The following is a 143,167-nucleotide window of genomic DNA, read 5'->3' as shown; positions in this document are numbered from 1 at the left end:
ATTCTAACAGGTATATAATGCCAATATTTCCTCAAAAGATCAAAGGGAAATTACGTTGGACAATGTGCCTGGTCAGTTGGGGACGAGAGTTCGAACTTTGAACTTTAGAACCAAGAATTCACTTTGACATGTTCTTTTCAATCCACTCCTGTATTAAATTATAGATTTCTGGAGAGTCAATAATTTGTAGGGAAGTATCCTATATATAATTCAATTTGACTTCGGTTTTCGTTTTTATTAAAAGAAGAAAAATACAAAAAAATATATATATATATTTTCATTCTTGATTTAGCCCCTCTCACTTTTAGTTATTACTTGACCACATGGTTAGCGAACCAGGCAGCTATTGACCTCCTTAGACGTTAGTTATGGCCAAGACATGTGGGACCCACTTTTAATTCCTAGCCCAATTGCCAGAACGGAGACACAACAGTATATATAGTAACCTTCAAAACATTAATTGGTGGGATAGAATTCACCTAAATATTAATTCAATTCAACAATGTTAGGTAACCAAAAAATAATACGCTTTCATTACTCAGTATTAATTAACGATATTTTGTATAGCTTGGGTCAACTCATGAATTCAAGTCGTCCCATTGATTGCAAAGGATCCTTCCTTTTGCTTTTAGTATTTGCTTATATAAACCAATACTTTCAGTGCCAAGCTTCCATCCAATACTTCCCATTGAAAGAAAGAATTTGGTATAGACACTAAGCAAATTCAGGCACACTATCTTTCACTTTCTGGTGGCCCAAATTATAGAAGGATCATCACAGTGTGAGGCTGCAGCATCTTGCTGTGAGTAAAATTGCACATATCACTTTCTTACTAAGTTCTATACTACTACTGTTCATGTCTAATATTTACTTATTTATTTATTTATTATTGAAGCAATGGTTGTGCTGTTAAATCTACTGTCTTAGCAATATGTTCTTTTTAACCTTTCTTATAGTTAATTACCATCTTAATATTATTAGTGAAAAGTAAGATTTTGGGTGACGAGAAGCACAGGGAAACAACGTTTTTTTTGTAACAATCTAAAAACAATAGGTTAAAAAAATTAATTTTAATTTTAAAAATTAAATTTTGAATTAATTAGATATAATTCTTATTTTAAATTTAACTTTCAATGACGTTTTATAAAAAAATATTTTTTAATTATAAAAAAATTTTGTAAAAAATATTACTTTAATTTTTAAAAGACAAAACGTCACTGATATGTTATAAAAAATATTATTTTAATTATGATAAAATAAAATATTATTGATATTTTGTAAAACACCACAATAATATATATATATATATATATATATATATATATATATATATTAACACATAATTTATATTACTTTTAAAAAATTTACCACTCATAATTTAATATAAATATAAAAAAAATTTTCTCGTTACGATGAAATAGTTTAAAGTCATCTATTTTAAATAGGTTAATAATTTTACTATAGCGAGAATAGTCAAAAGCTGATTTTGATTGGTTACGTCAAGAATAATATTAAACTAATAGCTTCTTACTCTTTAAAAGAATGTAATCCATAATAAACACAAAACTACTTAAACAACTATATTAAATGTACATTAAAATTAATTATTAATATAAAATATAAAATATAAATATATTAATAACTAATTTTAATATATAAATAATATTTTTAAAACTTAAATCATATTCCACTCAACCACATTTAACAAAGGGGATACATGCATGAATTATTTATATTACTAAAAAAGAAATTTTTTTTATAAATTTCGCAATATGCAGTTAGGAATTCAAAGATTTTAAGTTGTGGAACAAACATATAGTATATAAAGATAAAAAAAAAATTATAAATATATCAAAGAATATATAGATAAATAACATAAAAATATTAAATATTAATAATTTTTTATTTATTTATTATCAATATTGATATATTGATAAGTAATAATGTGATTATTAATTTACTTTTTATAAATTAAATAATATGATAAACAGATTAATTAATATGATAAACAGATTATTTTCTAACTTATATATGAATTTTAAATTTTTATAAGACATGAGGATGGAGATACGACATACATAAAATATAAAATATTTTTTAGATAAATTGTAATGATATTTTTATATTTTATTGATACTAAAATATAAATTAATTTTTTAATCATTTTTAATTATATATAATATTTAAAATATTTTTTATTTTAATAAAATAATAACATATTATATTTTTAAACTTAATAAGGCTAGACACTATAATACGTGATAATATTTAAGTATGTCTAAATATATCTAAAAGATAATTTTTGTTCTTTGTATATGACATACACTTGATGATATTTAACTTTATAATCTAATGCATATAATGCTGAATATGTGCAAATAAAATTTCCAAAAGTTGAATGGCTATATACAAATATCCATGCAACGCTCAGCCTATAAGTTAGATGTTATATATAAAGATAAGGGAAAGTACGAGGAGCTAATGAAATATTTATACAATGTGTACAATGGAGGTTTATGGAATATTAGAGATATAATTATTAGTGTTATCTTTTCCTATCAGCTGAAGCTTTTGGGATGAGTGGTATCATAACATAGTATTAGAGCGCTAGATCCAAAAGATCAAGAGTTTGATTTTTGGTGAACCCCAAAATTAATTTAATTTTTCGAAAAGATGTTTATTATCCTTAGTACAAAGATAACATTCTATTTGATATAACATATTGAGAAGCTTTTAAATATACTAAATTACTAATACACTGGCAGTAATTTTTAACCATTAATTATATAATATATAAAATTAAAATTAACGGTTAAAAATTATTAAAATATCGATATATCGATATATTTAAAAAATTTCCTAACATATTTATTCTGATGGTAATACCATAAAATTTACCTCTGAATTTTAAAAGTTTTTTTCTTTTTTTTTACATATAAAACCTAGGTACTATGCCACTTTGACCAGCCTATCGAATCTATCATTCTCATTTTTTTTATTAACTTATATAGTACATCCAGAATACTTAAATCATTTTATTTTTGATAGAATATTTTTTCAATTTGTTTTTCTTTAATATCAAACTCACAAATTATATACCTTTAAATTATATAGCAAAATCAATGCATATATACCTCTTTATATATCCATAACCATATGAATCAACGAATCGAACAAAATTTTAGATGGCAAAGAACATCAAGGAATGCCCAGTAAAAAATAAGGTTTGCGAATTTATGGACTCAAATTGATTTTGATTGAAGCTAAACCAACCAAGTACCATTACATATACCCAAACAGAATCAATCACATATACAGCAGATGTTTCATATCGATGTAAAAAACAAAAAACAAAAGAAGAGAGCAAAACATGCGTTATGTTAAAATAATTTTTTTTTTCTCTATTTTCAAAATAATATATATTGATATCAAAAAATTAATAATAAAATATAAAAATAATTGTTAACAAAAATTTTAGTAAAATCACAATTTAATAATTTAAAAATTATTGAAGAGTATCTTAGAAAAAAATAATTTAATTATTAATTTTTTTAAAAAAATAGTTTGATAAAAATACAATTTAATTAATAAAAAAATAATTTATTAAAAAATATTTTCTTAAGCAAAATTTAATGATAAAAAAATAAATTTTTTTGTTAAAAGATATTTTTATAAAAAATAATTTGTTTTTTCTTGAAAAGTGGGTTAGTTAACACAAAAAATTTAAAATAAATTAAAAAAAAAATTTTTTAAAAGTTATAAGTCAAAGGAAATATACATTTCACAAAAAGATACTAGCATGTTGTGTTGGTCAAAGCGTGTGGCCAAGCACTAACACAAATAACAAATAATTTTAAGCCCAGAGAAAGAAGAAAAAGAAACAAGGAGTGGCTGGCCAATTACCAACACAAATAACAAATAGTTTTCAGCGCAGAGAGAGAAGAAGAAGAAGCAACAACAGCAGAAGAAGCAGAGACAGGAACAATTTAGAGTATATTTATTTATTTATTAATTATAGTATATTATAAGCATTAATCATGTACCTGCGGCATACATCTATGTAAATATGGTAAGAAGGCTAGCCAAATTTGTCCATATATAACTTATGGACAAATGATTCATGCATGGCTTTCATGAATTATTATCATTTCTAACATTTCTGATGGTTCTCATGCACGTGAATAGATATATGGAGAATGATGATGTAGCTATTGAGGTTGAAGAAATGCTGAAGAAGGCACAACGTTTATTTGCAACCAAAAGCTGCTGCATCTACAGGGTGCCCCATATAATCCGGCAATTAAACGAAGATGCATACACCCCAACGGTTGTTTCTATTGGTCCTCTTCATCACTGGAATTCCAGGCTGATATCCATGGAAGGCCACAAACAGGTTTATTGTCAATATTTCATTATTGAAAGATCGGAGGCAAGTTTGTCCGAGTTGGTGAATTGTGTGAGACAGATGGAACCACAAATCCGTGCATGTTACTCGGAGAAGATCGAGCTCACAGTAGATGAATTGGTGAAGGTGATATTCATAGACTGCTGTTTTGAATCGAGTTTTTCCATAGATGTAAAGAGGGGACGGCAGAGGATGATGTTATCGCTTCAAAACCGTGGATGGCTTCTCGAGTAGGACATGATTTGTTATTACTTGAAAATCAGATTCCTTTGTTTGTTTTCGAGAAGATATACAATCTAGCTTTTCCTCCTCTCTTAGATGCTGGTGGTGAATTTCCTTCATTTATATTGCTTGCTGCTCATGCGTTTTCATGTTACAACAAACAAGGACTGTCATCACCGGCTGCTAGCAGTGTAGCACACTTCACTGATCTGCTCAGATACTTCTACTTGCCACCATCTCATACAACACGTCATTTAAGAAAACCTGAAGCGTTAGTTCTTGGTCACAGTGCATCTGAATTAGTTGAAGCAGGAGTCAAGTTCCAAGTAACAAATAAATCAAGTCATGGCTGCATACTAGACTTGGAATTGGAGCATGGTACTCTTAAAATTCCACATATTAAAGCGGATGATGCGACTGAAATTTTCTTGAGGAACATTGTGGCTTTGGAGCAGTGTCACTATCCTCATGACCACTACATCCTTGATTATGTTATATTCCTTGGTCACCTGATGAAAACAAACAAGGATGCTGGTGTCCTAATCAAAGCTGGAATAATCGGTTGCATATTTGGTGGTGATTATGAAAGTAAAGTGGCTAACCTATTCGGTGGTGTTGGGAAGAATACTGTGGTGTCAACGACTAGTGCTTGTTATCTCAAGTTTTTTAATGATTTGGATGACTACTGTATTCATCCATGGCACAGTCTAATGGCAACTCTGAGGCGCGATTATTTCACCTCTCCATGGAAGACAGCAGCTTCCTTTGGTGGAATTGTGCTGCTAATTCTCACTGTTATTCAAACCGTATGTTCTCTTCGCCAAGTTTAATGGTAGTAGGTTTGAGGTTTATGTGTTTAAATAATGTAGACATTCACAATTCACTAAGAAGGTGTGGATTACTGCAAGTGCTGCTAATAATATAGTGGTATAGTTGCTTCAATGTTATGTTCTTTGTATGTGACTACTATTTTGAACTTTTGAATTGATATTGTTTCTTCCATTCTTCTAATTGGATTTCATTTTGTCAACATATAACCAGTTTCAGTATTATTGCTAATGGTGAATATTAATATGTCCAAATTAAAGTTGCAATAATAAGTTGACTGCCATGCAAGACTGCTAATTGGTGATAATTTAGACACAAAAGTCTTTTGGTTATGGAAATTGAAATATACACACAAAATTATTTTATTTTTAGAGATAGAAAATTTATTCTATAATTTCACTACTGCAAAAGAAAATTGGAGACAAATTTAAGAATAACTTACATTAAGAATTGGTAACTAGCTAAACTATATTCAATTCTTTCCTTCAATTCGTTATATGAAGTTATCAATTTTCTTCAATAATAACGATCTGCAACCATCATCCAAATTGATGAGTCCCACCACTTCTTTTCAGTTTTCAAGAAGAAGATGGTAAAAGCAGAACGTGACCAAGATGCTTAGCATGGAAAACTGCTTAGCATGGAACCACAAGAAGGTATTGTTAGACATAGAAGCTAAGATAGATATATATTTAGAATATAATATTCTACACGTATTACTTTTTATAATCATTATAACTAGATTTTATCCTTTAGCCAAATAGATAATAGGAGAGGTGGGTTCTTGGTTCTCACATTCAGATTACAATGATACATAAAATACATAGAACCCCCCAAAAAAAAAGAAAAAAAAAAAAAGAATCCATGTATAAATTTCTCTCTCTCCCTCTAAGATAAAGATTTAAATGAATACTTACCATTTTTTAGTAAGAAAAATTGTAAGTATTAATTTGAATATAAGATAAAAGAATCAAGCCTCACATTTTCTAAAATAGAAATTCTAATAACTGTTATAAGTCCAAGATAATCCTTATCTCAAACTATAACAAGATGTATTTTAGTGTTGTTGCATGAGACAAGATTTTGCTATATTGTATTCATTCTAACGAAAATTTGTAACCTTTATTGACTCGGGTCAACTCATGAAGTCAAGCTATTCTTATTCAATACAAAAATGTTATTTGTATACTAAAATTAGTTACTAACATCAGTTACTAATATATTTATGTATAAATATATATGTAGATTAATTTATTTTTAATATATATTTGTATTTAAATATAAATTTTATATTAGTGGCTAACTTTGATGGCTTATTTTAGTATACAACGTAGCATAATCCAATTGAATATTACATAGGATGCTTCCTCTTCAATAATTGGAAGGGCCTGTTGCTTTTGATCTTACTTTTACTTTCCTTTTTTATTATGCAAGGTTTTGGTATAAGCACTAAGCAAATTTCAGCCACACTATCTTTCACTTCCTGGTAGTATCTAGAAATTATTATCGAGGGATCATCACATTTTGAGGCTGCAACATCTTACTGTGAGTTAAATTCCACATATCTCATTCTTACTTAGCCCTATATTCTTCATGTCTAATATTTATTTATTATTGCAACAATGATTGTGCTATGAAATCTACTCTCTTAGCAATATTTTTTTTTTTTAATCTTTCATATTAGTGAAAACTGAAAAGTAAGATCTACTATGATGAGGTTGGTATTTAAGAATTTGATTATATTAATACGGAGTTAATAATTCGAGTGACAGTGGAATGTTTACAGTTCAAGAAATTAGAAAAAACCTCGTGTGTACGTGTTACGTTCTCTGAAAATACAGATTATACCTTCTTTTTTAGTTTTTCTTTTTGAACATAGAAATTGAACTTGAATAAGTGAAAGATAAAAGGTTCATGCATGGCTTTCATCAAGTATTATCATTTCTAACCTTATCATTTGCAGATGAATAGATATATGGAGAATCATGTAGCTAAAGAGCTGGAAGCAATGCTGAAGAAGGCACAACCTTTGTTTACAACCAAAAGCTGCTGCATCTACAAGGTGCCCCATCATATCCGCCGGTCAAACGAAGATGCATACACTCCAGGGCTTGTTTCAATCGGTCCTCTTCATCACGGGAATTCCAGGCTGGTAACCATGGAATCCCACAAACAGGTTTACTGCCAACACTTCATTCAGAGATCAGAGGCAAGTTTAAGCGACTTGGTGAGTTGCGTGCAACAGTTGGAACCACTGATCCGTGCATGTTATTCTGAGAAGATCAATCTAATTATGACTGCATAATTGACTTGGAATTTGAACATGGTGTTCTTAAAATTCCACACATTTTAGTGCATGATATGACTGAAGTTAGGTTGAGGAATATTGTAGCTTTGGAGCAGTGTCATTATCCTTGTCATCACTACCTCACTGACTACGTTGACTTCCTTGCTCAACTTGTCAACTCAAACAAGGATGTGGATGTCCTCATAAATGCTGGAATAATTGAGAGTACCATAAGTGTTAATGACAGTTCGGTGAATAAGATATTCAGTGATGTTGGGAAAAATATTCTAATGGAAAATTATAATGCTAATTATCTCCAAATTTGTCATGGTTTGAATGCTTACTACAAGCATCCTTGGCACACTAAAATGGCAACTCTGAGACGCGATTATTTCACCACTCCATGGAAGACAGCGACTTTCATTGCTGGAATTGCATTGCTCCTTCTTATTCTTAATCAGACAGTATGTTCTTGATACAGGAGTATGTATCTTTATGTTTGTGTCATTAATTAAAGTAGTCTAGTTTGAGTTAGTCTCACGCCGCTCGAGTCATGAAAATTTTCCCTCCCCTAATAGTATAAATATGCGTATGTGGGTTCTTGACTATTTTCACCATAATGGGGTTGTTAACCTCACTAAGATTGGTGGCCCAAGCGACGTCCCGGCGTCAGTTCTATTCTCCAAGTTTAATTAATAAAAGAAATATCATGGTGATGAGTTCTGTACTATTATTAGTAGTAAACCTTATATCCTAAATTCTAAATAGATAGTAAAATAAAATGTTTACTTTGGCTTGTGTGGCTCTCATTCAAGTTGCTACAAGTACAACAATATACTTCTCTTTTAAAATATCTATAAAAAAAAAAAACATAGAAAAAAAAAACATGAAATTTTAAATTAAACTCTTCAAAATTTTAAAGAATTTGAGCCTGAAGAAGTGACTTCAACATTCCACATATGTGTGTTCCAAAAAGAAAAAATCAATTGGAGAAGATAAGTTTTACAAATGAAATGGTGATGAGAAAATAAAATAAAATCTATTTTAGTATTGTTGCATGAGACAAGCGTTTGCTATGTTCATTACTAAATTTTGTAAAGTTTGGTGATTTGGGTCAACTCATGAAGTCAAGTCAATCGATTGATTATTACAAAGGATGCTTCCTCTTCAATAATTGAAAGAGTCTTTTGCTTTTGATCTTACTTTTATGAACCAAAAGCGCGTACTGATTGATTAGTTTACTTTCCAGTTTCCAATGCCTAATCTCCACCCAGTATGCATGGTTTTGGTTTAATCACTAAGCAAATCCATCCACACAATCTTTCACTTTCTGGTGGCCAGATTTATTGAGGGATCATCACACTTTGAGTCCTGCAGAATCTTAATTACCGTGAGTTTAAATTCCACATGTCTCTATATTCTTCATGTCTAATATTTGTTTATTTTTTTTGTTGAAGCAATGATTATGCTGTGAACTCTACTGTCTTAGCATTTTATTTTGTTTTTTTTTTAATTCCACATAGTTACCAACTCAATAGTAATGGAAAAGTAAGATCTATGGTGATGAAGTTGGTATTTAAGAATTTGATTAATATGGAATCTGATAAATTTTAAAGATGATGAGGAAATCATTGGTGGAAATAGCTTTCAGAGAATTTTTCCACTTTTTGCCTTCTGGTTTTCATAACAGAATCTTCTTTGCTTTGATGCTATTGACATGTGGTTTTCTTGGCAGGTTACCTTTGTTTAAATGGCTGAAATTTTCATCTCCATAGCAGCCAAGATCTCAGAATATGCGGTGGATTTAGCGATACGTCAAGGACAGTATCTGTTTCGTGCTGGAAGATTCATTAAGAATCTTGAAAAAGAAAAATAAATCAAGTCATTGCATACTTGACTTGGAATTTGAACATGGTATTCTTAAAATCCCACACGTTATAGTGCATGATAGGACTGAAGTTTGGTTGAGGAACATTGTGGCTTTGGAGCAGTGTCACTATCCTCGACATCACTACATCACTGACTACGTTAACTTCCTTGCTCAACTTGTCAACACAAACAAGGATGCGGATGTCCTCATCAAAGCTCGAATAATTCAGAGTGATATAAGTGGTAATGACACTTCAGTGGCTAAGTTATTCAGAGATGTTGATAAGAATACTATACTGATAAATCATAATGCCAATTGTGTCAAAATTTGTGATGATTTGAATGCTTTTTACGAACATCCCTGCCGCACTAAAATAGCAACTCTGAGACGCGATTATTTCACCACTCCATGGAAGACAGCAACTTCTATTGCTGGAATTGTATTGCTCCTTCTTACTGTTATTCAGACTGTATGTTCCATTCTCCAGCTTCATTCTTAAATAATTAGTGCTAAGGCTACTACTATAGCCACATGCATTCACAAAAGAGACTACTTAAATTGGAGATTTGCTAGTTATTATATTATTGCCAGCACTCTATTACAGATTCTAATTTGTATTCTTTCATTAATTTAATTAAGATTACATATTGTGTATCTGACACTATCCTAGTCTTTTTTTTGAGCTTCTTAATGAATATTATTATTATCAATCCTGCTAAGTTAGCAATAGTATTTCTACCAACTTCTGTCAACTCTTGTTTATAATTGTGTTTAATGGAAGTATCTTTATAGATGTGTCTAATACAAATATATTTTTTTATAACTGTGTCTAATGGAAATGTCTTTATATATATATTTTCTGGATATGTCTCCTTATACATGTGTTTAAAATATAATAATTAATTATTGTTGGCAATAAGTTGAAAGTTGGCAGATAGTATATTGGTATCTTATAATTTTCCTATTATTATTGCATTGCCTTTATTTTGTCAATAATATATAATACACAAATGTTATTCGTACACTTAAATTACTTACTAAAATCAGTAATAAATGTATTTGTATATAAATATATATGTAATTTAATTTATTTTTAATATGTATTTATATTTCAACATGTATTTTATACCAATAATTAATTTTAATAGCGCCAATAAATTATAACTCAAATGGTATAGTCTCCCTATATTCAACTAAGAAATCGCGAATTTGAGTCTCTCTATTTTTGATAAAAAAAAAAACTAATTTTATTATATATATAATAATATAGTCTTATATAATAATATTAAGATTTAATTAACTAGCTAGAAAACATGCTATTGCTTTGTTTTTGACGATGGATTCAAATAGGTAAATATTATTGAATGATTTGTATCCTAATTAATAATTAAATTAATCTCTAAATCGCTTGTTATTCGAATAATTATTCACTTTTTTTAGTTTTGGACAAATCTCTTCTCTTAAATAACTATTAATAATTGTCTATTTTATAAATAGTTAAATATTACCATTATTTAAATATAACTAACTAGAATAAAAAAGTCAGCTATAGCATATACGAAGATGATGGGAAATGATTTTTTTTTTTTTTTACATAAAATCTTGCTTCGAGTATATATAATAAAAATATTAGCTTAAATAACAATAATTGACTTGAGATTAAATAAATACATTAGATAAAATTAATTATACAATTTGAGTTTTGTGCATAAAAAGCTAGAATAAAATACTTGTTCGACTATCGTAAAGATTAATTTCATACACTCCTCACACTTACAACATTAACAATACTCACTTGAAAATAGAAGGAAAAAAAAACCGAGTACTTATAAAGTGACAGGATATTATAGCATGATATAAGTAAGAGCCAGTATAATAGAGATGAACATAATCAACATTGTCAAGTGTCAACAGTTTGACAATCTAAGGTAGACATAATCAACATCTTTTTTTTACATCTGTTAAATTATTATAAATCATTATTCCTTGGTGGCGTCTCATATTTTTTTTTATAATATGTTATATTTTTTATTATTTCTTCATATCCACTTATAATAAGTGTTTAAAAATAATTCAGTGGGAAAATAAATTTACAATAAATTTAATTATAAATTTTGACATAATTATTAATAATCCAAAATCCAAATTTTGACAATTTTAATTAAATTATGAAATTAATAACTGAGAGTTATTAGATATAATAATTTAGTCAAATTTATCAAATTATTTAATAACTTTCAATTATCAACTTAATTACAAGTAATGAATTTCTACTATATTTATTTGTTAGTAAAAATACTTTCTTGGAAGAAGAAAGTATCGGCGTATTAGAGCCTTGAAGTTTAGGAAGAGGAGAAGATTCAATGGTGGTCGCATGAGTAGCAGAAGTACAATTAGAAGTTTAGAACAAGTGTTCGAGAAGAAAAGTAGAGAACACCAATTGGCCTTTTTTATTTTTAAATACTCTAAAGTCTAAATTCTATATTCTTAATTACGGAAGGTTATTTGTGCTTTTTTCTTTTAAATTTATTATTATTATTATTATTATTATTATTATTATTAAAATAAATACTTAACTCCTAATCCTTTAATATTAGTGAAAAGTAAGATCTACGGTGATGATGAGGTTGGTATTTAAGAATTTGATTAATATGGAGTTAATAATTTGAGTGACAGTAGTGGAATGTTTACCGTTCAAGAAAAAAAAAATCGTGTGTGTGTTTTCTTGTTTTGAAAAAAAAAAAAAAAAAAAGAAAAAGCTGAAATCTTGGTAAGAATATTAAACTAACTTCTTAATCTTTAGAAGAACTTTAAACGATAATAAATATAAAACTTAAAATTATATTCCACTCAACTATACATTTAGCAAAGAGGATACATGCATTAATTTATTTATATTAATAAGAAAAAGGATTAAAGGAAGCTTCTATAAATTAGACAATATAAAACTTTTAAGAAAAATAAAGTTTGCTGTACTAAACAATAATTTATTTTAATATATATTTTATATTAACAATTAATTTTAGTGTTTGAATTTAATATTCTCCTAGTATGGTTAGATTTTATATATGATGAAACGTGATATGCATGTTTCAATCATTAATTCTTTGCCACTAAAAATATTTTGTCCATTAGCTATTAATGAAATAATAAATGATTGTCTAGGTTAGGTATGGGTAATTGGGTATAGTAGCAAGTTTAAAGTTAATGGTTCTCATTGTGTCAGCTCACTTGTTGCAATACACAACACAAACGCAGAACACAAAGGAATACGATAGCAGCATAACATAAAATATTAAAAATAAGATACAAAAAAATAAAACATAAAAATTAACATTTTATATTTTATTTAAAAATTTTGAATAAAAAATATAATTATAAAAAATTAATAAAAATAATTAAAAAACAAAAATAAATTATATTTTTTGTTATTATTTTTATTTTTTTATTAAAATAAATATAAAATATATTAATTTAATATTTTTAGACATAATATTTCTATTTATGTCTCATCTACTAAACACACTCTTATATTTTAATATTTTTATACTTATAAACAAATACAACCTAAAAGATAACAAAGCAATTCAAAGCTTCTAGTAATTTGTGAGTTAGTACTTTGAAGTTTGAACTTAAAACCAAGAATTCTCTTTGACATATTTTTTCAATCCACTCTATTAAATTATAGATTTTTAGAGAGTCAATAATTTGTAGGGAAGTATCCTATATATATATATATAATTCAAGTTGACTTCGGTTTTCGACTTTTCGTTTGTATTAGAAGAAGAAAACTACAAAAAATGCTGATTTTTTTTTATACAAAAGAAATATTGGTGTTTTTTTTAGGAAATAGGATTATTTTGTGTAACTATAGAAAGATGGATTTTGTAGATAAAAGATCAACACGTGAAGGTTTAGTGTAACATATGAGAGCATGTTGGACACGTAGTAGTATATTGACCAATATATGAAGCGTGTTAAATGAATTCTACAATACTGTGTAATATACTTCAAATATCAATATTTAAGCAAAATACCATTTCTATTTTCATATTAAAAATAATTTCTGTAATATTTTCATTCTTGATTTAGCCCCTCTCACTTTTAGTTATTACTTGACCACATGGTTAGCGAATCAGGCAGCTATTCACCTCGTTAGACGTTAGTTATGGCCAAGACATGTGGGACCCACTTTTAATTCCTAGCCCAATTGCCAGAACGGAGACACAACAGTATATATAGTAACCTTCAAAACATTAATTGGTGGGATAGAATTCACCTAAATATTAATTCAATTCAACAATGTTAGGTAACCAAAAAATAATACGCTTTCATTACTCAGTATTAATTAACGATATTTTGTATAGCTTGGGTCAACTCATGATTTCAAGTCGTCCCATTGATTGCAAAGGATCCTTCCTTTTGCTTTTAGTATTTGCTTATATAAACCAATACTTTCAGTGCCAAGCTTCCATCCAATACTTCCTATTGAAAGAAAGAATTTGGTATAGCCACTAAGCAAATTCAGGCACACTATCTTTCACTTTCTGGTGGCCAAAATTATAGAAGGATCATCACCGTGTGAGGCTGCAGCATCTTGCTGTGAGTAAAATTGCACATCTTACTTTCTTACTAAGTTCTATACTACTGTTCATGTCTAATATTTATTTATTTATTTATTATTGAAGCAATGGTTGTGCTGTTAAATCTACTGTCTTAGCAATATGTTCTTTTTTAACCTTTCATAGAGTTATCATCTTAATATTAGTGAAAAGTAAGATTCGGGGTGACGAGAAGTATAGGAAAACAACCATTTTTTTTAACAATCTAAAAAATAAGTTAAAAAAAAAAAGGTTAATTTTAATTTTAAAAATTAAATTTTAAATTAATTAGATATAATATTTATTTTGAATTTGGGTTTTATTTATGTTTCATTCGTCAAACACAATTTTATATTTTAGTATTTTCGTGTTTATAAACAAATGCAATCCAAGAGATAACAAAGCAATTCAAAGCTTCTAGATAATAATTTATGAGTAAAATTTTTATTATGATATAGTAAGGATAATATATATACCTAAAATTAATAAAAATCTATGTGGCAAGTAATATGTACTAGAGGTTGATAATACTTTTTAGTATTTATTAGATATTATAAATTGTATAAGAAAAATATTTTATTTTGATATATTATATTTAATTATCGTTAAATATAGACATATTTTAAAATATTGATTTATATTTTTTATTTTATTCAATATAAAATTTTTTCTACATAAAATATTAGTGTTATTTTTTTAATCTATTTTAATGGTATATTAATTTGGTCACTTTTTACGTTAGTTATTTAGTTCGTTTCAGTTCCGATGCAAATTATTCCTTAATAATAAAATTAATATAATTAAAATTTTATAATTTTATCATGTAGAGATAATAGAAAAATAGTAGAAAACTAACACTTTTAGTAAAATAAAATAGAAAATTAATTATTATTGATTTAAATACAAGACAAAAAATAAAAAAAATAATTGGATATAGCCAAAATTTCGATTTTATCCGCACTAAAATTATTAGATCCAATATTCATAATTTTTAACTTGGATCCATCCGCAAATGTGCAGATCGGATATATTAGCAAAATACAAAAATATTTTTAAAAACTTATTTTTATTAAAAAATATCAATAAAATTCATTTTTTTATTCTTTTAAATATGTTTATTCTTAAAATAATATCAAATATATTTTTTTTAAATAATAAATTAAAATAATACAACATATATGATAATTATTAATTGAAATAAAACATAAAAAATATTTATTTATTTATTTTTTATTTTTTTAAATTAATTAGATATAATACTTTTTTAAATTGTCATTAATTAGTGATTATTCAAATTTTATTTTTTAAAAATATTAAATTAATAATTATTAATTGTAGTTGTTTAACACTGATTGATTAGAAGTTGTTTACTTATACTTTTTCATAATAATATTGATAATGAGATTTAGCTAGAAAGCAATACACTACCAAAGTGATTAGAGAGAAATAAATAAACATGCACTCATCATATAGGTAGGGACCGTAGGGTGGTAGAGATAGGAAAAATACATAGAGCAAGAAAAAGAGAAGGTCATTATATTTGCTTTATTTACTACGAGTTACTAAATTTTTGCGCTAAGAATTTTCAAATTTTCATGTTATCATCAAAAAGGAAAAAAAAAGAAGAAAGAAGAAATCCATGAAATGAAATCATGCTAGCTAAAACCTTAAAAAACTTAGAGCAAAAATATGAAATGATGATTATGAAATATAAAAAATATTATAGTATATGTGAAGAAAGTTAGTTATCACAGTAGGAGTTAATTAGTTATCCATGTTAAGAAAGGTAGTTATCAAGATTTATGGTATGTAAGTCTTGCATGACAAGCATAGGATACATATACTTGTAGAATGCAGAGCATAATGCACAGAGAACTCATTTCAATTCACTACTCTCTCATTCTCTTTCTCTCTTCTCTTCAACCTTATTCAACATTCCTATACTAACAATAACCGTTATAGGAATAAAGTAAAGAAAAAACGTAGGTTAAAGAATTAGAACCTGTACTTAACCAAACTATATTACATTAATAAGGAACACATTCAATTCTTTTCTTTGTTTGCATTCTTTTTTCCTTTTACAAATTATGTATATATAGATGCATGTTAGCTTCCTTCAATACTTAATCACTATCTTCAATCACTTTTGAAGGCTTTCAGATCTCTAGTACTATTCTTTTGCTTCCTTTCATTCATTTTTTATGTTTCTCATTGATCTTATACCATATGATATATGTATACAGAAATAGTAATAGGTTATGTTAGGTAATCAATGACTTTTTTGAACAATATGAACAATGGGCTCTAAAATTGACCAAATTCAAGTAACACACATTACACACCAAATTACTCACCTAAATTTTAGTGTTAGAATAACCATCTGCACACCTAGTAAATTGAACATCCGATATATCCATTGTTTACATTGTTTAATATTTTCATTGTTTATCTATACTTTTTCAATAATAATACATAGTTATATGTGCTTTTTTACATAGAAGAATTGAATGATGTTTTATCACTTTTTTTTTTATTTATACATCTATTTAAAAACTTTCTTTTAGGTATAAAGGAAAGTCTTAGATTTTATCTTCTCTTATTTTTTTATCACTTTTAGGTATATTAATGTGTTGAGGAACCCTATAATTCTTAATCTTCATTGCAAGCAGAAATTTATCCTTGGACCGCCAAAATGCAAGGGAATAATAGCTTGAATAAACAATAATTGATGAGTAAATTAAACAAAAACTAAATTAAAGAACAAATTCTTTACTTCTATATGGTAGTATTTTTTTTTCCGTACCAGCCTCACATTTTCTTCTCTGTCATTTCTATATATTTATCAGTTTCCTTCACTCCTTCCTTGACTAATTCAATATCTTCATCAATCATTTTAAAGTATCATATTTTTATCATCCCCATTGAATTGAGCATTAATATCACTATCGCTCCCTTGTATCTTTTAACATACCAGGTATAATTAAACAATAGTACGATTGGAACACATGTTCTTTTTCTCCTAAATCTAATATCTAATAATAATTAGTAGGGCTGCTAAAGTAGGTTACCTATATAAAGTATAATGCATGCACAAATTTTTAATTTTATGTATTTGTATTCAAGTTTTGTATACTAATTTGTTATGGAAAAGTATAAGTAACCAACAATATTTTTGAACAATGTGAATTAATATTTTTAGTCAAAATTTATCAGATTTGTAAACAGAATGTATACCTTTTCTGACAATACCGATTATACCTCTTTTTCCTTCTGATCATAGAAATTGAACTATGATAACTGTTAAAGATTGAGATAGCCAATTATGTCCATAATTAACTTGTAGACAAAGGGTTGGCTTTTATCAATCATTATCGGTTCTTACCTTTCTTTCAATCTGGTGGTTATATTATCATGCATGCATGTGGATAGATATATGGAGAATGATGTAGCTATAGAGCTTGAAGCAATGCTGGAGAAGGCACAACCTTTGTTTACAACCGAAAGTTGCTGCATCTACAAGGTTCCCAGTCTACTCCGCCAATCAAACGAAGATGCATACACCCCGGTGCTTGTTTCAATTGGCCCTCTGCATCACGGGAATTCCAGACTGGTAACTATGGAAGGGCACAAACAGTTTTTTTGTCAACATTTCATTAAAAGATCGGAGGCAAGTTTGACCGATTTGGTGAGTTGCGTGAAACAATTGGAACCACAAATTCGTGCATGTTACTCGGAGAAAATCGAGCTCACAGTAGATGAATTGGTGAAGGTGATATTCATAGACTGTTGTTTCGTAATTGATCTTTTCCTCATAGATGAGTGGGTAATAAATGATGATGTCATCCATTCAAAATCGTGGATGAGTAATCTGGTAATGCAAGATTTGACATTACTTGAGAATCAGATTCCTTTTTTTGTCTTTGAGAAGATATACAATCTAGCTTTTGCTTCTCCCGTTAATGTTGGTGTACCCCCTTCATTTATGAGGCTTGCTTTTGGTATATTTAAAATTCACAACCACCAAGGAGTGTCACCACCTTCGGATGGTAGAACTATAGCACACTTCACTGATCTGGTTAGATACTTGTACTTGCCACCATCTCATAGAATACCTTCAAGGAACCCTGTACCGTTAGTTATTGGTCACAGTGCATCTGAGTTAGTTGAAGCAGGAGTCAAGTTCACAGTAAATAAACACGGCATTGGCATACTAGACTTGGAATTTGAACATGGTATTCTTAAAATCCCGCATATTGTAGTACATGATTTCACTGAAGTTTGGTTGAGGAACATCGTGGCTTTGGAGCAGTGTCACTATCCTGATGACCACTACATCGCTGACTACGTTAACTTCCTTACTCGACTTGTCAACAGAGACAAGGATGCGGATGTCCTCATTGAAGCTGGAATAATTTGGAGTACGATAAGTGGTAATGATACTTCATTGGCTAAGCTATTTAACGATGTTGATAAAAATTTTATAGCGTCAAATGTCAATGTTAATTATCTCAAAATTTGTGATGATTTGAAAGCTTATTACAAGCATCCTTTTCACACTAAAATAGCAACTCTCAAACTTACTCTCAGACGTGATTATTTTACCACTCCATGGAAGACAGCAACTTCTATTGCTGGAATTGTATTACTCGTTCTTACTTTTGTTCAGACTATATGTTCTATTCTCCAAGTTTAATAAGTTCTTACTTTTGTATTCTTTCATTAATTTAAGATTGTAATATATGTTACTACTCGTTTGAGTTTGTAATTTATATATATTATTATTGTTGCATTCCATTTTAATTTGTCAATAATAATTAGATTTAGCTAGAAAGCAAAACAAAACACTACCAAAGTGATTGGAGAAACAAATAAACATGCGCGTTACTCGGAGAAGATGAGATCAATCTCACAGGGCGGATGACTTCGTGAAGGTGATATATATTGATATTCTTAATTGAGCTCTTCCTAAGGAGATGAGTGGACAAAGTATGATGTTTTCTTCTTAAAATATTACAACTTACAAGTCTCACATATTTTAAATATAAGGTCTCTAAATAGTTTATAAATGAAAATTTTTATCTCACCAATTAAATTTTAAAGTTAAAATTGATTCCCTCAATCTCAAAGTTAATATAACTTATAATTTAATAGATTATATTATGTATGTGTACACTAAAATCAGCTATAAATATATTGCTAAACTTAGATTTTAAACATGATATTCTCACTCTAATATGACTATACCTTTGGTGAATTGAATATGATGACTATGGTCTCTACAAATCAGGGAATGATTAGTGGCAAAGTTTTGACCTCTTTAACAACTTCTATCCCAAAATGAGTTCCAACAATCTTCACTGCAATTTTATCCGATCCATGGACCACCAAAATGCAAGGGAATAGCTTGAATAAACAATTGGAACCTAAACAAAAACTGAACTAAAGAACAAATTCTTTACTTCTATATGTGGTAGTTTTCTCTTTTTCATGTCAGCCTTACGGTTTTTTTTTTTTTTTTTTTTTTGTCATTTCTATATATTTACCAGTTTCCTTCACTCTTCCCTTAGCTAATTAATCAGTATCTTCATCAATCATTTGAAAGTATCATATTTTCATCATCCACATTAAAGTGAACACTAATATCATTAACGCTTCCTTGTATATTTTCACATACCAATAATTACCAGGTAAACGACCCGACGGAAACACTTGTTTTTTTTCTTCTAAATCTAATATCTAATAATTAGTAGGAATTAGAGTGAGACGCACGCAATGTGCGGAGAAGTAGATTATTTATACTATATAGTACATTTTAATAAATATTATATTAAAAATATTTTAGAGAACATATTATAAATAAATTTTGAATTTATTTATTTTTAAAAAAGACATAGGTTATTTATATTAGAGTTATATAAAACTGCATTTTCTTTTTTTTTTTTTTCATTTTTCGATTTGCATTAATGGCTACACTTTGTCTTTTTTTGCGATTTTTTTTGTTTGTAAATAATGAAATAAATAAATTAATGAGAATGAAAAACGTATAAAAATGTTATATTAAATTTAAGGAATTTTTGACAATTAGTATAAGAGATTAAAAAATGAAGAATAGAAAGAGTCTTAATATGTATAAGTTGTAGAATTTGAATATTTGTAACTGAAATTTTTTATAATTATTATTATTATGACACTTTTAATGTATGTTTATTGCATTTAATTAGTACTTGATGTTTCAATTGAATAATAATAGATAAGAGTTTTTTGTTTTAATTTTTTTAAAACATTTTACTAAATAGTAATCGGTTGATTTTCATCTAGCAATTTTGGGTATATATTAACTCTTCCGGTCTGTCATTACCACTGCAAATTGTTTTACAACAAAGAGAATAAGACATGGTCAAAGAATGATAATCCATTCTAAGTAAATTGTGGAAGCAATACTGCACATGTGGAATAACAATTTGAAAAAGAGGAACACGTAAATATAAATTGTAGAAGAAGTACTCCACATGTAAAATAACAATTTATAATTTGATGATGAAATATTGCAATCGATAGTATATAGGAAGAAATAATTTTAAATGCACAATAATTTTGGTTGTGAGTGTTAGACATAACCGTTTACAAAAAAGGAATACATAAACTTGTGCTACTTGCAATGAGTTCACAATTAAAATGTTATTATTTATAACAAATAAATAGGGTTATTGAAAATGATATTGAACAATGAGAAGAGTAAACGACAAAGTTGAAAATCTTTAGGAAGATACGTTGGCGGCGTCGAATGGTGACGTTGGTCTGAGACCCAGAATCGAGTTCTGACAAGAAAACCACAAGAGGAGGAATGGAGTTTGCCCTGGTTTCTGCAATTTATGCAATGCGGCTCCGCCGGAGATGGATATCGCGATGTACAATTTGTTTTGAGGAAAAAACAATGGCTCATGGGACCGGAAGAGGATGGAGGAAATAGGATGGGACCGAAAGAGGATGGAGGAAATAGGATCTTGGTACGGAGAGGTGCTAAGAGGGTGAGGGTTTGAAAAAGGTAATAAGTTCTTTGGTTTTGAGAGCTTTTTGTTGGGGTAAATGTTAATTTGTGTTTTGTTGTTTTAGAAATAAGGATTAATTTGGAAAAAGTTAATTTGTTGGTTTTTATTGTGTTTTTTAATTGTTTTTTTGTGGTTTTTTATGTGAAAATAAAAATTGATTTGGCAAGATTTGAGTGGTGGATTCTAAAATTTTGTCAAGTAAGTGTTGGTGCTGACATGGGATTAGTAGAAGAAGAAAAATAACTTAGAAATAATGTGGGTAAACCTATGTACCTACTTTTATATATTAAGAATAAATTATAAAGCAGGCTATCTACTCTGTCCTTTCTATATACAGTGCATGCAAATACATATTATTTATTTTATCAATTCATATTCAAATTTTGTATAATATAAATATAAATTACACTAATATATATATATATCTTGTGTTGGTAAAAAAAATGTCAGTTATAAACAGAATGCTTGCCTCGTCCGAATATAGATTTAGCTAGCTAACTTGTAGAGAAAAGGTTTATGCGTGCATGGCTTTCATTAATTATTATCATTTCTATAACCTTTCTTTCTTTCTGGTGGCGCTCATGCACGTGCATATATATAGATATATGGAGAATCATGTAGCTAAAGAATTGGAAGCAATGCTGAAGGAGGCACAACCTTCGTTTACAACCAAAAGCTGCTGTATTTACACTTCAGTGGCTAAGTTATTCAGAGATGTTGATAAGAATACTATACTGATAAATTATAATGTCAATTCTCTCAAAATTTGTGATGATTTGAATGCTTTCTACAAACATCCCTGCCGCACTAAAATAGCAACTCTGAGACGCGATTATTTCACCACTCCATGGAAGACAGCAACTTCTATTGCTGGAATTCTATTGCTCTTTCTTACTGTTATTCAGACTGTATGTTCCATTCTCCAGCTTCTTTCTTAAATAACTAGTACTAAAGCTACTACTATAGCCACATACATTCACAATAGAGACTACTTAAATTGAAGATTTGTTAGTTAATATATTATTGCCAACACTCTATTATAGATTTTAATTTGTATTCTTTCATTTATTTAATCAGAAATGTTTGGTAACCAAAGAAAATCAGCCAAAAACAACCATAACTTACTTTATTTAGTATTTATTAATTATTACGATAATTAATTAATGCTAAATAAGGCAAGTTCTGACTGTTTTTTTTGTCTACCTAGCATTACCCTATTTAATTAAGATACATATTGATCTGGTCTTTTATTTAAGCTTTGTAATGGATATTATTATTGCATTACATTTTGTCAATAATATATGATAATATTAAGAAGATTTAATTAGCTAGAAAACAAAACATTACCGATTGCTATTGCATTGTTTTTCACCTTGGATTCTAAAAGGTAAATATTATATATTATATCCTAATTCATAATTAAATTAATCTCTAAATCGCTAGCTTGTTATTTCAATAATTATTCTTTTTTTAGTTTTGGACAATCTCCTCTCTTAAATAACTATTAATAATGAGTTAATAGTCAATTTCGTCCCTGAAAGATACCTCAATCTCCATTTTCGTCTTCGAAAGTCAAAATTAATCAAAATCGTCCTCCAAATATACCTTACCTGATCACGTTCGTTCTTCCGTCATCTCCCTAGCTGAGTTGGCAAACGTCCGCTGACGTAAGCCGTTAACTGCCAAGGTGGCAGAGAACAAAAACGACGTCGTTTCGGTAGAAAGCACTCCTAGGATTGAAACGTCGCCATTTTGTCTTCAGAGGAAGGATTCAAACGTTGCAATGCGTTACCCCCGTTCTGTCTTTCACCATGGCAGCACTTTCACCTTCACCTTCTCCTTCTTCTCCTTCAACATGCCCCATCGACTTCAACTATGTTAAGAGAGTTCTATGAAACCCTTCAGCATGTGAGAATTTCCACTCTTTATCATCAAACTTGAGCAACTGTTGCACCTCGCTCTTATCTCTAATCGGAATAGGGTTCACGCAGTACCTTAAAGCAACTACAAATTTCAACCTCCCAAACCTTGAAACCTCAACCTCATGCGTCCATGATTTCCAGTCTCAGCTCAATTCCTTGTCTCTCCAAAACAACCTCGTTGACTTGTGCTTTGACCCTCACCAGTTCGTCATGTCCCGAAACGTCTGCGCAGGAATTAAAACCCTAACTAAAAGATTGGGACAAGAAGGTTGGTCAAATCACGCCTCTTGATACTAGTTGCAAACAAGACCTCACTGATCTTTTGCTATGTGATGTGTGTCTTACTGCGGGGTTTCAGGTGCAGCATAAACTTGTCTCCATTGATGGTAATGCTTCTCACTCTGAAAATTGTTTCAAATTTACTATTCTATATGCTGCTGCGTTTGTGAATCAGTATGGACCTGAAAGCAATGGTGCCATGAGTTGCATCTTTGGTATGTCACTTTACCCACAGGGTGATGGTTCTGTTGGAAAAAATCACCAGGATTTGGTTTTTGGGTTAACTGGTGCTGGTGTTGCTTTGTTAGTTATGTCTTGTTTGTTAGGGGTTTATGTTTGGTATGATAGGAAGGTTAGGAGGAAGAAGCTTAATGATGATGAATTTGATTTTGATCCTGAGGAACAAGGGTCTAGGCGTAGGTTGAGGCCGAATACGGGGTCTATTTGGTTCAAGATTGATGAGCTTGAGAAGGCTACTGATAATTTCTCAACCAAGAATTTCATTGGCAGGGGTGGATTTGGGCTTGTTTTCAAGGGGGTTTTGTCCGATGGTTCGGTTGTGGCGGTTAAGAGGATCTTGGAATATGATTTTCAAGGGGATGTGGAGTTTTGTAATGAGGTAGAGATTATTAGCAACCTGAAGCACCGGAATCTGGTGCCTCTTCGAGGCTGTTGTGTAGTGGTGATGATGATGAAAAATTTAATGACAGGAGAAGTCAGAGGTTTTTGGTTTATGATTACATGCCGAATGAAAATCTTGAAGACCATCTGTTTCTGGTGAGTGAGCAGCAAAAGTTGAAGAAATTGCTGACTTGGCCTCAAAGGAAGAGCATAATCTTGGATGTGGCAAAGGGGTTGGCTTATCTGTCGTGCGATGCATGTGTTCACGGCGATATATTTATCGTTCAAATTGGGATTAGGGTTTATCCACTCTAAGGACTAATTTGACATCTTAAACAAGAGTTATCTTGTCTTCAACAACATGCTACAGCCTGGCGTTTGCCACCTTGGCAGTTAACAGCCTATGTACGTTTGCCAACTCAGCTAGGGAGATGACGAACGTGATCAGGTAAGGTATCTTTGGAGGACGATTTTGATTAATTTTTACTTTTGAGGACGAAAATGGAGATCGAGGTATCTTTCAGGGACGAAATTGACTATTAACTCTATTAATAATTGTCGATTTTATAACAATTATGTTACATGTACACTAAAATTAGTAATTAATATAAAATATATATTAAAAATAAATTAAACAATATATATATATATATATATATATATATATATATATATATATATAGTGACTGATTTTAATGTACAAAATATCATTTTTGATTTCATAAATAGCTAAATATTATCACTATTTAGATATAACTAACTAGAATAAAATAAGTCAGCTAGCTATAGTATATATAAAGATGATGAAAAATGAATTTTTTTTATATAAAATCTTGCTTCGAATATATATAATAAAAATATCAATTCTACTAGGTAACTAACAAGTCAGGGTGCGCTTTTTATTTTTAATATGGAGGTAAGTTTGGTGTCTTACTTCGTTATGGAGTACACAGGTGCTTGACCTGCATGTGGTGACAGTGGAACACAATTCGGACCGAGGGAGTTGTGGTAGTAGAACTCGGACGGTCCGTTTTCAAAAAAATAAATTTTTATGCAAATTCGGAGGGTCCGTTTTCTAATTAAAAAAAAATTAATCGGAAGATCCGATTAGTTCACCGTAAAATTTAAAATTTTCATCTCTCATTTCGGACCCTCCGATTTGGTACCTCATTTTTTTTGGCACACAACTCCCTCCCTCCGATTTCTTGCTCCATTGGTACAGCCAAAAGCTACTCCACAACTCCCTTCTTCCAATTTCTTGCTCCATTGGTACAGCTAAAAGCTGCCCCACATCCTTGTAAAACACCCTTTTACTCCATACCAATGCGTTACACACATAGATGAAGAACATAATTAGACACTATTTCTACCAGTGTTTCTTATTCTCAACATATAACCAAATTCAGTATTATTGCATGAGAAGCTTTACAATCTAATGCATGCTAATGCTGAATATGTCCAAATTAAAGTTGCAATAAGTTGAATGCTATATACAAAGATCTATGCAACGCTCTGCCTATAAGTTGAATAATGTTATATACAAAGATAATTAGTTGAATGTTTACTAAAGACATTCCTAAATGATGACTGTTCTGGTGCAGTTATCTGGACTTGACCTTGTTTCTAGAAGTCGCCGCCGAGTAAATATCTCCAACGCCGACGTATGAACTTGAAGGATCTGAGCTTTCCATCCAAAGATATTTCAGGTTGCGAAAAATATGAGCACAAAGGAGTGTACTTGCAAAAGGCACTCTGATACTTAAGTTAGTATTGTGTATTTTTTGTATATCCTGAGGATACGATGTCTTACCTTTTATAACCGAGCATCAACTGTTACACTTTTTATCGCCGTTATCATTAAGTGATATCATTTGAATAAATGGCCGATTTGTAACGTTCGAAACGATTTATAATGGTTCGGCCGAGTTATAGCTCGTAAAGCCGATTTATACTTGTGGTAACGGCCATATTAATGACAATGGTTAGAAATATAATTATTAATATTGTTTTTTTTCTTATCTTTTTCTATCGACTTAAATTTTGGAATGAGTAATTTCATTATACGATATCAGAGCACCAAAATTGCTAAGTACTCTAGTTAGTGTTAATTCTCTATCTTAATACTTTGAATCTTCATGCATGGCTTTCATCAATTATTTCTTTGAATTTTAAGGACACCATGCTCAAATTCCAAGTCAAGTATGCAGCCATGACTTGATTTATTTACTTGGAACTTCAGTCTTGCTTCAACTAACTCAAATGCAGTGTGACCAAGGACGTTTCTTAAAGGTCTTTTATGAGATGGTGGCAAGATGAAGTATCTAAGCAGATCAGTAAAGTGTGTTATACTGTTACTAACCGGTGTTAACACTCCTTGGTTGTAAATAAAGGTTGTGCCTTCTTCAGCATTTCTTCAACCTCGATAGCTATATCATTCTCCATATATCTATGCTTGTGCACAAGAAAAAAAAAGAAAAAAAAAAAGAAAGAAAGAAGTTTAGAAATGATTGAAGAAAAATGTTACGAGATTATCATAATTTATTATTTTTATTCATTATTTAATCGTTAATGTTCAACGTATGGGATAAATTATATTATTTGATTACTAGACTAAAAAAATTAGACTATAGAAATTAAATCGATAATTAAGTGATAACAAAAAATAATAAATTTTGATGGCTTTATAATATTTTTTATTTAATATATAAGTAATATTTTATGTAAAGATAATAATTAAATATATTAAATTATCTAATAATTATTAATTATTATTTTTATATAAAATTATCTTTATATGAATAGGCAATAATATTCATAAAAACCATGCATGCGTGAAGATTTTATTATAAAATTGGCTAGCTAAATCTTGAACTTGTTATTCAAGTTTAATTTCTCAGTTCATCAGAAGTAAACATTGTGTTGGTACACTTGTGACATATATATATTGGATAAGAATGAAAACAAATTTAAAAATCTTTTCTTCTCAACTTTTTTTTATTTAATTTATTTTCATCTTGTATTCAAATACAACTTTTTTATACTTAAAATATTGATTTTTTTTTATCAAAGATAGGAAGATTCGAACCTACAACCTCTAAATGAATATGGAAAAACTATGTCATTTAAGTTATAATTTGTTGGCTAAAAAATATTGACCTTTTAACATTCTCATTAGATTAATATGTATTTATCTTACATAAAATTTACACACAAATTAATAAAAAAAAAATGCACATATGAATTATATTTAATTTTAGATTTTGCACGCTTTTTAGAAGTGTATGTTAACAAAAAAAAATAAAATAAAATAAAACTATGACTCACGACTAACGGAGCACAATTTGGAAAACAAAATCAATACACTTATTAATATATTTTAAAAGAATAGAAAAATCACTCCACGTGATAGAATTTGATATATCCTTATTAAAAGCATCAAATTATTAATTTAAATGAAATTTTGTGTCTAAATATCATATTGAAAAATAATCAAAGAATATATCCGAGAACTATTTAAAAACAAGTCAATATAGAACGTGGGAGGCTAACTAGTAGCTATTAGATATTAAATTAGAGAAAAACACGTATTTCCATCGTATTGTTTACCTCGTATGTTGAAATATACAAAGGAGCGCGCGGTAATGAACTAATGATATCAATGTGCAATTCAATGCGGATGATGAAAATATGGTACTTAAATGACAAAAATAAATAAATAAATAAATAAATAAAACGAGAGGCTGGCATGAAAAAGAGAATACTGTACTACATACCATATAGAATTGAAGTAAAGAATTAGTTCTTTAATTTAGTTTATTCAAGCTATTCCCTTGCATTTTGGTGGTCCAAGGATCGGATAAATTTGCATGAAGATTGTTGGAACTCATTTTGGGATGGAAATAAAAAAGCACTATTGTGAGAGTACACAACACAATTTCACCAAATAGTTTTACACAAATATCTAATGATATATAATTCTCTTTAACAAAATGAAATAAAATATTTAATCTCAATTGTTAGATTAAGGCTCCAACTATTCTAAAATACTATATACTAACCAAGAAAACTGTTGAAGCTGACGAACTCTGTTACTAAGTACTTATTTGATTTTTACAACTTCAGAAAAATTCAGTTAAAATTTGAAAGGCAGAAGAAATTAATTAAATTATTAATTTATTCTGATATGTTTAATTTGAGAAAAAATAATAATAAAATTTTAGCATGATTTGGTCTCATGGAATTTTTTTCTTTTTTATGATAAAATCAAAAGTTGAAAATTCTTGGTGTAAACAATTTATTATTAAGTCGTAGTAAAAATAAAGCAAATATAATGACCATTTCTCTTTTTGTTGTTTTATTTATGTTTCCTATCTCTACTCTATATGAGTGCATGTTTATTTGTTGGTAGTGTTTTTTTTTCACCTTATTTGTTTCTCTAATCACTTTGGTAGTGTTTTTTTTTTTTCTAGTTAAATCTTCTTAATGTTATTATTATATATTATTGACAATATGGAACGCAACAATAATATATATCAATTACAATTTACAAAGCTCAGATTAAAAGAGTTGTCACATATATTATACACTGTTAATTAAATTAATGAAAGAATAGAAATTAAAATATGCCATGGAGTCTTGGCAATAATATATTAACTAGGAAAAATCTAGAGGCCAGCAACTTTTGTATTTTTTTGCCAGCACTTAACCATCAAAATAAAAGTGAGTGATCTTCCACCATTAAATCTAATCTCACACCATTAAAAACACTATTGATGACCAATTGATAGTTACAAATCACCAAAATTGTTGCCCCCTAGCATTCCTCTATTAACTAAGACACCTCAATTCTAAGTAGATTATTGAATCAACCACCTTCAGAAGCTCATGAATAGCCTGCCTTTTTTTGTGGCTACTACTTATTTAACTTGGAGAATAGAACATACGGTCTGAATAACAGAAAGGAGGAGCAATATAATTCCAGCAATAGAAGCTGCTGTCTTCCATGGAGTGGGGAAATAATCGCGTCTCAGGGTTGCCATTTTAGTGTTGCAAGGATGTTTATAATAAGCATTCAAATCATCACAAATTTGGAGATAATTAACATTATAATTTTCCAATAGAATATGTTTATCAACGTCTCTAAATAGCTTAGCCACTGAAATGTCACTACCACTTACATCACTCTGAATTATTCCAGCTTTGATGAGGACATCCGCATCCCTGTTTGAGTTGACAAGTTGTTTGAGGAAGTTAACATAGTCAGTGATGTAGTGTTCATCAGGATAGTGACACTGTTCCAAAGCCACAATATTCCTCAACCAAACTTCAGTGAAATCATCTACAGTAATATGCGGGATTGTAAGAACACCATGTTCAAATTTCAAGTCTAGTATGTCAATAGGACTTGATTTATTTACTACTTGAAACTTCAGTCCTGCTTCAAGTAACTCAGATGCACTGTGACCAAGAACTAAGTGTTTATGTTTTCTTTCACAAGGTCGTTGTTGTTTTAAAATGCAGTATCTACACAAATCAGTGAAGTGCACTATTTGGTCATTGACATTATTTTCAGCTGAGAAATAACTGTAAGAAAGATCCATAAACGAAGGGAATTCATCGTCACCATCGGAAGAAGCAAAAGCAAGATTGTATAGCTTCACGAAAACAAAAAGAGGAAGTTGATTCTCGAGTAACAACAAATCATAGGATAGCCGAAGCTGCAGCCATGATTTTGAGAAGATAACATCATCCTCCGTCGTCCCCTCATCATATCGGAGGAAAAGCTCAAATACGAAACCACAATCTACCAATATCAACTTCACGAATTCATCTACTGTGAGATCTGTTAGGATTTGATTGAATTAGTCCCACATTGCTTATGATAGCAAATGGAGTGGGTGGCCTAAGCTATAAATATGAGGCTAAGTTCTCCATTTGTTTTTACACCAGTCGAAAACACTTTAAGCTTGTATCTGATTTTTCTTTTCCTCTGTACTCTTTGATTAGAGAGTGTTGTGAGGTGTAGTTAGATATTTGCTTTGAGAGAGTGTGGGTGTACTGGGGTGCCGGTGTTAGAGAGAAAGAAGTCTATGTGTTGTAACAATTTTCACATAGTGATATTCTCTGGTTGTCATTTGACAACGGCCGTGGTTTTTCTCCGGTAATTGGAGTTTCCACGTTAAATTCTTGTGTTGTGATTGTGTCTATTTTATTTCTCTGTCAACGGTGTTTTCTCAAGGGAGAATGGTGTCTTATTCCCAACAAGTGGTATCAGAGCTTCGGTTCGGTGGGATTTATTCTTAGTATGCTCTGTGGTTGCAGCCTAGTCTGACCTTCCACATCAGAAAAGAATTTTGTCCTGTGGCTTGAGGTTGATCTTTGGTTGCTGTTGTTGTTGCTGGAAGGCAGTGTGACACTGTGAGAGTGCAGTTTGGATAGGTTCTGGCTAAGGAAAGACTTGGTATTTAAGTGTGTCCATTGTGACCCACCTCTCTTTCCTGGGGACCCTTCCTAGTGCACGGTCTACAGTTGAGTTATACTATTCCAGTATACGGTTGCAACAATGTCAGGATATTCAAGTGCTGTGAAGCTTGAAATAGAGAAATTTGATGGAAGAATCAATTTTGACTTGTGGCAAATACAAGTCAAGGATGTGTTGATACAATCAGGTTTGCACAAGGCATTGAAGGAGAAGATCTCTGGTATGAAGGATGAAGAATGGGAGGAACTAGATTTGAGAGCTACAAGTGCTATTCGCCTGTGTTTGGCTAAGAATGTTCTTGCAAATGTGCAAGGAATGAAAACAGCCAAGGAACTTTGGGATAAACTCGAAGGGTTGTATCAGGCAAAGGGCATCTCAAATCGGTTGTTATTGAAGGAGCAGTTCCATAATCTACGCATGGATCACAATGTGAAAATCTCCAACCATCTTAGTGTTATCAATGGTATTGTCTCTGAATTAGAGGCAATTGGAGTGAAAATTGATGATGAAGATAAGGCACTGAGGTTCATATTGTCTCTTCCCTCTTCCTATGAGTATATCAAACCTATTTTAATGTATGGGAAGAAAACTCTGAATTTTGAAGAAGTTGCCAGTAAGCTCATTGCTGAAGAAAGAAGAATGAAAAATGAGGGTAGCACTTCATCAGATTTGGCGCTTGTAGCTAGAAGTGACAATTATGGAAAAGGAAATCGTGGAAGGAGTGTAACATGCTGGAAATGTGGAAAGCCTGAGCATGTAAAGAGAAATTGTCCAGGTAATGCGGTTTCAGAAAAAGACTCTCAATCTGATACTTGCAATATTGCTCTCTCTATGAGAGAAGATGATGTTCTCTAGAAGACAAGAAGTATCCTCATGGTATTACCGCACTGCCATGGATAAGGATAAGTTGTGGCAATCGGGTCCACAATTGCACACGGGCATTGGTTGGCGTTGAGATGCAAGGTGTGTGGCGGAGTTAGGTCGATGACTGAAGAACTTCCAGGAAAAGCCAATTTGGAAGTTGCACCATGAATTTTCAGCAAGGTTTCGATCTGTACCAAGGTGAAATGCTTGGAGTGGTCTAATTCCAAGTGAGTATACTTTCATGGTGGAGTATGATAGTTCTCTGAACTATGATTGTCGGTATAAACAATGGCAGCAAAGAATTATCGGTGTTGACAATGGAAGCTGAAGATTTGTGACTATTTCAATCAAGGTGGAGATTGTTAGGATTTGATTGAATTAGTCCCACATTGCTTAGGATAGCAAATGGAGTGGGTGGCCTAGGCTATAAATATGAGGCTAAGTTCTCCATTTGTTTTTGTACCAGTCGAAAACACTTTAAGCTTGTATCTGATTTTTCTTTTTCTCTGTACTCTTTGATTAGAGAGTGTTGTGAGGTGTAGTTAGATATTTGCTTTGAGAGAGTGTGGGTGTACTGGGGTACCGGTGTTAGAGAGAAAAAAGTCTATGTGTTGTAATAATTTTCACATAGTGATATTCTCTGGTTGTCATTTGACAACGGCCGTGGTTTTCTCCGGTAATTGGAGTTTTCACGTTAAATTCTTGTGTTGTGATTGTGTCTATTTTATTTCTCTGTCAAAAGTGTTTTCTCAAGGGGGAATGGTGTCTTATTCCCAACAAAATCGATGTTCTCATAGTAACATGCACGGATTTGTGGTTCCAACTCTCTTACACAACTCATCAGATCGGTCAAACTTGCCTTGGATCTTTTAATGAAATGTCTGTAATAAACCTGCTTGTGGCTTTCCATGCTTAAAACCCTTGGATTTCGATGATGAAGAGGGCCAACAGAAACAACCATGGGGGTGTATGCATCTTCATTGGTTTGCCGGATATCGTGGGGTACAAGAATGCAGCAGCTTTTGTTTGAAAACAGAGGGTGTGCCTTCTCCAGCATAGCTTCAAACTCTATAGCTACATGATCCTCATTTTCCATATCTATAATAATATATATATATACATATCAAGGTGATGATAGTTGTAAACTCTTATTTGTGCATAAATATATATTACCAAATTTATTTTTCAATATGTCTTTTTTGAAAAAGCGAAAATAATAAAAACATGAAATTACTCCCACAAAATAATCTGGTGAAGATCGCTTTCAGAAATTATTTTTTTTATGGAACTTTTGTTGGTGTATTGGCCGAATATGGGTGAAGGAGGTGTTTGGCCGAGGATGGTGTCAGATTCAACACGCTGGGAGCGTAATGGCTGAGCAAGTTTGGCGGCGTGGCAGCTCCCCGTCAACACACACGGGGCGTGTTGACGTGGCGACGAGATAGAGAACAGTCAACACGCAGGGGGTGTGTTGTTGTGGAACCCGTGAAGCAGTGCAGGTTGTTGCTGGGTTCCAAAACTGTAGCAGCATCACACGGGGGTGTGTTAGTTGCAGGCCTACCTACATGTAGGGAACACCCTCCACTCCGATAACCAGTGCCCTAACACTAACACTAACACTAACACTAACGTCTATCCATATGTAAATACACTAAGTTCTCCCATTTTCAGCCAAAACACCTCTTTTTACTCTATAACCAAATTATTTAGCCAATGGCTTTTTTACGTATGTTTTAATTTATAATTATGTTAGATATCATTAAAATTTGTTATAAGTATAAAATATCTTTTAAAATATAAAATATACATTAAAATGGCTAATATAGCAATTTTGTTTAACTTATTGGCTTGCCAGCTAGCTAAATCTTTATCTTAGTTAAGTTTCCATCTTCAGAAGAAAAAAAATTGATGTAATTAGCAGCATGTGTATCTTATGCATGTGCAGCTTATGACATTTATGTTGGACAAGAATGAAGGAAATTTGTAATACACAATATAAATTTGTGCACTCGTTTACCTGGTATACGTTGGAATAGACAAGCTAAGAGAGCAGTAATAATGATATTATTGTCCAAAACTGTGTCCAATTCAATGTGGATGATATGTATGTGCAAACCCTAGAGTAGCACCCACCAGATTCAACTTGGATGATGAAAATTATTTGAAATATCACTTCTAAATGATTATGTAGATGCCGAATTTAGCTAGCGAAGGAGTGAAAGAAAATGGTAAAATATATAGAAATGACAAAAAGAAAAATGTGAGGCATGACAAAGTGAATACTGCCATATAGAGAAGTAAAGAATTTGTTCTTTAATTTAGTTTTTGCATACGTACCAATTCTTTATTCAAGGTATTCCATTATATTTTGGTGGTCCAAGAATAAATTTGCAGTGAAGATTGTTCAAGTTCATTTTTGGATTGAAGTAAAAGTGTGAAAGTACACAACATAACGAGTAAAACAAAACGCTTTAATTCTAACAAAACAATCCATTGGGATCAAAAATTAATTTTGTGAGAGGGAATTGTATTTTTAAAAGAAAAATTAAAATGTAATTAGCTAGGGACAAATTGTCTTTTTAATATTTAAATTTTTTAAAAAAGAAATTCACTAGGGACAACTTGTAAAAAATGCCGGAAGCAAATTGTAGAAAGCAAATCTATTTTCATAAGTACATGCAATATTAACTCAATAAATTATGAAATTACATCATTTTTATGGAATTTATTACTTTCTACACCACCATTTGCATATTAATTAGTGAAATCTTTTACGCTCTAACTGCACTCCATTTAACAAAAGGATTAATCTCTACGTACAAGTGATTTTGCTATACAAGTCTTACAAGTCCTCTAATTAATATTACGCTCAAACACGTTTGTTATGTACATATGTTCCACGCGCTTCTAACAGATTTTTAACTCAATCAACGCGCGAATATATAACTTCTTTTTTTGAAAAGATTTCGTTTTCTTTTTCGAATTTCTTGCCTTCTCTCTTCGATCTCTTTCGTGAGTTTCTCTCTGCCTTTTCCTTCGTCATTTACGTGCGTTTCTCTCTGCTTTCTCTTTCTTCATTTACGTGCTTTTCTCTCTCTGTTTTCTTTCTTTGTTATTCTTGATTTCCATTATTTTTTGACATCAAGCTCTGAAATCGTTTTTGAAGATAATAGATGATTCAACTTCAGATTGTCAGATGAAACAGAGTGAAGTGAATTTTGAAACTGAATCCAATGAAATTCTTGAGGTGTGATTTAGTTTTAGTTAGTAATTGAATCTGAATTTGAATACAGTTAGTAGTTTTTTATTGTGTAGCTAATGCGTGAACATTGCCTGCGAAATTTGCTGTTAATTCTTTCTTGTTTGAATTGAATCTAATGTACTAATTTTTATTAGAATTGATATAATTTTGTTCATTTTATATCAGACGTTCGGGTGTAGATTAGGAATATTTGGGTGTATTTTAGAAAAGTTTGGGTGTATTTACAGTTTATGACTTTTCATCTGACGGAGGGTGAATTGTCTTATTCTTTTAGTTGAATTATTTTTGATGAGTTTGGAAAACTTCAAATTAATTTGATGATGATCAAACATTATTAAAATAATTAATTGCAAAATTATTAATTTAAATTTTAAATTCACATATAATGATTAATAATTTTGTGTGCAAATTTTGTTTTGGGCCGAAAATAACAAGCCCAACATGAAGTGAATTTTCAGCCTTAATGTTTAAATAAACTGGCTGAATTAGTGATGTGATAATTGGGCCAAAATTTTGGTAAACAAGCCCAATATAATCAGTCTTGTGCAAGAAAATATTTTAAATATGTGGCTGAATTATTATTGTGAAAGTTGGGCCAGATTTTGTTTAACAAGCCCAAATTAAATTCTTTGCTAGACCAATAAGGGTGTGGTCCGAAATTGAAAAAGAGAGAAAGCAAAGGTTGCATGCTTAATTCGATTACCTCACTCTCTTTTTGGATGGATTTCAAATTTATTCAACTTGCTTTAATTGCATTGGAACCATGAGAGAGAAATAGCAATTGATTTGATTGTCATCATTAATGACACACGCTATTAAACAAAAGGGAAGTGGAAATTAATTCAATTTAATTCTTTTGATCAAATCATATTGAAAGTTTTCTCTCTTCTCTCTCATTTCTCTCATCACTTTCGGTCATGTCATAGAGAAGAAGAAATAGCAAGCTATCAGAGATATGGCACTGTAGCAGTGAAGCTAGGCTCAAGCATGAAGCCATTGTGATGATGGCGGTAAGAAAAAGAAAATCTACAGTATGGTGTGGCTAAGATCTTTACCACAAAATGTAAGATGTGGTGAAGTAATCTCAAGCTCTCCATACCCAAAAATGGAAGAAATCCAACTCGGTCAGAGGAAGAAGATCCCTTGGAAGCATGGCTCGTCTCTACTTTTGATCAACCACCACAGGAGGTAGCTACTGTAGCTACGTGGAGGAAGAGGCAAAAGATAAGAGCAGGAGGAGCTGCAAGCATCAAGGACTCATCAAGGGTCAGGAATCCTTCTTGGGGAGCAAGTCAAGATGGAAGGCCCGAATTGATGAAGATTGGTGAGAAGGGATGACACAGAGGTAATTGCATGTTGGGTTTTACATTCGGTTTCCTCTCCTCTCTCTCTGGCCGAACCGGTTTTTGCTTGAAGAAGAAGAAGTTTAGCTCGGTTCAAGAGTTTCAACCTTAGAGGCTTCCCCTTCTATAAATAAGGGAGAACAGTCAGGGCTTGAAGCAAGGAGAAAAGAGCAAAAAGCACAGAGTTCTCATAGCTACCCAAGTTAACAGAAGTTCCTCTCCTTCAATGTGTTTCATGTTGTATTTTTCTGTTTAGTTTTGTCTGTCTTGAGTCTCATGGAAAAAGACAAACAGTGAGGTTTGTATGAAAAAGCCATAGAGTGAAAAAAGGCAGAGTATACAAAATTAAAAGAAAAAGCCATAGATGTCCTAGAGGTCCTTTGTACATCTGTGTTGTGTTTCATGATTCTATGAGAATCTCCTTGCAAGTTGGGTTAGCATTTAGCAGTTGAAAGCTTGGTAGGTGACCAAGTCAAGTTCAGGATTAGGGATAGATTCTGGACTTGTCCCAGATAAGAAGGGTAGTTCCTCGGGAGAATTGGTGTATGTAATCATGATGATTATAGTGAAATTTCATCATTGTTGTGATGGAGACTGGATGTAGGCTGCATTGCACTTGGCAGCTGAACCAGGATACTTCGTGGTGTGATTCTCTCTCTCTCCTCTACTCCATTTCTATTTCTGCTGCATAGGAGATAAAACTGAAAAATATCTCTTACCTGGTTACGAGATAAAAAGAAAATTTCTCATGGCTAGGTACGAGACAAAAAGCAAAAAGTCTCCTTAAGTTATTTCAAAAGGCCAGCAAGTGTTACTAAGAAAAAAGGGCTAAGATTCAACCCCCCATTCTCTTAGCCACTGAGAACCATCAATTTTAGTTTCTGTTTAGTTATGATTCATGAATCTGGTTTTTGTTATTTTTTATGATGGTTTTATAGTTGTATTTGCATTCTATACTTTGTGCTTATTTTAATATGGTGTATTTTGGGTGTATTTTACAACCCTTCTGTGGTATTAATGACCAGTTTTGTCACAGCCCAGTTTTGTCATAGAGAAGATTAAAGCAAATATTCACAAAAGTGAGGAAGAGTAGAACTAACTAAAAGATAAAAGAGTCGCAAACGGGAACCAAAACTGAAATCATTGAAAAAGCAAGTTCAAGAAAAGTTGCCAAAGGATAACTCAAGGATGGATACAAAGAAGAGGAAAAGAGTGGCAAGAAGCGGCAGAAGTCGCAGGATAACAACAACCAGAAGACAACAACGACATAAAGGACAAAGATGACATTCCTACAGGCCTTTGATAGTGCCACAATTTGTATAAATAGGGGTGCTTCTACTTATACAATTGTGATTCTACCATAGGACACTTGCTCCATATTACACAGATTAAACCTAAGCTCTGATACCAATTTGTCACAGCCCAAAATGAGCCATGACCGGCGCTCAGGAAAATAATCCTATAGCAAGCCTTATATACTCAAATATAAATTGAATAAGAAAGTTACAAATATTTTACAAGTTCTAAAATAAATAGTTATACATTTTTAACAAAAATTAAAATAATTAAGAATGGTTGGACCCTGCCTGTGTTATATGGAGCATATATACATCTAAGAATTCATCAACGAATAAGTACTCATTGCAGATCGTTACATCTTGAATAGAGAGTCTCACATAGACAAGTAATTGTTCCTGAAAAATGTTTTTAGAAAAAATGGGGTGAATTTTACAACTCAGTGACTAGACAATACATCTATAATCGACATGAGACCATATAAACATCATATTAAAATAATTTTAATTAGAAAATAATAATTGATAATAATAAGTGAATCAATAAGGGAGTTCTCATACAGAAATCAAATCAAAAGTCCACACTTGGGCGGCTCCACCTCAATGGGTAGCCCTTTCCTCTCGTGTGTCCTAACAGAATAACAGATCTAACGTGTGGCCTACACGTTAGGCTAGCAACACCCCTGCTAGCTGGGGTCTGAGTTAGATGCATCTAAGTTAACGTCATAACCGCCGTTAACTACGGTTTTCTAATACGAGCCTTCCAAACCAATTCAAAACATATAATTTTAAACACAACAAATCTTTGATCTTTCAAATATATAAGGTATCGAATCAAATCAAATCATATTATACTTTCTCATCAGAATCCTTTCCAATCATAGTTTTTCAATCATAACTCATTTCAAATATATTTCACAATCTTTAAACTAAGTGAATACCAACAAATACTTCAATGCTTCAAAAACAGATATTCAAGTAAATTCAAACAATTTAAAATAATGCAAAACTTCATAAAAAAATATATATGGTCATGTATAGTTTCGAAAGTATAAACTTCATAAAAATGAATTATTCAATTTTAATAAATCAATTATTCTAATCAATTTAAAACCGTTCTAAACAAATGTAATGAGTATAATTCAAAGATCATAATAGATATATGTCAAAATAATTATAGATGCATAATCAAACAATTATAAATGTAAAGTCTACTCACAACTTGGTCCCAAGGGACCGAAGATACCAAATCCGGAGTGTCAAAATTGGAGGATTGACGTAGAATGGAATGAATGAGCACAAAATTTGGATTAGGGCAACGACAAGGTGGAGTTGCGATAGTTTGGGTTATTGTCAGGAACGGTTCAGCTCCAGCGGCACCAACAGCCCCATTAGCAACCAAGGTTCACCGAACGGCGACCGGTGACGAAACAGCCCTCCATTCACGATGGCTCCTCTCGCACGTTCTGTTTCTCTCTCTTCGAGCTCTCTCTTCTCTCTCAACAATGGCGACGGCGACTTGGCAAGGCGGCAGTTGAAGCTCAGCAGTGACGGAGACAAGGCGCGGCAGCTGTCCTTTCTCGTCTCGTCTCTCGCGCTCGTCCCCTCTCTCGGATGCATCTCTCGGTTCTGGCCTCTGATGGCGACGCGACGGCAGCGAGTTGGACGCAGCTGGCGGCGACGTGACGGGACACGAATGGCGAGCTCCAGGCTGGCAGTGACGAGGCGTGGCTCTCTCTCTCCTCACGTGGTGGCTTGGTGTGGACAGCTCCCTCCTTCCTCCCTTCGCTTCTTGCGGTCTCCCTTATTCTCTCTTTCCCTTTTCTTTCTTTCTTTTTCCGTGGAGTCTAGGTGTGTGTGCTGTGGGAAAGGGAGTGTGAGGCGAGTGAGAGTGTGTGCGGCGGTGGGAGGTGAGTGAGAGAGTGTGGCTAGGGTTAGAGAAAGAAGAAAATAAAATCTAGGAGTGGGTCCCACCGGCTTATCTATTTATTTATTTTTTTCTGCCTATTACAAGTTTGTTCCTAAGGTTGGGATGACTTTTAACACCCTTGAAGATATTGCAAAATTCTACAAGGATTATTCGAAAGTTGTAGGTTTTTCTACAAGAGTTCGGAGCACAAATAAGAAGGGAAACGAAATTAAGAATCAATGTATATTTGTATTCTAGTATGTATTTTATACTGGTGACTGACTTTGGTGGTTGATTTTAGTGTACACGTAACATAACTCATTTGTTGTATTTGCAGCAAATTTGGGTGTAAAACAAAGATATTTTGGTGTATTTTTATTCTGATAAGTTCTGCATAATTCAGAACTCTTCCTCTTCATCCTCCTCATCTTCTGCTGCTTCTTCTTTTTTTTTTTTTCATTATCATCACCATCTTCTTCTTCTTTTTTTCTTATTCATCTTTTCCTTTTTATTTTACCTTCTCAAGTTTCTTCTTGTTTTACTCTCTTAACAAGAATAAAAACAAAAAAAATCAAGCAATGAAGAAGAAAAAATACATAATGCTGCAAAATTACTTGAAAGAGGATGAACTTACATTCATTTAATTAAAAGAAATTAAAAAATAAGGAAAAGAAGAAGAAGAAAATGCAGCATTAGAGGAAACATTTTTCTGTACAAAAATGCTATTTGTACACTAAAATCAGCCATTAAAATCAGCCACCAATGTATTTGTGTATAAATACATGTGTGTTTTAATTTATTTTCAATGTATATTTGTATTCCAGTATGTATTTTATACTGGTGACTAACTTTGGTGGCTGATTTTAGTGTACACATAGCATAACTCATTTCTTTATTTGCAGCAAATTTAGGTGTAAAACGAATATATTTGGGTGTAAAACAAAGATATTTGGATGTATTTTTATTCTAATAAGTTCTGCATAATTCAAAACTCTTCCTCTTCCTCCTCCTCATCTTCTGCCGCTTCTTCTTCTTCTTCTTCATCTTCTTACTTTATATTCTCATAATTCTTTTTGGGAGGAAAAAATCAAACAAAGAAGGAAAAAAATACATAATGTTGCAAAATCAAAAGAAGAATGAGGAGAAATACGACGATGAAGATGAAACACGCGAAGAAAAAGGAGGAGAAACACAAAGAAGAAGGAGGAGAAGAATGAAGAAGAGGAGGAGGAGGAGAAACACGAAGAAAAATGACAGTTGTGGTTTTCATCGAGGAAAAAGAAGAATAGTCGTTCATAATGGTGAGTAGCGCTCTTTGGAAACAGGAAACGGTTGAGTAAGGTGCATGTATTTACTCTCGAATGTGAGAGTGTAATGCGCGTATATTTTGTTGGGCTTGTGCCAACTTGTAAGACTTGTAAGTCAAAAAGGTTTGTATGTCTAGCATACTTTTAATATATAATAATAATATTAAGAAGATTTAATTAATTAAAAAAGAAAACACTACCGATTGCTATTGCGTTGTTTCTGACGTTGGATTCTATTAGGTAAATATTATTGTATCATAATTAATAATCAAATTGATTCCTAAATCGTTTGGTATTCCTATAATTATTTTCTTTTTTTCTTTTGTTTTGGACAATCTCTTCTCTTGAATAACAATTAATAATTTTCTATTCATAAATAGATAAATATTACCACTATTAGATATAACTGACTAGAATAAAAGAAGTCAGCTAGTATATATGAAGATGATGGAAAATGTTTTTTTTAGATAGAATCTTGCTTCGAGATATATAATAAAAATATTAGCTTAAATAACAATAATTGACATGAGATTAAATAAATATATTAGATAAAATTAATTATACAATATCAGTTTTGTGCATATAAGAAGCTAGAACAAAATATTTTTTTATGATTATTCACTTAAAAATAAGAAAAAAAAAAGAGTACTTATAAAGAGAGAGCATATTATAACATGATATAAATAAGAGCCAATATATTAAAATAAGGTAATTTTTACTCTATCTTTTTTGAAATAAAGAATAAATTACCATCTATAATAAATCTAATAGTTATAGAATGAAATGAATTATGTCATTAAGATGATGATTAATATTAACTATTAATTTAATTTAAATTTATTTTGACAATCAAACTAATTAATTATAATAAAACCACTTAAACCTTCGTATAATCGTATCTACAAAATCATACAATTCAATATCAATTCTATTAATAACTATGGAATTCACCTTTATTCGATTAACACCTTATTTACTTTTTTTATTTATTTTAAATTTGTGATTAGACTTTTTTATTTTTCTTTTCATTTGTTCTTTTTAATTTTTTTATTTTTTTTGGTATTGTTAGATCTAATTAATATATGTGTGGTTTTAAAAAAATAAAAAAATTATACAATAAAATATCTTTTGTAATTCCTATAATTTACAAATTTTTTTATTATATTTAATTAGTTTAATTATCAAAATTCAAGTTAAATTATGAGTTAATATTAACTATGATGATATAATTTATTTCGTTCAATAATAATTAAACATGTTATAAGAAATTAATAACTTACTCTTTATTTAAAAAAATATTAGATAAAATTCACTTAAAAAAATAAACATAATCAACATAGTCAACATGTTTTTGTTACATCTGTTAAATTATTATAAATTATTATTCCTTAGGTTGCGTCTCATATTTTTTTATAATATATTATATTTTTTTTATTATTTCTTCATATCCACTTATAATAAGTGTTTATAAGTAATTGATGGGAAAATAAATTTATAATAAATTGACATTCTTAATTAATAGATAATTTTATTTAGTTGAATAAATTTATATATAAGTTAACCCTATAAATTAATAATCCAAAATCCGCCCACAACGCAGGTATATACCCTAAAAGAAGTCAACTATAGTATATATATGAAGATGGACGGAAATTTGGCTGAGGAATATTCTGGCTTTGGAGCAATCAGCATTACATTGTTATTAATACTCATTTGTCGGGAGTAATTACCCGAATCAGTCCCTGAGAATTTTAGAATTGGACATTTTAGTCCTCAAAAAAAATTAATACACAGATTAATCTCCAAGATTTTACTCCGGCAGATAAATCAGTTCCCAGTTCATTTTTCGGCAGAATAATTAACCAAATCAGTCCTCAAAGATTTTTAAAACGGACATTTTAGTCCCCAAGAAAAACTAATGTACAAATTAATCTCCAACGTTTTTCTCTGTTAGACATAATAGTTCCCATTCAAAAAATAAAATAAAATAAAATAATTATTATTAATTTCACAATAATATTGTACTATATTTTTTGTATTTTTTGGACAAAAATAATGATAAATTTATTCATTAAATTCTTATATATATATATATATATATATATATATATATATATAATCACTCAATAATAATAATAATAATAATAATAATAATAATAATAATAATAATAATAATAATAAAATTATTAGAGATTATTTTATAAGAAATTTAAGATTAAAATCATTTGATATTTTTGTATTTAATATAATTAAAAGATGTCCTATGTAAAAAAAATATATGTTTGTATTAAAAAATATGTACTAAAAGAAAATATTTTAATTTGGATTTATATTAAATACATATTTTTTTTAATACAAACATATTTTTTAAAATAGTACATCTTTTGATTATATTAAATACAAAAATATCAAATAATTTTAACTTTAAATTTCTTGTAAAATCATCTCTAATAGTTTTATTATTATTATTATTATTATTATTATTATTGAGTGACTATATATATATAAGAATCTAATGAATAAATTTATCATTATTTTTATCTAGAAAATACAAAAAATTATGGTATAATATTATTATGTAATTAATTAATTAATTAATTAATAATAATCAATAAAATTATTAGAAATTATTTTACAAGAAATTCAAGGTTAAAATCACTTGATATTTTTGTATTTAATATAATCAAAAGACGTACTATTTTAAAAAATATGTTTGTATTAAAAAAATATGTATTTAATATAAATCCAAATTAAAATATTTTCTTTTAGTACATATTTTTTAATACAAACATATATATTTTTTTTTACATAGGACATCTTTTAATTATATTAAATACAAAAATATCAAATAGTTTTAACTTAAAATTTTTTATAAAATAATCTCAAATAATTTTATTATTATTATTATTATTATTATTATTATTATTATTATTATTGAGTGACTATATATAAGAATTTAATGAATAAATTTATCATTATTTTTGTCCAAAAAATACAAAACATATAGTACAATATTATTGTATAATTAATAATAATAATAATTTTATTTATTTTATTTTTGGACAGCAGACTATTATGTCTAACAGAGAGAAATGTTGGGGATTGATTTGTACATTAGTTTTTTTTTGGGACTAAAATATCCGTTTTTAAAATCTTTGGGGACTGATCTGGGTAATTATTCTGCCGGAAAATGAACCGGGGACTGATTTGTCTGCCGGAGTAAAAATTTGGAGATTAATTTGTGTATTAATTTTTCTTGGGGACTAAAATGTCCGATTCTAAAATCGTCAGGGACTGATTTGGGTAATTACTCCATTTGTAGGCTTAGATTCTTTTGGTTATGAACAAGATAATTCTAGCTTAATCACTGTCTTCACTTTCTGGTGGCGGAATTATAGAGGAGATTATCACAGTTTGAGCCTTCAACATCTTGCTATGATATTAGAAGCCATCAAAATTTATTAGTTTTTAAACATCATTGTTTAGTCATTAAACTATTTTTTTTAATTTAATAATTTAGTAACATAATTTTAACTCACATTTTTAAATATTAATAACTAATTAATAACTAATTTGATTCCTCTAGTATTCTTCCAAAAACCTAATGTCTTAGCAGTTTTCAACTTCTTTTCATAGAGTTACCATTTGAAACTTAGAAAGACAAGATCTATGGTGATGAAATCCAAGTCATTATTCGGACAGTTATATATATATATATATATATATATATATATATATATATATATATGAGAAAATTGTACTATTTTATTGTTTTCACTATAATACAAATTATACCTTCTTTTTTTCTTTTTGTACATAGAAATTGAACTTGAACAAGTAGTTAAAGGTTCATGCATGGCTTTCATCAATTATTATAATTTCTAACCTTTCTTTCTTTCGTTCTTTCTGGTGGTTCTCATCATATTATGCTTCTATATGGAGAATGATGTAGTTATAGAGCTTGAAGCAATGTTGAAGAACGCTCAACCTTTGTTTACAACCAAAAATTGCTGCATCTACAAGGTGCCCCATAAAATCCGGCAATTAAACGAAGATGCATATACTCCAACGGTTGTTTCAATTGGTCCTCTTCATCACGGGAATTCCAGGCTGGTAACCATGGAAAGCCACAAACAGGTTTATTGTCAACATTTTATTCAAAGATCGAATGCAAGTTTAACCGATTTGGTGAGTTGTGTGCAACAGTTAGAACCACAAATCCGTGCATGTTACTTGGAGAAAATTAACCTCACAGTAGACGAATTGGTGAAGGTGATATTCATAGACTGTTGTTTCATAATTGAACTTTTCCTCAAAGATGAGTGGATGACAAATGATGCTATCTCTTCAAAACCGTGGATGGGTACTCGGGTAATACATGATTTATTATTACTTGAGAATCAGATTCCTTTGTTTGTTTTTGACAAGATATACAATCTAGCTTTTGCTTCTCTCTTAGATGGTGATCTATTCCCTTCATTTATGTCGGTTGCTGTTACTTATTTTTCAATGTTCAACAAACAAGGATTGTTATTACCACCAGCTAGTAGCAGTATAGCACACTTCACTGATCTGATTAGATACTTCATCTTGCTACCATCTCATACAAGAACTTCAAGGAATCCTGAACTGTTAGTTCTTGGTCACAGTGCATCTGAATTAGTTGAAGCAGGAGTCAAGTTCATAGTAAATAAATCATCATGCATGCTAGACCTGGAATTTGATCATGGTACTCTTAAAATTCCACATATTAAAGTGGGTGATGGGACTGAAATTTGGTTAAGGAATATAGTGGCTTTTGAGCAGTGTCATTATCCTAAAGAACACTACATCCTTGACTATGTTGTTTTTCTTAATCACCTGATGAAAACAAACAAGGATGCTGGTGTCCTCATCAAAGCTGGAATAATTGATTGCATATTTGGTGGTAATTATGAAAGTAAAGTGGCTAACCTATTCTGCCATGTTGGGAAGAACAGTTTGGTGGCAACTACTAATGTTGATTACCTCCGAATTTGCCATGATTTGAATGCTTACTATAATCATCCATGGCACAGTAAAATGGCAACTCTGAGGCGCGATTATTTCACCTCTCCATGGAGTACAGCAGCTTCAATAGCTGGAATTATGCTGCTAATTCTCACTGTTATTCAAACTGTATGTTCTGTCCTCCAAGTTTGGTAGTAGTAGGTTTGAGGTTTATGTGTTTAAATAATGTAGACATTCACAATTCACTAAGAAGGTGTAGATTACTGCAAGTGCTGCTAATAATATAGTGGTATAGTTGCTTCAATGTTATGTTCTTTGTATGTGACTACTATTTTGAACTTTTGAATTGATATTGTTTCTTCCATTCTTCTAACTGGGTTCCATTTTGTCAACATATAACCAGTTTTAGTATTATTGCTAATGGTGAACAACATGAACAGCGGATGTTCAATTTACTAGGTGTGCGAATGGTTATCCTAATATTAAGATTTAGATGGGTACTTTAAGAGTGTAATATGTTTTTAATTTATTAAATCCATTATTTACATTGTTCACAAAAACTATTGTCTACATATACTTTTCCTATTGAATATTAGTATATTACATAGGATGCTTCCTCTTCAATAATTGGAAAGGCCTGTTGCTTTTGATCTTACTTTTACTTTCCTTTCTTGTGCCTAGCTAGCTTCCACCCAATATGCATTGTTTTGGTTTAAGCACTAAGCAATTTCAGCCACACTATCTTTCACTTCCTGGTGGTAACTAGAAATTATTATCGAAGGATCATCACACTTTGAGGCTGCAACATCTTACTGTGAGTTAAATTCCACATATCTCATTCTTACTTAGCTCTATATTCTTCATGTCTAATATTTATTTATTATTGCAACAATAATTGTGCTATGAAATCTACTCTCTTAGCAGTATTATTTTTTTTAATCTTTCATATTACTGAAAAGTAAGATCTACTGTGATGAGGTCGGTATTTAAGAATTTGATTATATTAATACGGAGTTAATAATTCGAGTGACAGTGGAATGTTTGAAAACAGCTAAAGAAGAAATTCGATTACAGAAGATAGCTTTTTCTCAACGATAAATTCTCAAAAATCCTCTGTTTCACTGCCTTAAGTTTTCTAACTAGTTATCAAAAGTTTCTTTTTCTTTTTTATTTTTTCTTCCTAAACATAGAAATTGAACTTGAATAAGTGAAAGACATAGCTAGCTAATTTTGTCCATAACATGTAGAGAAAAGGTTCATGCATGGCTTTCATCAAGTATTATCATTTCTAACCTTATCATTTGCAGATGAATAGATATATGGAGAATCATGTAGCTAAAGAGCTGGAAGCAATGCTGAAGAAGGCACAACCTTTGTTTACAACCAAAAGCTGCTGCATCTACAAGGTGCCCCATCATATCCGCCGGTCAAACGAAGATGCATACACTCCAGGGCTTGTTTCAATCGGTCCTCTTCATCACGGGAATTCCAGGCTGGTAACCATGGAATCCCACAAACAGGTTTACTGCCAACACTTCATTCAGAGATCAGAGGCAAGTTTAAGCGACTTGGTGAGTTGCGTGCAACAGTTGGAACCACTGATCCGTGCATGTTATTCTGAGAAGATCAATCTAATTATGACTGCATAATTGACTTGGAATTTGAACATGGTGTTCTTAAAATTCCACACATTTTAGTGCATGATATGACTGAAGTTAGGTTGAGGAATATTGTAGCTTTGGAGCAGTGTCATTATCCTTGTCATCACTACCTCACTGACTACGTTGACTTCCTTGCTCAACTTGTCAACTCAAACAAGGATGTGGATGTCCTCATAAATGCTGGAATAATTGAGAGTACCATAAGTGTTAATGACAGTTCGGTGAATAAGATATTCAGTGATGTTGGGAAAAATATTCTAATGGAAAATTATAATGCTAATTATCTCCAAATTTGTCATGGTTTGAATGCTTACTACAAGCATCCTTGGCACACTAAAATGGCAACTCTGAGACGCGATTATTTCACCACTCCATGGAAGACAGCGACTTTCATTGCTGGAATTGCATTGCTCCTTCTTATTCTTAATCAGACAGTATGTTCTTGATACAGGAGTATGTATCTTTATGTTTGTGTCATTAATTAAAGTAGTCTAGTTTGAGTTAGTCTCACGCCGCTCGAGTCATGAAAATTTTCCCTCCCCTAATAGTATAAATATGCGTATGTGGGTTCTTGACTATTTTCACCATAATGGGGTTGTTAACCTCACTAAGATTGGTGGCCCAAGCGACGTCCCGGCGTCAGTTCTATTCTCCAAGTTTAATTAATAAAAGAAATATCATGGTGATGAGTTCTGTACTATTATTAGTAGTAAACCTTATATCCTAAATTCTAAATAGATAGTAAAATAAAATGTTTACTTTGGCTTGTGTGGCTCTCATTCAAGTTGCTACAAGTACAACAATATACTTCTCTTTTAAAATATCTATAAAAAAAAAAAACATAGAAAAAAAAAACATGAAATTTTAAATTAAACTCTTCAAAATTTTAAAGAATTTGAGCCTGAAGAAGTGACTTCAACATTCCACATATGTGTGTTCCAAAAAGAAAAAATCAATTGGAGAAGATAAGTTTTACAAATGAAATGGTGATGAGAAAATAAAATAAAATCTATTTTAGTATTGTTGCATGAGACAAGCGTTTGCTATGTTCATTACTAAATTTTGTAAAGTTTGGTGATTTGGGTCAACTCATGAAGTCAAGTCAATCGATTGATTATTACAAAGGATGCTTCCTCTTCAATAATTGAAAGAGTCTTTTGCTTTTGATCTTACTTTTATGAACCAAAAGCGCGTACTGATTGATTAGTTTACTTTCCAGTTTCCAATGCCTAATCTCCACCCAGTATGCATGGTTTTGGTTTAATCACTAAGCAAATCCATCCACACAATCTTTCACTTTCTGGTGGCCAGATTTATTGAGGGATCATCACACTTTGAGTCCTGCAGAATCTTAATTACCGTGAGTTTAAATTCCACATGTCTCTATATTCTTCATGTCTAATATTTGTTTATTTTTTTTGTTGAAGCAATGATTATGCTGTGAACTCTACTGTCTTAGCATTTTATTTTGTTTTTTTTTTAATTCCACATAGTTACCAACTCAATAGTAATGGAAAAGTAAGATCTATGGTGATGAAGTTGGTATTTAAGAATTTGATTAATATGGAATCTGATAAATTTTAAAGATGATGAGGAAATCATTGGTGGAAATAGCTTTCAGAGAATTTTTCCACTTTTTGCCTTCTGGTTTTCATAACAGAATCTTCTTTGCTTTGATGCTATTGACATGTGGTTTTCTTGGCAGGTTACCTTTGTTTAAATGGCTGAAATTTTCATCTCCATAGCAGCCAAGATCTCAGAATATGCGGTGGATTTAGCGATACGTCAAGGACAGTATCTGTTTCGTGCTGGAAGATTCATTAAGAATCTTGAAAAAGAAAAGCAGAAGCTGATTTCAACTCTAGGTAGTGTGCAGAAAAGAGTTGAAGCAACTGATAAAACAGAACAAGTCAAAGATTCTGTTCTGAAGTGGATCAATGAAGCCGAAAAGCTTGTAGAAGAGGTGGAGAATCTGGAAACAGAAGTAGAGACTAATGGAAGTTGTTTCAAGGGACAATGTTCTATTGGGAAGAGATATAATCTGTGCAAGAAAATGCAACAGAAAATAGAGTCTCTAATAAATCTGAACAAAAATGGTCAATTTGATACTATTGCCTTCCCTGCTCCAATTCCAGGCAGTGAGTATTTATATCCTGGAAACATTGTTTACTTCAAGTCCACACAGAAAGCGTTGGATCAAATTTTGGAGGCGTTGCAAGATGATAGTATCAATTTGATTGGACTCTACGGAATGGGAGGTTCTGGTAAGACAATACTGGTGAAAGCAGTTGGTAACGAGGCCAAGACTATGAATCTTTTCGACCGAGTTGTGCTTGCCACTGTATCAGAAACTCCGGATATCAAAGAGATTCAGAAGGAAATTGCTGAATTGATGGGGCTGAAATTTTCTGAAGAAAATAAAGCATCAAGAGCAATAAGAATATCTTTGGGGCTGAAAAGTAAAGAGAGAATTCTTGTGATCTTGGATGATGTTTGGGCTAAGCTTAAGCTTGAAGATATTGGAATTCCTTGTGATGAGGGTAACCAAAGCAGCTGCAAGATCATCTTGACTACGCGTCTGCGTGGAGTTTGCACCTTGATGAACTGTCAAAGAGAGATTCCTTTACATCTCTTGTCAGAAGAGGAAGCTTGGATGTTTTTCAAAAAGTATTCAGGAATAGGTGACAATTCGCCATCTGAGCTATTAAAGGTTGCCTCAAATGTTGCTATGGAATGTAAAGGGTTACCAATCGCAATCGAAGCAGTGGGATCTTCCTTGAAAAAGAAGCCTATTGAGGTCTGGAAGGCAGCATTATACAGTCTGAAACATTCAAAGCCAATGGATGTTGAAGATGGAGTGAGAGATGCCTTCTCGTGCATTGAATTAAGCTACAATCATTTGAGAAGCAAAAGAGATGAGTTAATGTTCTTGATGTGTAGTATGTTTCCAGAAGATCATGAGATCTTTGTTGAAGATTTGATCAGATATGGAGTGGGATTAGGCATATGTGGCGAAGTTGAATCAATTGACACAGCAAGGAATCAGTTGAGAGCTAGTATTAACAAACTTGTAAACTCTTGTCTGCTGATGCACTCTGACAAAAACAAAGAACACTTTTCTAATGTGAATAGAGCAGATCATGTGAAGATGCATGACATGGTTCGCGACACTGCTTTGTGGATAGCATCTAGATCAGAGAACAAAAAGATTCTGGTAAATCTTGTTAAAGATCTAAACACCTTGGTTGAAAATGGAGACATCAATGATTATTTTGCAGTATCATCATGGAACAAGAAAACGAACCGGATTGCTGCTCAAGTCACTGCTCCAAAGCTTCAGTTTCTATTGCTGAGTTCTAGAATGTCCTTGGATATAGCAAATGCATCTTTCGAAGGCCTTAAAGAGATCAAGGTTATGGCAATTATCAGTGAAGATTATAGGACTTTGTTATCATTGCCACATTCAACTCAATCCTTGACTAACCTGCAAACTCTATGCTTGAGAGGATGGGATTTAGATGATATATCTTTCATATTGAACCTTACAAAGCTTGAGGTTCTTGATTTGCGAGCTTGTCGCTTCAAACAAATTCCGAAGGAAATTGAGAGATTGAATAAATTGAAGTTGCTGGATTTGCAAGGTTGTGCAGTTCTAGAAAACTATAATTCTGAAGCAATAGGAAATTGTGAACAGCTTGAAGAGTTATATGTTTCTGGACCTTCCTTCCAGAAGGATGATAAATGCATGTTTCCTTGTCAAACTTTTCTTGATGATGTTATATCTTCGAATCTACAGAGGTATATATTAGAGCTTGGACCATTACAAACTTATGGCCATGGCATCAATGAGAATTCTAGTGTGAGAGCTCTAAGCTTGAAAGAGTTTGATATATCCAAATTTGGTGCATCTAAGATGAATCTTCTGCAAAGAGCAGAGGATATTTACTTGAACCGCCTTCGCGGAGGATGTAAGAATGTTGCTCCAGAGTTGGTTAAAGCAGCCGGAAGCATGAATGATTTGACTAAGCTCAGGCTTCGCTCTTGTTCGGAGATAGAATGCATCATAGATACATCTTCTTCTGGCGGTTATTTTCAGTTAGATGCATTGATGCCAGGTTTAGTCAAGTTAGAGCTGGAGGAAATGGAAAACTTGAAAGAACTTTGCCATGGTTCACCTATGCATGCTCTTGGCTTCTTTGAGAAATTAGAAGAACTCTACATAAGGAAGTGTGAGCAGTTGCGCAACGTTTTCCCTGCGAACTGCAAATTGGGCAGTCTTAAAATCCTTAAAATTGATGGCAGAGGACTTTATCAGCCTACTATTGCCATCAGCTGCGCAGCGGTTGCACTATTCTCTATGTCTGCTGCCAAAAGTCTAGAACAATTAGAAGAGCTATCTATATCAGATTGCAAGGATCTAAGGTGCCTAATTTCAAATGATGAAGATAATGGTAATGAGGACATATCTCAAGCTCTTAACAACTCACAATCAATGCTCCCAAATTTGAAGAAACTCTGCATTCATTATTGTCCAAAGTTAGAATTTGTGCTCCCAAACTTTTGTGTTGGCCTTGAGAAATTGCAGGAGATAGATATTTTTAAGGCTTCAGAGCTGAAATATATATTTGGCAATGAATATCAAAATGAGATCCAAACCAAGCTTCCCAATTTGAAATCACTCAAACTCCAGAACCTTGCGAATCTCATTCGGATATGCAGGGGAAACAGTCAGCCTTGGTGGCCATGTTTGAGGGAGCTAAGATGTGTTAACTGTCCAAAATTGAGCACATCATGTATCAATGTTTTGGTTAGATCAACAATGAAACAGCAGCATCTGAATAAGGTACATTCCGGCCCTTAAACTAGACAAAAAAATCGCTATATTTTCTGAAAACTTTTGGTACAGCATAGATACTTGATCACAAATTTTTGTTAATTAGAGAGACCTTTTTAAATGGAAATGTTTAAAGTATAATATAGGGACTTAGTTAAATATACTAAATTAAGATGTCTCAAATACTGCAGGGAGTTTCCCTTGAGGAGGATCAGGGAAAACATTTGGCCTCAGAATTAGAGCAAGTCGAATTTCGAGGCTTCTCCGAATTGAGGTTCATATGGTCTGATCCTACTAACAGACAGATTTTGAGTCTTCAATATCTTCAATATTTAAAGGTGGACGGCTGCACAAAATTGAAATCGATCTTCTCAGCTGCGATTCTGAGAAGCCTACCCGAGTTGACATCGCTTGTTATACAAGGCTGCAATGAACTGGAAGAGATTGTTTCAGAGGATGAAGAACTTCATCATGATCTATCCAATACTAAAGTAGTGTGTTTCCCAAAGTTGAGAAACTTGACTGTCAAGAATTGCAACAAATTAAAAAGCATTTTCTCTGTTTCTATGCTTGGAATGCCTCCTCAACTAAGTTATCTGCACATTTCAGATGCTGCTGAACTTGTACAAGTTTTCAGGAATAGTAGTGACAAGATTGTGTTTCCAAATCTCAGAGAAATGAAACTGAACAAACTACCATGTCTGGTGGACATTTGCATAGGATTTGAACTATTACAGCCACTGAAAGCAGTGAAGATCATGGTAGATCAGTGCCCAAATTTTACTTCAATTTCTGAAGCAACTTAAGTTTTAGCTCTTCAGAATAGAACAAAGGTAGAGAGATATAAATATTCCTTCATTATATGAAGCAATGTAAACAATGTTTCATTGTTATTTGAGTTTGATTGCAATGTAATCTCATTAGAGTTTTTTTCTTTTTTCTTTTTTATCAAAGATAAGAGACTCGAACTCGCAACCTCTTAATTGAGTACGAGGAGACTATGCCATTTGAGCTATAACTCATTGGCTCTCATTAGAGTTGATGATGAATCATTGTTTTGATATCATCAAATATTTATTTTAAAACACTGCTAAGGAGACAATAAATTAAACTAATGATATGTATACAATGAAGCATACCGTATGTTCATGTTCTCATATGTTGTAAAACCTAGCTTATTATATAATATTTCCATATTCCTTGTTGATATATATTATAGAGTAAAGTATCGTTTTTGTCCCCAACGTTTGGGGTAAGTCCTAAAGTTGTCTCTAACGTTTCAATCGTCTTATTTAAGTCCCTAACGTTTCAAGATTGACTCAATATTGTCCTGCCGTTAGGGATCCGTTAACAAAATTGACGGCGGGACAAAATTGAGACGATTTTAAATTGTTAGGGACTTAGTGCATGTTTGGGCGCCATTATTTTGTTAAAAAAAGATCTTTTTTCAATGAAAAAAGATCTTTTTTTATTTTTTAATGTGTTTGGCAAATTTCTAGTAGTAAAAGTAAAAGCACTAGTAAAATCAAAAAAAGATCTTTTTTGAGAAGCTGTAATTTACATCTTTTTTTAAAAGATCTTTTTTCTTTAAAAAAAAGATGTTTTTCATGTAATAAATAAACAAAAAAGTACTTTTATATTGTTATACCCAAACATAATTGATTGATAAAAAGACCTTTTTACATGAGATATCCAAACATAAAATTACTTTTACTTCTCTATAAGATCTTTTAAAAAAAGATAACTTGAAAAAAGATCTTTTTTTAAAAGCTCACCCAAACATAAAAAGATCTTATAGGAATTTTAATTATAAGATCTTAAAAAACGTTAAGGACAAAAATAATACATAAAAATAAATTTTAATTTAATTTTATCTTTCAATAATATTAATTTTTTATTGTACATAGTATTCAATTATTTTTTAATTACATATAAATAAATTACACTTAATCACATTACTTTCATTTTAAATAAATTTATTTTTTTTATAATTTTAAAGAATTTCGATACATTAGAGACAAAAGGTATAATTTATATTTTATTGTATATATATTATTTTTTCTTTTCTACAAGTTTATATATTAGTCATTCTACAAACATTTCATGATAACTAAAAATCTTTAAGAGTAAAATTATAAAAAAAATTAATTTATTTAAAATGAAAGTAATATGATTAACTTGGATGTGATGAAAAAATAATTGAATACTATGTATAGTAAAAAATTAATATTATTGAAGGATAAAATTAAAATTTATTTTTATGTATTATTTTTGTCCCCAACGTTTTCGTCCTATTTAAGTCCCTAACGTTTCAAAATCGTCTCAATTTTGTCCTGCCGTCAATTCTGTTAACGGATCCCGAACGACAAGACAACATTGAGTCAGTTTTAAAACGTTAGGGACTTAAATAGGACGACTGAAACGTTAGGAACAACTTTGGGACTTATCCCAAACGTTTGGGACAAAAACATACTTTACTCTATATTATATGACCTTCGCAAAACTTACCAATACAAGTCATACAAATATTAATTATATTTCGATAATTAATGAAAAATAGGGAGCAAGTATGTGTATGCCCCATCCAAAAGATTATATATAGGATATAGCCACACTTTATATTCTATATCATGCTTTTCATGTCATTATTATATTGAGAGAAAATTTAACGAGGTAAATACTAATTTAATACCTCAAAGATTTTAATGCTGATAAAATAGTATCTGACTTTTGTTATTGATAAAATGATTCTTAAAAAATTTTAAAATTTGACAAGTGTCCGATGAGAAGGATGTTGAGGTGGCCATCAAATTTTTCTAATATGGCATATCTCTTTAGATAATTACTAAATCATCCTTTATAATTAGTTTAAAATTAGAAAATCTCCAATCTTTTGTCCTAGATTTTATTAAGCTGGAAAATATGCCTCCACCTCTCTTTTCACGACCGTCCGCTACCTTCCTCCTCTCTCGTTGTCACCTGCCACCTTCCCCCCCTCTCATCGCCAAGCTCCTCCTCTCTTACTGCTTCCCCTTCTCACTCTTAAGGTCACCGTAGAACTGTTGTCGTGCGCCTGAGACCCAACCTAAGAAGAATATCATCTCATGCAACTAACCCATTCAAGGAGAACATCATTGTTGTGTGTCTGACCAGATTGAGGAGAATGCCATCTTTGCACGCTTGAGAAGAATCGTTAGAATCGTCGTGTCATAGGTAGAAGCCTCTTTTTTTCGTCGCATTAGAGGAGAATCGTCTTCTTCGCCGTCCAACAAGATCATCAAAGGTAGAATCGTTTTCGTTGAAGTCCGGTCTCTGACGAACGTTGTCTTTGCACGCCTGAAGAGAATCATCAGAGGCAGAATCGTCGTGTCATAGGTAGAAGCGTAGCCTTTTTGGTCGCGTTAGAGAAGAATTGTCTTCATAGCCGTCCAGCAAGATCATTAAAGGTAGAATCGTTTTTGTTGAAGTCCGATCTCCGTCCCAGCCTCCAACAAAATCATTCTTCATCGTTGGCCGCTCTAACGAATGAGCTAACCATTAAAGCAACTAAACTTAATTACTTAAATTTTAGTTTAATAAATTATTATTTTTAAAAAAATTCACCACAACAATAACAGTCTTCCCCACATTAAATTAAATAATAAAAGAGTAAAATCAATTTTTTTTAAATGTATTCGTTTAATGATTTTTTAAATATTTAGTTTAAAAATTAATCATTTTAAAATATAATAATACACAATTAAATATTTATATAAAATTATTTTGCACATGCCATAAAAATTAGATTCATATATATATAAATATTATATTATTTTCATCAATTTTACATAAACAACTAATAGCGTATTACTATATCAATAAAAATAGTTAATGTTCATTCATTATTTAAAGATCATCTAAAAAATTTGATTGGATAATCATTTATAATTTCTTATTACATCGAAATTAAAATCTATTTATCGTTACACTTTGTCCAATAAAAAAAAAAAACATATTCAGTTATTCACGTTGATTATATATATAAAAAGAAAAAGAAAAGGCCAAATATTTCATAAATATGAACATTTTTTATTTCATGAATATAAATATTCGGCGCGTGTGAGAGAAGGGTTTTAGTTCACGCAGCGCAAGCTTCAAGCGGGATTTTGGCTCTCTCTCTTCTCTGCGAATTCACCATGGCCGACGAAGACTACGATGACATTGATATGGGGTTAATCTCTCTAAATCTCTCCTTGTTATATGCATAAATCAGAGTTTGTGGAGATTAAAATTTAAAATCTCGTCTGTGTTTCTTCGATGGATTTGTTATATTCATCATTAGGGTTTTTTTAATTTTTTATTTTGAGGTTCTGATTTGGTCACTGTTACAAAATTACCTATTAGCTACTGCGTTTCATGCTTTTACAATTTCAATGCTTAGTTAGAGCTCTCTATTCTGCTTCTTCAATTTGTTTATTGCTAACTTGTTATTGAGAGATTTCTCATATACAAAGAATGTTGATGATGCAGATATGAAGATGAACCCCCAGAGCCTGAGATTGAGGTATAGAAATTTTTGGTCTTTTGCTATGTTTTTGTCCCCTTTTTTTTTAATTTATTTTGTACAAGTATATATGGTTATGAAACATGGGATTGAATGATTCAATGAAATTTATTGGTGGATTCTTTGGTTTTGATGGGCAGGAGGGGGCAGAGGAGGATGTTGATAACAACAAAAATGAGGACATAACTGGAGAGCCTCTTGAGGTCGATGACAAGGAAGATGAACAACCGGTGGAGCGGCCTCGAAAGACTTCCAAGTACATGACCAAGTATGAGCGTGCCCGGATTCTGGGTACACGTGCTCTCCAAATCAGGTTTCATTCTAACTCCCTGATGTTTAGGGTCTGTGTAGCTTTAGAAAGAATTTGTTTTGTTCAATATTTACCACAAGAATGCCATCTCATGGTTGATTGTTTCGTTTATGTTGCAATCGGTAAGCAGATTTGGGGAACAAAAAATGAGATGGTAGTTTTGCAGTTAGAATTGAAAATAGAAGATGAAAACGAATTAACCTTAGGGTTAAGATTTTGCTTATTATTTTTTTCTTTGTGATGACATAAAATGCTCCTTCTTAAATGGCAGTATGAATGCTCCTGTTATGGTGGAACTGGAGGGGGAAACTGACCCACTTGAGGTAATGCACTTCCTTTTATGTTCTTTTTACTTGATCTTTGCTTCCTTCTTGTAATGTTACAATATTTGAACACATTGTGAGTGTTTTCATTTGCTAAATTTGTTATGCCAGATGACAAATATTAAATCTCCAAATATGTGTTAGTGTGGTCATATCCGCTAACATTTCATTAAGAATCTTCATGGCATTGACCACCTTAATGCTTTTTTGTCAATTCCGGTATCCTTGAAATGCATATTATAGTATTTAGGTTCTTGCCCTGTAGTTTGCTATACAGTTGTACAAATAAGTTGCTAATACACAGATGCATAGATTGTTCATATAGTAGCTCAAATTTCACCAGACATTGGTTTATCTTGATCTATCACGTCCCATGTGTTTCTCTTGTTTTTATGTTTGGCATGTAAACAAGTTTTACTGTCATTGCATGCCTTCTCCTAGCCTTTCCCTTGAAAAATAAGTTCTCAGCTTTAGATATTACACCATAAACTGTAGTTTTTAATTCAGTTTGATGATGACATGGTCATTTTAATATAGAAATGTAGAACTATGGATTTTATTTTGATCTGCAATGAGTAGAATTTTACAAGTTATTTGGAGCAGGTTTGTTTGCATTGAATATGCCATGCTGCACATTCTCTTTGTTCCTATATTATCCTTATTTGTTAATGTGCTGCCAATAGCTTTGATATTTCCTGTAGTTATGAGCATTCTTTCATAGGTCTAGTTCCAACTAATTTTGTTATATTAATTATTCGAGATACATATTTTGTTCGAGCTCCTTTGTGGTTTCTTCCTTTTACTTAATCAGTTGTTTGATTGCACTAGCTTTGCATTTATTTGAAATTTCACCTAGATCATATTCCTAATATCTTGTTTTTTCTCTTAATGTATTAGATTGCTATGAAAGAGCTTCGAGAGCGGAAGATACCCTTTACCATCCGTCGCTACTTACCCGATGGAAGGTAACTACATAATGCATTTCACAAGTTTTGGGACCTGATTTTTGTTGTTTACATCGTCTTTCTTTATGTCATGCTCACTGTTACCATTTTTTGACTAAACTTTTCCAGCTTTGAGGATTGGGGGGTTGATGAACTGATTGTGGAAGACTCGTGGAAGAGGCAAGTTGGCGGTGGTAATTGATGCTTTAAAATGACAGAGATATATAATTAGTGAGGGAGGTTCATATCAGGCCTGGATTTTGCATAAACTTTGGGTTATAATGCTGTATTAATTGTTTGTGCAGGAGACTTTTAGTTACGCTTGTCTATATTTCTTTGATTTCTTCAATAGTGTGTTTTAAGAATTGTCAAATCCCCTTCTTGGAAACAATATGGGATAAATGGAACATTGGATCCAAACCTAATTCTGTTTCTACTTTTCTCTAATATTGTGTCTTTTAATGATATCTGTGGAGAGTTTTTAGGAAAATATAGATATCATCGTATTGAATTGGTATTATTATTATTTATGCCTTTTTGTTGTAAAAAAATATATATGCTCAATTGCTCATCAAAAGATAAGATAAGTGTGTATTAAACTCTATTAATAAACCATTTAATATGCTACATTATAACTGGCAATGCCATTGTTTCATATCATGGGAGAAGCAGAAGATTGATCTCTCTACCTTTGTTTTGCTAACTCTTGACTTTCTATATCGGCCAAGAAACTTTTTCAAATTATATGAAACCATGACAAATATTTCCTGTCTTTTTTATTCTTCTCTTATTTTCACATGTCTCGAGTTAAATATTAAAATAAATTGTTAATTTCAATTTTATTTTTATCGTACATATTATACACTAAATTCATTGCCTTCCGGTTCTCCCCATACTTTTTCATAGAGTAATATTATTATTTATTTATTGAGTGACTAATTTTTATTTTTGTTAAAACGTTTGAACATTCCAATCTAAATACTTGTTTTCTTTGAAGCAACAAATTAAAAAATGCAGTATTCAATTAAATGGTTTAACATACTGTCGTTTTATTCAAATGGCAAGCATCACCAGATATTCTTTTGACAAAATGTTGGATTAAATTTATTATTTTATGTAATTTGTCTATTGTTGGACAGAATACTTTTACCACAGTCCACAGATATAAATTAAATTCATTTTTTACAACAAATAATAACATTTTATCAAAGAAATATAAGTTTGTATTCATGTCACTTGTGTTGCTTTGCCCAACATTGCATTTTGGATTATGCCGTGAGACAGTGTTACTGGATAATTTTACAGGATTAGGATTAAGAACCCATGTTAATATTACAAATTAAAAAATTCAAAAAAAAATAGAAAATTTAAATTTTTAATACATTTGTTATATATTTACTAAAGCAAAAACTTTACCAATTACCACTGATATAAATTGAATTCATTTTTTACAACAAATAACTTTTTGTCCTTAAGCATACAAAATTTTCTTTTTATCTTGTTTTGTTTAGTATAAAAAAGCCAACTGCAAGATAAATTTTAATTAAATACACAAATAAAAAAAATTAAGAATGAATATAGATGAGATATAAATTAAGAATAAAAAAATTGAGAATAAAAATAAATTGCGTGACTTCAATTAAAACCGCTCGTTAATTGAAACGTTCCCATTTGAAGAATAACAACGTGAGAAAATTATTAGTTTAAATTTTTAAATATAGATGAGATATAAATTAATTAAGGTAGAATTATAAGTAATATTTTTATATAAACTAATTTTATTTTTTAAATCGGTCAAAATTATATTTTTAATACCATTTTATCATTTTAAAAATTATATTTTTATACCTATAAAAATTAAATATTTTATAATTATAGGTACTCGTATTTCATTTACGGTGTATTTTGCACGCATTTTGTTTATACTGTAAATAAAATATATAATTATTTAATTTATATAAATAGAAATCGGTAAATAATATAATTATTTAATTTATATAAATAAAAAAACCATAAACAGTAACGCACATCAATAATTGAAGATCATGTTGTACGTGCAATTAGGGGTGGCAAAGCGGGACGGCCCGCCCCAATCCGTTCCGCCCCGCCTAAGCCCGTCCTATAAACGGGGCGGACCGGCCCGCTCCGCCAACTAAAATGGGTTTTAAATGCTAGCCCGCCCCGCTTTATGGCGGATTGGCGGGTTGGCAGGCTAGCCCGCTTCTTTTTTTTGTGAAAAATAAAATTTATTAAAATTAACCAAAAAATAATAATTAAAAAATCAAATACAAATAAAAAATAGTCAAATTATAATATAATTTTTTTATTATTTTTTTATTTTTAACTTCAATAAAATTGTTCAAAATAATATTTGTCAATAGAATCATCTTTATTTTAAAAAATAAGTCACATAATTTGAGCATATATACGAAATTGTAAAATAAAATAAATAAAGTTAATAACTAAAAGAAGAATAAAAACAAAAAATGAAAAAAAAAGTGTTTAAAAATTTTATAATTATTAATTTTATAATAGTAATCACTCTTTTATTTAATAAAAAAAAGAAAAAAAAAATATTCGACCCGGCGGACCGCCCCGCCCCGCCCCGCCACAACCCGCCAATTTGGCGGTGCGAGTTTGGTGGGTTTTTGTAATTTGGCGGGCTCTAAATCCTAGTCCGACCCGCCTTTTTAGTGGGTTTAGCGGATCGACCCAACGGGCTCGACCCGTTTTGCCACCCCTACGTGCAATCGTGACATTAATTTGTTAAATTACTTGCTCCCCAAGCTGAAGCAGAACTAAATTAATTTAATTAAAACAACAAATTAAAAGAAAAGGGATAAGATTATAAGAATGAGTAAACACTAAAGAGTAAAGAGTAACCCAAGGCAACGGTTGAATATGATTCTCCCAAGTTGGTAGGGGCAGTATCGTCACATTTGTTCTTAAAAAGTTAAAATTGCTTGCTCCCCAAGCTGAAGAACAACTATATATACTTCCCTTCATTTCATGCCCATTTCCCACACCAATATCCATCTTTTTTCTTCTATCTTCCATCAAATCCATCTTCGCATTTCTTGTTTATGGCCATGGCCACTCTCCTGGGCCCACCTGAACTCTCAAATTACAACCCCGAAGCCCAACCACAACCAACCCCCGTTGCCGCCGCCACCACCACCGCAGTCTCAGAACCATTCATTGACCAAATGGTCTCGAGATTTAACAATCCCAAACCCCCAATGGGGTTGACAGAGAACCAGTCCGCAACATTCTTGTCAACCGGCAACCCATGCCTTGACTTCTTCTTCCACGTCGTTCCCGACACTCCCTCCGACTCCCTCCGAGAGAGGCTCGACGTGGCATGGGCCCACAACCCCCTCACCACACTCAAACTCGTCTGTAACCTCCGAGGCGTCCGCGGAACCGGCAAGTCCGATCGCGAAGGCTTCTACACTGCTGCCATGTGGCTCTTCTCTAACCACCCCAAGACACTCGCAGCCAACGTCCCTTCCTTTGCCGAATTCGGTTACTTCAAGGACCTTCCGGAAGTTCTCTACAGGATTCTAGAAGGTTCCGATGTGCGAAAGGATCAGAAGGCGCAGTGGCTCAGCGTAAAAGGCTCCAGAAAGAGGAACAGGTTGATGAAGATGAGGGAAACAAGGTGGGGACGGGGAAGAGGAAGGGGAGCGTTCCAGCTGAGCAGGGGAAGGGGAACCGAAAGGAATTTGAGGAATGCCAGAAACAAGGAGCAGAGCATGAAGAAGAAGACGTTTGGTGATTTCTTAGTAGGATTGAAGCCCTTTGAGAATTCTCCGAACGAGATGATGAAGAAGGAGAAAGAAACTGCACGTTCTCTCAGGGAACAAAAGAAGGTTTCCATGGCCAAGAAGCTCCTTAACCTTTACAACGACGATGCAAATTTTCAGCTCCTCCACGATAGCATCTCCGATCATTTTGCCAACTGTTTGAAGAACGATCTGGAGTTGTTAAATTCCGGCAAATCAACGGCTATCAGTCTGGCTGCGAAGTGGTGTCCCTCTCTTGACTCTTCCTTTGACCGATCCACGCTTCTATGTGAATCCATTGCGAGGAGGATGTTCCCTCGCACCGAGTATGAAGGAATCGAGGAGGCGCATTATGCTTACAGGATCCGTGATCGGTTACGAAAGGAGGTTCTTGTTCCTCTTCGGAAGATTCTAGAACTTCCAGAGGTTTACATGAGTGAGAAACGCTGGGATTCGATCCCATACAACAGAGTGGCCTCTGTGGCTATGAAGCTCTATAAGGAGAAATTCATGAAGCATGATAAAGAGAGGTTCATGAAGTACCTTGTGGACGTGAAGTCAGGGAAGACTACAATAGCCGCCGGCGCATTGCTTCCTCATGAGATCATACAGTCATTGAGGTATCGATGTCGACGTCGATATCGATATGGAGATGAAGATGAAGATGAAGAGGAAGATGGTGATGAGGTGGCAGAGCTTCAGTGGAACAGAATGGTGAGTGACATGCTTAAGGAGGGTAAGATGAAGAACTGTTTGGCTGTGTGTGATGTTTCTGGAAGCATGAGTGGGGTTCCCATGGATGTTTGTGTTGCATTGGGGTTGTTGGTGTCTGAATTGAATGAGGAACCATGGAAGGGAAAGGTTATCACATTCAGTGCAAATCCTAAGCTTCATTTGATTAAAGGCAATAGTCTCTCTTCCAAGATCAACTTTATTAGGGAGATGGAGTGGGGGATGAACACGAATTTCCAAAGAGTGTTTGATCGAATTTTGGAGGTGGCTGTGGATGGAAAATTGAAAGAAGATCAGATGATTAAGCGGGTGTTTGTGTTCAGTGACATGGAGTTCGATCAAGCATCCGCGAAGCCTTGGGAGACCGATTACCAAGCAATTACAAGGAAGTATAGTGAGAAAGGTTATGGCTCTGCTGTTCCTCAGATTGTGTTCTGGAATCTAAGGAACTCGAGGGCCACTCCGGTGGCGGCCACCCAGCAAGGAGTGGCCCTCGTGAGTGGATTCTCTAAGAATCTGATGAAGTTGTTCATGGACAATGACGGTGAACTCACCCCCGAAAGTTCAATGGAAGCTGCAATTTCCGGCCCCAAATATCAGAAATTAGTCGTGCTAGATTAACCATTTTTTTTTTTTTTATTACCTTCGAGTTTTCTTAATCTGTGTAAATAAGCAGTTATTCAGTAATAAATATTTGGATTAATTATGCCTATCAATCACTATTTTGCATTTTAATTTTTAATTATGCCTATCAAGAGGCTTTACCTATGCATATTGTTTTGATAGAACTCCTTGATGAAGAGGAATTTGGGGAGGCTGCAGAATCCAGAACCTTCGATGAAGATTCAACAAATCCAGCAAAGGAACTCGGCCTTTTGGGTAGTGAACTGAAACTTATAAAATTGAATTTATTAATGATTATAGTAGTTTTCTGATGAGCAAATTGTTGGTAGGAGGAAAACCCGGAGACAAGTATGTTCTTGATCCATTTACCAGTATTGTTGCATTAGACAAGTTTTTGCTATATTGTATTCATATTTATTATGAACTAAATTTTGTAAATTGGTAATATAAACAATAAATATTTTCTTGTGAGATTTTTTCCACTTTTTGCCTTCTGGTTTTCATAACAGAATCTTCTTTGCTTTGATGCTATTGACATGTGGTTTTCTTGGCAGGTTACCTTTGTTTAAATGGCTGAAATTTTCATCTCCATAGCTGCCAAGATCTCGGAATATGCGGTGGATTTAGCGATACGTCAAGGACAGTATCTGTTTCGTGCTGGAAGATTCATTAAGAATCTTGAAAAAGAAAAGCAGAAGCTGATTTCAACTCTAGGTAGTGTGCAGAAAAGAGTTGAAGCAACTGATAAAACAGAACAAGTCAAAGATTCTGTTCTGAAGTGGATCAATGAAGCCGAAAAGCTTGTAGAAGAGGTGGAGAATCTGGAAACAGAAATAGAGACCAATGGAGGTTGTTTCAAGGGACAATGTTCTATTGGGAAGAGATATAATCTGTGCAAGAAAATACAACAGAAAATAGAGTCTAATAAATCTGAACAAAAATGGTCAATTTGATACTATTTCCTTCCCTGCTCCAATTCCAGGCAGTGAGTATTTATATCCTGGAAACATTGTTTACTTCAAATCCACAAAAAAAGCTCCGGATCAAATTTTGGAGGCGTTGCAAGATGATAGTATCAATTTGATTGGACTCTATGGAATGGGAGGTTCTGGTAAGACAATACTGGTGAAAGTAGTTGGTAACAAGGCCAAGACTATGAATCTTTTCGACCGAGTTGTGCTTGCCACTGTGTCACAAACTCCGGATATCAAAGTGATTCAGAAGGAAATTGCTGAATTGATGGGGCTGAAATTTTCTGAAGAAAATAAAGCATCAAGAGCAATAAGAATATCTTTGGGTCTGCAAAGTAAACAGAGAATTCTTGTGATCTTGGATGATGTTTGGGCTAAGCTCAAGCTTGAAGATATTGGAATTCCTTGTGAAGAGGGTAACCAATGCAGCTGCAAGGTCCTTTTGACTACGCGTCTGCGTGGAGTTTGCACCTTGATGAACTGTCAAAGAGAGATTCCTTTACATCTCTTGTCAGAAGAGGAAGCTTGGATATTTTTCAAAGAGTATTCAGGAATAGGTGACAATTCGCCATCCGAGGTATTAAAGGTGGCCTCAAATGTTGCTATGGAATGTAAAGGGTTACCAATCGCAATTGAAGCAGTGGGATCTTCCATGAAAAAGAAGCCTATTGAGGTCTAGAAGGCAGCATTATACAGTCTGAAACATTCAAAGCCAATGGATGTTGAAGATGGAGTGAGAGATGCCTTCTCCTGCATTGAATTAAGCTACAATCATTTGAGAAGCAAAAGAGATGAGTTAATGTTCTTGATGTGGAGTATGTTTCCCGAAGATCATGAGTTCTTTGTTGAAGATTTGATCAGATATGGAGTGGGATTAGGCATATGTGGCGAAGTTGAATCAATTGACACAGCAAGGAATCAGTTGAGAGCTAGTATTAACAAACTTATAAACTCTTGTCTGCTGATGCACTCTGACAAAAACAAAGAACACTTTTCTAATGTGAATAGAGCAGATCATGTGAAGATGCATGACATGGTTCGCGACACTGCTTTGTGGATAGCATCTAGATCAGAGAACAAAAAGATTCTGGTAAATCTTGTTAATGATCTAAACACCTTGGTTGAAAATGGAGACATCAATGATTATTTTGCAGTATCATCATGGAACAAGAAAATGAACCGGATTGCTGCTCAAGTCACTGCTACAAAGCTTGAGTTTCTATTGCTGAGTTCTAGAATGTCCTTGGATATAGCAAGTGCATCTTTCGAAGGGCTTAAAGAGATCAAGGTTATGGCAATTATCAGTGAAGGTTATAGGACTTTGTTATCATTGCCACATTCAACTCAATCCTTGACTAACCTGCAAACTCTATGCTTGAGAGGATGGGATTTAGATGATATATCTTTCATATTGAACCTTACAAAGCTTGAGGTTCTTGATTTGCGAGCTTGTCGCTTCAAACAAATTCCGAAGGAAATTGAGAGATTGAATAAATTGAAGTTGCTGGATTTGCAAGGTTGTGCAGTTCTAGAAAACTATAATTCTGAAGCAATAGGAAATTGTGAACAGCTTGAAGAGTTATATGTTTCTGGACCTTCCTTCCAGAAGGATGATAAATGCATGTTTCCTTGTCAAACTTTTCTTGATGATGTTATATCTTCGAATTTACAGAGACATGTATTAGAGCTTGGACCCTTACAAACTTATGGCCATGGCATCAATGAGAATTCTAGTGTGAGAGCTCTAAGCTTGAAAGAGTTTGATATATCCAAATTTGGTGCATCTAAGATGAATCTTCTGCAAAGAGCAGAGGAAATTTCCTTGAACCGCCTTCGCGGAGGATGTAAGAATGTTGCTCCAGAGTTGGTTAAAGCAGCCGGAAGCATGAATGATTTGACTAAGCTCAGGCTTCGCTCTTGTTCGGAGATAGAATGCATCATAGATACATCTTCTTCTGGCAGTTATTTTCAGTAAATCAAAGAATGCCGACTCTGATCTTTCAAAAGATCGTGATTCAAAGGATAAGGAAGCTTTACTTAGATAGGGCTTTGATGCTCTTTATTCCTTCTCAAAAGAAAATGCCATTTAACAAAGACGGACTGGACTCTCCCGTACTGAAGGCAACGCAAAGTTGCCAATGCTTCTAGTGCGAATCTTGCTTTCGAAAGGATCAGAGCCTAGTGTACTCTCTGTTCTTTCTAGTCTGGGTCTGCTTTGCCAATGCACTGATAGCTATGATTCTTCGATCTCAAAAGTGAAAAGATAAGGATTGGATGCTGTTCAAAGATCTCCCCGCGGTGAAGGTAGACACGCTTGTTCAACGCTATTGTCTTACCGGAGTCAGGCTTCAAAGCTTGGCAAGTGACTGGGTGGTTCAATAGTGAAGAGCATAGCTTTTCTCCGGATGGTCTTGGTAAGCTGCTCTCTAATGAGCAGAAAATCGCAACTACCAGGACCCTCCTCCCCAGATACTGTCCTCGTGTGCTAACCACTCCCGATCGCCAAATCAATCAAGCGGCTCGCGGCGGTCTGGTTAAAGATCACTTGAGTGGCTTTTCGCCTTTGAATGCAGAGAAGGAACTCTTCCCCTTTCAATCGAAGGTGCTGGCTACTCAAGAAATTGCATATCATATAAAAAGCCCTTGCTCGGGCACAGCCAGACTTTGACTTTGATTCCTTAGCAAAAGAACAATCCGAAGCCGATGGATGGTCGAGCTTCCGCCCTGCTTCTCTTCGCCTCAGTCTTAGGAAGAGTAGGATGCCTTAATGCCAGGTTTAGTCAAGTTAGAGCTGGAGGAAATGGAAAACTTGAAAGAACTTTGCCATGGTTCACCTATGCATGCTCTTGGCTTCTTTGAGAAATTAGAACAACTCTACATAAGGAAGTGTGAGCAGTTGCGCAACGTTTTCCCTGCGAACTGCGAATTGCGCAGTCTTAAAATCCTTAAAATTGATGGCAGAGGACTTTATCAGACTACTGTTGCCATCAGCTGCGCAGCGGTTGCACTATTCTCTATGTCTGCTGCCAAAAGTCTAGAACAGTTAGAAGAGCTATATATAGCAGATTGCAAGGATTTAAGGCGCATAATTTCAAATGAAGATAATGGTAATGAGGACATATCTCAAGCTCTTAACAACTCACAATCAATGCTCCCAAATTTGAAGAAACTCTGCATTCATTATTGTCCAAAGTTAGAATTTGGGCTCCCAAGCTTTTGTGTTGGCCTTGAGAAATTGCAAGAGATAGATATTTTTAAGGCTTCAGAGCTGAAATACATCTTTGGCAATGAATATCAAAATGAGATCCAAACCAAGCTTCCCAATTTGAAATCACTCAAACTCCAGAACCTCGCGAATCTCATTCAGATATGCAGGGGAAACAGTCAGCCTTGGTGGCCATGTTTGAGGGAGCTAAGATGTGTTAACTGTCCAAAATTGAGCACATCTTGTGTCAATGTTATGGTTAGGTCAACAATGAGACAGCAGCATCTGCATAAGGTACATTCCAGCCCTTGATGATAAATTCGCTATTTTTTCCTGAAAACTTTTGGTACAGTATACATACTTGATCACAAATTTGGTAAGACCTTTTTGAAAAGAAAAAGACAATTAGTTACAAATACTAAATTAAGATGTCTTATATAACACTACTAATGCAGGGAGTTTCCCTTGAGGAGGATCAGGGAAAACATTTGGCCGCAAAATTAGAGCAAGTCGAATTTCGAGGCTTCTCCGAATTGAGGTTCATATGGTCTGATCCTACTAACAGACAGATTTTGAGTCTTTAACATCTTCAATATTACCATTTGAAAAATTAGTGAAAAGTAAGTTCTATGGTGTGATGAAATTGGTATTTAAGAAGTTGATTAAACTGTAATTAATTTAAGTGACAGAGGATTGTTTACAGTTGGTGTAAAAGAAAAACTCAATTGTAGAAGATAAATTTTACAAATGAAATGGTGATGAGAAAATAAATGAAAATCCATTCCAGTATTGTTGCATTAGACAAGTTTTTGCTATATTGTATTCATATTTATTATTAACTAAGTTTTGTAAATTGGTAATGTTAGGAAGTTAAAAAATAAACAAGGAATATATATGGAAATATATAATACGCTATTCTTTACAACATACGAGAACATGAACATACGGTATGCTTCATTTTATACATATCATACTAATTTATTGTCTCCTTAGCAGTGTTTCCATAATCTATATATTTTACCACCATGTATCATTCTTGAAGCTTTGGCAGGAAAAGCATGGAAGATCTTTGATTAATTTTCGAAGGCCTTATCATTTTGCCATGCATCGTCCTAACACTTCCACTACTACTCTTTGTTTCTACAATAATTTTTATTATCATCTCCGTCAGAAGAATCAAACTCAAATATGTGAGAGAAGATAATAAAATTTAATTTTGATCCATTGTACGTATAAATTAATTTTATACATACATTTAATTATATATTATTATGTTGGCAAAATATAATTATTATTTATATTAACTACGTGAATCATCGATTAAAAGAATAGATTTAATTAAATGATGATTCTGTAAAATGTTTTATATTATTAATACATTAAAATTAAGGCTCAATTTTATGGATATGGAAGATTTGGGTGTGCTATTTCTAGATATGGAGTTATTGCGTATAAGACAAAAATGTGGAACAACTTTTTCTGGGCCAAAGGTAGAACAATTCGGACCATGCGAGTTCTTTGGCCATGAAAATTTGCTTCACAAATCGCATGGTCCGATTTACAGCTCGTGGAATTTGAAATCTGAAACACGCAACTCGGACCCTCCGTTTTGCTTGTTCTGGAAAATTTTTTTGAACTTTACGGGGATCAAATCGGACGGTACGATTTGGTTTCTTTATAATTTTTTTGAATCAGGTTAACCTAATCGAAGGGTCCGATTTTGTTTTATGGACATATATAAAAATGTGTTTTGTGTCTCTTTGGTATTTTCACTCTGCTTCCACCATGCAAAGCTTGAAAAAATGGAGAAATGAAGAAGAAAATGGGTGAAAGTGAAGTTAAGAGTGAATGGTGAAAGTGTGAAACTCCCATGGTGAGTGTGAGGCTATGTTGGGTGCAACACCACCGTTCGCGGAGAAGTCTCTGTGTGACACGTGTCCTCTTGGTCACAACACGGACCGTGTGTTTTGCAAAACACAACTCGGACCGTCCGTTTTGAGGAACACAACTCGCAGGGTCCGAGTTCTTGTTCCTCTGATCCCACAACGAGGTGAAGCACCTCTCCTCCTCATATGCGAGTCCAACACTTTCTTTGCTTCCATATTCAAATTAAAAAGTGTAAAATGAAACTCTAAAAAATATTATGACAGTTTTAAAATTGTTTGATATTCGATAGGTCAATATAAATATAAATAAGTATTTAAAATAACTTAGTCAAAACAATTAAAACATAAAAATTTAATTGAAATGATAAACTTTTAATGGTAAACCTTTTTCAAATGATAGATATATAATTATTTATGTGCTTTAATCTATCTAATTAGTTAATTTTTAATTTCAACAGAAATTACATAGGTCAACTAGTTTGTGTTGAAATGAAACAAAAAATACAACACAAAGCTGATTTTTGTTATGCTATTGCTAGGTGTTTCAAAAAGGAAAATTGTGTCATATATAAGATAATAATAATACTAATGTATATATCATATCAAATAATTTTTATATGTAGTACTTGATATTCCGGCGATTAGTTTTCTGAAACTATTTCATGATTTATTACAACTATTGAAATTAAAAATTTTTTAAAGTTAATTAAAAAAATAATTAATATGCTCCTATGTCTAACTACTACTATTATTATTATTATTATTATTATTATTATTATTATTATTATTATTATTATTATTATTATTATTATTATTATTCAACAGGCTAAGTGAATAAAAGGGTTGTGGGAGAGACAATAATTAATAACTTCCATGAATACGGTAAATTGGTAATATATATTTTATACAAAATTAACCATTTGTACAAAATATATATTAACTATGTAAACAATATATATATATATATATATATATATATATATATATATATATATATCATAGTTACTGATTAATTTTTTTTATATATACTTAACATTTTTATAAATATATATTACATACAAGGTTAATTATTTAATAGTGTGAATCAATATACAAGCCTTACACTTGGTAAATGTTTAAAGTTTTAATTAATATTTTGCATTGTTAATAAAAATAATTAAAAAGAATTACTATATCACAATAAATAAAATTTCACTTCAAAAAATCAAAGATATTATCCGTAAAAATTCATATTGACCATATATTAATAAAAATAAAAAAACACTTACAAAGATTAGAATTTAAACTCTAATTTTTTTAATCAAATATAATTATGCAAATTTAACAAATAAAAAAAAGATATCTACGTACATAATAAGGACCCATATAAGATAAACTATAATTCTAAAATCCTAATTAATAGGATAACAATTCCCAAATTAAATTTTTAAAGAAAATTTTTAATAAAGCAATAAATAAAATACAATAAATATTGATTTTCATTTTAAACTTTAACATAACTCATAGACTTATTTCAAATACCTTAACATTCACAAGAATGTATAATAACCATGTTCTTCCTTCATATAAACTTGTAGCAACGATGGAATGTCGAAGTATTTGTTGTATATACTACAATTACTTGGATTATAAATAATTAGATTGTGAGACTTGCTCTTATGGCTGCCCAAATTTTTTGAAGTTGAAAACTTTTTTATCACATTGATCACACTTGTATTTCTTTTTTTGATCAGACATGATGAACAATATTCAATATTCAAGTAAGAAAAATATGTAGAATAAAATAGTAAAACAAATAATAAGAATGTATTGAACAACTATTATGGTATAGTAGATATATATAGAAAAACTTTATATGCTTTAAAACAAATATTATATTTAGTTTTTAAGTATTTGATTCAATTTCTTTATTTAAAGATATTCTTAAAAAATATACATACATTCATAAAATAATGAGGATGTGATATAAATAAATGTAATCTTATGCAAATTTTGTAATATCAAAATTAAGAGATATTACACAAGAATCATTAGTTATGATGATGATATATAATTGATTAAGGGAGAAAAAAAATAGCAATAAAAATAAATATTAAAAAGATATGAAATGTTAAATTATCAAATAAATTAAATAAATCATATTAAATGCTAATAATGAGAGTAGACAATTAAAATAATAATAACATCATAAAAACATATTCATATCTAAGATATAATAATATATTTTTTATTTGAAATGCATATCAAATGATATATTTAAAGAAAATTTAACATGGTTATGTGTATTTTAGGATAACATTTATTCATATATATATTTAGAATGTAGATTGAAATTTTTTTAATAAAAATTTTATAAGGATAATATATCTACTAGAATATGAAGAGAAAAAAATTACATGTATTTTTAATCCTTATAAATAATATTCTTTTCGTTTGGATTTGTCTACTATTTGCACTTTTACGTTTGACTCAATTTTTTATAGAGTTGTATTTTTTTTTTCCCTAAAGATTTAGGATTTAATTCAAAAATAAAAAAAGCAATGTTTTTTCTTTTATTATAATGCAGAAATTCTTTTAGAATTATTAGGCCATGACCCATGACTAAGTCCAAACTCGAAACCTAATAGTATTAGGTTAATAATAAATTAATCCAAAAAATAATTTATCACAAAAATTTTGATGAAATATAACAGATAATAACTTGAGATGAATGTAAGAGTTCGAGTTATTACAAGCATAGTAGCTAAAATTTCGATTTAACTCTTAAAATTTTTTGATATTACGATTTTAAATAAGTCCATCGATTTTATAAAATTTATACTAGGTCTGACGATTTTACAATTTAAATCTTGTTAAGATTTTACGTTTTACGTACTTAATTTACTTTTTCAATTTCACGTAAAATCTCGATTTTCTCTGCTTTTTACGAGTCTAACAAATTCAAGTCAATTTGACCCAATACATATTTATCGGTTTTGATTTTTTTTTTTTCACGTACCGTTAACATGAACAAATAACGATAATAATAATAATGTGCTGTAAATAGAGGACTAGATCCTCTTATGTTTTTTCTCATTTAAAAGAGTAAGATGTAATATTTTACTATATATTTTATAAATAAAATTAAAAAAATTAAAAAATTAAAAATTATATTTTATATTTTTAATTAAAAAATTAAAATGATTCATTTTTCTATTAATAATATTTAGTCAATCAAACTAAAAAATACTCTAGACAGTACAAAAAAATAACTTTGTTCTAAGTAAAATGACAATTGGATGTTAATTTTTTACGGTTAAAATATGTATAAAATTAATTAAACTCATCATTAATTATAAAGTAAAAATTATTGTTGTTTATATTCGACTAAAAATATCTATTATATATTATTAATTATAGATTTAATTATTTTATTTGTCTCTATAATTTTATAAAATTTTTAGTTAAGTCTTTGTATTTTTTTTCCTTTTAATTGAGTTCTTGCACAATTTTTTTTAATGGGTCTCTATATATTTTTTTCCCTTTTAATTAGGTCTCTATACCAATTCTTTTTAATTGAGTCTCTATACAATTAAACCGATTACTGTCAAGAGGGATCTAATTGAAAAAAAAAATTAGTGCAGGACCCAAATACCCAATTAAAAAGAAAAAAAAAGTATAAAGAGCTAATTGAAAATTTTGCAAAATTATTGGGATCAACAGAGTAATTAAACCTTAATTTTATAACCAAAATGTATCACATGTCATTTTTTATTGTAATTCAAATCAAATATTTTCATCCAAAATTAAAGAATTCTATCATCTTTTCTACTAATTTTACAATCCAAATATACCACATATCACTCTCTCATTGCAATTAAAATCAAATCTTTCCCTCCATAATTAAAGAATTTTTTCCTTCTCCCTCTTCCTTTATCTATCCCTCTCATTCTTTCAATCACTCTATTTTTTTTATATATCATTATCAATGACTAATTACAAATTTGACAATCAAAATGTGTAATATGACATTCTTTAATTGTATTAAAATTAAAATTAAAATATTAAAATTGTAATTGAAATATAGCTATGTATTATATTATCTATTTTAATAACAAAATGTGTCATATGATACTCTTATTAAACTTGAGCGAAAATATTTTTCTCCAAAATTAATAAATTTTCTAATCTACTTTTCTCCTTTTTTTTATTTCTCTCTACTCTTGTCACTCTATATATAATTTATTATATATTTATATATTATTGTCTAATTTAATAACCAAACGTGTCATATGACATTCTCTCGTTAAAATTGAGAGAAAATATCTATCTATCTACTTAATATACTAAAACTGGGTTTTCCCCCAACTAATGAAGGTGAAATGTCGATCTCTCGTGACTCCGTTTTTCCTCCAAAATGAACTTTCCTATTCTCTATTCTAAATTATTTTATAAAAAATATTTTTATTATAATTAATATTTAATGAATAATACATAATTATACTAATTTAGGAACATATCTTTATTATAATTATATCAAATCAATATTTAATACATTATTAAACTACTTATCATTAAAAATACTTTTAATCATTTTAATAATAATAATAATAATAATAATAATAATAATAATAATAATAATAATAACGCACATTAATTTTATGATATTAATAACGCACATTAATTTTAAATATTTTTAGTCTTTTTAATTATATTAATTTTAAAAATATTAATATAATTCTAATTCTTATTCATTATCCAATAATAATAATAATAATAATAATAATAATAATAATAATAATGATAATAATAATAATAACTTGAAAAACTCATATATAAACTATTTCAATTACACGTGTATTATTATTAAAATTCTATATGTTCCTAAATATAAGTCTTTTTCAAGGCTATTAGTGTAGAATTGTTTAGGTTTGTTTAGGAAGATATAATAGAATTTATATTTCTAAATTTCAAGACATATATTTTTATTTCAATCTGTGTATATCAAGTATAATATTTTTATTCATTGTCCGGAATTTCCCTGATTATGATAGAAGATAATGATTCTAATCATATCATGACAAAATTATATAATTTTAACAAAATTAATATATAATGTGTAATTACTGTATATAATAAAAAATTACCTTAATAATAAATAATTTACATATTTATTTTTGTTTTACCAAAGTCTATATATAGTGTTTTTCTGTGGTATATGAATCTACATTTGAGAGTCAACTCATAATTTTATGTTTATTAGTTTTCTTTTACTACTTCATATAATAATAATGTATTCTTTGTTTTTCATCGAAGTTGATCCTTTTAAGGTACAATTTATAATTTTTTATAGTATTTTTCATATACTCATTCTATTATATTATTTTTATTTCTTTTATCTTTATTTATACCTTTCTTTTTTTATTTTTTTAAAAATTTTGTTTATTTTAATTACTTATTATTAGGTGCATATTTTTTTTTTTTTTTAGTTTCTGATTAACAAAAAAGATGTATTATCTTTACGTTGTTTTTAAATAATCTTACTATAATTTTGTTTTATAATATTCTATTTTGTCATGTGTATTTCAATTTATATATATATATATATATATATATATATATAGTTTTTTTTTGTTATTCACAATTAATATATACATTGTTCGTGTATGTGGTTTATATATGTGTTAATGTTATTATTGATTCTCCTATTATTATTATTATTATTATTATTATTATTATTATTATTATTATTATTATTATTATTATTATTATTATTGCGTGTCCCTTTGTTGTTCTTTATTTTAGTTATATTCATTGATTTCTCAGATACTCTTTTTATTTGAAATATCGTGACAATATTTAGAGTGTATGTTGTGACCTATGTGATATTCGTTAATTTATTGTACCTTTTTAGATGGTTTATGTTATAATGTGTTTAAAGAGTTGACTTAAAATTATAATATGATTTATAGTATGCTAAAATATTAGGACATTATCATATAGATATTTTTTTATTTGGCCATTAGATTCAACTATATAGGATCTTGAAAATTATGCAATAATGTGATTAGTTGTTTTTTCATATAATTATTGTATTAATCATTTTTATTAGTGATGAGACTATTTTTTTATTAATATTTATAAATATGCTATTATTTATATAATTGATTGAATCATCTTATTCGTTTACATTTAATTCTATTGAATTAATTATTCAAGGTGCCATCATTATTTCTATTTTTAAAGAATTCTTTATTATTTAACAAATCTAATAACAATTAAAAAAGACAAAACAAAAAAAATTTTAATGGAAAAATAGGCAAAAAGAATAAATTTATTTCATAACTGTTTCAGGATATATATATATATATATTGTAAGGTATGAAAAATTATTAAATTTTAACAATAATTATTAAGGATAAATGATTATTATAATTTAAAATAATGTCAATTTAAATGATATACAAATAAACAATGCTAAACATAACAACTTAAAAAGGTTATTTTTGAAAGAATATAGTTTATGATATTTAATTTTTTATTTTTTATTAAAAAAAATCATAATTACTTAATGATATTTATTTTTTAAATTCAATATGCATGCGGTTTTTTTTTTGGGACAAAATTTTACTCATGATGGTAATTTTTCTAATGGTGTAAATGCGGATAATTATATTTTTACATTTTGATATAATTGATATATTATTAATAATGAATAGTAATTAACTCCTCATATTTTTAATCAAAGCATTTTGATGATAGTTTCTATTTATAGATATTAATGAATGATTGTTTCTTTAAAAATAAAATGCATTATGATTTTAGGTTATTTCATAATTAACAATAATACTTGATTATTTCTTTAAAAATAAATTGCATTATGATTTTAGGTTATTTCACAATAATAATTAATGTTCATAACATTGAATTACTCTAAATGTTTTTATTTTCTATCGTTAGTAGTTAATCCTAAATTAAAAAGATTATGTTAAATTTTTGAATAGTCTAAGTATAACCGGAGTTAATTTAGTTTATTTGTTTATTAATATAATTGATTGAAAGCATAAATGATAAATAAGACAAGCAAATAATTAGAAAAATAGAATGTTAATAATTACTTAAAATAGATAACAAAATAAGTTATAGGGTATTACTTTATTTAAATTATTAATAATTAAAAGAATAAAAGGTCAGTAATTATTTTTAAAATAGACATTAAATTTAGTTTTATGGTACTAATTTATTTGAGTTGTTAATAAAATTTTATAATTTTTAGATTTATATGTACTCAATTTATCTATTTTATTTTATTCTACTTTAACAAAAAATTGTGACGTGTATTTTTAATTATTTATTTAGATAGTATAGCAAAATGAGTTATATCAATTATAATTAATTAACGATAATTGATATCAATTAATTGATTGTATTAATTTATAATATGAATAACATATAATAAATGTTATGAAATTAATTATAATAAATTAATAATTAATAAATAAAAAAAACTAAAAGGGACTTTTTTATTTTTTTTAATGGCTATACATTTTGATAATTTTACTTTTTTTTATCTCTTCCTTTCACATTTATTTCTTTTAATTTATTGAACTAAATCAATTATACTAATTATTTGTATTAACTAATTAAGTACTTTTTAATGGATTATTATAACTGTGCTTTTAGACCATAGGTTAAAAATATTATAAAAAATATTTTATAAATATTGTTAAAAAATAAATATTTTTAAAATGTGTCCTTAAGACACAAATTAACTAAATTATTTTTCAATTTAATGTGTTTGATTCATTCAATTGTATTAATTATAACTAATCAATTATGTAACTTGATTTGATTAGAATAAATATTTTATCATTTAATATTTTATTTGATTCATTAAATTACATTAATCATAACTTCAAATATTTAATTTAATTAGAGTAAATATCAAATTATTTTAAATTTTGTGTAATTCATTAAACCAAATTAATTATAACTAATTTATTATTTAATTTGATCGAGATAAATATTAAATTATTTAATAAATAATATATAAAGCAATGAAATAAATGAATTCAATTAATTCATTTATTATCTTATTATTTTATATATTCCTTTTCTTCCTTTTTATTTTGTACTTCAGATAAAGTATTTGTAATTTTTATTTTGGTTTGTTTATCTTAATTTTGCTAATATATTTCTATGATTTTATTTTATATTAATTCTTTTTTTATTTATTTTGATTAATAATTCTTAAGGTATTATTATTTTATTTAAAGATAATTTAAATTTTTGTAATATTTTTATAAAAGTTGATTAATATGTTCTTTTTTAAAATATTGTTTTTGAACTTTTTTTAATAAGATCGTATCTTAATTTTTCTCTTTCAGCCTTTGTATTAATTAATTATATTAATCTTAAATTGAAATATATTTTTTATCTACTCCTCGCATTATTTTTTCTATTTTCTTTTACTTTTCTTAATTGCTCTTTCTACTTTATTTTTAATTGTTTATTTTACTTTTACTTCTCATATATAGATTTATTATAATTCATTAAGGTTCTTTTTTAATTTAAGTGATTTTTTAGGTTATATTTTACCATTGATGCTTTTATTTTGTTTAGTATATTTTTTTTAGTCTGTGTTTAATATAATAATCTGTAAATATCTATTCTATTATATAAAAATTAAATTTCTGCACTTAATGATAAAACTGTCGTGGCATGTTTCTGATTGTATTTTTTTATTTATTTCTTTTAACTCATTAAATTTAATTTATTATAATAAATTAATTATATCAACTAATTAATTTGATTAATTATTTAAATATCATACAATTTATTATAATTTCTATCAATCAATTAATTGTAATTCAAATTGAATGATTATTTTGTTACGAAATTATTATTTTCTAATCTATTTATGGACAATATATATATTAATTATAATCACAAATTAAGCTATTTTACATTAAATCACTTATATAATGGTCATCTCATTTATTATCATAAATGCTAAATTAAATAAGTCATTATTACTTTTGATTTAGAATTAAATGAGAATAAAATGAGAGATACTATTTTATTTGGCCTTTTGGGTTTAATGGGTGTCACACTCAAATATAAATAGTGACTTCCGAATTTTGGTCTCCAACACATCAAAGCCACATTCGTAACTCTTTTTCCATAAAAGGAATTGCAATTCAACTTTATCAGGGATACAGAAGGTTTTTAAAGAACAAATGAATGGTCTGAATTTACACGAATTCTAAATATTTGAATTGAACTTACGATGTTGTTTCAGTTGGTTGTCGTTACGATAATGACTCTAATCTATACGTATACAAGGACTAGAATAGATTAAATATTATTTAAGTAATTTATTTCTGATATTGGTATTTGATTAAATTAGTTTTAGAGAAATTTAAATTGTTGACTCAATTTATATATTACGACTATTCTTTTTTAATATATTATTTTTACATTTTTTAATATAAATTTTTTTTTTCTGATTTTTAAGTTTTTTTTCTTGGATATATGTATTATTTTTTTTATTTTATATTTCAGATTAGTAATGTAATTATTAAGAAAAATGTATTTAAAAAAATAAAAAAAATATTAAGACATCACTATTTTAAAATAAAAAGAAAGATACGTGAAAAAAGGATAACTAAAAATTAAAACATCACTATTATAAAAAAAATCGTTAATATACGTATAAATGGGGCTGGAATTGAGGAATATATATGAATATAAAAAATAAAAAATTATTGCACGATTGTAGAATAAAAAATAATCATATATATAAAATAAAATAATTATAACAAAAAAATAATTAATATATGTGATTTAAATATTTTTAATAACCAATAACATAGAGTTTAACAAAATATAATTCATATATTTTTTTATTTATGTACATATATAGAATTATTTATGTATATGTATATATATTAAGAAAAACTACCGTAATACACATATATATAATTATTTAATAAAATTAATATATAAGGTTAGGAAAAGTAGTTCCATTTAAATTTGACAAGAACAAGACGACTTACATAGAAATGGTTCTCATGGATAATAAGGTAAGTTTATTATTTTTCATGATTCTTTCAAGTGATGCTAGGTCCATTTTTAAGTTTATTTGATAAGTAAATCCTTGCGCGAATCAAAGACAGTGCGATTTTATAGATTTATAAGTGCTAATAACCTTTATATTTAATTTGTTTTATAGTGTGATAATAGCCAATATACTTATTGGTGGATTTAACTATTACTATATTATTTATTATCACATTCCGTATATATGTCTGATTTATTGAAGAAAGTAGATTATTAAAACCGATTAATAACTATTTTAAAGTTAATCCAATTAACACTAAATTAAAAAAAAAAACAAACAATACATAACATGTTATTTTTTTATTAATCAAATTATTATAATTCAAAATAATTTTTAAAAAATAATTTAAAATTATAATTTCAATCTTATCACGTGCATGACACAGATAATTATACTTATTTTCCTCTAAAATTAATAAACTCCATTTTTAAATTCTCTCATCTGTCAGTCTCTCTCTGTTTTTTTCTATCCTTCTTACCTTATATATAATTTATAATTTATATTTTATATTAATAATTTGACAAATTAAAATATATTTACCTAATATTTTTTTATTATAATAAAAATATTTTTTTTTAAATTAACAAACTTCCTTTTTCTGTCTTCAACTACTCACCCTTTAAGATGGTAAGTATATATAGAGTAGCTATTTGGTGAAATAAATAAAAAAGGATAGCAACTACTCACCCTTAGACAATTCAGGATGTGAAGATAAGAGGGAATAAAACAAGAACAAAGGAAATATATAGGCCTCGGAGTTATTAGCCATCGATAACTCATGCAATTTATCTGTAATATCAATCCTTTATATAGCTTAATAAGTAGTATTGAACCCATGAATCTATGATTGATAGTAGGCTCATCCTTAAACGCTCCTTGCTAAGTATGGAGTACTGCACACTTTGTGAATTCGTAAATCTGAATTCTTCATTTATTATATTTTATTTGAATGGTCTGGATTTAAAAAGGTAACCTGTTAATCAGGTTAATCATTTTTGATAAGTTTTAGATTTTTTTTTGTAAGTCTCAGGTATTGGGCTGAAGTTCAAAATAAAAAAATAGTATATAAATATTAAAAACAATATGCCTGTAAAAAAAATTATTGGATTTTAGAATTAAAATAAATAATATATAAAAAAATAATATTAAATATATATTATGTATATAATATTAAAATTTAAATAAATTTTGTTTTGTGTGAAATAAAATTATAATATTAAATATAAACACAATGCTAAAAAATTTGTGTTATATATATATATATATATAACATAATGATAAAAAATTTTGTGTTATATATATATAATTTTATTTTGTAAGAAACAAAATTAAAACATTAAATATGAACAGAATGATAAAAGATTTTGTATTATACTAATTTAATTAAAAAATATATATACAACGTAAAAAACAAACAAACATATAATAATTTATTTTGTGCGAAACAAAAATTCATATAAGTTTTTATTAACAATTTTTTTATTGAAATGTGTCATTTTACTATATTTATAATATATTATTTAGGATAATTATATTATTTTAGTTAATATATATTATTTAAAAAAATATTTAAAATTTATTATTTTGTATTAAGAATATTATTAAAAATATATTATTAGTTTTTCTTAAAATAATATTTTTTTCTTTGGTTCAAATACTATGACAATAAATTTTTTTTACGTAACTGCGTCTACTCAATAAATATTATATTCATTTATTTTTATATTGTATGTAAAATAAATAATTAATATTTAAAAAAGTTAATAAAAAAAGTATTCTTTTTTTACCAACTCTTAGGTGAATATAGAGACTATGTCATTTGAACTATAACTCGTTGGCAAAGAAAGAAATACTCTTAATTATATATTAAATAAAATAATTATTTATTAGGCTCATTCTTATACAAATAAAAATTTTTCTTAGTTTTATATATGTAATATTTTATACCAATTAGCTTCAAAATTTAATTATTTTTTGAATAAATTAATAAAAATAATACAAATAATTGTTTAAATATAATTGTATTTTAATTTTTCATTCTATTACGTACACGTTGAGGATAATTTGAAATAAAAGATAATGGACTTGTTGTAACTGTCATGTATTTTGTGCTTTGATTGCGTTGTCATCTGAGAATTATGGCGCCTTCATGGAGACCGATTCTTCTACAGAATCAGTTTTACGTTTGGAGTTAGCCAACCAGCAGCGGCGACAAACAGCGTCTTCCTTTTCTATGGCAGCAATTTTTCGGGCTTTGAAGGTCCATTTATGGTAGATGTGGAATGGGGTGGATTCAAGAGCGTCAAAATATGTGGCTAGACAGAACAATAGTGGAAGCACCTGCTAGCAAACAAAACCGTGAAAATGCTTGAAGACATCACATCAACAATAACAGAATAACGGAGGAAATCGATCAAATTTTTCTGAGTACTCTTCTAGTGTAAAGATAGTCCTGTGTTAAACGAGCGAATTAGTTTTTTTTGTTAGTGTCGGTTTGTTTGTTCAGCCCATGACAAAAAAAAAAATTAATTTATCTAATTACTTTTGATAGCAAGTTAACTTTTAAAGAGTGCTGCACTCCCTACTTTACCTAGAGTGCACTAGCTTTCGCCTTGATAGTAACAAACATAATATTAATCGCTATGTACAAGGGATCATATAAAATTCGAAATTGCTTAGTCACTTAATTAGCTTGCCCAATATAAAAAGTCAAGAGTCGAGTCCAGTATATAGATTAATATTATTATTTATTTATCGAGTGACTAATTTTTATTTTTGTTAAAACGTTTGAACATTTCAATCTAAATACTTGCTTTCTTTGAAGCAACAAATTATAAAAAAAAAAAAAAACGCAGTCTTCAATTAAATGGTTTAACATATTGTCGTTTTATTGAACTGGCAATTATCACCAGATGTTCTTTGGACAAAATGTTGGATTAAACTTATTATTTTATGTAATTTGTCTATTATTGTTGGACAAAATACTTTTACCACAGATATAATTAAATTAAATTCATTTTTTACAACAAAAAATAACATTTTATCAAAGAAATATAAATTTGTATTCATGTCATCACTTGTGTTGCTTTGCCCAACATTGCATTTTGGATTATGCCGTGAGACAGTGTTACTGTTAATTTTACAGGATTAGGATTAAGAACCCATGTTAATATTATAAATTAAAAAAATTTAAAAAATAAAAATTTAAATTTTTAATACATTTGTTATATATATATTTATTAAAGTTTACCTTTACCACTGATATAAATTGAATTCATTTTTTACAACAAATAACTTTTTATCCTTAAGCATACAAATGTGTCTTTTTATCTTATTTTGTTTAGTATAAAAATGCCAACTGTAAGATAAATTTTAATTAAATACACAAATAAAGCTTGGGCTAAATTAATTTAATTAAAACAACAAATTTAAAAAAAAAAAGGGGTAAGATTATATAGGAATGAGTAAACACTAAACAAGTAACCCAAGGCAACGGTTGAATATGATTCTCCGTAATAACTGCAAAATTAAGTTGGTAGGGGCAGTATCGTCACATTTGTTCTTAAAATTTCTTGCTCCCCAAGCTGAAACACAACTATATATACTTCCCTTCCTTTCATTCTCATTTCCCAATTCCCACACCAATATCCATTTTTCTCTTTTCTCTTCTATCAAATCCATCTTCGCATTTCTTGCTTATCAGCATGGCCACTCTCCTGGGCCCACCTGAACTCTCAAAACCACAACCAACCCCCGTCGCCGTGGCCGCCGCCGCCACCACCACCACCACCACCACCGCAGTCTCAGAACCATTCATTGACCTAATGGTCTCGAAATTTAACAATCCCAAACCCCCAATGGGCTTGACAGAGAACCAGTCCGCTACATTTTTGTCAACCGGCAACCCATGCCTTGACTTCTTCTTCCACGTCGTTCCCGACACTCCCTCCGACTCCCTCCGAGAGAGGCTCGACGTGGCATGGGCCCACAACCCCCTCACCACACTCAAACTCGTCTGTAACCTCCGAGGCGTCCGCGGAACCGGCAAGTCCGATCGCGAAGGCTTCTACACTGCTGCCATGTGGCTCTTCTCTAACCACCCCAAGACACTCGCAGCCAACGTCCCTTCCTTCGCCGAATTCGGTTACTTCAAGGACCTTCCGGAAGTTCTCTACAGGATTCTAGAAGGTTCCGATGTGCGAAAGGATCAGAAGGCGCAGTGGCTCAGCGTAAAAGGCTCCAGAAAGAGGAACAGGTTGATGAAGATGAGGGAAACAAGGTGGGGACGGGGAAGAGGAAGGGGAGCGTTCCAGCTGAGGAGGGGAAGGGGAACCGGAAGGAATTTGAGGAATGCCAGAAACAAGGAGGAGAGCATGAAGAAGAAGACGTTTGGTGATTTCTTAGTAGGATTGAAGCCCTTTGAGAATTCTCCGAACGAGATGATGAAGAAGGAGAAAGAAACTGCACGTTCTCTCAGGGAACAAAAGAAGGTTTCCATGGCAAAGAAGCTCCTTAACCTTTACAACGACGATGCAAATTTTCAGCTCCTCCACGATAGCATCTCCGATCATTTTGCCAACTGTTTGAAGAACGATCTGGAGTTGTTAAATTCCGGCAAATCAACGGATATCAGTCTGGCTGCGAAGTGGTGTCCCTCTCTTGACTCTTCCTTTGACCGATCCACGCTTCTATGTGAATCCATTGCGAGGAGGATGTTCCCTCGCACCGAGTATGAAGGAATCGAGGAGGCGCATTATGCTTACAGGATCCGTGATCGGTTACGAAAGGAGGTTCTTGTCCCTCTTCGGAAGATTCTAGAACTTCCAGAGGTTTACATGAGTGAGAAACGCTGGGATTCGATCCCATACAACAGAGTGGCCTCTGTGGCTATGAAGCTCTATAAGGAGAAGTTCTTGAAGCATGATAAAGAGAGGTTCTTGCAGTACCTTGTGGACGTGAAGTCAGGGAAGACTACCATTGCCGCCGGCGCATTGCTTCCTCATGAGATCATACAGTCTTTGCAATATCGATGTCCATATCGATATGAAAATTCAGATGAAGATGAAGATGAATATGCAGATGAATATGAAGCTGGTGATGAGGTGGCAGAGCTTCAGTGGAGCAGAATGGTGAGTGACATGCTTAAGAAGGGTAAACTGAAGAACTGTTTGGCTGTGTGTGATGTTTCTGGAAGCATGCATGGGACTCCCATGGATGTTTGTGTTGCATTGGGGTTGTTGGTGTCTGAATTGAACGAGGAACCATGGAAGGGGAAGGTTATCACATTCAGTGCAGATCCTGAGCTTCATTTGATTGAAGGCGATAGTCTTTATTCCAAGACCAGCTTTATTAGGGAGATGAAGTGGGGGATGAACACGGATTTCCAAAGAGTATTTGATCGAATTTTGGAGGTGGCTGTGGATGGAAATTTGAAAGAAGATCAGATGATTAAGAGGGTGTTTGTGTTCAGTGACATGGAGTTCGATCAAGCATCCGCGACGCCTTGGGAGACCGATTACCAAGCAATTACAAGGAAGTATAGTGAGAAAGGTTATGGCTCTGCTGTTCCTCAGATTGTGTTCTGGAATCTGAGGGACTCGAGGGCCACTCCAGTGGCGGCCACCCAGCAAGGAGTGGCCCTCGTGAGTGGATTCTCTAAGAATCTGATGAAGTTGTTCATGAACAATGACGGTGAAATCTCCCCCGAAAGTTCAATGGAAGCTGCAATTTCCGGCCCCAAATATCAGAAATTAGTCGTGCTAGATTAACCATTTTTATTTTTTTTTATTACCTTCGAGTTTTCTTAATCTGTGTAAATAAGCAGTTATTCAGTAATAAATATTTGGATTAATTATGCCTATCAATCACTATTTTGATTACCTCTACACTCTTCTGTTTTTCTAAGCTGCTGAAGAAAACAATAAATATTTGTTCTTGGCATTTTAGTTTTTCTTCTCCACAGCTTGTTTAGTAGATGACTTCACAGAAGAACAGGGTGCCTTGATTATATAAACACCACCAAGCATGATCAGGTTGATACTCCAACAGCTGTTGCAACTGATGTGATGAATCATCTCTTTATTATATGCTAAACCTTAAGACGCTTTATGATGGCCATTACCAACTCGTAAGCTTCAGACTTTTCTCCATGCTTAACACTCCAACAGTAGGTATTTTTATCTCACAAAAAACTGTATGTTTTGATTCTTGAGAAGGAAAACCCTTCAATTTTAAGAGAAATGTTAGTATGATTTTACAAGATTATCTATCTCTTTCAATAGTTAATTATCTTGTTTATGTATGTTTCAATACTTATCTTGGATTTGAAAGATCTTAGCTGGAGGCTGACTTGGGTTTTGTCCATTTCATGACACATAGCTTAATCTGATGAAGTATGCAGATTTATTTTGGCAGCATTTGCTTTGACAAAAAGAAATCACTTGTTTGAATAATTAGAAGTTGGAAATGGGATTACTCCTGTTTGAATTAGATATAATAGTTGATGACTTTTTGTTTCAGAACTTATTTGCTCTTGTGAAAATGTTTGATTTTAAGGTTTTTGACAAAGGTCAAAATGGTTTTATATAAGCCTATGAGGTGTATATTAATTTTTCTATCACAACATATCATGTATTAATATTTAAGACTTCCACTTTCTGACAAATTTGACAAATTCAGAGTTTTTATCGAACATAAACAAAGCAAGTAGCGCCAATATGTTGCAAAACATGACTACAATATGCTGCATGTTACAAGATCATAGCATGTCAGAATATACTGCTATATTTTAACTTATTAAACTAAAAATGAAAAAACAAAAAGAAGGAAATTTGTTAATTTCAAGCTTCTTATTCTGTTTTCATTAATAAGTTTGTCATACTATGCTTTATATATTATATTACATATGACAATCTGTTAATTTTTCAAGTTATACATATTTAGAGTCCATTAAGTGATCCTCATTTCACTCAGATATTACATGAATTTGACAGTCCAGTTCTTCTATCCATGAATTTTATAATATCATCGCAAGTTAAATCCACATAGAAATTTCTGTTAAATTTTATTTCTTTCAAGAAGCCTTTAATCTTTCTCTTAATGAGCCATCGAATGAAACAAGAAAATCTGCTAACCATATTGTTTACATAATGTGTCATTTTCAACGTTGTCTAGTGCTCGAAAATCTGCTTTGGCTTGCTCTCGAATATTGGAAAGTCACATTTTGATTTAAGCTATGATTTCTAGAATGTTAACTCAGCTTTCTTATAATTGTGATCAATAGGTTCCGGATGTGTCCTACTTATCGATGGAAAGAAAGTACTTTTAACATTTTCAATTAAAAGATAAAAGAACTTTTCAATTTAGGGGGGATTCTTGTCGTTCTGCGATTTCTGTCTGCATGGTCTTTCTTGGGTGACAGAGATTCTTCTAGAGTTTAGGAGTGAATTTTGCAAATGGATAATTTGAATAATTTGTGAATTGTAATCTTGCAACTGTTTGGGATTCTGATCGCTTATTTGTTTGTGTATCTCTATTTGTAATTGCATGTTCACATAATTGTGTATTTGATATTAAAACGATCCTCCTTTTCATTGTGTTTAACCCCCTTTTATCACATGAACATTGCAGATATTACCTGTTGATCATGGGCTTCAATTCAATATATAGGAGTTTGCAAGATATATTCTCACAGGTATACCTCTTTAGATTTATGGAAAAATGAAAGTGTAATTGAATTATAATAATCGCTACCCTGCGAATTTGAACTGTGGGATTGAATCGACACTTAAATATGTAATTAATTAAAAAAATATTATTAAGTGTTGGAGATTCTAGCTGCGTACTAAACATATAATAGCTGCATGTTTTTGGATGAATGATTTGTCTTATATGTAGTGATTTTCAGTTGAAAATCCTTACTGGACACTACTAATTTCACTTGAACAATTTTTTATTCTTATTTGTTTAACACTGTGATTGGTAAATAAGTACTTTCCCTTACAAATTTTCAAAAACCGACACTGGTAGTTTCCATTTAATTGACAATAAGCTTGAAAGCATTTTTTGTGTGCATTATTGTGTGCATGCGATCAACATGTAAGCATCAGTCTTTCTTGGTGTTTTGCCCTTCTTGGACTATGTTTTGTTAGTATTATTGTTGTTGTTTCAGTTCTTGATATGTTTTGTTGTTATGTTCTTGGTGGGTTAAGTAGGAGATTATAAAGAAAGATGTTATATTGGAGTTGAAGTAGCTAAAGATGACCCAAAATCACAGAAAAACTTTTCTATGAACCTAATAGATGACCTTCATCAGGTAAAAATCAATAGCTAAAGATGTTATTATGCTAAGAAAATAAAATCTTTTTGTAGATGGACGGAGACTTTGGAAAATACTATCAACAAACATTACAACTTTCTATTAAACTTATAGCACTTATAATATGATATAATTATACCACTTTCTTTAATCAAAAATTCCTTCTACCCTTTGAATATTTGCCATCGTATTCTTCTTTGCCATGGCCTGGATGCAAATTATACCCCTTTTATTGCTCTCTTTATACATATCTAGAAAATAGGTGATCATTTTTAGTTGCATTGCTATATAGAAATTCAATCAGCCAATAATGCTATAAGTTTAAAGAAGGCAATCTTAACTTCGCATTGGAGTAAAATATGTGTTTGATTTTAGAAAAAACAGGTTGAAGGCAATTTTTTTCATTGGGTTGTCTCCATGGTTCCTTTGAAAGAAAAGATTAGCTTACTAATTTTATCCATTAATAACAATTTAGTGCAATATAAGATAGGGTTATCAAAATTCTGAGTTATTCTCAAAGGTCATAATTTTCAATTTTACCTCAATTTCTTAGACTTGATTTCACTTCCAAAACAGAAATGTTTCAGCTGTGACGATATGAAAGCAAGCCAAGATTCATCTGTTGGTCAAATTATCTCATCACAATTCAAATATTTGGTACATCGCGTGGATTAAAGGTATGAAAATTGAATACTAATCAACCATTTTTGTAAACATGAAAATTGAAAACCAAATAACTTTTATTTAAATTCTAGAGATGAATCTTATTTAACTATATATGTAAATTATGACCATTCTTCCATGCCATGTATGGCTATGAGTTATGACCATTCTTATTTAATTATATATGTAAATTATGACCATCCTTGCGTATGTGAATTTGGAGGACAAATATATAGACTATCAAATAAAATTGCATTTTGATTTGGTACATTCAAAATTTCAGATCTGGAGGTTGTTATATAAAAGGATCTTGCATCTTATTTCTTCAAAAAAGAAAAATTTGTTTACCTGTTTTCTTTTCTTAACGAGTCATCCTTAGTTTAATTTTAATTGGCCTCTTCGATGTATTATCGAGTTGTAGGGTTCTTTTTTTTTTTTCCAATTATGCATTTAAACTTTCATTATCAACTATATATACTAAAAAAGCACAGTTTGGGATGATTAGAAAACTATTTTCCCTAATCCTTTTACTTTTATTTGCCCCCATAATAGATGGATAATGCTTGATTTTTGATTAAAGAATACATGTGGATTTTGAGTCAAAGTGTAAAAAAATTGTGGTCGCAGTATAGGAGGAACTAGAAGGGCAAAGGTAAATCGTAAATGATAAATATGTCACGACATGTAGGAATACGTTTTATATAGTTCAGTTTGTGGTAGCATTACGGCAGTGTTCTGCAACTTTATCTTCTCCTTTGTAATCTCAATGCCATAATTTATGACTTTGGGTTGTGGTTGCTTCAAATGTGGTTCAGCAAATCATATTGCCAAGGAGAATAGTAGTAGGGATTCAATAAAACAACTTGCTAAAATTTGTCTTGAAGGATAATAATAATATATATAACAAAATGCAGATAACACCAAGTCTGTTTGGCTGAAGAAAACAATAAATATTTGTTCTTGGCATTTTAATTTTTAATTATGCCTATCAAGATGCTTTACCTATGCATATTGTTTTGATAGAACTCCTTGATGAAGAGGAATTTGGGGAGGCTGCAGAATCCAGAACCTTCGATGAAGATTCAACAAATCCAGCAAAGGAACTTGGCCTTTTGGTTAGTGAACTGAAACCTATAAAATTGAATTTATTAATGATTATAGTAGTTTTCTGATGAGCAAATTGTTGGTAGGAGGAAAACCCGGAGACAAGTATGTTCTTGATCCATTTACCAGCAGCTTTGCCAGCGATTAAAGGATCAGCTTCTTCTGGAGGCCAAGTTGACAGTGAGAGCTCTTCTAAACCTCAAGGATCCGTGAAAAAAGTGAATCCTTGTAAGTTGAATGAACTACCACCTGGCTTCATGGGCAAAATGCTTGTATACAAGAGTGGTGCTATCAAGCTGAACCTTGGCGATACTCTTTATGATGTAAGTATTGCATTCCCTATATAAATTACACGATATAATCTTGGTGTTAGTTTTTCAATTCTTTTTCTTAATTTTCAAGTATTGAATGTACTTTGATAAGGCGTCGGAAAAACTAATTTGTAAAGAAAACAAAGTCGAAGCATGGTCGAATTCCAAAGTCATGTGATATAGATGCTCAGTGACACAATGTTACTGAATTGATTCCAAAATGGTTGCAGGTTTCCCCCGGTTCAAATTGTACATTTGTTCAAGATGTTGCTGTTATGAATACTGCTCAAAAACATTGTTGCGCAATTGGGGAGATCAGAAGGCGTGTCATTGTGACTCCAGATATAGATGACATGGTAGAAAATCTCACATTCATTCGACTATCCGAAAGTGATCTTCAATCTCTGACGTCTCCCTCTTTGTATTTGCGCAGATTAGTGTGACTCTTTGGGTGAAGCCTCCTATTGGTAAACTGAATTGGTGTTTAGCTTTCTTTCTATCTTTTCTTTTCTTTTCTGTTTTTGACTCGATACAGAATGTAGATGTTGTCTATTTATAGTTTTGTTAATTGTTTAAGCGAGTGGTGAAGCATTTATTAGTTGAACAGACTATGGCTTTGTTAATTGTTAATTGTTTTGCAAAATGCTTGTATACAAGAGGATGATGAAGTTGGTATTTAAGAAGTTGATTAAACTGTGATTAATTTAAGTGACAGAGGATTGTTTACAGTTGGTGTAAAAGAAAAACTCAATTGTAGAAGATAAATTTTACAAATGAAATGGTGATGAGAAAATAAAAGAAAATCCATTCCAGTATTGTTGCATTAGACAAGTTTTTGCTATATTGTATTCATATTTATTATTAACTAAATTTTGTAAATTGGTAATGTTAGGAAGTTAAAAAATAAACAAGGAATATATATGGAAATATATAATACGCTATTCTTTACAACATATGAGAACATGAACATACGGTATGCTTCATTTTATACATATCATACTGTGAGGGAGAGAGAAAGAAAAGGAAGGCTAAGAGTTATAATAGGAAAGTTTTATTTTTATCCGTTGAAATTATAGCATATAACCACTATATAAACGTTTGTAGAATTTCAATTCAATAATCATCAACAATAACAACTACATTTACATCTTCTTTTCATATTATTATTATTATTATTTTATTTTATTTCCTTTTCTCTTTAGTAATTATACAGCGAGTGCATTATTGTGAGTAGTGTTCAATTTCATATTACTTTGTAGCTATTAGAAGTCAAAATTCCGCTGCAGACTCAACAATTGGTATCAAGAGCCAACGTTATATTATTCATTATTTGAGTGGTAAAATTCAATTTTGAATATAATGGCTTCTACTAGTAGTAATGTCAAAGTAGGCAAATATAAAATCGAGAAGTTCAATGGAAAAAATGATTTTTCCTATTGGAGGATGTAGATGAAAAATCTACTTATATCACAAAAGTTACACAAGGCACTAGCGGGAAAAGAGAAAAAGTCGGAAGGAATGAAAGATGAGGATTGGGAAGAATTAGATCTTGAGGCACGGGCTGCAATAATCTTATGCCTTGAGAGGGATGTTGCTTTTTTGGTAAATGAAGAAGCAACTGCAGCAGGCGTTTGGTTAGTTAGAGAGTAACTTCATGACGAAAACTCTAACTAACAGGATCTAATTAAAATCCAAATTGTATACATGCAAGATGGAGGAAGGCACCTCAATCCGAGAATATATCAATAAGTTTGACAGGATCATATCAAACTTAAAGGATATAGATGTGAAGGTTGATGATAAAGACCAAGCACTCATTGTACTTTCATTACCGAAGTCCTATGAAAATCTGGTGCAGACATTGATGCTGGTGGGTGACACTCTGACCATGGATAAGACGAGGGTATCACTTTTAGCGGATGATCTACGTAAAGTTGCTACAAGTGTAATGTCATCTTCAAATGGAAGAGAGTATAATGATCAAGCACAAGGATTGTTCGCAGCTAGAGGAAGGACTAATGAAAGAGGAAAAGGTAATAAGCGTGGAAAGTCTAGGCCAAAATCTAGACCTCACGCAGAGAGAACATGCTTTAAATGTGGTGAAACTGGACATTTCAAAGCAAATTGTCCAAATAAGAAGATAACTTTCAAGAAACAAAACAACGACAACCCAAAAGAAAAGCAAGAAGCAAGCTACGTCTCAAATGATGAGGAAGATTGTTACTCTGTGACAGAACAATCTTATGAAATCTTCGATAAGTGGATTCTTGATTCAGGAGCCTCTCACCATATGTGTCCAAATAGGAAGTGGTTTACTACCTATGAAAGCATAAATGGTGGCACAGTTTTAATGGGCAATGATCATGCTTGTAAAACTGTGGGGTTGGGTACTGTAAGAATCAAGATGCATGATGGTGTCGTAAGAACCTTAAAGGATGTGAGACATATTCCAGACTTGCGGAAAAATCTGATCTCCATAGGTTTGTTGGAGAAAAATGGTTGCAAAATAGTTGCAGAAAATGGGGTACTGAAAGTTGTTCGTGGTTCTTTGGTAGTGATGAAAGGAGTTCGTCACGGTAATCTTTATTCTCTTTTGGGGACAACGGTTATAGGTGAGTTAGCAGTTGGAATCGGTGGAAGTAGAGATCAAACAGATTGCACGAGAATATGGCACATGCGGCTTGGACATATGTCAGAGAAAGGTCTATCATTGCTTTGTGGACAAGGTTTGCTGAAGAATATGAAGAAACCACAAATGAAATTTTGTGAGCATTGTGTGTATGGAAAGGCACATAGGGTGAAATTTTCTACAAGCAAGCATAAAAGCAGAGGGTTGTTAGACTACATGCATACTGATGTTTGGGGCCCGGCTAAAGTTACTTCCAAGGGTGGTTCCAGGTATTTTGTTACTTTTGTTGATGATTATTCCAGGTATGTTTGGATTTACTTCCTCAAACATAAGAATGAGGTATTCGATACTTTTAAGCGATGGAAAGCAATGGTTGAAAACCGAACAGGTAGGAAGCTGAAAACTCTACGATCTGATAATGGCACAGAGTACACGGATGGGGCTTTCAAGGAGTTCTGTGACCGAGAAGGCATTACAAGACACTGGAACGTTAGAGAAACACCACAACAGAATGGAGTCGCCGAACGACTGAATCGTATGCTACTTGAGAAGGCAAGGTGTATGCGCTCTAATTCCGGGTTAGGCAGAGAATGGTGGGCAGAATCGGTTGCTACAGCTTGCTACATAGTGAATCGATCCCCACATTCTCCTCTAGATGGAGACACACCTTATAAGGTATGGTCAGGGGAACATGCAGATTATGAAAAACTCAGAGTCTTTGGATGCACAGCCTATTATCATGTCAAAGATAATAAGCTTGATGATAGAGCTAAGAAGGCAATCTTTTTGGGGTATCCAAGAGGGGTTCAAGGCTATCACCTTTGGAGTGTAAATGATTCTAAGTTTGTAATTAGCACGGATGTTACCTTTGATGAACGATCTATGGTAGCTTTGTCTAAAGATATGGTGCCAGATGATGGTGATGTTGGAAAAACTTCAAATACTCAAGTGGTGGAGATAGAGTCTAAATACCAACAAATAGACTCTAATAATATTCAGGTGGAGCATCTTAATGCTACTCGAGATGACGCAGAGGATGAACTTGATCATGAGAAAATTTAGCGAGAAAATGCACATGCATTACAACAGCAGCAGCAGGATTCTTTGGCATCTACTAGGCCAAAGAGGAATTATAAATTTGTTCAGAAGTTCGGGTCAGATAAGCCTTTGAGACATTATGGGCAGCTAAACTTGGTAGATTATGCACTCTCAGTGGAGGATGATGAGCCGGTCACCTTCAAACATGCTATCAAAGACAAAGATAGAGAGAGTTGGTTAGTCGCTATGGAGGAAGAGATGCAATCTCTTCATAAGAACAAGACATGGGATGTGGTCCCATTGCCCGTGGAAAAGACTGCAATTGGTTGTAAGTGGGTGTATAAAAGAAAAGAAGATCCTACTAAGTCAGATGGTACAAGATTCAAAGCTAGGTTAGTAGCAAAGGGATTTGCACAGAAAGAAGGTGTTGATTACAATGAGATATTTTCTCCAGTGGTGAAACACACTTCCATACGGGTGCTTTTAAGTCTTGTCGCTCATGGTGATCTTGAGTTGGAACAACTAAACGTGAAGACTGTATTCTTGCACGGTGACTTAGAGGAAGAAATCTACATGTATGAACCTGAGGATTTCAAGGTTGAGGGTAAAGAAAGTCAGGTATGTCGCTTGAGGAAATCGCTATATGGATTGAAACAATCTCCTCGGCAATGGTATAAGCGATTTGACTCCTTTATGTTAAAACAAGGTTTTTCCAGAAGTAATTATGATTGTTGTGTATACATTTGTAAGTTTCCTGGAGGTGATTATATCTATCTTCTATTGTATGTGGATGACATGCTTATTGCCTCTAAGAGCAAGGTAGAGATAAATATGTTAAAGGTTCAACTTGGTAAAGAATTTGAAACAAAAGACTTGGGTGCTGCACGAAAAATATTAGGCATGGAAATTAAAAGGGAGAGATCAAGCCAAAAATTGTTCTTGAGCCAAAGAGGATACATTGAGCGCTTCATTGAAAGATTTGAAATGAAAAATGCTAAATCGGTGGTAACGCCGTTGGCTCCACATTTTAGGCTCTCTGGTAAACAATCTCCCACAACAGCAGAGGACAAGGCTTACATGGAAAATGTACCTTATGCTAGTGCAGTCGGTAGCCTAATGTATGCTATGGTATGTACACGCCCAGATATTTCACAGGCAGTAAGTGTTGTTAGCAGGTTCATGGCAAACCCGGGTAAGGCACACTATGAAGCAGTCAAGTGGATATTAAGATACTTGAAGGGCACCATTGACACAGGTTTATGCTTTAGTGGAAAATCATGTCAAATCAGCGGCTTTGTTGATTCTGATTATGCTGGTGATCTAGATAGAAGACGTTCTACGACTGGTTATGTATATAAAATACAAGGTACTCCAGTTAGTTGGCGATCGATGTTACAAGCTACAGTGACACTATCTACTACAGAAGCTGAGTACATGGCAGTAGCAGAAGGGGTGAAAGAAGCATTGTGGCTAAGAGGTCTTCTAGATGATTTGGAGTTGAAGCAAGATTGCGTAGATCTGAATTGTAATAGTCAAAGTGCAATTCATTTGGCTAAAAATCAGGTTCATCATGCTCGTACCAAGCATATTGATGTTAGATATCACTTCGTGCGTGATGTTATATATGGAGAAAGGTGACATTTCTCTTATAAAAGTACACACGGATGAAATTTCCGCTGACATGTTGACTAAAGTGGTGTCAGGAAGCAAGTTCCAACACTGTTTGAAATTGCTCAATATTGTTCCATGTTAGGCAGTCATTGTCAAATGATGCAACCGAATACGAATACGATTCTTTGATCGTCCAAAATTTGCGTAGATTTCAAATTGTGAACGAGGTGGAGAATTGTGAGGGAGAGAGAAAGAAAAGGAAGGCTAAGAGTTATTATAGGAAAGTTTTATTTCTATCCGTTGAAATTATAGCATATAACAACTATATAAACGTTTGTAGAATTTCAATTCAATCATCATCAACAATAACAACTACATTCACATCTTTTTTTCATATTATTATTATTATTTTATTTTATTTTCTTTTCTCTTTAGTAATTATATAGCGAGTGCATTATTATGAGTAGTGTTCAATTTCATATTATTTTGTAGCTATTAGAAGTCAAAATTCAACACATACTAATTTATTGTCTCCTTAGCAGTGTTTCCATAATCTATATATTTTACCACCATGTATCATTCTTGAAGCTTTGGCAGGAAAAGCATGGAAGATCTTTGATTAATTTTCGAAGGCTTTATCATTTTGCCATGCATCGTCCTAACACTTCCACCCTCGTAGCTACTACTCTTTGTTGCTACAATAATTTTTAGAGAAAAACCCAAATTAGCCCCTGACAATTACCTCGAAAGACAACGAGGCCCCTGACAAAAAAAAAATCCAATCCGGCCCCTGACAAAAAAAATAAACCCAACCCGGCCCCTGACAATTACTTCGAAAGGACAACGAGGCCCTTGTGCCAAAAAAAATAAATGTTATTTTTTTTGGCACAGGGGCTAATCTGTCCCAAAAAAAATTTATCAGGGACCGGATTGGGTGTTTTTTTTTCTTGAGGGCCTCGTTGTCCTTTCGAGATAATTGTCAGGGGCCGGATGGGGTATTCACTCTAATTTTTATTATCATCTCACTCAGAAGAATCAAACTCAAATATGTGAGAGAAGATAATAAAATTTAATTTTGATGCATTGTATCTATAAATTAATTTTATACATACATTTAATTATATATTATTATGTTAGCAAAATATAATTATTATTTATATTAACTCCGTGAATCATCGATTAAAAGAATAGATTTAATTAAATGACGAATATGTAAAATATTTTATATTATTAATACATTAAAATTAAACTCTAAAAAATATTATGACAGTTTTAAAATTGTTTGATACTCGATAGGTCAATATAAATTTAAATAAGTATTTAAAATAACTTAGTCAAAACAATTAAAGCATACCATTACCAGTTTTACCACGTTTAGTTCATTGCTTCTTGCACGTTGTTAAAGGTTTGTCTCGATGAGTTTTCAAAAAAACAAAAATTTAATTAAAATGGTAAACTTTTAATGGTAAACCTTTTCAAATGATAGATATATAATTATTTATGTGCTTTAATCTATCTAATTAGTTAATTTTTAATTTCAACAGAAATTACATAGTATCGAAATTTTTATGCTAGGTCAACTAGTTTGTGTTGAAATGAAACAAAAAATACAACACAAAGCTGATTTTTGTTATGCTATTGCTAGGTGTTTCAAAAAGGAAAATTGTGTCATATATAAGATAATAATAATACTAATGTATATATCATATCAAATAATTTTTATATGTAGTACTTGATATTCCGGCGATTAGTTTTCTAAAACTATTTCATGATTTATTACAACTATTGAAATTAAAATTTTTTTAAAGTTAATTAAAAAAATAATTAATATGCTCCTATGTCTCACTATTATTATTATTATTATTATTATTATTATTATTATTATTATTATTATTATTATTATTATTCAACAGGCTAAGTGAATAAAAGGGTTGTGGGAGAGACAATAATTAATAACTTCCATGAATATGGTAATATATATTTTATACAAAATTAACCATTTGTATAAAATATATATTAACTATATGTAAAACAAAATAAATATATATATGCCAATATATCATAGTTACTGATTAATTTTTTTTATATATACTTAACATTTTTATAAGTATATACTACATACAAGGTTAATTATTTAATAGTGTGAATCAATACAAGCCTTACACTTGGTAAATGTTTAAAGTTTTAATTAATATTTTGCATTGTTAATAAAAATAATTAAAAAGAATTACTATATCACAATAAATAAAATTTCACTTCAAAAAATCAAAGATATTACCCGTAAAAATTCATATTGACCATATATTAATAAAAATAAAAAAACACTTACACATATTAGAATTTAAAGTCTAATTTTTTTATTAATCAAATATAATTGTGCAAATTTAATAAATAAAAAAAAAAATACCTACATACATAATAAGAACCATATAAGATAAACAATAATCCTAAAATCCTAACTAATAGGATAACAATTCTCAAATTAAATTTTTAAAGAAAATTCTTAATAAAGCAATAAATAAAATACAATAAATATTAATTTTCATTCTAAACTTTAATATAACTCATGGACTTATTTCAAATACCTTAACATTCACAAGAATGTATAGTAACCATATTCTTCCTTCATATGAACTTGTAGCAACGATGGAATGTCGAAGTATTTGTTGCATATACTACAATTACTTGGATTATAAGTAACTGGATTGTGAGACTTGCTCTTATGACTGCGCAAATTTTTCGAAGTTAAAATTTTTTTATTACATTAATCACACTCGTATTTTTTTTTTTTTGATCAGACATGATGAATAATATTCAATATTCAAATAAAAAAAATGTGTAGAATAAAATAGTAAAGTAAATAATAAAAATGTATTGAATAACTGTTATGGTATATAGTAGGTATATATAGAAGAACTTTAATGCTTTGAGACAAGTATTATATTTAGTTTTTAAGTATATGATTCAGTTTTTTTATTTGAAGATATTCTTAAAAAAATAATATACATACATAAAAACAATGAGGATGAGATATAAATAAATATAATTTTATGCAAATTTTGTAATATTAAAATTAAGAGATATCACACCAGAATCATTAGTTATGATGATGATATATGATTGATTAAGGAAGAAAGAACAATAGCAATAAAAATAAATATTAAAAAGATATAAAATGTTAAATCAGCAAATAAATTAAATAAATCATATTCAATGCTAATAATTAGAGAAGACAATTAAAATAATAGTAATATCATAAAAAAATTCATATCTAAGATATAATAATATATTTTTTTTTGAAATGCATATCAAATAATATATTTAAAGAAAATTTAACTTGGTTATGTGTATTTTAGGATAACATATATATATTTGAAATGTAGATTGAATTTTTTTAATAAAAATTTTATAAGGATAATATATCTACCAAAATATAGAAAGAAAAAAATTACATGTATTTTTAGTCTTTATAAATAATATTCCTTTCCTTTAAGTTATTTGTCTACTGTTTGAAAAGAAATTAGAAGTGGTTGAATGGAAAAGGCAAAGGAAAATAATGAATAGTGTAAAAACTGGATGGGATCTATTGAAAATTTTTTTTCTCCAACAATGGATGGAAAATAGAAAAAAAATGTATTTTATATCAATATTTTAATATTACTCTCTATTTTTTAATATATTTTAAAATATCTAAAGATAAAATTATCTTTTCATAATATTATATACTATTTTCTTTCTTCTCATTTTCCTTTCATCCAAACATATCTAAGAAAAATAAAATTTCACTCAATTTCTTTCCTTTTTCTTTTTTCCTTTCTATTTCTTTCTTTTCTATTTCTTTCTTTCCAACCAAACAAAGCAAACAGTAACCCAAGGCGGTTGAATATCATTCTCCGTAATAACTGCAAAATTAAGTTGGTAGGGGCAGTATCGTCACATTTGTTCTTAAAATTGCTTGCTCCCCAAGCTGAAGCACAACTATATATACTACTTCCCTTCGTTTCATTCCCCTTCCCCACACCAATATCCATCTTTTTCTTCTCTCTTCTATCAAATCCATTTTCGCATTTCTTGCTTATAGGCATGGCCACTCTCCTGGGCCCACCTGAACTCTCAAAACCACAACCAACCACCGCCGCCACCACCACCACCGCAGCCTCAGAACCTTTCATTGACCTAATGGTCTCGAAATTTAACAGCCCCAAACCCCCAATGGGCTTGACAGAGAACCAGTCCGCAACATTCTTGTCAACCGGCAATCCATGCCTTGACTTCTTCTTCCACGTTGTTCCCGACACTCCCTCCGATTCCCTCCAAGAGAGGCTCGACGTGGCATGGGCCCACAACCCCCTCACAACACTCAAACTCGTCTGTAACCTCCGAGGCGTCCGCGGAACCGGCAAGTCCGATCGCGAAGGCTTCTACACTGCTGCCATATGGCTCTTCTCTAACCATCCCAAGACACTCGCAGCCAACGTCCCTTCCTTCGCCGAATTCGGTTACTTCAAGGACCTTCCGGAAGTTCTATACAGGATTCTAGAAGGTTCCGATGTGCGAAAGAATCAGAAGGCGCAGTGGCTCAGCGTAAAAGGCTCCAGAAAGAGGAACAGGTTCAAGAAGATGAGGGAAACAAACGCGTTCTACCTGGGGAGCGGAAGGCGAAGGCGACAGTTCCAGCGGAGGAGGGGAAGGGGAACCAGAAGCAATTTGAGGAATGCCAGAAACAACGAGAGCATGAAGAAGCCCTTTCGGAATTTGACGAACGAGATGATGAAGAAGGAGAAGGAAACTGCACGTTCTCTCAGGGAACAAAAGAAGGTTTCCATGGCCAAGAAGCTCCTTAATCGTTACAACGACGATGCAAATTTTCAGCTCCTCCACGATAGCATCTCCGATCATTTTGCCAACTGTTTGAAGAACGATCTGGAGTTGTTAAATTCCGGCAAATCAACGGCTATCAGTCTGGCTGCGAACTGGTGTCCCTCTCTTGACTCTTCCTTTGACCGATCCACGCTTCTATGTGAATCCATTGCGAGGAGGATCTTCCCTCGCACCGAGTATGAAGGAATCGAGGAGGCGCATTATGCTTACAGGATCCGTGATCGGTTACGAAAGGAGGTTCTTGTCCCTCTTCGGAAGATTCTAGAACTTCCAGAGGTTTACATGAGTGAGAAACGCTGGGATTCGATCCCATACAACAGAGTGGCCTCTGTGGCTATGAAGCTCTATAAGGAGAAGTTCATGAAGCATGATGGAGAGAGGTTCATGGAGTACCTTGCGGACGTGAAGTCAGGGAAGACTACCATTGCCGCTGGCGCATTGCTTCCTCATGAGATCATACAGTCTTTGCGATATCGATGTCCATTTCGATATGAAGATTCAGATGAATATGAAGATGAATATGCAGATGAATATGAAGATGATGAGGTGGCAGAGCTTCAGTGGAGCAGAATGGTGAGTGACATGCTTAAGAAGGGTAAACTGAAGAACTGTTTGGCTGTGTGTGATGTTTCTGGAAGCATGGATGGGACTCCCATGGATGTTTGTGTTGCATTGGGGTTGTTGGTGTCTGAATTGAATGAGGAACCATGGAAGGGGAAGGTTATCACATTCAGTGCAAATCCTGAGCTTCATTTGATTGAAGGCAATAATCTTTATTCCAAGACCAACTTTATTAGGGAGATGGAGTTTGGGATGAACACGGATTTCCAAAGAGTATTTGATCGAATTTTGGAGGTGGCTGTGGATGGAAAATTGAAAGAAGATCAGATGATTAAGAGGGTGTTTGTGTTCAGTGACATGGAGTTCGATCAAGCATCCGCGACGCCTTGGGAGACCGATTACCAAGCAATTACAAGGAAGTATAGTGAGAAAGGTTATGGCTCTGCTGTTCCTCAGATTGTGTTCTGGAATCTGAGGGACTCGAGCGCCACTCCGGTGGCGGCCACCCAGCAAGGAGTGGCCCTCGTGAGTGGATTCTCTAAGAATATGATGAAGTTGTTCATGGACAATGACGGTGAACTCACCCCCGAAAGTTCAATGGAAGCTGCAATTTCCGGCCCCAAATATCAGAAATTAGTCGTGCTAGATTAACCATTTTTTTTTATTACCTTCGAGTTTTATTAATCTGTGTAAATAAGCAGTTATTCAGTAATAAATATTTGGATTAATTATGCCTATCAATCACTATTTTGATTTCCTCTACACTCTTCTGTTTTTCTAAGCTGCTGAAGAAAACAATAAATATTTGTTCTTGGCATTTTAATTTTTAATTATGCCTATCAAGAGGCTTTACCTATGCATACTGTTTTGATAGAACTCCTCGATGAAGATTCAACAAATCCAGCAAAGGAACTTGGCCTTTTGGTTAGTGAACTGAAACTTATAAAATTGAATTTATTAATGATTATAGTAGTTTTCTGATGAGCGAATTGTTGGTAGGAGGAAAACCCCGAGACAAGTATGTTCTTGATCCAGTTACCAGCAGCTTTGCCAGCGATTAAAGGATCAGCTTCTTCTGGAGGCCAAGATGACAGTGAGAGCTCTTCTAAAAGGATCCATGAAAAAAGTGAAGCCCTATAAGTTGAATGAACTACCACCTGGCTTCATGGGCAAAATGCTTGTATACAAGAGTGGTGCTATCAAGATGAAGCTTGGCGATACTCTTTTATGATGTAAGTATTGCATTCCCTGTATAAATTGCACGATATAATCTTGGTGTTAGTTTTTCAATTCTTTTTCTTAATTTTCAAGTATTGAATGTACTTTGATAAGGCGTCGGAAAAACTAATTTGTAAAGAAAACAAAGTCGAAGCATGGTCGAATTCCAAAGTCATGTGATATAGATGCTCAGTGACACAATGTTACTGAATTGATTCCAAAATGGTTGCAGGTTTCCCCTGGTTCAAATTGTACATTTGCTCAAGATGTTGCTGTTATGAATACTGCTGAAAAACATTGTTGCGCAATTGGGGAGATCAGAAGGCGTGTCATTGTGACTCCAGATATAGATGACATGGTAGAAAATCTCACATTCATTCAACTATCCGAAAGTGATCTTCAATCTCTGACGTCTCCCCCTTTGTATTTGCGCAGATTAGTGTGACTCTTTGGGTGAAGCCTCCTATTGGTAAGCTGAATTGGTGTTTAGCTTTCTTTCTATCTTTTCTTTTCTTTTCTGTTTTTGACACAATACAGAATGTAGATGTTGTCTATTTATAGTTTTGTTAATAGTTTAAGTGAGTGGTGAAGCATTTATTAGTTGAACAGACTATGGCTTTGTTAATTGTTAATTGTTTTGCAAAATGCTTGTATACAAGAGGATGATGAAGTTGGTATTTAAGAAGTTGATTAAACTGTGATTAATTTAAGTGACAGAGGATTGTTTACAGTTGGTGTAAAAGAAAAACTCAATTGTAGAAGATAAATTTTACAAATGAAATGGTGATGAGAAAATAAAAGAAAATCCATTCCAGTATTGTTGCATTAGACAAGTTTTTGCTATATTGTATTCATATTTATTATGAACTAAATTTTGTAAATTGGTAATGTTAGGAAGTTAAAAAAATAGTCCAAACTTTCTTATTTAGTATTTATTAATTCTAGCAACAATTAATAAAGGTTAAATAAGACAAGTTTTGACTATTTTTTTTTTGTTACTAAGGGTTGGTAAACACTAAGGACCTGGGTCAATTCATGAAGTCAAGTCACTCTATTTAGTTTATTACAAAGGAATAAAGGATGCTACCTCTTCAATAATTAAAGGAGCTTTTTGCTTTTGATCTTACTTTTATGAACCAAAAGAGCGTAGTGATTGATTCGTTTACTTCCAAGTTTCCAGGGTCTACCTTCCACCCAATTTGCATGGCTTTGGTTTAATCACTAAGCAAATTCATCCACACTATCTTTCACTTTCTGGTGACCAAAATTATTGAGGAATAATCACACTTTGAGCCTGCAACATCTTAATTACCGTGAGTTTAAATTCCACATATCTCTTTCTTACTAAGCTCTATATTCTTCATGTCTAATATTTGTTTATTTTTTTTGTTGAAGCAATGATTATGCTGTGAACTCTACTGTCTTAGCATTTTATTATTATTATTTTTTTAATTCCACATAGTTACCATCTCAATAGTAATGGAAAAGTAAGATCTATAGTGATGAAGTTGGTATTTAAGAATTTGATTAAGATGGAATTTGATAAATTTTAAAGATGAGGAAATCGATGGTGGAAATAGCTTTCATAATACTATATAAACAATAAATATTTTCTTGTGAGATTTTTTCCACTTTTTGCCTTCTGGTTTTCATAACAGAATCTTCTTTGCTTTGATGCTATTGACCTGTGGTTTTCTTGGCAGGTTACCTTTGTTTAAATGGCTGAAATTTTTATCTCCATAGCTGCCAAGATCTCAGAATATGCGGTGGATTTAGCTATACGTCAAGGACAGTATCTGTTTCGTGCTGGAAGATTCATTAAGAATCTTGAAAAAGAAAAGCAGAAGCCGATTTCAACTCTAGGTAGTGTGCAGAAAAGAGTTGAAGCAACTGATAAAACAGAACAATGATACTAGTGCTTCTTTGGAGAAGGATATGGCTTTCAAGGAATGATCTCATTTTTTAAAACAAATGGTGCTCTTTTTCACCATATCTTCTTAGTATTTTAATTTTTCTTCTCCTCAGCTTGTTTAGTAGATGATTTCACAGAATAACAGGCAGCCTCGATATTCATCATGTCTAACATTTTTTTATTTATTTTTGTGTTGAAGCAATGATTATGCTGTGAAGTCTACTGTAAATTTTTTTTTTTTAATTTTGTATCTTTCTCATAGTTACCATCTCAATTGTTATAACGGAAAAAAAAAAAAAAAGGATGAAAAGCACGTGGGGGCCGCATGCCCCCACTTAAATTTTCTCCCCTTCTCCCCCCCCCTCCCCCCCCTCCCCCCTTTCCTTCTTTCATTTTCTTTTATTTCCTTCCAACAAAACCTAAAACCCTCTTCTCCTCTTCCCTTCTTTCTCATTCATCTCTCCCATCTTCTCATCTCTTCTTCTTGCAAACACACATCATCATTAAACCCACTTCTTTCATCTTAATTCCTTCTCCTTCTCTTCTCTATTTTATTCATTCAAATTTCTTTTATCACAACCCTAAATCATGGAGCTTCAACCTACTTGGTGAAGAAAGTATTCAACTTTTGAGTTCTGGTTATTATTGAGGCTTCAAGGTAACTCTTTGACTCAATAATTAGCCATATCTCCAATTTTTGTCATCTCTATATTTATGGGTATATATAAATCCGAATTAGGGTTATTAGGGGTTAGAAAATTTGGGGCTTTTGTCAAGGTGAGTAAGATTATGTTAATTGACAACATTAGTAGCTCACAAATATTATTATTGTCATATTTCTAGAGTTGTAGAATTATTGGACATCATTTGGTAGCTCGTTGACGCGCTCAGAGTTGCTTCCGGTTCTTTGGAATCAAGTTGTGAGTGGATATTATATCTATAATTGTTTTTAAATATATTATTATCAATATCTATGTTGAATCATTAATTTTGGAGTTTGAAAATATTTTATTATTGTGATTTCTGAATTTTTGAAAATAAATATTGATTTATGAAACTTACAATTTTATAAAAATACACACGAGACGATATTTATATATTCTGTAAAGTATAAATGTTTTCTTATTTGACCTTATGTAAATTTTAATTAAATTTTAGTATGCAATCCTATACATATTGATTTGCTATGGAATTTAGTAGTATGTTATAAGCACTAGAGATTTTTATAAGTGATTTGGTTTGGATTGGTTTGGGAGACTCTGACTAAAAAACCGTAGTTAACGGCAGTTATGACGTTAACCTAGATGCATCTGGCTCAGACCTCAGCTAGCAGGGGCGTTGCTAGCCTAACGTGTAGGCCATACGTTGGATCTGTTATACCGTACGGGCACACTAGAGGAAAGGGCTACCCTTAGAGGTGGAGCCGTCCTAGGTGTGTAATATTTGATTTGATTTGACTTCTGGAATGAGAACTCCCATTTCAGTTCATCCACTTAACTATTTATCTAATGTTTGTATAATTAATTAATATGAATTTCTCATCTCTGAAAAGAAATATAATTTTCAAGGTAAACTCTGTATTGTCTCGTGTGGGTTATAGATGTAATGTTTGCTCACTGAGTTGCAAAACTCACCCTATTATATTCCCATGTTTTTCAGATACAGGAGTCATTCCAGGTTCCATTCCACCTGCCCCTCAGTAGATCTTAGTCATTTTGGTGAGCCCTTCTTCTTTCCAAGGGCTAAGTAATTATGTAATGGAACCTTTGCTCAAAATCTAGATTATGTCAATGCTCCATATGTCACAGGCAGGATACTCGTGTGGGTTATGTTATTTTGAATCTTGAACTGTTTAGGTAGTAATTATGATTTGGTTATGTAAGACTTATGGTTTTAACTATATACTCTAGTTATCAACTTGAATATATATATATATATATATATATATATGATGCGTATTTTGGATATATTTGGTTGTGGATATAATTTGGAGTATGTTGTTGTTGTTGTCTTGGAAATGGAGGTTTATTATCAATACAGAGAGTTAATATTTATGTTGGTAAGGTCCTAGAAACAGAGGAGATTCTGTCCGTTTTTCTGAAAATTTGGTTGTTTGACTTGCTGAGGGACTTGTCCCTTGAGCGCCAGTCATGGCTTGGTTCGGGTCATGACAAAGTGGTATCAGAGCTTTAGGTTTTCCTGTGTAATATGGAGCTAGTGTCCTTTAATAAGATCACAATTGTGCAAATGGAAGCCGGCCCATTTTCACAAAGTGTGATGTTACTAGAGGCCTATAGGAAGTCGTCCTCAATCTTTTAGTCTCATAATTCTTTCTGTCTGTCCTATTGTCTTTAAACTCCATATACATATGTCGTTGGTGATCCAATCGCTTATTTACTCAATAAGTGGAAGATGCCACCTAAGAAAAGACGTGGTGGAGCTATTAATGCTCCTGATACTGCTGAATCCAATAGGGCAGTTTCTCCGCCACTTGGAGCGCTTCGACAAAGGCCAAGGAGCCAAAGAATAGCTGATAGGCGCGAAGGGGAGATACCCCGCGAGAGAGTTCAAGAGAACCCCGCAGTAAGAGAGGCTCAACCGGACTTAGCAGCTGAATTGAGGGGAATGAATCAAACTCTTAATGCGGTGTTACAGGTTCTAACAAATCAAAATAGGGGTGAAGCGAGACTTCCTAATGCGCCAAATCCTCAGCCTCATAGGGTTCATCAATTGTTTGGGGATCAAGAGCCGCCAATTGAAAAGTATTTGAAGTTAAATTTGTCCACTTTCAATGGAGATTCATTGGATGAAGATCCACAACAATATCTAGAGGATGCAAAGAAAGCTATTCGAGCTCTCAAGTGCACCAAAGAATGGGCTGTTGAGTTAGTATCCTACAACTTGCGTGGTTCAACAAGATATTGGTATGAGTCTCTTCTTGAGAGCAAAGAAGCAGCTGGACTTCCTCCTCCTTCTTGGGAAGAGTTTACTGAAGAGTTTCTTGCTCGATTTTATCCAGCTAACAAGCAAGCAGAAGATGCAATTGCCTTTGAAAGATTAAGGCAAGAGAATATGACAGTGACTGAGTATGCTAAGGAGTTTACTAGACTTTCTAAGAGTGCTCCGTACTTGGTGAATTCAGAAGAGATGAAAGTTCGTCGTTTCGTTTGTGGATTGGCAGAACCTATGTTCACTACTCTTATGCCTGAAGTCGGACGCATGTCTTTTAAGGATGTGCTAAACTCTGCCTATGGAATTGAAGTTGGGATAGCAGAGAGAAATGCTTTTAAGGATGTTGGTAAGAAGTCCAAGATGAAGGGACAATTTTCTGGTTGATCTAGTTTAGGAGGATTTCGGTCTCATCATGGTCAAACTAATCAGCAAGGTTATTCGGGGTATCGAGCTCGTCCTCAAGCATCTTTTGGTGGGGTTGCTTCTTCTGGATCTGCTCCCATGAGTGTTTCGAATCCCAGACCTTTTGTTAAGAGCACCTCTCAATCTAGTGCACAGGGTTCAAATCAGACAAGGCCAGCTCAGCCCTATTGTCTTCGGTGTGGGAGTTACCATTCCGGTATATGTTTCAAGGCTACTGGTGCATGTTTTGGTTGTGGTTAATCTGGTCATCTTAGGAGGGATTGTCCAAATCCTAAAGGAGGCTTTGCTCCAGGTATTGCACGTCCTACAACACCAATGCCATCATCTTCAGCTATGTCTATTGGGAATTCTTCTGGTCCTAGTGGCAGAGGAGCTGGTGGTAGGGGTCAGACTTATAACAGAGGAGGGAGCCAAAGAGGAAGAGGTCAGACACGTGTGTATGCTTTAACACGTCAAGATGCTCAAGCTTCTAATGCTGTGGTGGCAGGTACTTTACAAGTTTGTTCTTTAGATGCTCGAGTGTTATTTGATACGGGTTCTCATTATTCATATGTATCTCCACATCTTGCATCTCGTTTCAATAAACAACCTGAACTGTTATCCCACCCATTTCATGTTGGCACTCCACTTGGAGTTTCCACAGTGGTTCGAGTCGTGTTTCGGTCTTGTGTTGTTAGAATTAATACCGTTGAAACCTTAGCTGATTTAATCCTTTTAGAACCAATGGAAGATATTGATGTCATCTTAGGCATGGATTGGTTAGCAGCTTGTCATGTTGATGTGGGCTGTTACTCCAAAACTGTGAAGTTTGACATACCGGGTATCTCACCTTTTGTTTTTAAGGGTGATGACTGTCCCACTTTAGCTAGCATCATCTCATCTATGAGTGCTATGCAATTGATGGATAAGGGAAACCAAGGATTTCTGGCAGTTGTTAGAGATGTTGATGCCGAAGTGCCTAGTCTTGATCAGGTTCCTATTGTTAGAGAATTCCCTGACGTGTTCCCTGATGAGCTACCGGGGATGCCGCCTGACCGTGAAGTTGAGTTTTCCATAGAATTGGCTCCGGGAGTCCAACCTGTGTCCATTCTTCCCTATCGTATGGCTCCAACTGAGTTACGAGAATTAAAAGTTCAATTGGAAGATATGCTAGAGAAAGGATTCATTCGTCCTAGCACTTCTCCGTGGGGAGCTCCTGTTCTATTCGTAAAGAAGAAGGATGGAACGATGCGACTATGTGTGGATTATCGTCAGCTCAATAAGATAACTGTTCGCAACAAGTATCCATTGCCCAGGATTGATGATCTGTTTGATCAACTTCAAGGAGCTACCTGTTTCTCAAAAATTGACCTGTGTTCAGGGTACCATCAATTGAAGATAAAAGAGGAAGACATTCCAAAAACTGCTTTTCGTACTCGCTATGGGCACTATGAGTTCTTAGTAATGTCCTTTGGTCTGACGAATGCGCCTGCAGCTTTCATGGACTTAATGAATCGAGTCTTCAAACATTTCTTAGATCGCTTTGTTATCGTCTTCATCGATGATATCTTGGTGTATTCGAAAAGTGCTACGGAGCATGAGTATCATTTGAGGATTGTGTTACAAACCTTAAGGGATCACAAGCTCTATGCTAAGTTTTCTAAATGTGAGTTTTGGCTTGATCAAGTGACATTCTTGGGGCATGTGGTATCAAAAGATGGAATCATGGTGGATCCAAAGAAGGTTGAAGCCGTTCAGAAGTGGCCAAGGCCTACTACAGTGACAGAAATTCGTAGCTTTCTAGGGTTGGCCGGCTACTATCGGCGATTCATCAAGGACTTCTCGAGAATTTCGGCACCATTAACCAAGTTAACTCAGAAGAATGTGAAGTTTCAATGGTCAGAAGCTTGTGAGGGAAGTTTTCAGACACTTAAGTCTTGTCTAACTTCAGCACCAGTTCTTGTTTTACCTTCTGGGTCCGGGGGATTCTCAGTCTTTTGCGATGCATCTCGAATAGGACTTGGTTGTGTATTAATGCAGCATGGCCGCGTCATTGCCTATGCCTCGCGACAACTCAAGAAGCACGAGCAGAATTATCCAACTCATGACCTGGAAATGGCAGCGGTCGTCTTTGCTTTAAAGATTTGGAGACACTACCTTTATGGTGAGACTTGTGAAATCTATACGGATCACAAGAGTTTGAAGTATATATTTCAACAGAAGGATTTAAATTTGAGGCAACGGAGATGGATGGAGTTGCTAAAAGATTATGATTGTACCATTTTGTATCATCCTGGAAAGGCAAATGTTGTAGCAGATGCCCTCAGTAGAAAATCTATGGGTAGCTTGGCCCATATCACTCTTGGAAGGAGACCAATTGTTGAAGAAGTCCATCAATTGGAGGCTAGTGGAATTCAATTTGATCTTGGAGAATCAGGAGTTTTCTTAGCACATGTTCGAGCCCAATCTTCCCTGATAGAACAGATCAAGGTTGCACAAAGTGATGATCTGAAACTAAGAAAGCTTATGGAAGATGTTCGCAATGGGAGGAACTCAGACTTTTTTCTTGATCAAGATGTATTGCGTCGCGGTCAACGCTTATGTGTGCCAGATAACCACAACTTGAAGAAAGCTATTTTGGAAGAGGCTCACAATTCGAAATACACAGTTCATCCGGGCTCTAATAAGATGTATCGAGATTTGAAACAATTATTTTGGTGGGAAGGCATGAAGAAAGACATAGGAGTTTTTGTTTCTCATTGCTTAACTTGCCAACAGGTTAAAGCTGAACATCAAAGACCTGCTGGGTTATTGCAACAAATTGAGATACCTGAATGGAAGTGGAAAAGGATTACGATGGATTTTGTAACAGGTTTACCTCGTAGCTTTAAGGGTTTTGATTCAATTTGGGTAATTGTGGATAGAATGACAAAGTCAGCTCACTTTCTTCCGGTAAAAACAACTTTCAGTGCAGCTCGATATGCTCAACTTTATGTTGATGAGATAGTTAAGTTACATGGAATTTCAGTGTCCATTATTTCAGATTGCGGGCCCCAGTTTACCTCTCATTTTTGAAAATCTTTTCAAAAAGCGTTAGGAACTCGTTTGGATCTTAGCACAGCTTTTCACCCTCAAACCGATGGACAATCAGAGAAGACGATCCAGACATTGGAAGACATGTTAAGGTGTTGTGTTCTAGATTTTGGTGGGAATTGGGACAGCTATCTACCTTTGATCGAGTTCTCTTATAATAATAGTTATCAAGCCAGCATTCAAATGGCACCATTTGAGGCTCTTTATGGGAGAAGATGCAGGTCACCTATTGGGTGGTTTGAGGTTGGTGAGGTTAAGCTTTTAGGGCCAAATTTGGTACAAGATGCGGTTGAGAAGGTTCGCATAATAAGAGAACGTTTATTAGCAGCTCAGAGTAGGCAGAAGGCTTATGTTGATAACAGAAGGCGTAACTTAGAGTTTTCAGTGGGTGATCAGGTATTTCTGAGAGTATCGCCTATGAAGGGAGTGATGAGGTTTGGGAAAAGAGGCAAGCTTAGTCCTCGATACATTGGTCCATTTGAGATACTGGACAGAATAGGTGCAGTTGCTTACCGCTTGGCATTGCCGCCTGAGTTGTCTATGATTCATCCAGTCTTTCATGTATCAATGTTGCGCAAATACCTTCCCGACCCATCTCATGTGCTTGCACCACAAGCCATAGAGCTAAAGGAAGATTTATCATTTGAAGAGGAACCGGTGGCTATAGTTGATCGCCAAGTAAAGAAACTACGTTCTAAGGAGATAGCATCTGTGAAAGTTGTTTGGAAGAATCATTCAATAGAAGAAGCAACTTGGGAAGTGGAGGACGCTATGCACGACAAATATCCGTATTTGTTTGAGTCTGCAGGTAACTATCACACTTATCACCGTATATGAATTCGAAATTCGGGGACCGAATTTCTTAAAGGGGAGAGAATGTTATAACCGAAAAAAAAAGGATGGAAAGCACGTGGGGGGCACATGCCCCCACTTAAATTTTCTCCCCTTCTCCCCCATCTGTCGAAGACTCCCGTCCCCCCTTTCCTTCTTTCATTTTCTTTTATTTCCTTCCAACAAAACCTAAAACCCTCTTCTCCTCTTCCCTTCTTTCTCATTCATCTCTCCCATCTTCTCATCTCTTCTTCTTGCAAACACACACCATCATTAAACCCACTTCTTTCATCTTAATTCCTTCTCCTTATCTTCTCTATTTTATTCATTCAAATTTCTTTTATCACAACCCTAAATCATGGAGCTTCAACCTACTTGGTGAAGAAAGTATTCAACTTTTGAGTTCTGGTTATTATTGAGGCTTCAAGGTAACTCTTTGACTCAATAATTAGCCATATCTCCAATTTTTGTCATCTCTATATTTATGGGTATATATAAATCCGAATTAGGGTTATTAGGGGTTAGAAAATTTGGGGCTTTTGTCAAGGTGAGTAAGATTATGTTAATTGACAACATTAGTAGCTCACAAATATCATTATTGTCATATTTCTAGAGTTGTAGAATTATTGGACATCATTTGGTAGCTCGTTGACGCGCTCAGAGTTGCTTCCGGTTCTTTGGAATCAAGTTGTGAGTGGATATTATATCTATAATTGTTTTTAAATATATTATTATCAATATCTATGTTGAATCATTAATTTTGGAGTTTGAAAATATTTTATTATTGTGATTTCTGAATTTTTGAAAATAAATATTGATTTATGAAACTTACAATTTTATAAAAATACACACGAGACGATATTTATATATTCTGTAAAGTATAAAAGTTTTCTTATTTGACCTTATGTAAATTTTAATTAAATTTTAGTATGCAATCCTATACATATTGATTTGCTATGGAATTTAGTAGTATGTTATAAGCACTAGAGATTTTTATAAGTGATTTGGTTTGGATTGGTTTGGGAGACTCTGACTAGAAAACCGTAGTTAACGGCGGTTATGACGTTAACCTAGATGCATCTGGCTCAGACCTCAGCTAGCAGGGGCGTTGCTAGCCTAACGTGTAGGCCACACGTTGGATCTGTTATACCGTACGGGCACACTAGAGGAAAGGGCTACCCTTAGAGGTGGAGCCGCCCTAGGTGTGTAATATTTGATTTGATTTGACTTCTGGAATGAGAACTCCCATTTCAGTTCATCCACTTAACTATTTATCTAATGTTTGTATAATTAATTAATATGAATTTCTCATCTCTGAAAAGAAATATAATTTTCAAGGTAAACTCTGTATTGTCTCGTGTGGGTTATAGATGTAATGTTTGCTCACTGAGTTGCAAAACTCACCCTATTATATTCCCATATTTTTCAGATACAAGAGTCATTCCAGGTTCCATTCCACCTGCCCCTCAGTAGATCTTAGTCATTTTGGTGAGCCCTTCTTCTTTCCAAGGGCTAAGTAATTATGTAATGGAACCTTTGCTCAAAATCTAGATTATGTCAATGCTCCATATGTCACAGGCAAGATCCTCGTGTGGGTTATGTTATTTTGAATCTTGAACTGTTTAGGTAGTAATTATGATTTGGTTATGTAAGACTTATGGTTTTAACTATATACTCTAGTTATCAACTTGATATATATATATATATATATATATATATATATATATATATATATATATATATATATGATGCGTATTTTGGATATATTTGGTTGTGGATATAATTTGGAGTATGTTGTTGTTGTTGTCTTGGAAATGGAGGTTTATTATCAATACAGAAAGTTAATATTTATGTTGGTAAGGTCCTAGAAACAGAGGAGATTCTGTCCGTTTTTCTGAAAATTTGGTCGTTTGACTTGCTGAGGGACTTGTCCCTTGAGCGCCAGTCATGGCTTGGTTCGGGTCATGACATAAATATTAGTGAAATTGGAAAAGATGTATGGTGATGAAGTTGGTATTTAATAATTTGATATTTTAATTCACTTGATGAATAAATTCTATTGTATCTTTTCTGTTTTGAAAATTCACGAGTTTTTTATTTTGGTTAATTTTCAGTTTTATAATTTCTTGCGTAATTTTTGAAAAGTTTGTTTCATTTTTACCAGGTTGAGATCAGAGTGCAGAACTCTTGAGGAAGTTAAACAAGTATTCCATTATTTTTCCAAACGAACACCTCTTTGACCCAGATAATATTAAAGTTAAAGAAGTATTACATATGGTTTTACTTCTACCAAATGGGGATGTGGATATATCAATGCTGAAAGAAGCTGTGCAGATACTCAATGGAAAATTTGAGATTGAGGTATTCACGTCTAAATTTGTTTTTGGTTCAATTGTGCCATCCTTTTTGAATTATTGTGCAACTAATGGTTTGGAATATTTGCTACTGATTTGATATCTATATGTCAATACTACTATTTCTTATTTTGATTTTAAGGTGGTTTATGATCTTAATGATGAATGCAAGAGGGCTTTGTTGGAAAAAGTGTTCTTTGATGAAAAATAGATAACCATCATACACTACTACAAAGTTATATATTGAAAAGAAAAAGATTTCCAGAGCATAGTAAGCGTATCACATTATTCTCTTATAGTAATGTATGCTTCTTCAATTATAACTTATGCTTTATGATGATTATTTATTATATGTTAGGATATGATTAGTGAATTATCCATCCATCCATACAAACTAGAATTCATGTAGTTTCATCGCCGATGTGGAATTTCAGGCGTTTTAGGGTTTTCTTCAAAAATGAAATTTGTCGAATCCTGGGTTTCTCTAGAGGATCGCGTGTTGATGCCGATTTCAAAGGCTTGATTCTGGTATCAGTAACCTGTGATTGGTTAGTCGGAAGTCATTCAAAACATTTGGGATCAGCTAATCTCTTGCATTATCATGACATCATTGGTAAGTGGTCTGGTGTGGATGAGGTGGAATAAATTACCATTTATACCCATAAAAGATACAGATGCTGACAAATGTACCTATATAAGAATAAAACGACAATTATAACCACGAAAGATAGCTTCCGTGTGCCAAGAGTACCCGGACGTTGGTTACACAATTGGTCCGTTAGGGTATTCTTGGCACACAGAAGCTATCTTCCGTGGGTACAATTGTCGTTTTATTTTTATATGGATACATTTGTCAGCGTCTGTATCTTTCATGAATACAAATGGTAATTTATTCGAATGAGGTGTTGTGATGATCTTCTCTCAATACTTTGTGTTAATTTCAAGTTAGTTTCTTTTAATTTTGTTTATCTTTAAATTGCCGCAAGTTTGGGGGTTCTGGATCTTTTTTTAGTCATGCGCGTATTAATAGATAGTTTCAACTATTTAACTATTTCATTGCAAAATCCATTTTATTGTTTCATCAATGGTGGTTTATATATTGAATTCCATTTATGCAGAATTTTACTCATTCATATGTTCTGGAATGCATTTGTTCAAAATTACTTCTTTAATATTTCTATACATAACTAGCAACATCATCAATTCTTCACCGAGGTGGATTCTTCTCCCACTTTGAATTTTTCTTCAAAAAGGAAAAATGAATTGATTGTGCTTAGGTGTGGAAAGTAAGATATTAACTAAGATCAATCACTAATTTTTTATTTTTTTGGTGACTAACTTGTAAGCTTTAAACATAAAAAAAAATCAACTCTAATTTTTTTTAAATGTAGATATTAACTATATCAGTAATTTTGCCATTAATTGCCGACGAAGTTTAGAGATTCAGAGTTGTATATTTAAGAAATTTTAAGATAATTTGTACATATTCAAAGTTCAAGATTCTTAAGTCTTAATTGTTGTTTAGTTAATTACTTAATTTCTCAAGAGAAAATTGGTTCAAGAGAGATCAACGGAGGAATCTTCATTTACTTGATGCTGAACAAGCTGAAGAGGTAAAGTGAGTTACGCGGTTTGAGAAAAATATAAATTTCTATTTTAAAATTATTGGTACTTTTCGAGATATGCTAGCCAATGTTAGTTTTTTTTTTTTTTTTTTCTTGTTACTTTTCGTAGTTTGCATACTTTCAAGTTGATTCAAGACTTTCTATGACTTAGTCTATGGACATTCTTTATCTTACAATTGAAATTGAAAAGCATTCCTCGCGCTATTCAAGATAAAACATGATGATTGAATGAATTAATACTTAATTTGGTCTCTGAATTTGCACATAAATTTTAATTTAGTTTTTGAAGTTTTGAATTCCCAACTGGAAACCCTTTAAAAAACCAGCTAATCCTAGCAGTTCACCGGTTAAATACCGGTTTGACCGATTCGCTGATCAATTTTTTGCCAGACAGTTTATGAGTCTCACCAGACCGACCTGGTGACAGTTCCTAATTAATCTGGTTGAACCTGTCGGTCCAATTCGATTTTTAGAACTATGCTTGGGTGCATTGGGGATTTAGGGTTTTCTTTTTTTAATTTTTTTTAGGAATGTAAAACGCCGTCATTTGGAGGGGTTCACCAAACCGAAAACTCTTTTAAAAACCGGTCTATTTCAGCAATTTACCAGTTAATTGTTGATTTGACTAGTTATTTGACCAGTTTTATACCAGGCAATTTATGAAGCTAACGAACTAGCTAGTGGTTGGTTCTCGATTAATCTGGTTAAACTATCCGGTCCGGTTCGATTTACACCTTCAGGTTTCAAAGAGATTTAGATTCAAAGGGCCCCACATGTTCCTTTGCTCAACCAAAAAAACTTCCACAGTGCTCAATGATTGGCTTCTCACTGCTTATAATCTTATTCATCTTCATATCCACGCAGTGTCACACACTTCGTGATTGTTTGAGTGTTATTATTTTGATAAAAATTAAAAAAAGATTTTTTTTTTATCTTTTAGCGTGTTTGGTAAATTTCTAGTAGTAAAAATAAAAATACTAAAAAAATAAAAAATAAAAACATCTTCTTTGAAAAATTACAATTTACATCATTTTTTTAAAAATATTTTTTTCTTAAAAAAAAAATATTTTTCAGGTAATAAATAAATAAAAAAATACTTTTATATTGATATACTCAAACATAATTGATACATAAAATGATCTTTTTGCATGAGATATCTAAATATAAAATTACTTTTACTTTTGTATAAGATCTTTTAAAAACAAATAACTCGAACAAAAAAAAAGATATTTTCTTATAAGATCACCTAAACAAAAGAAAATATGGAGAGGAGTTAACTTGATTGCTTCCCATTTTGCATCAACTGATGACATTGCAGCTACTCATGTTCTCCCTATTTTAATTAATTTATCATATGCTCTTTGCTTATTATTTTTTTTTTTTATTGAAGAAATTGTTTGAATTGATCAATTGAAATTTTGGATTTTTATTGACATGCTTGACAAGTTGATACTGAGTGGGGAACAAGAGTAGTGAACTTGTGTTCCTCATTGAGGTCATATGATAAGAATCTTAGGATCATGTTTTGTCATGAGAGAATCTAACTAACTGAATATAATTTGGGTATCCTATGTAAATTAAATTCTCTTTTGTTTCATTTTTGGATTCTCTCCAAAGGGAGAGAGGGAAAATTTATTCTTTAAATCAATTGGTGAGATTCACACATAGCATAATTGATATAAGGTTGGATAATATTTTCCCTTTTTGGGTTTAAGATTGGATGAATTGATGTAATTGTGCATCTAGCTTTTCATAAATTCTTTGTGACTCTGTAGTTTGACATCATTATCATTGCATATCTGCATTCATAGGTAGTAGTAAATGTTGAAATCCAAGATGTGAAAAGTTCCTAGCATAGAGTTCTAGCAACTTTCAACTTTATAAAACCAAAGAATTTTTTCTCCTCTTGTCTAAGACATATTTAAAAGGATTTAACATCAGATCTCTATGTGTTTCATAAAGGGCAAGGAATTAAATTAGTTCTATACTAAGATACTAATTCAGAATTTCCATGTGCTTCTGTTTTCTAGCATTTTTTGTATGATGACTCATATAATAATATTTACCTTTTTCATCATTAGTATGTGTATGCAACTTGTTTTGTTAATTCATTTTCATTCCCTTTTTCATCAGAACTGCAGTGGTAGTTTGAAGTTTGAACTCTGTGCTCCGGCGATGCGATAACAAGGTGTATTTCGCGCGCCAATCGTCTGAATCTCATGGTTATTTCATGAGGCAGATTTCAGCTGAAGAGGTAATAACAACAAATTTCTTATTGGCTGAAATACTCCTTCTATGTGATTCTTTTTCAGAAGAAGAAACTTAGTAGCATAATTAATATGAAAAATTTTGCAGGGTGCTCCGGCTCCTAAAACTTTTGGTTCTGCATCTGATCAGAGTCCTGCTAACACGAGAGCGCCATGTTTTGCTAGACCCGAAAGTACACCTTGTTTTGCTAGACCGGTGAGAACTGAATCGGATTACTCAAGTTCAGTGGTTCAACCATTGGCTCCAGTGCAGGGTGGTGAATTTAGTACGCTTGAACCTCCTTCATTTTCTAGGCCAAGGAAACCGCTACGACGAGTAGACCAACTACATTCTGAAATTAATGGTTAGTATGTTAGAGATTTGAACCCAAAAGTTATTAAAATGGAAGCATGTTACATTTATAAACTTTTTTCTTAGCAGGAACTGAGTGGTCTCCGAGGATGGATGTCGCGGAATCAAAAGGAAAATATGTTATCACAGTTGAAGTTCCAGGAGTTAGGATCAATGACATAAGAGTGGAGGTTGATGATCAAAAGTAAGTAACCATTTCTGTTATAATCTTCTCAACTGAAAGAAAGGATAAAGCTTAATAAAATGCTGCATAATCTTTTTACTCAAGTCACTATTGAAGTCCCATGTGATCCAATTTATGCATACGAATCGAAAAGTAAGTCTTATCTGACTAGATGGAATTGGCTACATTAATCAAATCAAATTATGTTAATGTATGTGTTTAAACCATTTCTTATGATATATGTTTCATAAAAAATTGTGAAAGAAAGAATGGTAGGTAGAAAATCAAAATGTTAACAATAATTAACATTCTTGGTTATGAATTGTGTTAAGTTTGTGACCTACTATGTGAACTGTGTGGCAGGTTATCTGTCAAAGGTAGAAGCTCTACTAGCTACTTGACAATTGCAGGGTCTCCAAATGCCTCGTTTTCTTCGTATCACAAGCGCGAGATACTATATGGACCATGCGAGGCGGTCGGGCCACTCCCTTCCGGCGTGAACAAGGATCATATATCGGCTGAATTCCAGTGAGTGAAACCTCAAGTGTTATTTAACTTGTTATTTGTTGACTATTTAAGATTCATAACTCTTGAAACTAGCCACTGATGCATAGTTCATTACAGAGTTAATAGTATTCTAAAATCAAAGTTCAATTCAGCTAGAAAACTAAGTACAATCATGATTCATAAAGACTCAATATCTCACAATCACATAAGTTCATTTGAACTTACAAAAGAAGTGTTAGTGTTTGATTGAATCTATGTTAACATTCTTCATCAATAGTAGACACATGTGAAGTGAAGCTGATATTTCTAATCTTGTTTTCTTTGTTTCTGAAATTTCAGGGATGGATTTCTTCAGATAATAATTCCTAAGATTTGAATGAGCAATAATGTTGATTGCAGCCAAAACATATTTTGGAGCATTTGTTTGGTTATGATCATATCATAAATAGATCATAAGATAGGCTATGTTGTGCTTTGGAAATGCTTTTATTTCTTCTGTACCAGTTATGTCTATCTATGTCTTATTTTATATGCCACTAAACAAAAGAATTTGGCTGAACCTTAGTATATACATATTTATGGCTTAATTTTGATTGATCAAGATATTATTGCTGATCTTATTTTACATTGTATGTTGATTTATTTGAAGATTTATTACCGGATATGATGAATACATAAAAACCAAAGTTAAAATATCCATTATATTCAGTATCATTAAGCTGAATAGTTAACATTTCAAAATGGTGGAAACTCAGGTGAAGTTGACTTCACGTGAAGTTGATACCTGAGAGTCGTTGGATGAAAATTTAGTCAAATCAATCAAATCATCTAACGGCTCTTAGGTATCAACTTCACGTGAAGTCATCTTCACCTGAGTTTCCACCTTTCAAAATATATAGAGACAACTTTTATGCAGCAGCAACTGAATCATTTTCCTCCTTTCACCAGACTTTGGATTCACATCTTATATGATCTAATTTGCAAAATAACACAGGCAATCTTGTAAGTAAAAAGAATTAAGGAAATGATAATAAAACCAACGCTGGCTAAGGAAACTTTTATGGTAAATAGCTACTTGAAATATATGAATATTTGTAATTATTTTTCTTTCCCTTCAATATAATGTACCTTGGAATAACCTAAATAAATAACGGAAGAAATCATAGTCATGTACATAAAACATAAGCAAAAAGAAAAGACCACTCAGATTGAGAGCCAAACTCGATTTCACTTAGACCATGCTTGGAATTAGTCACCATATTCAAAGGGGTATTCAAGACCTCGTCCGGATTCAAGATATATTTTGCTGGATTTGGATTTATATAAATTTATACAAATATACAATGCAAAAAAATCACGTGTCATCATGTGTGAAATGACAATACTAAAAATAGGAGTGGCAATATCATTTTTCTAATTATAATATCCTATAATAATCACCATTGTCAACTTTCTATCAGAGAAGCATTCATCCATTGGCTGCTTTTATGTTAGCATTATCAACCCGAGTACTGATTGATTAATATTTTAATTTAATTTCTAATCCAAATAATAACAACAATAAATATAAACTCGTAATTTAGAATTCAGAAACGATTGTTCATGAAATAATAAACACAATATGCTTAAAAATTAAAGGAGTTCACTGCTATTAAAACTTCAAAACAGGTCACTAAAGTACTAGGCACTCCGCAGATCTTAATTGGAGTTTGGTTTTTTGTACTTGTCCCAGTTGAGATTCCCAAGAACAAACTAGAAATTCGAAGGTTTTTCTTTTAAAAATCCTCTTAGATTTTCCTTCGCAACAACTTCTTCACCAAGCACATTTGCATTGATGGTTCTACTTGAACTTGAGAACGGGAGAAGGTTGAATCAAGTTGGTTTAAAACCTTAAAATTTAAACTCTGTTTTAGCAGCAGCTTAAGTTGCAGGAGATTATTTCATTTTATCTCGTGTGCAGAACAGATAAAGAGTAGAGAAGAGGAGAAAGAGACCAGCATGTATCCTGGTTCGGATTCTTTGTGCAATGAATCCTACGTCCAATCTCCACCACAAACCATGGTAAAATTTCCACTATAATCCACTGATTACATTCACCAATACTATTGAATTACTCCCTAATTCAACTAGTATCTACCCCTAAGCTTTCTTCACCAAAGCTTAGCTACCCCAAGTGCTTTCCCAACTTGGAAGGAAAATCCTAACAGATTCAAAACTCACCAAGTGCTAACCCAATTTAGCAAGGGAAACTAACCCTAGTTCAACAACCCAATTACATCAGAAATCAGTGGCTCTTATGCAACTCTCTTGCCTTTTTTCTCTTGGCTTTTCAACCTCACAAGTTCAGCCTTTTCTCAAAATAGAAAATGACATAAGACAGTCATAACAAAGAAAATCAGAAATTAAGCTTGAGTAGAAGAAAAAGATTTCAGCTTCATGTTTGTGATGATGCTCTGCATGTGTTCTCTCTTTTTCTTGCTTTGAAATTGATGGAGTGAAACTCCTTATATGTCTTCAACTTGCTTTCATTGTTGCTTCTTCCTTTTGCTTGTCCTTGTTGTCCGTTAGAGCTGTCACAGCTAGCAAGCAGTCCTTCTTCATCATGCTCCACTACTCTTGCTGGATGAGGAGCCCGTCCACAACCTATGTGGTCCTTTGTCTTGCTTTCTTCTTTGGCATGCACTCCTTTTTCATTTTCTCCATTTCCATGCTCCTACTGCTATTTGCAAATTTGTGTTTTGCTCACCCACTAGCCGAACGTTGCTCTGCTAATGTCCTTGGGATAGTGGAGATGTCCTTATGTTCTTTTTGCTTTCACAGAGCCACACCTATCCTTGCATGGTTCAGCTGTCCTCTTGTTGCTTTTAGCAAATACATAACCATGTAATTGCTGAAAGGTGGTACATGGAGGGGCTTTGGCTCTTTAAGTTGCTGAAGCTTATGCTAGTCTTGGGCTTTGTTTATTTTCTTGAATAACCAAAGGAGTAGACCAGCTTCATTGTTTGGTAGTGAGAGGAGTTATAGGCCTGCCACAATAAAACACACATTAAACAATATTGGGCTTTCAACCCAAAGCAATGTTTGTCATCATTTATAAAACTCAAAATCAATAAAAATTACGAACTCAAATAGTTGGTCACTTCTTTTTGTTTATTTAGAAATTAAAACAACAAAAATCATGGCTACTCTAACGTCAAATAATACTATGTCCATGAGAGATTGATCACTTCAAAGCTATTACGGCATCATTGCACCAAGGTTTACGTTAATGTTATTGCAACTTTTGTTTCAGATTTCATTTCATCAGCCTTAAAAGTAACTCTGTTAGTCGCATTTGTAGAGTTGAGACGGAAAGACTTAGGCATTCATTGATACAACTTGGATAAATGTTTCCATGCATTTTATAATTAAAATGGGACCACTAACCTTTCACTCCATATCCAGTGATTCTTTCTACAGTAAGCTCAATCTTGGTAGTATAATTTCAGGCGGATATAGATGATATTTTTATGTTGCAATTATAATAAATCAGATCATTGAATACTGGAGTGAACAAATGCATTCTTGTCTTTATGAATTCAATTCATCATGGAGAAGTAGCTTATCAATTAGCAAAACTAAACACACAAGTAGACATGAATCTAACCTTTTTCACATATCCTATAGGCCGATTTGATTTGCTAATGACCTCCATATAGATTCAATCCTGAAAAATAATAATTAAAATAATCAAAAAAAAAGAAAAAGAAAAAAAAAGAAGAGAAGTACAAATTGAAAATTTAGATTACGAACTTTTCACGACGTGAACAGAGGTGGGTTGAATTCCAAAAATTTGACTCGTGGTCAATATGCTCTCATTTAAAACATCAACACGTTTTTCCATAAATAATTCATGAATTTTATCAGGACACATCACCTGCAAAAGAATAATAAAATTAATCAATATAAAAAATTTAACCTATAGTATAGTAAACTATTTACAAAATTTAACATATAATATAGTGATATATTTACAATTTTCATTACCAGGTGCTTCCTTTTTTTTATCGTGGTACTTTGCGTGCTTGATGCCAAGAGTGTATCTACAAAATTTGATGACATTGTAGTTTTTAGCCCACGTCTTACGATCTAATTTGTAGTTAGCATTGCCAAGAGTATGATGCCAACTCCGAAACCTGAAACTCTGATCATCTGATCAATTTCTGGATCCAGTGATGGTCTATAAAAGGCCAATAGACAGCTAACAAAAACCTTATTCTTCGATTGACATCCCAAAATAAAACTGGATCGAGAGCCCACTTTATTCTGAGTTGTCACTAAATTGAAATTATTTTCAGTTAAGAAGATTTCTCATCATGTTAACTAATTGAAAATAATAAACAATAAAAAATACCTCGAATATACTCTCAATTGATTCAAACATAAATCTTCAGCCTCCTTTATGTATAGAGTGCCTTCTTTAAATGGGAAATTTGAAATCTTATTAATAATATTTAGTAAGTCATGACATTGTTCTATTTTATTTATGTTTTTGCTCTTTTTTTAATCTCAGTTAGAACTCCATGTCTCCATTACATATTTGAACCTTAATATCATCTTTCAAACTTAAATTCCCTATTCACCACTTAAATGTAACACTTTTATACTTTCACAGACAGATCTAAAGATTGATATAAAATCTTCTCTTAAAAACAGATTTTATATCAATCTTTAGATCTGTCTGTGAAAGTCTAAAAATGTTACATTTAAAGGCTGAATACCACGAAAATTTAAGTTTAAAGAATGGTATCAAGGTTCAAATATGTAATGGACAGAGACGTGGGATTCTAATTGAGACGAAAAAAGAATAAGACAAAAATAAAAAAAAACAATATCACGACTTACTAAATATTATTAGTAAGGTTTTAAATTTCCCATTTAAAGAAGGCACTCTATACATAAAGGAAATTGAAGATTTTTGTTTAAATCAATTGAGAGTCTATTCGAGGTATTTTTTATTGTTTATTTTTTTTAATTAGTTAACATGATGAGAAACCTTCTTAACTGAAAATAATTTTAATTTAGTGACACCGACCTCAAAATAAAGTGAACTCTCAATCCAGTTTTATTTTGGGATGTCAATCGAAGAATAAAATTTTTGTTAGCTGTCTATTGGCCTTTTATCGACCATCACCGGATCCGAAAATTGATCAGAGTTACAGGTTTCGGAGTTGGCATCATACTATTGGCAATGCTACTTTAGATACAGTCTACAACTACAAATTAGATCGTAAGACGTGGGCTAAAAACTACAATGTCATTTCCAAATTTTAAAAAAATTGCAACTTAAACCCGCCATTTCCACCGTGGACAGTTGCAGATCGCCGTGATTACCGAGACAAAACAGCTTTGCTACCGCGGAGAGCTCAAAATCCGCAACGGCATATCACCCTGGTGCCGTGGCTGCCATTTTATAATACACATAAATACCCCAAAGCGCTGTATATAGGCACAAAAGGTTCAGCAACAGTTTCGGAATTAAGCAGAATCAGAGTGAAAAAATTGAGTGGGTCCCCAAGTATTGTTAACTTGGCAGACATGGAGAGAAAGGGAATGCCATGCTAAGACGTGGGTGTGCGCATGGCGCGTATAGAGGGGAGGAAAGGAAAGGCAGACTGAATTTGGGATTTGGCTTGGGAGAGTGGGGTTGCTATAGAGCCTATTTCTAACCACAATTTAATACATGCATATTGGATTACCGGTCTTCAAACTACAACATTTAACTCTAGAAGCAAAAACTATCACTCCAAACAATTTAATTAAAATAATAAAAGCTAAATTATTTTCCTTTTATAAGAAACTCGCAATGATTAATAGATGCAACCGCTACTATCACTTAAATTGTGTATTATGAATTAAAAGACTAAACATGAGTGTGGTAGTGTTTTGAGTTGTTATCAATTAGAATCTATTAGTAATGGAGGAACAGCCTAGAGCCAACTCAACAACAAATAAAACCGGGTGCAAACATCAAGCTAGAAAACATATACAAAATAAAACCCAAAGAATTGGAAACACCCAAAAATTAAATCAAACCACCAAGGTTCGCTGGTTCAATGGTTTACTGGTTCGACTAGAATTCAACCGATTTAATTAAATATTAAATAAAATTATTAAAAACCTACATATATTTTAAACATATAAATTAAATAATTTCGAACATAATAAAATTCAAAATTTCACAAAATAAATTATCCATGATTTAATATTAAAAATTCACAAACAACTTCAAATATCAAAGTTCATAACTGAAACAAATACAATTAGCATCAATACATTAAAACAGCAAAAATCCAGTATAAAAATTAAAAAGAATAACTAAAAAAATAAAAAACTGACCTACAGCAGAAGCAGAAACAGAGTCAGTGACGGTTTTCCAACTTGGAGTCGGTGCAGGTTGCGCCGTTGCAGAGCAGACCACCGGCGAGAGAGGGCAGAGCTTCCAAGAGGAGCAGAGGGGAGCTTGCAGAGGAGCCAACACGATGACGACGGAGGCAGCAGAGGCAGACGAGCACAAGGCTGAGGCAGAACAGGTGAGGCACGGCACAAACAAGCGGCCGGAAAGACAGAGACGGAGGTGGCAGAGGCGAACAAACACTGGCGGCGTGGGGACGAGGCGGAGGAGCCGGCGAGGAGAGTGTGTGAGTGAGATAGAGAGGTGAGAGTGTGTGAGTGAAGCTGTGATTCTTGGGAGATAGTGAGTTGAGGTTGGGGATGACCGGATGGTTTGGGATGCCGTTGGGAAATTAGGTTTTTTTTTTTTTTTTTCAAATTCATAAACCAAAATGGCGTCGGAATAAGAGAATTTTTCTAATCTTGCTTAAAAAACCCATTAAAATTATTGAATGTGTTGTTCTTCTGGTTCTTCTTGTTTGGACTTGTGCGGAATTATTCGTTTGTTATTATTGCCTTTATCCAAATCCATTTGGATCTGCTCCGCATTATCGTTATCAAGATCTGGTATAAAATATTTGTGGCTCTCGATTTCTGCAGCTCATTCGATCTATATGTCCTTTCTTTTTTTTTGTGTTTGTGATTTTTTTTATTTGCTTGGTGATTATGCTTGCATGAAGTAATAATAAAGTGAAATTGTAATTCTCTAGTGAAAGCTCAGAGAATTGAGAGATCGGTTGTGCGGTTTTTGATCTATTTTATTAGGCATGAAACGAAGTAGCTTTTGAAAATAAATATTTGCAAGCTAGTAGAAGCCAAAACTATCGCTACCTTTCCTAGAATCATTAGAGTAACGATAAATCAACGTGTCGACTTTACTTAAAATTACGCAGTGCTTGATTCCTGTTGTAAACATTTCACATCGTAGATCTACATACGATTCAATGATTTCATCACAGATTTAATGTGATAATGAAATCTAATTTCATCTTCATTGACCTGAGATGTATATAAAGTATGATAGATATAACAACAAATCAACTGTACAAGTGCAACTCCTAACTAACTCACGAACTGTTATACTGCATAACTTCATTATATGCAAAGACATTTGGCCAAAAGGTTATCTACGATCATTATGGCTTTACATGGAGCTATAATGGCTGACAACTTATGCACTAATCAATCGATTAAAACATATTTGAAGGTGCTACAGAAATTTGATATTTGTTAATTTCATGCATTAGAATGTACATTGTTTACTCTTTGATTATTGTTTTATATATTATTCATTAAACACATTTCAACATATCTTTTCTCACCTGACACCCTTTTTCCTTATTTAATGTCAGATATGGAGACCTTTCTCTTCACCTCCGAATCTGTAAATGAAGGTCACCCTGACAAGATCTGTGACCAGGTTTCGGATGCCATCCTTGATGCTTGTTTAGAGCAAGACCCGGAGAGCAAGGTTGCCTGTGAGACCTGTACAAAAACCAACATGGTTATGGTCTTTGGTGAGATCACAACCAAGGCAAATGTGAACTATGAGAAAATAGTTCGAGACACTTGCAGAGGCATTGGGTTCGTTTCAGCTGATGTCGGTCTTGATGCTGACAACTGCAAAGTTCTGGTCAACATTGAGCAACAGAGCCCTGATATTGCCCAAGGAGTTCATGGTCACATGACTAAAAAGCCTGAGGAAATTGGTGCTGGTGACCAAGGACACATGTTTGGCTATGCCACAGATGAAACACCTGAGCTAATGCCACTTACTCATGTCCTTGCTACTAAACTTGGTGCCAAGCTCACTGAAGTTAGAAAGAACAAAACATGCCCATGGGTGAGACCTGATGGAAAAACTCAGGTTACTGTTGAGTACAAGAATGATAATGGAGCCATGATCCCGATTCGTGTGCACATTGTCCTTGTCACCAATGACAAGATAGCCAGCGATTTGAAGGAGCATGTAATAAAACCTGTCATCCCAGCTAAATACCTTGATGACAAGACTATCTTCCACCTCAACCCTTCTGGTCGTTTTGTGATTGGTGGACCCCATGGAGATGCAGGGCTAACTGGCCGTAAGATCATCATTGACACCTATGGTGGTTGGGGTGCTCATGGTGGAGGTGCCTTCTCCGGCAAGGACCCAACCAAGGTCGATAGGAGTGGTGCATACATTGTTAGGCAAGCAGCGAAAAGTGTGGTAGCTTCAGGCTTGCTCGACGCTGTCTTGTGCAGGTTTCTTATGCAATTGGAGTACCAGAGCCACTCTCTGTTTTTGTAGACACCTACAAAACAGGAAAGATTCCAGACAAGGACATATTGGCTCTGATTAAGGAAAATTTTGACTTCAAGCTAGGAATGATTGCCATCAATCTTGACCTCATGAGAGGAGGCAACTTCAGGTACCAGAAGACTGCTGCTTACGGACATTTCAGACGTGACGATCCTGATTTCACTTGGGAGACGGTGAAGATGCTCAAGCCCAAGGCTTGATGAGATAGCCAGATTACATTGGATATCATCGCAGCCATCTTTCAGACTTTGGGTAAACAAGAAAATAAAAGGAGCTTCAATGCGTACCTCTTATTGAAGATTACGTTTCACAGTTTGATGAGGAACGAGGGTTAGATATGCTTCTTAGGCGGATACGTTAGTAAAATAGGAGTTTGCAGCATTAGCTGCCTCTTTTTTTTTTTCGGTTTTACCACTTCAAATTTCTTAAACCGTTACCGATTCTTTTCCCATTTCTGCTGTTGATTGTTTTGCAGCCAATCTCGTGTAGTTGGTGTAAACTTAAAATGCTGTCTACGTGATATTTTTTTTTTTTATCAATTTATGAAGTTGTTTACCTCAAAAAAGGACGGTTTATATGGTTGTAGTTTCAAATGGAAACATTGGATACTGGGTTTGCCTGAATATTCACTGAATTGTTCATGATTCACAATGTTACATCTACTGGAAAATTGCAAGCATGTCACCTAACTCTAACAATAAAAATGACATTGTATAGTGTACTCAAGAGTGCAACCAGACGCGATCACGCAGCCTCTCTTCTCCAGCACCATACATTTCATCTACCTTTTCACCATCTCGAAAAAATTGAAAAGTAGGGGTGTATCGAATGTGTTGAGTTGTTTCTGGGCATTCATCAATATCTGCATAGACGAAGGAGAGCTTTGGAAAATTATTGCTCAATCTATGGAATGCAGGGAGGATTTCACTGCACACGCGGCACCTGAAAAACCAGGAAACTAGATCATTCATAATCTCCTGTTCTATATTTCAATTTCACACAACCACCTTACAAGTTACAACAATCAAGTAAGCCTAAATGGTAAAAGATGCTACCTGCTTTTGTGTTCACTTAACATCAGTTTCCATTATTATATCGATTCTTAATAACTTGTATAGTAATATAAATCAAACATATTCAGAGAAGAGATAAACATACCAAGAGGCGCCATAATTGATAACAGCCTGCAAAAAAAAAATAATCAAACATATGTCATATTAGAAATTGCAGAAAGATGAAGGAAAGAGATTGTTGGGAAATGGAAAGGGGTGGTTACGGAAGTTTTGGAGGATTTGATGTTGAAGAGGATGTGAGCGAGGTCATCGTCGGTGGAAGCAGTTTTGAAGTTGGAATGAGGGGTGAGAGGTAACCCTTCCTTGCTGCTGCTGGTGGTGATGCTACTTAAGCCCTTCTCCATTCTATGCCTACCGGTAATCAATCCCAATACAATCCTAGGGATGTATAAGTCAATTCAGTAACAGAATTCCAAGAAAGTATGAGTGATATCAAACCTAGTTGTCAGAACCGAACCAATAATCAAACCGGTTAGACTACTAGATCACTAGGTTATTAGTTCAACTAGTGGATCACAAGTTGAACCGGTCTCAAATAAAAATATAAAATCATCAAAATTAAAATTTAAAATACACGTCTTCATTAACACTTTAACAACAATCAAGTCTCAATTTCTAAAAATAACTAATAAAATAACTAATAGAAAAATAGACATCAAATTAGTTAGTACTACAATAGGCGAATAACTAATTCGCCGCGGATTTGTGCTCCGTTTAAGGGTTTGCCGCGCCAATGAGTTCCTGCATGTACAAGACGATATTCGAATCGATACTTGCTTAAGCGAATTAGTGAGTTAACCGATAGACTAATCCAAGTTGATTTGCTTAATAGGATCTTAATTTGACACAATAAAAGTGCAAACATAACAATCCATAAATTATGTCCAAGGAGTTTGTGAGAAGCATCTTAAAACACTGTTTAAAAAAAAAAAAAATCAATCAATCACAGCGCCTATTATCTAATAACACTATCTCTGACAAATTCTTCCCATTCCAATCTCTTGATTCACAGAACCTATGAGCAGCAATATTACCTATAAAATTACAAATACAATTCATCTAAACCTATTACGAATTAAATCAATCAGTTGTACATACAAATACAATTAGCATCAATACATTAAAACAGCAAAAATCCAGTATAAAAATTAAAAAGAATAACTAAAAAAATAAAAAACTGACCTACAGCAGAAGCAGAAACAGAGTCAGTGACGGTTTTCCAACTTGGAGTCGGTGCAGGTTGCGCCGTTGCAGAGCAGACCACCGGCGAGAGAGGGCAGAGCTTCCAAGAGGAGCAGAGGGGAGCTTGCAGAGGAGCCAACTTGTTTGTTAATGTTTCTTTTGATAGTACTTAGTAGAACATTATGTGCTTGTCACGGTGCGTTTTGATTGTTTTTAGCAAGGACACAACTCATCACAAATCAGAATCATCATCAAGTGTTCCAATATCTCCATCATAAACAGGTAATCCAAAATAGATGTAATTTATTGACAATAACAATAACAATAAAAATCAATAGAAAAGCTTGCTTAACCCAACAAGAAAGGAAAAGAAAATGCTGCAGCATAAACTCTACTATGTTAATGGTTTGGATTTTGGAACCTTTAATATTATTTTCGTATTGACTTTATGCAGATGACTTTTAGAAAAGAAAGACATATTTATTTAATTAGAAAAACTTTCCTCTCACAAATATTTGTTTCTAAAAAATAGGCCTAGTCATCGATGCAAAAATATGACTTGCTTTTGGATTTTATGAAACTACAATCGATAAAGGTGCAAAATAGAACTAATCATAGGAGCATTCAATCATTAGAACAACCTAATCATGTTATAACAAGAAGATTAAGAAAATATTTTCAGTCACTTCGAACATATAGTAACAAAACATGAAATAAGAAGGTACAATTAGCAACTCAATTTCAAAACATTAATATATCAAAATTCAGCAGAATCATCAATAATACATCATATGCATGTTCAGAATAAATTTCAAATTTCAGAGTTATAGAGTCAGGGAGAATTAGAGACTGAGACTTGAGACCTGAGAGGGTTGAAGGCTTGCAGCAGAGAAGAAGAGACTTGAGACCTGAGAGGGTTGTAGCAGAGACTAGAAACTCCACGGGAAGAGAAGCAACGCCGGCGAGACACGATGTGGGGCAGAGAAGCAGAAACGACGCCGGCGAGGGGGGAGAAGCAGAAACGAAGAGGAGGGGAGAAGCAGAAACGACGCACGGGGAGGAGGGGAGAAGCGGCAACGAACCCACGGCGAGGAGCAGAGAAGCGGCAACGAACCCACGGCGAGGAGCAGCGACAGAGAGAGCTCGGACAGAGATGGCGACAGAGAGAGAGAAGGGAGAGAAGGGTTTGGCGGTGAGTTTTAGCTCTGAAGTGGAATGGTGGGAAGTGGCTATCCTTCAAGGAGAAGAGAGGATTATGGGCGGTGGCTGTTCTTCGAATTCGAATTCGAAGATTAGGGTTTTTTGCGGGGTGAGGGTATTGTGGAGGGAGGTGTTATGCGCTGGGTGAGAGAGAGAAAGGGGTGGGGTAGGAGGTGTTATGCGCTGGGTTTTCTCCTTTTTTTTTTTTTTTTTTGTGATAAACGGCGTCACCTGGAGGAGTGAACCGATCTTATAATTGATTAATTATCCACGAAAAATAATAAATCATTAGTATTATTTTTTAATAATAATAATAATAATAAAACCTTATAAAAATTGATTGTTTTTTTTAGTATTTTTATATATTGACTTAAGAAGTATTTTTCACTCTTAAAACAAAAAAAATAATATGTCATAATAAATTTTATAGTATAATAAAATCTAATTTTGTTATATATATATATAAGTAATTGTTTAAATAGAATTTTGTGATGAAGTATAAGAAAAAAGAGCTAATATATGTATTCTTTCTTTCCTCTTCAATCGGTCTTTGTTTATTTTTATATTCACATATGGAAAATAACTTAACGTATGTCTTGGTGAATATTTATGTCTTTATCTTTATAACTAATTCTATATCAGTTAATGTTAGCAGAAAGGTCAAAAAGAAAATTTTGGAAGATGAATAGATGATACAATAAGACACACTCACCTTTCAGCCTTTGTGTATTTGGAAAATGAAACGATATGAGAGTGTCGCCTACTCGCCTTTGACTCAGTAGTGAAGTACCATATACAACACAAGTTTTGGAAGTATCACAAGTGATTATATGGCATGGTGAATATGACACACAAGCTTATAGAAAACATGAGATAGATATATAGCTGAGATTGGGAAAAGAAGCTGATCTTAGATGCAAAACATATTTTTTTCTTGGATGCTCAAAGGCAAGTATCACTGAGATTATGAAATAAGAAACATATTTGTTCAAGGCTTAGCCTTAAAGTATACTACAGTATGACTAGTGATTGACACATTAGTAAATAGTAAATACAAATTTACTACTTCTAGCTTTTCCTTTTGACATTACAAGAGTGTGGGTTGAGATTTAATGAGTAAAATCTAAATTTTAATACAAACAAAATGAGTTTGTGTATTATTAACTTTGATACTTTACTTGGCTCACCATTGTTTTGTGAAAAAGAATAGCAAGCAAGTAATGCAGAAGAAAATTGTGTAGTTTTAGTTCATTTCACAAAGTATTCAAATACACAATAGAAAGATACTAGAGGATGTGTATATATTCACGTGTAATCCAATTAGATTTAGCTATATTCCAGCCATCAAGTTAGTTAGAATAAAACCAGATTTGGTAGTTTTTGTTAGACCATTCAGCTAAGACCAACTACATAAAGCTGATAACCAAGATCAAGATTATTAGTTTAAGCTTTTCATTCCTCTGTTCATTACTTGTAACACAAGAATAGAATGTGAACCCTTGCGCGTCACTTTGATTGGTTTCGTCATTGAAGGTGGTTACTTGTATAAGAAGCTTCCAAATCAAGGCTGCTGAAACAGCAGCATCATCATTCTCTTCTTCCTTCTTCCTTCTTCCATTCTTGATTCACATATTCTCATCTTTTCTTCTTTTTTCTCAAGCTCGCGCAATAGAGTTTGATGATACTACCTGTGGGATACCCACTGCTCTATCATGATGTTTTTAAAGCTAACTTTTTTTATATTATGGAAAGTAGTATCATGTTAACTGCTAATAAAACAAAATTATGCAAGTGCCTCAAAGTGGCTACTTTTCTGTATATAATTATCTTCTCTTAAAATTATTGGTATCTCTTCCAGATATGCTAATCTATTACTCTGTTTCATGTCATGTTGGTTAGCATTTCTTTTTAATCACTTTTGCTAGTTTGTATCATTTCTAGCTTTTGATTAGTACAATTTGTCGGATGATGATGATCTTTATTGATTAGCCAACAATGTTAGTCTAGAAATGCATGTTGATCTTTATCTTACAGTTGAAATTGAAAAGCCCTCGCTCTTTTTAAGATAGAACATGATTTTTGAATACTAATTTCAGAATAAAGATGTGTAAATAATGTATAGAAACCAGAAAGCAATAACAAAAAAATATCACATTCAAACTTGATACACAATTACAGAGAAGGGAGTTGCCTTATGCAGTGGTTAATTTTCATAACTCACAAAATGATTCAACGGTGGATACACCCTTACATTCTCCTTTTAGAGCATAAATAAACTAAAGTAGATAACCAATTCAGAATACTGGTAAGAAGAACTTACCATGCTGCTCCCCCTTGGGGACCGGCACCTCATGAGTTTCAAGTAATAAATTAACTGTTTGAATTTGTATAGTCATTCCATCTGAAATCTGATGGAAGTCCACAGTCAGTGGCAATGAGAAACATTCAAATTGAACATGCACATCAGACAAATGATTTCTATTTGCAACAAACTATCAATCCATATCCTAAACTAGTATCTCTTCATAGATCTTTACTTTTTATGCTGCATAAGGATCTCTCAACAATCAATAGCAACAACGTTAAAGTTGAAAGGATGGAGAAAGATAAAAAAATGTGGAGTCCAGCTAAGGCATGAAGTGAATCAATTCAAATCTCCCAACTCTGTTAAACAATAGTTTTCTGTCTTCATTTCCATTTTCAATTGTGTACATCCACTGTAAAGTTTAACGACTACAAGCACACGGACACAGGACGCCGACACACAAATTTTAAAATCTTACATGACACGAGGACATGCATATATATAAAATATAAAGTATTTTTTAGATAAACGGTAATGATATTTTAATATTTTATTGATATTAAAATATAAATTAATTTTTTAAATTGTTTTTAATGTCTTATTTTAATTATATCAATTATTTAAAATATTTTTTGTTTTAATAAATAATAATATATACTATATCTAAATTTTTTATTTTTTATTGAGACACGGTTTGGACACAGCAAACACGCATGTCGGACACGCAGATATGACAACTCAGCAAAGTATCTATACTTCATAGAGCATCACACAACTAGTAAAATATTTTTGTCTTTTGAGTTTTTGGATCTCATTTAGTGAAATAAAATAGACCCTTATTTTAAATTATATTTATTAATTAGTACATATTAAAAAATTAATCTTTTTCTTTATTTCACAATTTAGATAGTAGCGCAAAGTTATACACTTTAAAAATTAGGAGAAGCCATGCATGAATCTCTTGCAATAAAATTAAATTTAAAAAATAGAATAATAATCACTCAAATATTTTCACACAATTATTTTTAATAATAGAATAAATCAAATAATTATATTTGTGTTAAATTAAATAAGAACAAATCAAGTATAGTAATTATAAAATCTAAAAGATTCAATTTATAATTAATAAATATGAATATTTATTGTTGTCATTATTCACATTAAATAATATAAGATGTATGTTCAATATTATTCATTCGTTAAATTCATATTAAATCCTATATCTTCGTTGCGAATGTTTGATTTCTCAATTAAGTATATGTGTTTATAATTAAGATTGGGCGTACAAGAGGTTAGGGTTTAATTATTAAGTGACGTGTTGCAGATTTATTTTATATATTTTTTTTTCAAAGTAAAAGTATATATATTCCCCCTATAAATCATACGTATCTTTGACAAAGGTAAACACTAGTAAAGACTAAAGACCAAAACACACCCTTCAATCTATCTTCACATTTGGTTGTCTTTGAATTGATTATCAAATTTTAGTTTTCAACAACGAGTAGAAGGCAGCACCTAAACAATATCGTCCACACCTGCATGAAAAGTTCTTTGCTTCCTCTCCCGGTTCCAGTTTGAAGCACAAACAGAAAACAGCTATATCAAAGTTTCATTCTTTTTTCATCAAACACAACATTGTTGAAAATCATCTCATTCCTACCCTTCCATACAAACCACATCACCCCAAGAAACTCCTTTTCCTACTAATAACCCTATCTACCCAAGCCTCAAAGCATTCCTTAGACGAACCCGCCCAAAGAAAAAGTACTTTCCAGTCACCCATACACAGTACACAATTTACATTCCTTTGTTCTATCTTTTTCTTCGGTTTCTAATAATTATTTAACAGAGTTGCTTTCCAGGAAGAGCATGACGACCATATATACAGCAATGACAAGGGTGGATGATGAACGAGAACGACTTCAACAACCACCGAGAGTTTTTCTGATGCCACTGCCCATGGTTGTTGGTTTTCCGCCTTCTTATTGTGCTGCTCAGCCAAGGTTTGTGGAGCGACTGCCGCTTCTAGAGCCTAGTCCCAATAGTTCGGTTGTGATAAGGCAAGTATGGGCTGCCAACGCTGATTCCGAGTTCCAAATCATAGGCAGCCTGATTGACAAATATCGATTTGTCTCCATTGACACTGAATTCCCCGGAGTAGTCATCCTGCCCCTCAACAAGAACTACCGGAGTCTTGTTCCAGAGGAAACTTACCAAGTCATGAAGGCCAATGTTGACGCCCTTAAAATCATCCAGCTTGGACTCACTCTCTCCGATGAACACGGCAACCTCCCTGACCTGGGAACCAACAACAGAACTCACTACATCTGGCAGTTCAATTTCCGAGACTTCAACCTCATGCGTGACATCCACGCAAAGGACTCTGTGGCACTCCTACGCAGCCAGGGCATCGACTTTGCACGCAATGAAGTGGCTGGAGTTTCTTCGGTGCATTTTGCGAAGTTGGCAGCAGCATCTGGGCTGCTGTTCAACAAAGCACTGACATGGGTCACTTTCCATGGTGCTTATGATATTGGATATTTGATGAAGATTCTGACTTGGGGTGTTCTTCCGAAAAGCTTGGAGGAGTTCTTGGTGCTTGTAAAAGAGCTGTTTGGGGGAAATGCTTATGATGTGAAGCATGTGATGAGGTTCTGCAATGGCCTCTATGGCGGTTTAGAGAAGGTGGCTGAAACACTTCACGTAGACCGAGTTGCTGGGAAGTGCCATCAGGCCGGGTCTGATAGCTTGCTCACCTGCCACACCTTTCACAAGATTAGAAAAACTTATTTTTTGGCTAATGAGGATGGGTTTAGGAAATATGTTAATGTATTTTTTGGGTTGGAAATTGCAAAATCTTAATACTCTTAAGTTGAAAGAAATTATCATACATTAGATTTTTCATGTAACAACATTTTATCTGTGAATTACAAAGTAGTATCAATTGATTATTTTTTAGATATGACAATTGTTTTATAACACTTCAATTATAAAGATTTTTCAGATAACAGTAACATATATTTGAATATACACGCTGGTTTTTAGCAGTACCATGTGGAACATTCATGATTTGCTTTATTTTAATATAGAGACTATGCTAATGCTTTTTACAAGAGATCCTTCTTCATTTGATTTGGGATTGTGTGCCATGCATTGTGAAATGGAAATACTAAATATAAGTGATAGTTTAGAATCAGTTGAATATTTGTTTTATGGCTAATTCTATATATTTATGTGTTGGGTGTTCTAGATCTCTGGAGCAGTTCTTGTTGACTAGGTAAGTAGGTTTTGGGAGGAGGAAGGAAGCCAAATCTTTGCAGTAGTGTGCTATCTGTGCCACTAATTGGTGTATTTGGTTGGGGGGTAACTATATTAGATAGCAAACACGTGGACAAGAAAGTTTGGGCAGAATTGGATATTTGTCCTCTATTTGGTGTAAAACTCATTATTTTTTAGAGGTTTTCCCCTGTCAGACATTTATAGAATCTGAAAACTCCACTCCACTAACAACCTGTTCTTTTCTATGCTTTTGTTGTCTGTCTTAAAGATGTTCTGCTAATACATGTAATGCATAAAACAAATCTTTTGATATCTTCTTTTGTCCAAATATCTTTGATCTGGTTGCAGCTTAATATTTGGGTCTACAAGAGTGTCACCCACCATTCCCAATTTTGTCCAAAATTTCAAGAAACATATTACTTCGAGAGATGACAACTTTGGTTTTTCTGCTCTATAATTTCCTGCATTTCCAGTATAATTCTATAACTGGGGAAGGGGTGATTTCACACAAATTCATTCCTACCCCAGCTCTTCTAATTCTATTGTTTACTTTCTATCTCTTTTGGCCTTTACAATCATTACATGTAATGGCAATATTATGAATCCATGTAGGCAACTAGATTGATGGATTGACCAAAGGAAACATGTTTTTAGAGCACCAACTCCAAAGATTAGAAAGCCAATGAGTTGATGTTGAATCTGTTGAGTTCTGGCTCTATACTTTTGTTTATCTAGGGAGTTGTGTTTTGCTCTACATTAATGGTGGTCTTTTATAAGTAGTTAGAGTTATTCATTTTTTATGTAATGCAGATTTTGATGAAGATGATATTTGAGGCTTCATTGCTGATTATGCTGTGTGAGGAACTTCTGATGAATGCTTCTGGTAATGTCCTTGATGCTGTGTCATGTCAGGAGGCTCGTCAGCATATCTATATTTTGCTGCCTTCTCTTTTCCCTCTTCTTTGAGATCCCTTTCCAAAAGCAAAGCAAAAGAAAGAATTATCTATAAAGCATAGTTTTCCAATCTTTCAACATGTCTGAAACGGAAGTCCTTGACCTATGTTTTCACTTTTACCTTTTCAAGATAATTGAGACTTGAGTCACTGTGGATGTTATATAAATATTTTACCTGGGACAAACAAACTTTTCCATTTTCTATATCTATAAAATGACCGATGTGCATCCAAAATGATTTAAAACCGTTTTTGCCCACTTTTACTGATTTTGGCAGAAAGAAGTGGTACACATTCTAGTTGAAGAGTGGACGGATATGTACCTTAATAAGTGTCTGAGCAGATATAAATCCCTCCAAGTGATCATATCTTATTAAATCCAGTTATGAGTATCATTTGGTTACAAGAGCCTTGTCCATCAGATTGAAAAAGGATGGTAGAGTGAAAATGATAACAAGACCTTTAGATGTTGTCTATTTATAGTTTTGTTAATTGTTTAAGCGAGTGGTGAAGCATTTATTAGTTGAACAGACTATGGCTTTGTTTGGTTTGAAAGAAGTGGAGGGAAAATAGAGAGGAGGGAAGACAAGTTTATCTTATCTCTAATAACCTCACAGAAGAACAGGGTGCCTTGATTATATAACCTCACACCTTCTAACAGCTGTTGCAATTGAATGTGATGAATCATCTCTTTATTCATATGCTAAACCTTAAGACACTTTATGATGGCCATTACCAACTCCTAAGCTTCAGACTTTTCTCTATGCTTAACACTCCAACAATAGGTATTTTGATCTCACAAAAAAATGTATGTTTTGATTCTTGAGAAGGAAAACCCTTCAATTTTAAGAGCAATGTTAGTATGATTTTACAAGATCATCTATCTCTTTCAATAGTTAATTATCTTGTTTATGTATGTTTCAATACTTATCTTGGATTTGAAAGATCTTAGCTGGAGGCTGACTTGGGTTTTGTCCATTTCATGACACACAGCTTAATTTGATGAAGTATGCGGATTTATTTTGCCAGCATTTGCTTTGACAAAAAGAAATCACTTGTTTGAATTAGATATAATAGTTGATGACTTTTTGTTTCAGAACTTACTTGTTCTTGTGAAAATGTTTGGTTTTGATGCCTATGCTAGATTTTATTTGAAGTTACTTGAAGCTGTTCTCAGAATTGGAAACCAAATGAATGTTGGCAATTGGCATCAATCTATAGCAATGAATGATTTTGGGTTTTAAGTGAGATTTTTGTTTTCTCTATGTTGAAAATTACATGTGATGATTATTGATAACTAAAAAATAACAATACTACGTTCTAAAATATATCATGTTATACAGTTACATGTAGCATAATATTTAAATATTGATGAGTTTGGAAAACTCTAAATTAATATTTGTGATGACTAAACATTATTAAAATTAATTAATTGCAAAATTAATTGATCTGAATTTTTATTCAATATATTGATGTTATAATTTTGCTGCAGGTTTTAATAATGGGCCGAAAACAAATTTATTGTGCTAGCCCAAATTACTCTCAGCCATTGGTTTTGATAATATATGATGAATATGGCTAAGTTGATGTTACTTGGGCCCAAATGATTTTTTGATTGCTCCAAGCCCAAGTGTGTTACATGCTTTTCATTTGCTTTGTGCATATTCCAAATTTCATCAGGAAAGCAAATGTTAATCAATTGGGTCAGCTTTAATTTCAATACTACAAGCCCAAATCTTACAAAGTGATGAATGTTTTCAAGCTTGGTCCGAAAACAAAGAAAAATGAAAGCCAAGTGCTTCCAACGGAACCAAGTTTCAACCATGTGATGGATTTCAAAATCTATTACATTGTTAATTAATGCATGGGGAACATGAGAGAGAAAGTTCAGCTGAAATTGATTGATGATTATTATGACTTACACGCCACTCTATACTAGGGAAGTAAAAGCAAGCTATTCTTATTCAATTTGATTAACCACTTTGCTTTGCTTTTCTTTTAGATTTCTTTTATTCTCTCTCATCATTCTCTTCTTCTTTCTTCGGTCCTTAACCAGAGAACCATGGAAGCTACACCAAGCTACTATCACCGAAAAGAAGGAGTTGCATGCATCAAGACCATCAAGCTGATGATGACAAGAAAACATACTAAAATAAAAATGAGCTGTGGCTAAGATACTTACCAAATATGGTCAGATTTGGTGAGGTTATTTTGAGCTTTGCATGCTCAAAATGGAGGAAGAAGATTCGGCCAGCTAGGAGGAGATTCTTGAAGCATGGCTTGTCTTTGATTCTGTTCAACCACCACAGGGAGTAGCTAGAGTGGCGAAGTGATGGTTGAAGGCAGAGATTGAAGCAGATGAAGTCATCATCATCATGAAGCATCAAGGGCCAGAATTCCATCTTGGAGAGCAAGCCAAGGATGGAGAGCTCGGATTGATGAGGGGTGATGATCAAGAAAGGACTAGAGGTAATTGCATGTTGGTTAATGCATGGTTATCTCTTCTCTCCCTTTGTGGCCGAACCGGTTTTGTTGAAGGAGGAAGAAGTTGGTTCAGTTTTGGCTTCAATAAGTGGAGGCTCCCCTCTTCTATATTAAGGGTGGACAGCCACTGTTTGAAGCAAAGAGAAAAATTGAGAGTGCAAGGCACAGAGTTCTCAAAGCTACCTGAGCTAACAGTTTTCTCTTCTCCTTCAATGTATTCTGTTTTGTATTTTTCTGTTTAATTTTGTCATGTCTTGAATCTCATGGTAAAAGGCAAACAGTGAGGTTTGTAATGAAAAAGCCATAGAGCGGAAAAAGGCAGAGAGTGCAAAATTAAAAGAAAAAGCCATAGATGTCTTAGAGTTCCTTTGTTCATCTATGTTGTGTTTCATGATTCTGTGGGAATCCCCTTGTAAGTTGGGTTAGCACTTTACAAGTTGTAATCAGATTGATTATAGTGAAATTCCATCATGTTTGTGATGGAGACTGGATGTAGGCTGCACTGCACTTAGCAGCTGAACCAGGATATATCTGGGTGTAATCTTCAACTCTTCTACATTTCTATTTCTACTGCACAGGAGCAAAAACTAATATTATCTCGTGCCAAGTGACGAGACAAAAAGAAAAGTCTCGTGGCTAGGGACGAGACAAAACAAAGTTGCTCGTGTCCAGTGACGAGCAAAAACAGAAAAGTCTCCTCTGAAGTTCAGCAAGTGTTAGCAACATAAAAAGGGGGCTAAGATTCAACCCCCTTCTCTTAGCCACGGAAACCATCAAATATTAAAGGCCTTATCATATTTGACCTATTGGATATACTAAACAAGCACAAATAATTATGAGTATTATCAAATGATTATTATGCCGTAAATTCACAAGATTGTGCATGTTAATGGGCAACATGGTCAACTTAGTACATCCGTACAATATTAATGTTTGTAGATTATACAAGTTGCACAATGATTCTGGCAACCTGTTAATGTCAGTCGAAGAGAGATTCAAATAGCATAGATGAATCGATTCACCTATTGAATCAGGTTATCCAAAGACTTATAACTCAGAATTCTTATCATGACCAACCACACTTTTCAAAATTCACATCATATATAAACTTGCAAATTGCATTGCATATTGTCTCCGTAACTTATATATTTTTATCTTTATATTTAATGCCTCGTAACGCTTCCATCTTCAGTATTACTCTCTGTCTCTACAATTTTATTTATAATCGTAATTAGAATAATCAAATTCAAATACCTAATTATGAGAATTTTATAACAGCAAAAAATGAAAGCAACAATTATTTTTAAAATAGATACAGTAATTCGATAAACGTAAAAAAACATTTATAAATTTTAGTCATTTAAACATAAAACAAATTTAGTCATTCTTGAGAATCAAATAATTTAAACAGAACATATACAGTTGTTATTAAATAAAAAAAATAAAGGGACAGAATATTTTTTATTGTGTTTAATTGATGCAGGCTGTGAATAATTTCAAAACTATTTTAAATTAAGTTAATTATTCTATAGGTATAATTTTATTAAATTATTAATTAGATCTCTATGTCTAGTTTAAATTAAAAAATTTTAGTTAAGTTGTTACATTAAATAAAAATTTTTAATCAACTGTATCATCTCACCTTATATAAAACCATCATTATTGTAATGAAATCCAAGTGAGTGAGTATAGTAATCCATTTTTATTGGTGGTGGAGAAGAAACGGCGTTGTGTTTATTCTTCTTTGGCCGTGCATGAAGTGGCGGCGAGCCAAAAGAACGATCAGGCCAAGGACTAAAACGCTGCGACCAAGGAGGAGAAGGAGGAAGTCGACCCGAACGTGGTCGTAGCACCTTATATCTCCGGGCAGAAGGATCATACCAATCAACATTCATCATAGGGTTTTCTGAAATCATCTCCTCTAAGAATACACACAAAATTTGCATAAAATCAAGATGCATATATTGTGTTCAAATAAAAATATACAACCCAATGTAAATGCATTTTGTTACATGATTATCCAATACATAATTATCTATATAAAACTTTTAATTTATAATAAGATTAAAAAATAAAGTTCATTCTTAGAGAAAAAGGCCTAAGATGACAAATTTTTCCTATTAGATAATTAATAATAGTGGGTAATAATTAATAAAAGATCAATTTTAAGATAATGAGTTATATAATTTACAGGATATGAGATAACAAAAATATTATTTATATGTTAAAATTAGTTACTAAAATTAGTCATTATGTATTTTATTATTTTTATATAAATATATGTATAATTTAATTTATTTTTAATGTGTATTTTTATATTTTAATACATATTTTATATTAGTAACTGATTTTAGTAACCAATTTTAATATATATATATATATATATATACCTAACATGGTTGATGAAATAATTAGCTTATAGCATATAATATTTGCTAATTAAAATTGTCATGGCTTACAAATAATTAAATTTTACTTATAATTAGTATTTTAAATGTTGCTCCTGTATGAACTATAATTTGCGGGGAGGGGAGGTGACAATAATAAAGAAGATAAAAATATATAAGATGGAAACCATACATAATAAAAGATATGGAAACATAAATCTCACCTTTAAACAGTTCATGAGTCAAAACGTGTGAAGATAAGAGAAAAATAGAAGAAAGAAGAAAAGAAATATAGGCCATGGAATTAGCCATATTAAAAACCAATTAGGATAACAAATACAATCACAAATTAAAGTGCAAGCTAAACTAAGGGTTTAATACTGAAATAAAATTTCCTTTCATTTTTAATTCGAAAATAGATTGTCACTTGGCCAGTATAGAGAGCCAATACTCAAGAGTCAATTAATCTTACGCACAAATAAAATTTTATTTTATTACGTAAAAATAAACATTTACAAGAGTTATTATTAAATTATTGTCACCAACACATGAATTTTACAACAATTAAAAGCTTATTTCACCCAAAAGCCAACAAAAAACTATAGATTTTTTTTTCCTTTTTTTTAATCAAAGAAAGGGGGTGATTAATAAATTATAGCTCAAATGACATAATTTCTGCATATTCATTTAAAAATTTTAGATTCGAGTCTCACTTCTAATTTAAAAAGAAAAAACAAAGAGAGGGCGTTGCGGAATTATAGGATTAATAATTAAAATAGTCTTCAAAAAAATTAAATTTGTGTTTATTTTTTTCAATAAGTTAAATAGTGATATTTGACATAATTATTTTTTGATCGGGTTATGCTAAGTAATCAATGATTTTTTTGAATAACGTGAACAATGAGTTTTAAAATTGGTCCAATTCAAATAAAATACACTCTACTCCAAATTACTCACATAAATCTTAATATTAGAATAAACATTCGCACACTTAGTAAATTGAACATTCTATATATCCATTATTCACATTATTTAATATTTTCATTGTCTATCTATACTTTTCTTTTTCGATATACACGTCAAGAATTAGATATCGGAGGTTGTAGTTATACGTTACGGTATTATAATCAATTAGCTATCTTTAATTAAAATATTTACAAGATTTAGTGGTTTGAAATTCATATCTTAGCAGTATAGTATTAAAAATTACATATGATAACTAAAAATTAAAAATACTATGATCTAAAATACAATATATTATACAATTATATTGGACATAATATTTAAATTTTACTAGGCCTTATTATGTTTGTTTGACCTATCGG

General features: G+C 32.2%; 16 protein-coding genes, 6 long non-coding RNA genes and 2 pseudogenes across 29 annotated transcripts in view; 19 read left to right on the top strand and 5 right to left on the bottom strand.

Moving 5' to 3' along the window:
* The window catches only part of LOC112762605 (UPF0481 protein At3g47200), a 7,999-nt gene extending 2,361 nt beyond the window's left edge, over positions 1 to 5,638 (top strand). The window contains exons 1-2 of one of the 2 annotated variants that reach the window (XM_072223815.1): positions 3,791 to 3,991; positions 4,186 to 5,638. In XM_072223815.1, the coding sequence (XP_072079916.1) occupies positions 4,624 to 5,457 (834 nt within the window). In that variant the 5' untranslated portion in view covers positions 3,791 to 3,991; positions 4,186 to 4,623 and the 3' untranslated portion in view covers positions 5,458 to 5,638. Of the gene's footprint in view, positions 1 to 3,790; positions 3,992 to 4,185 lie in introns of those variants that run through there. The other variant, XM_072223816.1, reaches the window with a different exon arrangement.
* A 1,237-nt stretch (positions 5,639 to 6,875) lies between these two features.
* Positions 6,876 to 8,458, top strand: LOC140181016 (uncharacterized). The gene is made up of 2 exons (XR_011875507.1): positions 6,876 to 7,000; positions 7,419 to 8,458. It is a non-coding gene; the product is annotated as an uncharacterized lncRNA (long non-coding RNA).
* A 208-nt stretch (positions 8,459 to 8,666) lies between these two features.
* LOC112762432 (UPF0481 protein At3g47200) lies at positions 8,667 to 19,007 on the top strand. 3 transcript variants are annotated; one of them, XR_011875506.1, is made up of 2 exons: positions 8,667 to 9,132; positions 9,478 to 10,273. XR_011875506.1 is itself a non-coding variant. In XM_072223260.1 (2 exons), the coding sequence occupies exon 2, from the start codon at positions 17,647 to 17,649 to the stop codon at positions 18,904 to 18,906; it is 1,260 nt and encodes a 419-aa protein (XP_072079361.1). In that variant the 5' UTR covers positions 8,667 to 9,132; positions 17,643 to 17,646; the 3' UTR covers positions 18,907 to 19,007. The 3 variants fall into 3 exon arrangements, 2 of the variants coding, with proteins under 2 accessions (XP_072079361.1, XP_025664052.1); XM_072223260.1 differs by lacking the exon at positions 9,478 to 10,273 and adding an exon at positions 17,643 to 19,007; XM_025808267.3 differs by lacking the exons at positions 8,667 to 9,132; positions 9,478 to 10,273 and adding exons at positions 14,047 to 14,214; positions 17,643 to 19,007.
* A 4,150-nt stretch (positions 19,008 to 23,157) lies between these two features.
* Positions 23,158 to 24,399, top strand: LOC112762604 (probable receptor-like protein kinase At1g11050; annotated as a pseudogene).
* Positions 24,400 to 29,000: 4,601 nt separating this feature from the next.
* LOC112762603 (UPF0481 protein At3g47200-like) lies at positions 29,001 to 29,684 on the bottom strand. The gene has a single exon (XM_029294208.1). The coding sequence runs from the start codon at positions 29,682 to 29,684 to the stop codon at positions 29,001 to 29,003; it is 684 nt and encodes a 227-aa protein (XP_029150041.1).
* Positions 29,685 to 44,472: 14,788 nt separating this feature from the next.
* Positions 44,473 to 47,881, top strand: LOC140180837 (UPF0481 protein At3g47200-like). The gene is made up of 2 exons (XM_072222181.1): positions 44,473 to 46,348; positions 46,842 to 47,881. Exon 1 carries the CDS (start codon positions 44,482 to 44,484, stop codon positions 45,727 to 45,729), a length of 1,248 nt encoding a protein of 415 aa, XP_072078282.1. The 5' UTR covers positions 44,473 to 44,481; the 3' UTR covers positions 45,730 to 46,348; positions 46,842 to 47,881.
* A 170-nt stretch (positions 47,882 to 48,051) lies between these two features.
* On the top strand, positions 48,052 to 52,963 carry LOC112766960 (disease resistance protein At4g27190). The gene is made up of 3 exons (XM_025812849.3): positions 48,052 to 48,555; positions 48,901 to 52,038; positions 52,221 to 52,963. The coding sequence occupies exons 2-3, from the start codon at positions 48,916 to 48,918 to the stop codon at positions 52,833 to 52,835; spliced, it is 3,738 nt and encodes a 1,245-aa protein (XP_025668634.2). The 5' UTR covers positions 48,052 to 48,555; positions 48,901 to 48,915; the 3' UTR covers positions 52,836 to 52,963.
* A 3,094-nt stretch (positions 52,964 to 56,057) lies between these two features.
* On the top strand, positions 56,058 to 58,574 carry LOC112765830 (DNA-directed RNA polymerases II, IV and V subunit 6A). The gene is made up of 6 exons (XM_025811691.3): positions 56,058 to 56,239; positions 56,539 to 56,572; positions 56,713 to 56,885; positions 57,154 to 57,205; positions 58,103 to 58,170; positions 58,279 to 58,574. Exons 1-6 carry the CDS (start codon positions 56,205 to 56,207, stop codon positions 58,349 to 58,351), a joined length of 435 nt encoding a protein of 144 aa, XP_025667476.1. The 5' UTR covers positions 56,058 to 56,204; the 3' UTR covers positions 58,352 to 58,574.
* A 2,598-nt stretch (positions 58,575 to 61,172) lies between these two features.
* On the top strand, positions 61,173 to 63,382 carry LOC112765323 (uncharacterized). The gene has a single exon (XM_025811227.3). The coding sequence runs from the start codon at positions 61,233 to 61,235 to the stop codon at positions 63,285 to 63,287; it is 2,055 nt and encodes a 684-aa protein (XP_025667012.1). The 5' UTR covers positions 61,173 to 61,232; the 3' UTR covers positions 63,288 to 63,382.
* A 477-nt stretch (positions 63,383 to 63,859) lies between these two features.
* LOC112762600 (putative disease resistance protein At4g10780) lies at positions 63,860 to 64,940 on the top strand. Its single transcript, XM_072223312.1, has 2 exons — positions 63,860 to 64,139; positions 64,273 to 64,940. The coding sequence occupies exons 1-2, from the start codon at positions 63,860 to 63,862 to the stop codon at positions 64,938 to 64,940; spliced, it is 948 nt and encodes a 315-aa protein (XP_072079413.1).
* On the top strand, positions 64,854 to 68,266 carry LOC140173181 (disease resistance protein At4g27190-like). The gene is made up of 2 exons (XM_072222179.1): positions 64,854 to 67,760; positions 67,922 to 68,266. The coding sequence occupies exon 1, from the start codon at positions 64,977 to 64,979 to the stop codon at positions 66,234 to 66,236; it is 1,260 nt and encodes a 419-aa protein (XP_072078280.1). The 5' UTR covers positions 64,854 to 64,976; the 3' UTR covers positions 66,237 to 67,760; positions 67,922 to 68,266.
* LOC112765324 (uncharacterized) lies at positions 67,029 to 68,050 on the top strand. Its single transcript, XM_025811228.3, has 2 exons — positions 67,029 to 67,760; positions 67,922 to 68,050. Exons 1-2 carry the CDS (start codon positions 67,029 to 67,031, stop codon positions 68,048 to 68,050), a joined length of 861 nt encoding a protein of 286 aa, XP_025667013.1.
* A 14,818-nt stretch (positions 68,267 to 83,084) lies between the features above and the next one.
* Positions 83,085 to 85,318, top strand: LOC112765871 (uncharacterized). The gene has a single exon (XM_025811734.3). The coding sequence runs from the start codon at positions 83,159 to 83,161 to the stop codon at positions 85,220 to 85,222; it is 2,064 nt and encodes a 687-aa protein (XP_025667519.1). The 5' UTR covers positions 83,085 to 83,158; the 3' UTR covers positions 85,223 to 85,318.
* Positions 85,319 to 89,438: 4,120 nt separating this feature from the next.
* LOC112765873 (DNA-directed RNA polymerase III subunit RPC4-like) lies at positions 89,439 to 90,652 on the top strand. The gene is made up of 3 exons (XM_025811736.2): positions 89,439 to 89,549; positions 89,625 to 89,861; positions 90,080 to 90,652. The coding sequence occupies exons 1-3, from the start codon at positions 89,439 to 89,441 to the stop codon at positions 90,290 to 90,292; spliced, it is 561 nt and encodes a 186-aa protein (XP_025667521.2). The 3' UTR covers positions 90,293 to 90,652.
* An 8,490-nt stretch (positions 90,653 to 99,142) lies between these two features.
* Positions 99,143 to 101,310, top strand: LOC112765872 (uncharacterized). The gene has a single exon (XM_025811735.3). The coding sequence runs from the start codon at positions 99,211 to 99,213 to the stop codon at positions 101,218 to 101,220; it is 2,010 nt and encodes a 669-aa protein (XP_025667520.1). The 5' UTR covers positions 99,143 to 99,210; the 3' UTR covers positions 101,221 to 101,310.
* A 1,653-nt stretch (positions 101,311 to 102,963) lies between these two features.
* On the top strand, positions 102,964 to 103,960 carry LOC140180835 (uncharacterized). Its single transcript, XR_011874832.1, has 2 exons — positions 102,964 to 103,100; positions 103,491 to 103,960. It is a non-coding gene; the product is annotated as an uncharacterized lncRNA (long non-coding RNA).
* A 133-nt stretch (positions 103,961 to 104,093) lies between these two features.
* On the top strand, positions 104,094 to 105,517 carry LOC140181085 (uncharacterized). Its single transcript, XR_011875740.1, has 3 exons — positions 104,094 to 104,357; positions 104,543 to 104,619; positions 105,359 to 105,517. It is a non-coding gene; the product is annotated as an uncharacterized lncRNA (long non-coding RNA).
* Positions 105,518 to 116,448: 10,931 nt separating this feature from the next.
* LOC112767288 (heat shock protein 16-like) lies at positions 116,449 to 118,865 on the top strand. Of its 3 annotated transcripts, none has more exons than XM_072222177.1 (6): positions 116,449 to 116,639; positions 117,090 to 117,210; positions 117,312 to 117,567; positions 117,645 to 117,759; positions 118,102 to 118,266; positions 118,585 to 118,865. In XM_072222177.1, the coding sequence occupies exons 2-6, from the start codon at positions 117,187 to 117,189 to the stop codon at positions 118,619 to 118,621; spliced, it is 597 nt and encodes a 198-aa protein (XP_072078278.1). In that variant the 5' UTR covers positions 116,449 to 116,639; positions 117,090 to 117,186; the 3' UTR covers positions 118,622 to 118,865. The 3 variants fall into 3 exon arrangements, with proteins under 3 accessions (XP_072078278.1, XP_072078279.1, XP_025668949.1); XM_072222178.1 differs by having other exon boundaries at positions 116,632 to 116,686; XM_025813164.3 differs by lacking the exon at positions 116,449 to 116,639 and adding an exon at positions 116,663 to 116,767.
* A 1,381-nt stretch (positions 118,866 to 120,246) lies between these two features.
* LOC112766651 (uncharacterized) lies at positions 120,247 to 122,962 on the bottom strand. The gene is made up of 4 exons (XR_003184476.3): positions 122,272 to 122,962; positions 122,038 to 122,161; positions 121,892 to 121,951; positions 120,247 to 121,271 (listed from the first exon to the last, which is right to left on the bottom strand). It is a non-coding gene; the product is annotated as an uncharacterized lncRNA (long non-coding RNA).
* Positions 122,963 to 123,118: 156 nt separating this feature from the next.
* Positions 123,119 to 125,280, bottom strand: LOC140181015 (uncharacterized). Of its 2 annotated transcripts, none has more exons than XR_011875504.1 (2): positions 124,624 to 125,280; positions 123,119 to 123,723 (listed from the first exon to the last, which is right to left on the bottom strand). It is a non-coding gene; the product is annotated as an uncharacterized lncRNA (long non-coding RNA). The 2 variants fall into 2 exon arrangements; XR_011875505.1 differs by having other exon boundaries at positions 123,119 to 123,687; positions 124,624 to 125,207.
* A 338-nt stretch (positions 125,281 to 125,618) lies between these two features.
* On the top strand, positions 125,619 to 127,249 carry LOC112766650 (S-adenosylmethionine synthase 3-like; annotated as a pseudogene).
* Positions 127,250 to 127,585: 336 nt separating this feature from the next.
* LOC112765840 (thioredoxin-like 3-3) lies at positions 127,586 to 130,671 on the bottom strand. 2 transcript variants are annotated; one of them, XM_072223258.1, is made up of 4 exons: positions 129,235 to 130,671; positions 128,256 to 128,430; positions 128,138 to 128,163; positions 127,586 to 127,921 (listed from the first exon to the last, which is right to left on the bottom strand). In XM_072223258.1, the coding sequence occupies exons 2-4, from the start codon at positions 128,394 to 128,396 to the stop codon at positions 127,702 to 127,704; spliced, it is 387 nt and encodes a 128-aa protein (XP_072079359.1). In that variant the 5' UTR covers positions 128,397 to 128,430; positions 129,235 to 130,671; the 3' UTR covers positions 127,586 to 127,701. The 2 variants fall into 2 exon arrangements, with proteins under 2 accessions (XP_072079359.1, XP_072079360.1); XM_072223259.1 differs by having other exon boundaries at positions 128,256 to 128,793; positions 129,235 to 130,657.
* A 3,526-nt stretch (positions 130,672 to 134,197) lies between these two features.
* Positions 134,198 to 135,747, top strand: LOC112767437 (probable CCR4-associated factor 1 homolog 11). Its single transcript, XM_025813299.2, has one exon. The coding sequence runs from the start codon at positions 134,609 to 134,611 to the stop codon at positions 135,599 to 135,601; it is 993 nt and encodes a 330-aa protein (XP_025669084.1). The 5' UTR covers positions 134,198 to 134,608; the 3' UTR covers positions 135,602 to 135,747.
* A 4,541-nt stretch (positions 135,748 to 140,288) lies between these two features.
* LOC112767438 (uncharacterized) lies at positions 140,289 to 142,204 on the bottom strand. The gene is made up of 3 exons (XR_003184905.2): positions 142,067 to 142,204; positions 141,098 to 141,376; positions 140,289 to 140,662 (listed from the first exon to the last, which is right to left on the bottom strand). It is a non-coding gene; the product is annotated as an uncharacterized lncRNA (long non-coding RNA).
* Positions 142,205 to 143,167: the final 963 nt, after the last annotated feature.

This window comes from Arachis hypogaea, chromosome 17 (assembly GCF_003086295.3).
Source record: "Arachis hypogaea cultivar Tifrunner chromosome 17, arahy.Tifrunner.gnm2.J5K5, whole genome shotgun sequence".
NCBI classification, from domain to species: Eukaryota; Viridiplantae; Streptophyta; class Magnoliopsida; order Fabales; family Fabaceae; genus Arachis; species Arachis hypogaea.
This window is presented reverse-complemented; position numbering and strand designations above follow the sequence as displayed.

Coding starts and splice junctions, on each gene's coding strand:
- LOC140173181 (XM_072222179.1), top strand. CDS start 64,977: ATGGATGTTGAAGATGGAGTGAGAGATGCCTTCTCCTGCATTGAATTA.
- LOC112762603 (XM_029294208.1), bottom strand. CDS start 29,684: ATGGATCTTTCTTACAGTTATTTCTCAGCTGAAAATAATGTCAATGAC.
- LOC112765324 (XM_025811228.3), top strand. CDS start 67,029: ATGCCAGGTTTAGTCAAGTTAGAGCTGGAGGAAATGGAAAACTTGAAA. Junction 67,761..67,921: donor GACAGCAGCATCTGCATAAG/GTACATTCCAGC, acceptor CTACTAATGCAG/GGAGTTTCCCTTGAGGAGGA.
- LOC112762600 (XM_072223312.1), top strand. CDS start 63,860: ATGGCTGAAATTTTCATCTCCATAGCTGCCAAGATCTCGGAATATGCG. Junction 64,140..64,272: donor AGAAATAGAGACCAATGGAG/GTTGTTTCAAGG, acceptor CTCCAATTCCAG/GCAGTGAGTATTTATATCCT.
- LOC112765871 (XM_025811734.3), top strand. CDS start 83,159: ATGGCCACTCTCCTGGGCCCACCTGAACTCTCAAAACCACAACCAACC.
- LOC112765323 (XM_025811227.3), top strand. CDS start 61,233: ATGGCCATGGCCACTCTCCTGGGCCCACCTGAACTCTCAAATTACAAC.
- LOC112766960 (XM_025812849.3), top strand. CDS start 48,916: ATGGCTGAAATTTTCATCTCCATAGCAGCCAAGATCTCAGAATATGCG. Junction 52,039..52,220: donor AACAGCAGCATCTGAATAAG/GTACATTCCGGC, acceptor CAAATACTGCAG/GGAGTTTCCCTTGAGGAGGA.
- LOC140180837 (XM_072222181.1), top strand. CDS start 44,482: ATGGAGAATGATGTAGTTATAGAGCTTGAAGCAATGTTGAAGAACGCT.
- LOC112765830 (XM_025811691.3), top strand. CDS start 56,205: ATGGCCGACGAAGACTACGATGACATTGATATGGG. Junction 56,240..56,538: donor TACGATGACATTGATATGGG/GTTAATCTCTCT, acceptor TTGATGATGCAG/ATATGAAGATGAACCCCCAG. Junction 56,886..57,153: donor ACACGTGCTCTCCAAATCAG/GTTTCATTCTAA, acceptor CTTAAATGGCAG/TATGAATGCTCCTGTTATGG.
- LOC112767288 (XM_072222177.1), top strand. CDS start 117,187: ATGAGGCAGATTTCAGCTGAAGAG. Junction 117,568..117,644: donor ACTACATTCTGAAATTAATG/GTTAGTATGTTA, acceptor TTTTCTTAGCAG/GAACTGAGTGGTCTCCGAGG. Junction 117,760..118,101: donor GTGGAGGTTGATGATCAAAA/GTAAGTAACCAT, acceptor ACTGTGTGGCAG/GTTATCTGTCAAAGGTAGAA.
- LOC112762432 (XM_072223260.1), top strand. CDS start 17,647: ATGGAGAATGATGTAGCTATAGAGCTTGAAGCAATGCTGGAGAAGGCA.
- LOC112765840 (XM_072223258.1), bottom strand. CDS start 128,396: ATGGAGAAGGGCTTAAGTAGCATCACCACCAGCAGCAGCAAGGAAGGG. Junction 128,164..128,255: donor TCAAATCCTCCAAAACTTCC/GTAACCACCCCT, acceptor TTTTTTTTGCAG/GCTGTTATCAATTATGGCGC. Junction 127,922..128,137: donor ATCAATTATGGCGCCTCTTG/GTATGTTTATCT, acceptor CTGGTTTTTCAG/GTGCCGCGTGTGCAGTGAAA.
- LOC112765873 (XM_025811736.2), top strand. CDS start 89,439: ATGCATATTGTTTTGATAGAACTCCTTGATGAAGAGGAATTTGGGGAG. Junction 89,550..89,624: donor CAAAGGAACTTGGCCTTTTG/GTTAGTGAACTG, acceptor AATTGTTGGTAG/GAGGAAAACCCGGAGACAAG. Junction 89,862..90,079: donor TTGGCGATACTCTTTATGAT/GTAAGTATTGCA, acceptor AAATGGTTGCAG/GTTTCCCCCGGTTCAAATTG.
- LOC112767437 (XM_025813299.2), top strand. CDS start 134,609: ATGACGACCATATATACAGCAATGACAAGGGTGGATGATGAACGAGAA.
- LOC112765872 (XM_025811735.3), top strand. CDS start 99,211: ATGGCCACTCTCCTGGGCCCACCTGAACTCTCAAAACCACAACCAACC.